Raw genomic sequence first — 136,584 nt, forward strand, 5'->3', positions numbered from 1 at the left:
ACACGAGAATGAACCTCATTGGTTCTTGCAGAAGCTCAAACGAGCTGCGTAACACGAGAATGAACCTCATTGGTTCTTGCAGAAGCTCAAACGAGCTGCGTAACACGAGAATGATCCTCATTGGTTCTCGCTGAAGCTCAAACGTGCTGCGTAACACGAGAATGATCCTCATTCGTTCTCGCTGAAGCTCAAACGAGCTGCGTAACACGAGAATAAACCTCATTGGTTCTCGCTGAAGCTCAAACGAGCTGCGTAACACGAGAATGAATCTCATTGGTTCTCGCTGAAGCTCAAACGTGCTGCGTAACACGAGAATGAACCTCATTGGTTCTCGCTGAAGCTCAAACGTGCTGCGTAACACGAGAATGAACCTCATTGGTTCTCGCTGAAGCTCAAACGAGCTGCGTAACACAAGAATGAACCTCATTGGTTCTCGCTGAAGCTCAAACGTGCTGCGTAACACGAGAATGAACCTCATTGGTTCTTGCTGAAGCTCAGACGTGCTGCGTAACATGAGAATGATCCTCATTGGTTCTCGCTGAAGCTCAAACGTGCTGCGTAACACGAGAATGAATCTCATTGGTTCTCTCTGAAGCTCAAACGAGCTGCGTAACACGAGAATGAATCTCATTGGTTCTCGCTGAAGCTCAAACGAGCTGCGTAACACGAGAATGAACCTCATTGGTTCTCTCTGAAGCTCAAACGTGCTGCGTAACACGAGAATGAACCTCATTGGTTCTTGCTGAAGCTCAAACGAGCTGCGTAACACGAGAATGAACCTCATTGGTTCTTGCTGAAGCTCAAACGAGCTGCGTAACACGAGAATGAACCTCATTGGTTCTTGAGAAGCTCAAACGTGATGCGTAACACGAGAATGAACCTCATTGGTTCTCGCTGAAGCTCAAACGTGCTGCGTAACACGAGAATGAACCTCATTGGTTCTTGCTGAAGCTCAAACGTGCTGCGTAACATGAGAATGATCCTCATTGGTTCTTGCTGAAGCTCAAACGTGCTGCGTAACACGAGAATGAACCTCATTGGTTCTTGCTGAAGCTCAAACGTGCTGCGTAACACGAGAATGATCCTCATTGGTTCTCGCTGAAGCTCAAACGAGCTGCTTAACACGAGAATGATCCTCATTGGTTCTCGCTGAAGCTCAAACGTGCTGCGTAACACGAGAATGAACATCATTGGTTCTCGCTGAAGCTCAAACGAGCTGCGTAACACGAGAATGATCCTCATTGGTTCTCGCTGAAGCTCAAACGAGCTGCGTAACACGAGAATGAACCTCATTGGTTCTCGCTGAAGCTCAAACGAGCTGCGTAACACGAGAATGAACCTCATTGGTTCTCGCTGAAGCTCAAACGTGCTGCGTAACACGAGAATGATCCTCATTGGTTCTTGCAGAAGCTCAAACGTGCTGCGTAACATGAGAATGATCCTCATTGGTTCTCGCTGAAGCTCAAACGTGCTGCGTAACACGAGAATGATCCTCATTGGTTCTTGCAGAAGCTCAAACGTGCTGCGTAACATGAGAATGATCCTCATTGGTTCTCGCTGAAGCTCAAACGTGCTGCGTAACACGAGAATGAACCTCATTGGTTCTTGCTGAAGCTTAAACGAGCTGCGTAACACGAGAATGAACCTCATTGGTTCTCGCTGAAGCTCAAACGTGCTGCGTAACACGAGAATGAACCTCATTGGTTCTTGCTGAAGCTCAGACGTGCTGCGTAACATGAGAATGAACCTCATTGGTTCTCGTTGAAGCTCAAACGTGCTGCGTAACACGAGAATGAACCTCATTGGTTCTCGCTGAAGCTCAAACGAGCTGCGTAACACGAGAATGAACCTCATTGGTTCTTGCAGAAGCTCAAACGAGCTGCGTAACACGAGAATGAACCTCATTGGTTCTTGCAGAAGCTCAAACGAGCTGCGTAACACGAGAATGATCCTCATTGGTTCTTGCAGAAGCTCAAACGAGCTGCGTAACACGTGAATGAACCTCATTGGTTCTTGCAGAAGCTCAAACGTGCTGCGTAACACGAGAATGATCCTCATTCGTTCTCGCTGAAGCTCAAACGAGCTGCGTAACACGAGAATGAACCTCATTGGTTCTCGCTGAAGCTCAAACGAGCTGCGTAACACGAGAATGAATCTCATTGGTTCTCGCTGAAGCTCAAACGTGCTGCGTAACACGAGAATGAACCTCATTGGTTCTCGCTGAAGCTCAAACGTGCTGCGTAACACGAGAATGAACCTCATTGGTTCTCGCTGAAGCTCAAACGAGCTGCGTAACACAAGAATGAACCTCATTGGTTCTCGCTGAAGCTCAAACGTGCTGCGTAACACGAGAATGAACCTCATTGGTTCTTGCTGAAGCTCAGACGTGCTGCGTAACATGAGAATGATCCTCATTGGTTCTCGCTGAAGCTCAAACGTGCTGCGTAACACGAGAATGAACATCATTGGTTCTCGCTGAAGCTCAAACGAGCTGCGTAACACGAGAATGATCCTCATTGGTTCTCGCTGAAGCTCAAACGAGCTGCGTAACACGAGAATGAACCTCATTGGTTCTCGCTGAAGCTCAAACGAGCTGCGTAACACGAGAATGAACCTCATTGGTTCTCGCTGAAGCTCAAACGTGCTGCGTAACACGAGAATGATCCTCATTGGTTCTCGCTGAAGCTCAAACGTGCTGCGTAACACGAGAATGATCCTCATTGGTTCTTGCAGAAGCTCAAACGTGCTGCGTAACATGAGAATGATCCTCATTGGTTCTCGCTGAAGCTCAAACGTGCTGCGTAACACGAGAATGAACCTCATTGGTTCTTGCAGAAGCTCAAACGTGCTGCGTAACACGAGAATGATCCTCATTCGTTCTCGCTGAAGCTCAAACGAGCTGCGTAACACGAGAATGAACCTCATTGGTTCTCGCTGAAGCTCAAACGAGCTGCGTAACACGAGAATGAATCTCATTGGTTCTCGCTGAAGCTCAAACGTGCTGCGTAACACGAGAATGAACCTCATTGGTTCTCGCTGAAGCTCAAACGTGCTGCGTAACACGAGAATGAACCTCATTGGTTCTCGCTGAAGCTCAAACGAGCTGCGTAACACGAGAATGAACCTCATTGGTTCTCGCTGAAGCTCAAACGTGCTGCGTAACACGAGAATGATCCTCATTGGTTCTCGCTGAAGCTCAAACGAGCTGCGTAACACGAGAATGATCCTCATTGGTTCTCGCAGAAGCTCAAACGTGCTGCGTAACACGAGAATGAACCTCATTGGTTCTCGCTGAAGCTCGAACGTGCTGCGTAACATCAGAATGAACCTCATTGGTTCTCGCTGAAGCTCGAACGTGCTGCGTAACACGAGAATGAACCTCATTGGTTCTCGCTGAAGCTCAAACGTGCTGCGTAACACGAGAATGATCCTCATTGGTTCTCGCAGAAGCTCAAACGTGCTGCGTAACACGAGAATGATCCTCATTGGTTCTTGCAGAAGCTCAAACGTGCTGCGTAACACGAGAATGAACCTAATTGGTTCTTGCAGAAGCTCAAACGTGCTGCGTAACACGAGAATGATCCTCATTCGTTCTCGCTGAAGCTCAAACGAGCTGCGTAACATGAGAATGAACCTCATTGGTTCTCGTTGAAGCTCAAACGTGCTGCGTAACACGAGAATGAACCTCATTGGTTCTCGCTGAAGCTCAAACGAGCTGCGTAACACGAGAATGAACCTCATTGGTTCTCGCTGAAGCTCAAACGAGCTGCGTAACACGAGAATGAACCTCATTGGTTCTTGCAGAAGCTCAAACAAGCTGCGTAACACGAGAATGATCCTCATTGGTTCTTGCAGAAGCTCAAACGAGCTGCGTAACACGAGAATGAACCTCATTGGTTCTTGCAGAAGCTCAAACGTGCTGCGTAACACGAGAATGATCCTCATTCGTTCTCGCTGAAGCTCAAACGAGCTGCGTAACACGAGAATGAACCTCATTGGTTCTCGCTGAAGCTCAAACGAGCTGCGTAACACGAGAATGAACCTCATTGGTTCTCGCTGAAGCTCAAACGTGCTGCGTAACACGAGAATGAACCTCATTGGTTCTTGCAGAAGCTCAAACGAGCTGCGTAACACGAGAATGAACCTCATTGGTTCTTGCAGAAGCTCAAACGTGCTGCGTAACACGAGAATGATCCTCATTGGTTCTTGCAGAAGCTCAAACGAGCTGCGTAACACGAGAATGAACCTCATTGGTTCTCGCTGAAGCTCAAACGTGCTGCGTAACACGAGAATGATCCTCATTCGTTCCCGCTGAAGCTCAAACGAGCTGCGTAACACGAGAATGAACCTCATTGGTTCTCGCTGAAGCTCAAACGAGCTGCGTAACACGAGAATGAACCTCATTGGTTCTTGCAGAAGCTCAAACGTGCTGCGTAACACGAGAATGATCCTCATTGGTTCTCGCTGAAGCTCAAACGTGCTGCGTAACACGAGAATGATCCTCATTGGTTCTCGCTGAAGCTCAAACGAGCTGCGTAACACAAGAATGAACCTCATTGGTTCTCGCTGAAGCTCAAACGAGCTGCGTAACACGAGAATGAACCTCATTGGTTCTTGCAGAAGCTCAAACGTGCTGCGTAACACGAGAATGATCCTCATTGGTTCTCGCTGAAGCTCAAACGAGCTGCGTAACACAAGAATGAACCTCATTGGTTCTCGCTGAAGCTCAAACGTGCTGCGTAACACGAGAATGAACCTCATTGGTTCTCGCTGAAGCTCAGACGAGCTGCGTAACACAAGAATGAACCTCATTGGTTCTCGCTGAAGCTCAAACGTGCTGCGTAACACGAGAATGAACCTCATTGGTTCTCGCTGAAGCTCAAACGTGCTGCGTAACACGAGAATGAACCTCATTGGTTCTCGCTGAAGCTCGAACGTGCTGCGTAACACGAGAATGAACCTCATTGGTTCTTCCAGACGCTCAAACGTGCTGCGTAACACAGGAATGAATCTCATTGGTTCTCGCTGAAGCTCAAACGTGCTGCGTAACACAGGAATGAATCTCATTGGTTCTCGCTGAAGCTCAAACGTGCTGCGTAACACGAGAATGATCCTCATTGGTTCTTCCAGACGCTCAAACGTGCTGCGTAACACAAGAATGAACCTCAAGAACCTCACTCACACACATACACACACACACAGAGAGATGTTTCTGTTGTTACTCAGGGTCAAGCAATTCAGCCAACAGAATGTGTAAAAGCGAGTGAAGTTTCGCAGCAGAGTGCAGTAATCGCTCAGCACTGAGAGTGTGTGAGTGTGTGTGTGTGTGTGTGTGTGTGTGTGTGTGTGTGTGTGTGTGTGTGTGTGTGTGTGTGTGTGTGCTGACCCCTTCACCATCCCAGCGCCGTCTGCTCGGATCAAAGCCTGTCCGCTTCTCCGGCCCTGAAATATGGCCTTTCAGTTCAGCGGTCCACGGCCCTTCTGCTGAACCTGCACGTCTCCTGAGTTACTGACAGTGGAGGAAGTAGAGAGACTGAAGAGAGGAGCAAGAGCCAACAGAGGACAGACCTTAATTAATTACAGAAAAGAGACGGATGCCCATTTGTGCATTTAGATTATTGGTCACACTCCATTAGGTGTCTTTAACTACTATGTGCTTGCATTAAAAATAATAATAGTTAGGTTCAGTGCACTTATTGTGTTAATGTTGAGAACCCTGTTGGCTTCACTAGCTACGGTTTACTGTTGAAAAGCATGACTATCCACCAGCTGGACCAGCATAAAACCATCACCAACCAACATAAAACAGACGAACCGGCATGGGGACTTTTGTGGAACTTGAGGCTCACTCAGGTTCACCATTCACTCTGCACCAAATCTTCAGACCAAGTCTGCAAAACTCAAGCACATTATACGCTGTACACTCAGGCTGTAACTGTAAAACAGACTTTTTGCAAAACTCTAAACCCAGTTCTCTACATTACACATTATTCAAAACTAACAGCTCATTTGTTTCATTTTGGGAAACACTGCCATTGGAATGCCACAATCATTTCCCGATTACCTGCAGCCAATGATCATGTGTGAAAACACTTCTATAAACTGATCACTTAGAAATCAAAACTCATTTTTTTGAGAAACAAATACATTTTTCGTCTTTGTATTTCTGTTTATTTTGTAAATATATACTGAATATACATATACCGGTCATCAACTTTATTTCAATAGTGCTTTATACATTATACATTGTTTCATAGTGGCTTGACAATAGTAACAAATTCAAAGTCTCCTGTAAAGCAGCTCCAACAAGCCAAACGTGTCAACATTCAGCTCAAGTCACTTCAGTGCTGATTCAGTTCAGTTCAATAACTGTAAAATTCATCAAGGGTGTAAACATTCTGTATGTTCAGTGTGTGCTCATACATGTCGTGCCTTGAGGTAGCACTTCACACAACACTAGAAGCACAGAATCCCATAGAATGCATTATTGCATGAGGAGATATTTCTGAAAAAACGTTGTTTCTTATATGTTTTGCGACACAAAGTGAAATGTCCAGTAGGTGGCGCTAAACATCGTTCGGTTTTATCTGAAACAGATGAATGTGAATCTGAAAACGATTTATTATGGACCCAACTGTTTGTTAATTAAGGTAAAAAATGAAACAATAAATTGAGTTACTTCTTGGTCTGAAAAATAGTAATACAAAACGCATTATGTGAAGCTTTTTTGTTTATATGAATATCTCTCTTTCCTTTGTTTATTTATGTGTGTGTTTGTTGTATATCTGTTTATCAAAATGTTAAACAAATTTTATGACATGCAAGTGATTATTGTCATGTTTATTGATTATAATCTGACTGGCAATAATAATAAAAGGTTTGGTCGTTGTATATCGCGGCAGCTCGGGATTAAGTGTCTGGTGTGGAAGTTAATGCTAGAAGTTAATGCTAACCCTAACCTGTGTTTGAAAGTAGCCCTACACCAAACCTAACCTACACTGTTAGAAAAATCTGTAGAAATTACAGTATTACTGGCAGCTACTTGCCAGTAACTTACTGTAGATTTAAATTGATGTTATTTACTGGCAACAATTTGTTCAAAATTAAATGAACATTAAACATTAACATGTCTTTATCTTTACAGAATAAAACTAAAATAACATCCTCATGCAAAGCATTCTGGGAACCAAAATCTGAAGGAAAAAAACAGAAAAAGGTTGATGAAGATTTCTGGTTCCCAGAATGCTTTGCATTAGATTGTTATTTTAAAATTTTATTCTTTAAAGACAAAGACTTGTTAATGTTTAATGTTCATTTAACTTTGAACAAACTGTTGCCAGTAAATAACATAAATTTAAATCTACAGTAAGTTACTGGCAAACAGCTGCAAAACTACAGCAAATTTTTTACAGTGTAGTGTTAACAAAAGCAAAGATGAGATAAAAACACATTTGCTAAAGCATTAATGCCATTTTAGCTGGTTTCTACAAGTCTTTGCGCTCTTTTATCGTGTCTCACTGGAGTGTACAGCTGAACCAGTGATCAAACCCAGCAACGTTACTACGCCAGGGAATCCTTACATATGGAGCTGGTTATGCAAACATCTACATGTATTTGTTTACACATCATGCACTATGGTAAAAGTGTTTTAAGTCATAACATATAATGTGCAAGGAATCCATAATCTGACCCTGTAATCATACTTACTGGCACTAGTGTTAATTTCAGCTGAACACTGCAGTGAATTGCATGCTACGATTTTTAAGTTTTGCCAAAATGTAGGATCCTTTTTCAGTGAGTCTATGTTGAACATTTTCCTTTGTTTTAACTGTGAGGCCTGAGCTGTGCCAGCTTCATATTACTCACATCAGAAACCCATGAAGTTCTTCTCTGCTGAGCTTTTGTGTTTAGCGTTTGATGACGTTCATACACTTCCGCAGTTATTGGCCAGTGTCACGTGGCTCTTTAGTACATGTCTTCCAACATCAAACCTCACCATGTGCTTTAATTCACAGCAGCATCCATTATACAGCGAGGTGTCGCACACAATGATATACAATTAGTACCTGAGAGTAGTTAATGTGTACCATTAAGGTACTTTAAGGGCTCAGAGTTAAGACTTTAAGGGAACTGGCCCAGTAGAGCTCAGGAGTTCAGAAGCAGTGTTGGGGGAAACACATTACAAGTAACTCGAGCTATGTAATCAGATTACTTTTTTCAAGTAACTAGTAACGCATTACTTTTAAATTTACAGCAAAATATCTTGAGTTTTCTTTTTCAAATAAATAATGCAAGTTACTTTTTTTCCCCATTTATTTACTGACAGCTCTCTTGTCCTCATGAGGTGTGTGTGTGTGTGTGTGTGTGTGTGTGTGTGTGTGTGTGTGTGTGTGTGTAAACATGATGGTTATTGTCATTCTAGACTAATGTGAGCATTTACTCATCTCACTTGCACAAAAAAGAATCAGTATTCCTCAAAAAACAGTGAAATGCAGAATCAGAATATTACGCAAACCTCCAATAACTAAATATGTTAAATAAAACATACATTTTTATGCATTTAATCTCACTTTATTGACCAATGTACATGCTGCTAATCTTCGATGATTCAGTGAAACCATAAGCAAAAATGACTTTAGATGTTTTGTTTCTATTTGTGAAGTTTATTCTGTGCCCTCTACTGTACATGCGTGAATTTACATTTTCTTCAGCCTTACTATTTCAATGTTGGTGTAAAAAGGCCTTTACATTTGCCCCAAAATAGAACTCATTAGAAAAAAAGTAAAAAACAATGAAACAAATAACTAGAAAAAAGAACAAAAAAGCAGGCCCAGCCCTGGAGAGAAAAAGTAATGCACAAGTAACATAACGCATTACTTTTTTAAAAGTAAGTAATGCAAATCGTTACTTTTTAAGGGAGTAACGCAATATTGTAATGCACAACTTCCCCCAACACTGTTCAGAAGTATGTTTGAAGTCTTACACTGATATACCCACAGTTCTTTACAAACGAATGAGCCGGTTATTGGGTCCAGAGCTATAAAACGAATGTGGACAGCTTTGATCATTGGAAAGTTGGAGGAGAAATAGCTATTCTTACTGAGACTCAAGAGAAAGAACCAGGAGTCTCCGTTGTGGAGTCTAGAGAAACAAATGAGTCTTGTTCTTGATTCTTCTTCCCCACGGACTCTCCTGCACTCCCGTGTGACCCGGGGGACGTCATGTGACCCGCCGGTTTTACACGTTTCTGAGGAAAGACCAGAGTAAATGTGCAGTTTAGGGGGACAGAGATCGAGTTCCTACACCTCCTGACTCACTGAATCATCCCATACAAAGTCCTGCTGCCTGAATTAGTCACACATGTTTTCATGTGTACACAAACACACCCAGCAACAAACACACAGCGAACGCGGCCACACACACACACACACACACACACACACACACACTCAACACTGGTGGTCCTGTAAGCAGTGCTCTTAACTCCCTCTCTCTCTCTCTCTCTCTCTGTCTCCTTTATCTTACCTGGGCCGCCCAGACAAAGGCGTATTCTCCCGAATACACAGGCCCATCATGTTTGGGCTTCTCTCCTAAGAAAACAGCGTCGATGGGAAGGAAATGAGCAGCCAACACTGTGGTCCTTTCTCTGCATGCCAGTCATATCTGCCACTCAGTTAGAGAGTGGAAACTTACCCAGAAATGCTCTGCTATAATAAACCCCGTGTGTTTGAGAATCTGATGCGAGCCGTATATCAGAGCTCTTCTTCACACGCGTGTCTTGCTCTGCTCAGAACCATCAGTTTCCATTCCCTGTGAGGATATCCAGAGTCCATGCCGTTCATCTCGGACACACAGGGAAGAGTTCGAGCGTTCCCAGGTACCAGTCTTTTATTGGCCTTCTAAATGAGCCTGTGTTTGGCCTGAGCTTTATCTGCGTCTCGACCGCAGTGGCATTGAAGAGCAGAGGCACTGCGAGCAGCTTTATGAGTGCAGATAGCGCTTTATCTGAAGATCTAGATAAAGAGGCAGGGTTGCTCCTCGCTGTGGCACTTGAGAGGGTTTTCCCAGATCTGGAGCATGTTGGATTCCCAGACCCGGCAGTAAATCCTATTCCAGACGGATGTGCGTTTCTGGACAGAAAGAGGCTGGAATGCTCAGTCTCTCGGCACATGCCAATCGCCAGGTTAATGTTGCATTAATCAAACAGATTATACTGTTCCTGACGCTCAGTTCAGGGCAGATATCACTCGCCCAGTCTTCTTCATTACTGCCATTCTTAATGCATGTTTTTGCACAGATTAGCTCTCAGTACTTCCACATCAGCCCCAAAACACAATATGAGATATAAAGAGGAAAGTGTTTTGATTATCGTTCAATCACAAGGCTTTATAAATATATCCTGTGTTAGATCTGGTTATGAACAGGTTATGAACAGGCATCATGCACCTCTCATACACTCATCAAGCTCATTAAACACTATTAAAAACAATACATCAGTTCACAAATAATATATATTGCTTAAAATGTTACTGACTTTGGTTATTATTTTGGAATAAATGTAAAAATGCGTAAAAACACTAAGTTGATGAAATTTATACTTGGTTTTAATAAATAGAACATTACAAAGTTAGAGTGGAAATACAAAATAGAATTGTATTTGGTCTCTCTTTTTTATGTAATGTTTATTTAACCAGGAAAATTAAGTGTAACAGGGACATTTAATAAATTAAAATAAATGTACATTTAATATATATATATATATATATATATATATATATATATATATATATATACGTATATAAATATGTGAGAACTTTGCCTAAAACACCACTGCACACCACTGACTCGCATATAGATGAAATAGAAATGTTATGCATGTTCTTGTGGCTAAAAGCCTGACTCTGAAATGTCAAACATGCTTTATCACTTTCAGAGCAAACAACACTACTTTAGTCTCATCTAAACCAGAAGGTTTGAGGTTTGAGGTTTGGTAGTCACTGAATCTGCAGAGTGCTGAAGAGCTTATTTATTTATTTATTTAGATGATTGACTCCTAACAGAAGCGGCACTGAAACAGTCTATACTTCTCTAGCTCCGGCCATGTTGTGTGCTCTGTATTTGTTCAGTGGAAGCGCACCTCTCTGAATCTCTGGCAGCGTTTCAATCATCTTTCCAGCGTTTTGTCTCTGTCGACAGTGAGCTTTTCTTCGGAGGACTCCGGTGAAGACCTCACCTTCTTCCCTCATTCAGAAGCCCTGAAGCGAGACTACTACACTCCTCCACGGGACATTCACTAACCCTAACCCTGACATCGCCCTTGCTTTACTTTGGCTCTTTGTTTGTCCGAGAAAAAATTGTTTAAATATGTATTTTTCACAACGGTAATGTTTGCTCGATAAATCTTATTGTCAGGACACATAAAGAGCCCAGAGTACTGGCGTAGAAATGCTCAGCTCCCACGAATGAGTGTTTCCTCCCATCAACACAGACTCAAGTTAAAGATACAACTACATTCAGTTACTGTGTGTGTGTGAAATATCTTAAAAGCACACGCGTGCATACGTAAAGAATCATGAAAAGAAATGTGGAAGAAGCTTAGAAGCAAAATATCCAGAACTCAAGCTTTTAAAATAGCTTGCATAGAACAAGCTAGATAAGTTAAGTTTATTGACATAAATAAATGTTTTCACTACCTTTCGTGTAATAAGTGACTTTTGATAAATAAATAAAAACCTAACTTGTTTATTTTATCCAGTGTAAATATGTACATTTTTTAAACGAAATGCAATGTAGTGTGCGTACTGCACTGTGCTTTACAATGCCATAACTGCTAAATTAATTCATATCTTTGGAAATCAAATATTTTGATTGCATGAATGAAAGCATGACATTTGTTCTGTCAAGGTTCTCTCAAAGTTATGAACAAACATTTTTCCAGTAACGTTAATAGAACGTTTGTTAAAAGTTAGCCTACATGGTTTTTAATAATATTAGCATAAAAACATTATACATCGTGTTCATGGACGTTTTTTTAATGTTTTATTTGGATGTTTATTTACTTTAAATGTTTCAGAACGTTCAGAGAACATTCAGAAGAAACATTCCCATAATGAGAATGAAGAAATGCTTAACGTTTAACGTTTTCATAACCAAGAAAAAAAACTGGACGTTTTGAATTTTACAGAAACATTCAGAAATAACAACGTTAGCAAAACTTTCTTAGAACATATTTTTGTTTGCTGGGTCTCGTTCATGTCTGCAACACAATATATTTGCTGAAGTTAGATGATTAGGAGTTTTTTCAAATCACTTACCGTGCAAAGTAGTAATAATGATGATTGGCCTCTAATAAAGCAGGTTTCATTAGTTACTGAACATAAGGCTTCACATGTTGTTGCATGAATGATTGCTTAAAGTTGCCCTGTTATGGTTTTTAGAATATTCCTTTTTATGCAGTGTGTAATATAGCCTAGCTATTTGTGAATGTTAACATTCTGCAAAGTTGGAAAGTGGAAAGTGCACGATAAATAAAGTTATTGTCTCCAAAAAGAAAGAATCGACTCTGAACCGCCTTTACGACTCGTTTGTGTTTTGAATCCCAATGCTTTACGATTCTACATCACTTGAAGACACATTTGCGTAAACTTGTGTAAGTTTCACAGTTTGTTGATGTAAATAATCTTGTTAATGCTGACGGTGAGGATTTACAGCTGTACACTGCTGAAACACTGAGTCCTGCTCGAGTCATCCCTGCGACTTGCGCTCAGATTGATATGGTAAAATCAACATCATTGTTACTGTCTTAACCGTGTATAATCGCTGAACTTTAGGAAGCCTCCAGAGGAGCTGAAGTTAACTTATGATAATGGGCGTTTAGGCTGACTTAGACCAATCACAACAGACTGAGCCATCTGGACAATCAGAGCAGAGTAGACCAATCACAACAGACTGGGCCATCTGACCAATCAGAGCAGAGTAGACCAATCACAACAGACTGGGCCATCTGACCAATCAGAGCAGAGTAGACCAATCACAACAGACTGTGTCATCTGACCAATCAGAGCAGAGTAGACCAATCACAACAGACTGGGCAGTCTGACCAATCAGAGCAGAGTAGACCAATCACAACAGACTGGGCCTTCTGGCCAATCAGAGCAGAGTAGATCAATCATAACAGACTGGGCCATCTGACCAATCAGAGCAGAGTAAACCAATCACAACAGACTGGGCGTCTGACCAATCAGAGCAGAGTAGACCAATCACAACAGACTGGGCCATCTGACCAATCAGAGCAGAGTAGACCAATCACAACAGACTGAGCCTTCTGGCCAATCAGAGCAGAGTAGACCAATCACAACAGACTGGGCGTCTGACCAATCAGAGCAGAGTAGACCAATCACAACAGACTGGGCCATCTGGCCAATCAGAGCAGAGTAGACCAATCACAACAGACTGGGCAGTCTGACCAATCAGAGCAGAGTAGACCAATCACAACAGACTGGGCCTTCTGGCCAATCAGAGCAGAGTAGATCAATCATAACAGACTGGGCCATCTGACCAATCAGAGCAGAGTAAACCAATCACAACAGACTGGGCGTCTGACCAATCAGAGCAGAGTAGACCAATCACAACAGACTGGGCCATCTGACCAATCAGAGCAGAGTAGACCAATCACAACAGACTGAGCCTTCTGGCCAATCAGAGCAGAGTAGACCAATCACAACAGACTGGGCGTCTGACCAATCAGAGCAGAGTATACCAATCACAACAGACTGAGCCTTCTGGCCAATCAGAGCAGAGTATACCAATCACAACAGACTGAGCCTTCTGGCCAATCAGAGCAGAGTAGACCAATCACAACAGACTGGGCCATCTGACCAATCAGAGCAGAGTAGACCAATCACAACAGACTGGGCGTCTGACCAATCAGAGCAGAGTAGACCAATCACAACAGACTGGGCCATCTGGCCAATCAGAGCAGAGTAGACCAATCACAACAGACTGGGCCATCTGACCAATCAGAGCAGAGTAGACCAATCACAACAGACTGAGCCTTCTGGCCAATCAGAGCAGAGTAGACCAATCACAACAGACTGGGCGTCTGACCAATCAGAGCAGAGTATACCAATCACAACAGACTGAGCCTTCTGGCCAATCAGAGCAGAGTATACCAATCACAACAGACTGAGCCTTCTGGCCAATCAGAGCAGAGTATACCAATCACAACAGACTGAGCCTTCTGGCCAATCAGAGCAGAGTAGAACAATCACAACAGACTGAGCCTTCTGGCCAATCAGAGCAGAGTAGACCAATCACAACAGACTGGGCGTCTGACCAATCAGAGCAGAGTATACCAATCACAACAGACTGAGCCTTCTGGCCAATCAGAGCAGAGTATACCAATCACAACAGACTGAGCCTTCTGGCCAATCAGAGCAGAGTATACCAATCACAACAGACTGAGCCTTCTGGCCAATCAGAGCAGAGTAGAACAATCACAACAGACTGAGCCTTCTGGCCAATCAGAGCAGAGTATACCAATCACAACAGACTGAGCCTTCTGGCCAATCAGAGCAGAGTAGAACAATCACAACAGACTGAGCCTTCTGGCCAATCAGAGCAGAGTAGACCAATCACAACAGACTGAGCCTTCTGGCCAATCAGAGCAGAGTATACCAATCACAACAGACTGAGCCTTCTGGCCAATCAGAGCAGAGTAGAACAATCACAACAGACTGAGCCTTCTGGCCAATCAGAGCAGAGTAGACCAATCACAACAGACTGAGCCTTCTGGCCAATCAGAGCAGAGTAAAGGAGGGATTTAGAGAGACTGATTCATCCATCTAGTGTTTGAGAATCATTGAAAGATGTGGTGATGTTCAATGTATATTATGAGAAACTGAAAGTGTTTGACCTTTGATGCCTGTAACCCTGTTGTAGGAGACTGCACAACAACATTAGGAGCCTTTAAAACAGCACAGCAGGGGCTCTTTAAATCAGCAGTTACACTGAGATATTGGAGCCACATTTTTGAGTAAATTATACATATGATGTAACTGGCAATACCTAGAGGCAAAAACTGTGATCATTTCTTATACAATTACTTTACAGTATCAAACTGGCAACACAATGAGAGAATTGGAAAATACACGATTTTCTTTATGACAATCAGTAGTGTGTCCCTGTGAACTGGGCTAGTGTCCTCTATTATCACATCCAGAGAGACCGAGCTCAGCGCTTCTGAGTCTTACACCAGAACTGTTTTTTTTTTTTTTGTTGTTTTTTTTTAACTTTGATTACAGTGATTTTGAGACAACTTCAGTAAAAGTTCTTTATCCAGACCAGCATTACAGGTCACTGCATTTCATTTTCCAGTTTTTTAAGTGATCTTTGCTGCTAAAATAACCCAGAGAGACGTGACCAAACACACACACACACACACACACACGGCAGGATAAAAACATGACCACACACACACACACACACACACGGCAGGATAAAATGAGTGTCCATTTTCTTTTCACACGAAATTACTTTTCATCAAGCGCGCTCTGTGTTTTATTCCTGCTCACTCACTCACTCACTCACTCACACACACACACACACACACACACACACACACACACACACACACACTCACACTTTTGTTCAGTTTCATTAGTCAATATCGGAGAGGCTGTTTTTGAACACTTCGCTATGATTAGACACTGCAGCCGAACACTTAATCTCTATTTCTCTTAATATCTTAATATCTCAATGCTTGAAGACTTGTTGCTGAATTTAAGCCTTTTAAATTAATGAATGATGTAGAATATTTTTTTAATTACGATGTTATAATAATAAGATCATCTGTACTGTGGTTGAAGGAGAGCTCATTTTGATACCTGTGTTATGGGGTTGAAGTGTGTTTTAAAATCTATCTCTTTTCTTTCTTACCACACATGCTCTCTTTCTCTCTGTCTTGAAATAACGTGGGAAAATATGTATTGGTAAATGGAAACAGAATATTAATTTGCTCCATTATTGGAAATAGGCTAATGCACGACCACTTCGCTTCATAATGCGCGTGTTCAGTAATTCAGCGGCCCGTCGGGATTATTCCTTTACTCTGTTATTCCTTAACTGCAGCTGTTTTAAACGCATTAACAAATAGCAATAATAAATTCAGACAGATCAGAGAATATCCTGGTCTGACCGCGAGATGTGTCTCACACAGAAGCCCTGAGTGTGTGTCAGGACCCAGATCCAGGAGAGCTCGAGCTAAACTCGGTGTGATGGAGGTCAGACACGATAATCTCCGCAAATAAACACACTCGCAGAGACTCTCAATCCTTCGGGAATTACAATAACACACTTTCAGAGCAAACGGCCGATGTCATCGAGGCAATAGATGAGTTTGGCGAAAAAAATTACACCACTTGCATCAAATTGGTTTCCAATGACACATGACCTCTGTCTATGCAAAACTGTGCGGCCATAATTCTGGAGAACGAAACTTATTTTATTAATCGCGTTTGTAAATCGAGAGGGAAATTACTGAGATGATATTTAAACATGCAATAATCTCTTTGTCTGTGCATTTATCTCATATGCATAATAACAGCAGGTGTGTCACAACTCTTCTGAGATACAAAAATTACAAACATATTTAAAAATGTGGCCTTAGATAGAACCGCATATAAGACTGGAAGTTAATCTTATAATCTTATAATCAGTGATCTTCATGAAACTGTCAGAAGTGTTAAGGCTCGGTTCGCTCATGGTTTTAGTGATTAACTGATTGAAAATAAAAATAAAAAAAATAAACGAAGATACAGTTGAATGGTGAGCGTCAATTTATTGGTGGCATATAAATTACTCAAATAAAATAAAGATAAATCAAGGACTGAATTCGGGTCAGGTGTTTTACTCATTAAAGTTTTCTAAAATTATTCCATCAGTGCGTTATAATCTATCTTGGGTAAATGTTTGTGTGTTTAAATTTATAATTTCGGAACAATAAGAAATATAGCCAACGAACTGAACATGTCAACGATCTCCAAGTAATCACAGACGAATTAATTTAATTAATTATAACACTGTATAATTCATCATATATTTAATACTTTTTCTGTTTTTTCTGTTTTGTTTTTTCATTCGAAGCATCTTGTTTTTAGCGATTGATTTTTACTCATTCATTTACAGCCTACATTCCGTTTAAGACCGTATAGCTAGGCCACTTATTTAAAAAATATATAGTTAAAGTAGGCTAAACCCATTCCTAAAATTGTGATCTCTACTGAACTAACATTAAATAGCTAAATGTGAAGCATTCATATTGTCTTCAAAAAATCTTTAGTTCTAAAATAACCTAGGCTACTTTAAAAAGGCTATTCAAATAGTCTAAAATACAAAAAAAAAAAAAGTAAATAACCTAACACAGTGCGAAATAAAGCTATGGCAGAACTCGTAAGTTTCTGAGATGTCACTCATCCTCCGTCAGGCATGCGCGAGTGACGTCATGCGGACCGCGCGCTGGGGTGTGACGTCACGATCGCTCGGTGTACCCGATAGAGGCTCCGGCGCGCGTCTTCTCGCGCATAAACTTCAACGTTGCTTACAACAACCACACATTTTAGGAACTATATATTATAAATGCATGGAGACGATTTAACACTCGAGAAAAGGAACCAAACAGCCTTTCAGAGAACTGACACGTGAGTCATTATTCCTCGCTTTTTAACAATGTTTGGAAATATGTAGTGCAGTATATGTAATAATATTTATTATCGTAGCCTGTAAGAGTTTTGTTGTTTTCGCTTTGTATAATAGGTTGTTAACGCGATAAATAAAAATGTCGGTCAACATGTGGTTATGCAAAGCAATTAATATAAATAAATGAATAAACAAACTATGACACGAATGTAGCAGTATAAGGCGCGTGCTTTGCTTACAGTGTGCAGGTTAAACCGCAGGAGTCTGCGGCTCGTGCACTGCGGCTCGTGCACTGTCCTGCGGGTGCATGTGGCTGCTTGAACGAGAGAAAGTCAGGCTTCTGTTTCTTAGGCCTACATAGTTCACGAGTGAGGTGATCATCATTTAACAAAAGCGTTTTGATTTTAGTGTGTTTTAGAGTTTTATTTTGGGACACCTTTTCAAACGTTTGGAGAATGTGCGTGTTTGCATGAGTGCGCGAGCTCGAGTGTTTTCAAAAATAACATAGTAGGCTATTTTAGTATAGTTCTGAAATGAATTAGGCTGCACTTAACCATCTGACGTATTTGCGCATTGCTTTAAATAAATGCTTATTATTCAGTTGTCATTACATTCACATTCGGCGCATTAATTCTTCGCGACCGTTCTTCTTTCTTCTTCTTCTTCTTCTTAATAATAATAATAGGCTAATAATAATAATAATAATAATAATAATAATAATAATAATAATAACAGCCTTCCCGCCAAGTTGCGGTAACGACTAAGACAAGTTGTTTGTTAGGCTACATTGTCGTTATAATATCATAAGAATGTCGTCCACCGTTTATTTACAGGCTTCCTTAAAGTCTTCTAAATCCACTGGCCACCTTAAAATATTAAATTATATATATTCATAGAGCCTATTATTATTTATTTCTTTGTCGAATAATATCCGGGTTATTTAGTTAAATCGGTTAGTAAACTGCAGTTTATTGTCTGGATTGACAAGGAAGGCCAAAAAGGCTGAACTGGTAATATGCGATATTCGTTTTAACTCTCATTAAGAGAGAACATTTAAATGGTTGTTTTGTCTTTAATTGGCATGCATCTTTAGACATCTTTGTTTTGCTTCAGGTCTGACACAGATGTGAAAGTGATGCTGTGAGCGCGAACAACCCGAAGAATCTTATAGCTAAAATATGCAAATATATCTTACCTGCTCATAAAATATCTCTGAATGATAGTTTTATGTTGATCCACACTTTTCAAATGCACATATTAGACGAACAATGATTTCACGCGTCTATATCTTCAGTGTTCGTTATAAACATAAAACTATTTATTTATTTGGCATTTATTTGCTTGAATTAAACTACAATTAAAATAATCGTGAAATGAATCTCTATATAAGATACCGAGGCACCAATATTACTATTATTTTCTGTTATTCAATACACGCATTGTCACAGAATTACAGATAGCTTTCTATAGGTGTAGTTCTCCTGCAAGCAGCGAAAGGAATCTTTAGCTCTTCGTCGACGATGGTGTTTTTGCGATTTTCATTGGGAAGATTATTTAAATACCCGTGAATGAAGTGCTTGTGCAACACTTAATGTATCCAGGGTCATTCCTACAAGAGTATAACGCGAATAATGTATGGGTTAATATAACATAAGAAGAAACACGTGCATTCTGCTGTCAGATCAAGTGTTTTTATTTGTTAATGTCTGTGGAAGGAAGTGCAGCTGATAGATCTGACTAAAGGTTTTCTCCGTAAACTACTACTACTAATAATAATAATGCAACATAATAATGATGATAAAGTAGGTCAGATGAGTAGGCTTGTTTGTAAAATAAGAATATGAATTGTCTGCAGTGTATGAATTGTGGAATTTTCCAATTAACTACTTTGAGAAAGTTGTGCCGTGAACATTTAGAAAAGGCGCTTTTCCTATTTTTCGCAGGTTATGGATCATCATCATTATATTCTCACCAACAGCGCCATTAACTTCAATAAACTTTACAGAACAAACCTGGCAGCGAGATGTTCTCTCAGTGACATGAAACTGTCACAATAAACCCATATTATATTGCATATTATTTGACCATTTTAGTTTGTTAGGCTACGTAATGGTTTGGGCGATAGTGGTTGGCTAGCCTACTAATCATTTTTTTGCAGAAAATATTAATATAAATGCATTAATCCTAAACATTCATTCAACATAACAGCGTGTTCATGAACCTCAAAGTCTTTTTCTTCTGAACACACATTTGGTTTGCTGGTTCAAAATAACAAAAGCCCAACTACAAATTGGAATGTTAGACTTTTTTTTTATTATTATTAAAAGAGAAATACTGACATTGCTTCAATGACTGATATTAAACTGTACGCCAATAACAGTAATTGGTAATTGCCTCGTGCACAGTTAGGCTTCAAGAATATGCTTTATGTAAAATAATAATAGGCTAATGTTAATTATAGAGGTGGTTCTGCTGCAGTCTAACTGATAAACAGCGCGGTAGAACTGATGGATTTTATGGATAATATGTTTGTTTGTTTGAAAATGTCTGGACATTGGTATATCAGCTTTTTGTTAAAGTAACAGCCTCTCACTGTTCATGGCGCTGCAGACTGAGTCCAAAACACTGTTTCTGATACACAATAATGCCAGAAGCTCGGCGGAGAAGTTTTGAAGGAAAAAACTTTACTTGTATGAAAAATGCTTTTCCTCTGTGGGTGGGACTGAAGTGAGCAGAGGGTGGGTCCTGCTGGTGGACACTTCACTCGTTCACTCCGAACATCTACTCTTCAGGAATATAGCCGATCTGAGGTGCTTTTGAGGACAATATTGCCTGAGATCGCGGCTGTCCACGGGCTTATTCATTATAAAATCGCCTAGCGAGTGTGCTGACGCTCGCTTCACACCGCTGAAGAGATTTAATAACACATGATTGTTTTAAAGGAGGACTGAATGTGGACATGGCCTCATCTTTCCATCTGCCGAGAAGCAACAGCACCAGAGAAACACTCGAGAACACGAGCAGCGAGTCTTCAGATAATGAAACCGCAGGTAAACACACATATCTGCATAACCATACAGAGAGCGAAAACACACGCAAGCTAGCCAAACGCATAGGCTACATTTACACGTGTTAAAAATAAGTTTGCTTTCCATACCTAACATGTGTAAAATGTTTTTTTTTTTTTGTTTTTTTTAGTAGTCATTTGTTTAACTGTTTAGCTGTTCTTTTTCGTCTAATTTCGCAGAAATCATGCAGTGCTTGATGCACATTAGCCTATTGCTACTTTGCAAACTTTAAAAACTAAACAGAAATTCACGTTTAGAATTAGCCTACATATGGCGTCCTCAAAACTCTATATAGGCCTATCCGTTTTGATCATATAAAAAACGCGGTTTAAATTCCCACTGTTGTAAATTTTACAATTAAATGCGTTTTTATGACAGTGTTGTATAAACTGCAAACATGAATGTAGTGCTGTAAACAACGAACTAGGCCTGATTTTAAAACATTTCCACTGCATAGGCCTATAGCCTATCTTCTATCTTGAGATTTCAAATACAAAAAAATAAATAAAATAAACTTAAAATAAACTTAGCTGTATCTTACGTAGGTAGCCAACTGTATTCAAATAGTTTCCGTCCCATTGAAGCATTTTAATAAGGCTTGTTTGCATATTTGTGGATTGACAAGCACTGTGCAACAGAATCATTACATTATTCCCCTTTGTCCGACTCTCGTTTTGTGTCCGACTCCTTCCAAATCTCCGGCAAAAATATGCGCTACTTCACTAGATTTCAGCAGATTTCAGCAGATTTCTAAATTATTCTCCCCAGAAAAGGAGAGGTCTGTCGAGCAGAAAAGCGACGATGGAAATTCGGATGAGTCCAAGAAAAAGAAGCAGAGACGGCAGAGGACTCACTTCACCAGCCAGCAGCTCCAGGAGCTCGAAGCCACTTTCCAGAGGAACCGCTACCCGGACATGAGCACCCGAGAGGAGATCGCGGTGTGGACCAACCTCACCGAGGCCCGGGTCCGGGTACGAGAACACACACACACCACACACACACACACACACACACACACACACACTGTGCACATGCTGTCAGGACATATGCATGAGAACATTTCAGCTTACAGGTTCAAGAAGTCTGAAAAATATCCTATACTTATTTCGAAAGAACAATCACAAAACATTAAACGTAAAATTACATATTTCATTAGCTAAATAAATCGTTAATCGAGTCTTATTAGTTCTAAAAAGTGTTTCTTTTTTGTCAGTTGTATTCTCAGTCATACATATCCTGTTATTAATACTAGGAAAATGTATATTTTTTAACAAACGCAGGCTAAAGGTTGCTTTTCATTATTTAAAGGATTAAAATCTCTAAATCTCTCTTAAGGAAAAAATAGGCAATATATTCTTCCTGAGTTTTGTTCAGCGATATTTAGAAATATTTCTCAGTAGGTCGATCTTTCAGCTAATCCCGCAGTATTCCAGAACCAGATTCTGACCCACATTTACAATTTTGATAGTGAGGGATTTAGAATTGAAACGTTCATCAAATTTCAGACATTTCTCGGTTGGTTTAATTTATCGACATTAATGTAGTATTAGCCCTACACTTTGACTTTTTACATGCCGTCATTTTTAATGCTTTTGAAAATATAATTTCGCTGATATTTAAATTATCAATTATATTCGCATAACAAATGCAGCTTACTCCTACAGCCAGCAAGAAGAGTTACTGTTAGGCTGTCTGCTTCGAGGGAACGTTTCGATCTGTTTAATAGCATTGGTTGCGCTTGAGTAAATATAATGCGTTCCTCCTCTAGGTTTGGTTCAAGAATCGAAGGGCGAAATGGAGAAAGAGGGAACGGAACCAGCAGATGGACCTGTGTAAGAACACTTACCTGCCGCAGTTCAGCGGATTAATGCAACCCTATGATGACGTGTATCCGGCCTACACCTACAACAACTGGACCAACAAAGGACTGGCCCCAAACCCACTGTCCACGAAGAACTTTACCTTCTTTAATTCCATGAGTCCCCTCACGTCCCAGTCCATGTTCTCCGCCCCGACCTCGATCTCAACCATGAGTATGGCGTCCGGGATGGGACATTCCGCCGTGCCTGGCATGCCGACCACCGGCCTCAACAACATCGGCCTGAATAACTCCGCGATCAGTCCCGCGATGAGCTCGTCCACATGCCCGTATGGACCTCCGGGCTCTCCGTACAGCGTGTACAGGGACACTTGCAACTCCAGCCTCGCAACGTTAAGACTCAAATCTAAGCAACACCCGTCGTTTGGATACGGCGGTCTTCAGAGTCCGGGCTCGAGTCTGAACGCGTGCCAGTACAACAGTTGACCAGTTAAACAGACATAACACTTACAGTTGACTAGTTAAACTGACCTAACCCTAACAGTTGACAAGTTAAACTGCAATGAACGGATACCTGGAGAAACGACAACCATGCTGGATTAGATGCGTTCGGCATTTTGCATTGGAATATGCGGATTGTCTGTGTTTACCTAAACTTGCACAACAATTTAAATCCATTATTTGGATTGCAACGTTTTGAAGACAAGTTAAACTCATACATTGTACATATATATAAAACGTGGAACAAAACTGAAAATGATGGTATCTCCGAGTGGGAACAGTGAACACCGTTAGCGCGGGAAAGGCCGCAGTAGATTATAGTCTTCAGTTGTGTTTGAGTCCCGTTCTCTTAATTGTATTAATTGTCTTGCAGAGGTTTTGTTGTCCTCTCATCGACAGTCTGGATTCTGTCCTCGTAGTTGTTACCGCATGCTTACTCCGAGTGGGAAAAAAAAATGTAAAAAATTATATGAATGTGTAGACAAAATAACAAAGCTATAACTTTATGTTGTACTCATGTTGATTGAAAATTGTGCTTATGTTTATGGTAATGTTTGAATAAACCTCAAAACAAAGAATTTCTAAAATAATTATAATGATCAATGTGGGCATTAGCTTGATTAAATGCAACAAACTTGACACCGTTTACATGAACGAAAACCTGGCCTTCATTAACTTTGAATTTACACTTATAACTTATTAATATTGTTTCTCTAATTAATATAATCAATCATATCTAACGAAATAAGCCGATATAAATATCCCTGCGTATCGCAACTATTTTTTTTTTGTACATTCACACAACTATTTTCCAGTGTTTTACTTGTAAGCAGGTTTCAGTTCCGCGCAAGTTCAACTCGTCAATATATTAAGCTTGACATCGTAATACATGCCCGTATATGATATTTGACAATAGGCCTATCTTCCATTGGCCTTGTTTTTATCCTCCAGCACTTTGCTTGATTACACTAGATGATTTCCAATTATATCCAAATCTACCTTTAGGATGAAAGAGAGAAAGAAAACTTGAAAATCAGTTCCTTATCACGGTTTGCCACGTTAAGTGACTGTTTTATCGGTTTGTGTGTGTTTAGGTGCATTTAGATGATATGAAGGAGAAGGTCTGTCGTAACTGATGTTTTCCCTAATTCTGCTGATCCTTTTCCACTGATAATAACGCCTTTAATTCCCCCAAAGGTCGAGGCCCGTGTTAATGGTCACTTCCTCTGGTTTAGACTAACAGAATGAGTTCACAATGCTGACATGCCTCTCAAGGACGCGTTAAACTCATTCATTCCCCAATTCAAACAAGAGACTGTCTGAAAGAAAGTGAACAAACCTGCCGAGGAGGACAATGACAAAACCGAGAATCCGGCGAACACACAGCGAAGATCGTGGAATCGCGTGCAGTAGACGGAAACGAGTGATTATAATAATTCACATATTATAATAATTCCCAAAAGGACTTCGGCAGAATAATTATTTATTTTAGTATCCTAAACTCGAGGAACAATAAAATAACACTGCAAGATGTTTTTGAACAGATCTGACGAAAGTAAATTCTAGTTATTCACATGATTCTTTTTCTCCCTTCGAATTGCCGTGTAAATTATAATTAATCGGATCATATCTAAAATAGGCTTTTAGAGATACGATTTAAATAGCATAACGAATTCAATGTTATTACCGAAAAAAATCGCGCATTGAACAAAATAGAAATATTTCCGTGATTGTTTCGAGGTTTATTGCCATTTTAATTATTATTTTAAAGCATTTTATGCAGAAAAGGCTGCCGCTTTAATTATATGTGCAGCTTTCTTTAGCTAATTTATCTCAACAGCTGATTAATCAATCACTGATATGAAGTCAAGCACAGACTGCTAGTCTAATCGCTTAAGATAAGGAGACAATGCATGTCACTTCAACATGTTTAATTAATTATTCAAAATCCATATTCATCAGCTCTTAAGAAATCTACATTCTATATCTCCTTCAATTAAAGCTGAACCTTCTCCTTAATGAACATTAATGGCCACACGGCCTCAATTAAGCATTCTTAAAATTCAGAGTGTGGCGGGGTTATAATAACCAAGTGGATCAAGGTTATAGTGTTATTACGCTCATTTATTGCCTTCACTGAACTATTCAAAATACTTAAAAAATGTGTAATTAAAAAATAAACAAACAACAAAAACGACACTATATTTATGTGAAAATGTGTTCTCAACTATATTTTACATGACGTGAAACATCCGATTTTAACATTGTTACCTATTTGAAACATATTTTTTATTTAAATCCTAAAACAACAATAACAAAACTATCAGTCACTGTAAAAAAAAAAAATCATCGGCTAATCTAAAATGTAAAATCTAAATTACCTAGTTTTTAATCACTGAATCAACCTGACTAAATTGGGTTATAGGTTTGAAGGGTCCGATCAGGTAGAAACAGCTCCTCAAATGTTTTCTCTTTTACAATATAACAATAATGTGATATTTTCTTTGGCGCATATGTCCTACTCTTTACACGAAATTCAGTTTGCATTAATAAATCATTACTGTTTTGGAAAATAGAAAAATTCTCCATTGTCTTTTTCGTTGTCTTACTTATTCAGTTCGTGCATCATTGAGCTGTAGCAAAAATAAAACAAAGTTATGGCTGTGAAAGACAATATTTTGCTTGAAATATTGCACTTAATATTTAAGCGACGTGTAGTAGTCTATGCTCAATCATAATCCATCGCTGTAAACATCAACAGGCTGTTATGAAGTACAAACTGTACTTTGTAATGCGAGATATTATGCAATAATTCTGTCACAACAAACATAAAGGTTTGGAAGAGGAAGATGGAAACGTTGATAAGACAGAAAAACTATAACATTAATTAAAAAGGCATGTAGTAAAAAAACAGCAATGCGGAATACTTAAATCAAATGAAATTTACAAGAAGCAACAATAAGTGAATACCCGAGGCCTACTCGACAATGTATCCAATGTTCTTTAAAAAATTTTTTTTTTTAGAATCATCCTTTCAGATAACAGCATGAGATATTATCCGTAATAACCCCGTGTGTATATATTTATAAATATATATTTGCTAAAGACGTTTAAAATAAATAAAAAATAAATAGCACAAATCATTTAAAACACAGCTGAGCAGTAAGATCATTATCAGCAAAAATAAAATATAAACCACAATGAAGACATTTAAGCAATGCATAAGAATTTACACAACATAAAGACACAATTTAAAACACTGGCATATCTAACTAACCCTGCAGAAAAGCGGTCTCGCCATGAAGGCGTTTTATGGACTCACAAAACCTGCTATTATCATGACTTGAGGGAATGATTAACCAAGCTTTGTGAAGGTGAACTGAAGAGTTAATGACTCTGATTGAGTTTCATCCTGCAGATTCAGTTCAGAATAATGACGGAGAAACTATAATATCAAGACTTACTGACACCTTCTTCTGTTCTGCCAAGCTGATAAATCTGTAAGAGTTTAGAGAATTCATTACATTCCAAATGCAAAACTACATGCATTTCTAAAAAAGTTGTATTTTAGTGCGATGAGGAAACATGCATATGGAGAACATTGAGATGCTGTCCGGACATAATACAAATTACTGAAAGGACTGATATATAAACATAAAATCACTTGCTTTATCATATACGAAACAAATACTATCCTGTCTATCTGCATGTCTATGGGACATATAGTATGGGACATAACACTGGTGGAATTAAAAACCCAAGAGGTTTGGACCAATCGATAAAAAAGAACATTTATGAAAAATAAAAACAGGCAATTGAAGGATAAATAAATGACCAAAATAGCAGGCAGCAATGACGAGGCGAAGCGCGGGAACTGCGGGCTCGTTAAACCGGCGTCACTCTGAAGAACTCGATCCGGATTGGATGCGGTTTGCCCTCCGGAGTCAGTGCAGATAGTGACGCACTGAAGGACTAAGTTCAGCGTTTCTCTCAGACTCCCAGTTAATTCAATAAACTGTTGTAATGAACTGAATTGTGATGTAGTTGATGGAATAATGTACGCCGGTAATGCGTTAAAGACGCGAACAGTTTGAAATATTCAGCATTTGGTTTGATCACCAGCGCAGATCTCTAACCCGAGTCTGGAAATGATCACCGTGAAGTCTTGTGTTTGTATATTGTTGTTTGTATCAGCTAGAAACTTTAATTGATTTTCAACTTTTTTTGTAGGTCACTCATAAAAAGTGGTCATAAAATCACCTTGCAATGCATCTTTAATTTCATCACAGCCAAGGGTCAAAGGTCAACTGAAGCAGGGTCTTTAACCTGGAGCAGGAATAGGAGAAGGATGCAGGAACACTACACAACACACAGGCTAAAGCTGGAGAAAGACTAGTGTTCGCATCGGTATGGGTTAAACTCCTCCGGCCGGCACAGGTCAGAAGGGTTCATCTGGATCACAACTATCTAGATTTGAAAATCACGTTTTGTTATCCAGGGTCAGGTATTTAATCTTACTTTTGTGCAGTTTTTAAAGTTTTGCATTTTCCTCCAAGAAACGGCATTCATTCGCAAAAAACTCGAAAGCTGAGAATGAACAGTTTATTCATTTAAAGCATTTAAATATAATTTTCCTCTCTCATGTGACCCACAACAAAAATAAACAAATACACATTTAATAAGGGATGCAGTTGAAACTACATCAACATCTGAAGTGGATCAAAACCTTTCATCAAAATTAAACATGAATTTAAAAGAATACCCGTTCTTGATAAACTCTTTTGATCCACTTCAAATGTTGACTCGACTGGTTCCTCTCTGATGATTGTGTCGATGTAGTTTATATAAAGTGATTAAAAATCACTTAAAATTCAATATTTATTATTGTTGTTTGATATTGATAGCGTTTGTCGGAATGTTTTATAGCGCCAATATTTCTTTCTCTACATCCTGAAAGGCTCATGTATAACCTGATGTCTACTTCTAATTTATTGAGCCCGATCTCACGGGAAAACGTACAAATTCTACGAGGTGGCTTATTCGTACGAATTCATACAACCTGACTCGTACGAATTAGTACGTTTTTTGCAAAATCGTACATATTTTACGAATTGGCCAATTCGTATGAATTCATACGAATGACCTACCCCTGACCCCGCCTCTAAACCTACCCATCACGTGGGTTTAGACAAATCGTACAAATTCGTACGAGGTCGTACGAATTAGCCAACTTTTTATCATTCGTCCGAATTGGTCGTGAGATAGCGTTGAATTTATTACTTTACCAGTTAAACTGATCAAGAGCAACATACAAATATAAATATAAAAGTGTGTACATATTACATGATAGAATTTACAATTATATTTTTTGACCAGTTTTTAAAACATCCTTTACACACTCGTTCACTGATGGGGTTTTAGGGCTGGAGGAGAGCACAAACGCAGTAATGGAGGTTTTCTGGGACTGAAGGGCTTTCTAATGTCCCGTCCTCGGTCTCTGTCAGCAGATCCAGAGTCCTTCAGAGGTCTTGTTGACCCTTGACCTCCACAGTTCAGCTCTCCGTCCTGGAGCTGGTTCAGGAGAGCGAGTGTCTCCTCCACAGGACCACAGACCCGCAGCCAGAGAGAGTCTGTGGCTGAACTTTAACCCGGGAACACATAACGTAAGAGTAGCTCTGACCTTGTTATCTTGATTGACAGATATCTGATGTCTCGGGTTCATCCCAAACACCACAACATCTGTCTTCTGCAGTGTTCCAGTGATGGAGAGACAGATCAACAACAGCGTGATCAGTGGGAACACTAAACCAGTCCGGAAGTCACGAACACCATCAGGGTCATGAGCCTCTGACGTTACGAACACCATCAGATGAGCCTCTGACGTCACGAACACCATCAGGGTCATGAGCCTCTGACGTCACGAACACCATCAGGGTCACGAGCCTCTGACGTCACGAACACCATCAGATGAGCCTCTGACGTCACGAACACCATCAGGGTCATGAGCCTCTGACGTCACGAACACCATCAGGGTCATGAGCCTCTGACGTCACGAACACCATCAGGGTCATGAGCCGCTGACGTCACGAACACCATCAGATGAGCCTCTGCAACACGAACACCATCAGGGTCATGAGCCTCTGACGTCACGAACACCATCAGGGTCATGAGCCGCTGACGTCACGAACACCATCAGGGTCATGAGCCTCTGACGTCACGAACACCATCAGGGTCACGAGCCGCTGACGTCACGAACACCATCAGATGAGCCTCTGCAACACGAACACCATCAGGGTCACGAGCCTCTGACGTCACGAACACCATCAGGGTCACGAGCCTCTGACATCACGAACACCATCAGGGTCATGAGCCTCTGACGTCACGAACACCATCAGGGTCACGAGCCTCTGACGTCACGAACACCATCAGGGTCACGAGCCTCTGACATCACGAACACCATCAGGGTCACGAGCCTCTGACGTCACGAACACCATCAGGGTCATGAGCCTCTGACGTCACGAACACCATCAGGGTCACGAGCCTCTGACGTCACGAACACCATCAGGGTCACGAGCCTCTGACGTCACGAACACCATCAGGGTCATGAGCCGCTGACGTCACGAACACCATCAGGGTCACGAGCCTCTGACGTCACGAACACCATCAGGGTTATGAGCCTCTGACGTCACGAACACCATCAGGGTCACGAGCCTCTGACGTCACGAACACCATCAGGGTCACGAGCCGCTGACGTCACGAACACCATCAGGGTCACGAGCCTCTGACGTCACGAACACCATCAGGGTCATGAGCCTCTGACGTCACGAACACCATCAGGGTCACGAGCCTCTGACGTCACGAACACCATCAGGGTCATGAGCCTCTGACGTTACGAACACCATCAGGGTCACGAGCCTCTGACGTCACGAACACCATCAGGGTCATGAGCCTCTGACGTCACGAACACCATCAGGGTCATGAGCCTCTGACGTCACGAACACCATCAGGGTCACGAGCCTCTGACGTCACGAACACCATCAGGGTCACGAGCCTCTGACGTCACGAACACCATCAGGGTCACGAGCCTCTGACGTCACGAACACCATCAGGGTCACGAGCCTCTGACGTCACGAACACCATCAGGGTCACGAGCCGCTGATGTCACGAACACCATCAGATGAGCCTCTGCAACACGAACACCATCAGGGTCATGAGCCTCTGACGTCACGAACACCATCAGGGTCATGAGCCTCTGACGTCACGAACACCATCAGGGTCATGAGCCTCTGACGTCACGAACACCATCAGGGTCATGAGCCTCTGACGTCACGAACACCATCAGGGTCATGAGCCTCTGACGTCACGAACACCATCAGGGTCACGAGCCGCTGATGTCACGAACACCATCAGATGAGCCTCTGCAACACGAACACCATCAGGGTCATGAGCCTCTGACGTCACGAACACCATCAGGGTCATGAGCCTCTGACGTCACGAACACCATCAGGGTCATGAGCCTCTGACGTCACGAACACCATCAGGGTCATGAGCCTCTGACGTCACGAACACCATCAGGGTCATGAGCCTCTGACGTCACGAACACCATCAGGGTCACGAGCCTCTGACGTCACGAACACCATCAGGGTCATGAGCCGCTGATGTCACGAACACCATCAGATGAGCCTCTGCAACACGAACACCATCAGGGTCATGAGCCTCTGACGTCACGAACACCATCAGGGTCATGAGCCTCTGACGTCACGAACACCATCAGGGTCATGAGCCTCTGACGTCACGAACACCATCAGGGTCATGAGCCTCTGACGTCACGAACACCATCAGGGTCACGAGCCTCTGACGTCACGAACACCATCAGGGTCACGAGCCTCTGACGTCACGAACACCATCAGGGTCATGAGCCTCTGACGTCACGAACACCATCAGATGAGCCTCTGCAACACGAACACCATCAGGGTCATGAGCCTCTGACGTCACGAACACCATCAGGGTCATGAGCCTCTGACGTCACGAACACCATCAGGGTCATGAGCCTCTGACGTCACGAACACCATCAGATGAGCCTCTGCAACACGAACACCATCAGGGTCATGAGCCTCTGACGTCACGAACACCATCAGGGTCATGAGCCTCTGACGTCACGAACACCATCAGGGTCACGAGCCTCTGACGTCACGAACACCATCAGGGTCACGAGCCTCTGACGTCACGAACACCATCAGATGAGCCTCTGCAACACGAACACCATCAGGGTCATGAGCCTCTGACGTCACGAACACCATCAGGGTCATGAGCCTCTGACGTCACGAACACCATCAGGGTCACGAGCCTCTGACGTCACGAACACCATCAGGGTCATGAGCCTCTGACGTCACGAACACCATCAGGGTCATGAGCCTCTGACGTCACGAACACCATCAGGGTCATGAGCCTCTGACGTCACGAACACCATCAGGGTCACGAGCCTCTGACGTCACGAACACCATCAGGGTCACGAGCCGCTGACGTCACGAACACCATCAGGGTCACGAGCCTCTGACGTCACGAACACCATCAGGGTCACGAGCCTCTGACGTCACGAACACCATCAGGGTCACGAGCCTCTGACGTCACGAACACCATCAGGGTCACGAGCCTCTGACGTCACGAACACCATCAGGGTCACGAGCCTCTGACGTCACGAACACCATCAGGGTCACGAGCCTCTGACGTCACGAACACCATCAGGGTCACGAGCCTCTGACGTCACGAACACCATCAGGGTCACGAGCCTCTGACGTCACGAACACCATCAGGGTCACGAGCCTCTGACGTCACGAACACCATCAGGGTCACGAGCCTCTGACGTCACGAACACCATCAGGGTCACGAGCCTCTGACGTCACGAACACCATCAGGGTCACGAGCCTCTGACGTCACGAACACCATCAGGGTCACGAGCCGCTGACGTCACGAACACCATCAGGGTCACGAGCCGCTGACGTCACGAACACCATCAGGGTCACGAGCCTCTGACGTCACGAACACCATCAGGGTCACGAGCCTCTGACGTCACGAACACCATCAGGGTCACGAGCCGCTGACGTCACGAACACCATCAGGGTCACGAGCCGCTGACGTCACGAACACCATCAGGGTCACGAGCCTCTGACTTCACGAACACCATCAGGGTCACGAGCCTCTGACGTCACGAACACCATCAGGGTCACGAGCCTCTGACGTCACGAACACCATCAGGGTCACGAGCCTCTGACGTCACGAACACCATCAGGGTCACGAGCCTCTGACGTCACGAACACCATCAGGGTCACGAGCCTCTGACGTCACGAACAACATCAGGGTCATGAGCCTCTGACGTCACGAACACCATCAGGGTCATGAGCCTCTGACGTCACGAACACCATCAGGGTCATGAGCCTCTGACGTCACGAACACCATCAGGGTCATGAGCCTCTGACGTCACGAACACCATCAGGGTCATGAGCCTCTGACGTCACGAACACCATCAGGGTCACGAGCCTCTGACGTCACGAACACCATCAGGGTCACGAGCCGCTGACGTCACGAACACCATCAGGGTCATGAGCCTCTGACGTCACGAACACCATCAGGGTCATGAGCCTCTGATGTCACGAACACCATCAGGGTCACGAGCCTCTGACGTCACGAACACCATCAGGGTCATGAGCCTCTGACGTCACGAACACCATCAGGGTCACGAGCCTCTGACGTCACGAACACCATCAGGGTCACGAGCCTCTGACGTCACGAACACCATCAGATGAGCCTCTGCAACACGAACACCATCAGGGTCACGAGCCTCTGACGTCACGAACACCATCAGATGAGCCTCTGCAACACGAACACCATCAGGGTCACGAGCCTCTGACGTCACGAACACCATCAGGGTCATGAGCCTCTGACGTCACGAACACCATCAGATGAGCCTCTGCAACACGAACACCATCAGGGTCATGAGCCTCTGACGTCACGAACACCATCAGGGTCATGAGCCTCTGACGTCACGAACACCATCAGGGTCACGAGCCTCTGACGTCACGAACACCATCAGGGTCACGAGCCTCTGACGTCACGAACACCATCAGGGTCACGAGCCTCTGACGTCACGAACACCATCAGGGTCACGAGCCTCTGACGTCACGAACACCATCAGATGAGCCTCTGCAACACGAACACCATCAGGGTCACGAGCCTCTGACGTCACGAACACCATCAGGGTCATGAGCCTCTGACGTCACGAACACCATCAGATGAGCCTCTGCAACACGAACACCATCAGGGTCACGAGCCTCTGACGTCACGAACACCATCAGATGAGCCTCTGCAACACGAACACCATCAGGGTCACGAGCCTCTGACGTCACGAACACCATCAGGGTCATGAGCCTCTGACGTCACGAACACCATCAGGGTCACGAGCCTCTGACGTCACGAACACCATCAGGGTCACGAGCCTCTGACGTCACGAACACCATCAGATGAGCCTCTGCAACACGAACACCATCAGGGTCACGAGCCTCTGACGTCACGAACACCATCAGATGAGCCTCTGCAACACGAACACCATCAGGGTCACGAGCCTCTGACGTCACGAACACCATCAGGGTCACGAGCCTCTGACGTCACGAACACCATCAGGGTCACGAGCCTCTGACGTCACGAACACCATCAGATGAGCCTCTGCAACACGAACACCATCAGGGTCACGAGCCTCTGACGTCACGAACACCATCAGGGTCACGAGCCTCTGACGTCACGAACACCATCAGGGTCATGAGCCTCTGACGTCACGAACACCATCAGGGTCACGAGCCTCTGACGTCACGAACACCATCAGATGAGCCTCTGCAACACGAACACCATCAGGGTCACGAGCCTCTGACGTCACGAACACCATCAGGGTCATGAGCCTCTGACGTCACGAACACCATCAGGGTCATGAGCCTCTGACGTCACGAACACCATCAGGGTCACGAGCCTCTGACGTCACGAACACCATCAGGGTCACGAGCCTCTGACGTCACGAACACCATCAGGGTCATGAGCCTCTGACGTCACGAACACCATCAGGGTCACGAGCCTCTGACGTCACGAACACCATCAGGGTCACGAGCCTCTGACGTCACGAACACCATCAGATGAGCCTCTGACGTCACGAACACCATCAGGGTCACGAGCCTCTGACGTCACGAACACCATCAGGGTCACGAGCCTCTGACGTCACGAACACCATCAGGGTCATGAGCCTCTGACGTCACGAACACCATCAGGGTCACGAGCCTCTGACGTCACGAACACCATCAGGGTCATGAGCCTCTGACGTCACGAACACCATCAGATGAGCCTCTGACGTCACGAACACCATCAGGGTCACGAGCCTCTGACGTCACGAACACCATCAGGGTCACGAGCCTCTGACGTCACGAACACCATCAGGGTCATGAGCCTCTGACGTCACGAACACCATCAGGGTCACGAGCCTCTGACGTCACGAACACCATCAGGGTCATGAGCCTCTGACGTCACGAACACCATCAGATGAGCCTCTGACGTCACGAACACCATCAGGGTCACGAGCCTCTGACGTCACGAACACCATCAGGGTCATGAGCCTCTGACGTCACGAACACCATCAGGGTCACGAGCCTCTGACGTCACGAACACCATCAGGGTCACGAGCCTCTGACGTCACGAACACCATCAGGGTCACGAGCCTCTGACGTCACGAACACCATCAGGGTCACGAGCCTCTGACGTCACGAACACCATCAGGGTCATGAGCCTCTGACGTCACGAACACCATCAGGGTCACGAGCCTCTGACGTCACGAACACCATCAGGGTCATGAGCCTCTGACGTCACGAACACCATCAGGGTCACGAGCCTCTGACGTCACGAACACCATCAGGGTCATGAGCCTCTGACGAGATATCTGAAGTAAAGCCTTTATCATAAACCTTCTTCAAGCTGAAAATCTGGCATTTTTAACGGCATCTGCATGTAGACGAGCATCGAGGAGTAAAGACTGGATATCAGTGTGTTCCTCAGAGAGCTTTATGGATCTGCACATATACAATACCTTATGATTATTCTGTGGTGCGTTTGTGCTGTATTTTATGGCCAAAGCATATTTATAAAATTCCTTCACACAGCAAACAAAATAAATGTTGAATAATGGTTAAATTGAAATTTTATTCACTTTTATGATTTTAAAGTGTAGTATTGTTTAAATAATGTAATCTCTGAAATTGGTAAATCACACGACACAGAATGACATTTAATAATTACAAATTAATTGAGAAATAAAGTGTTAAATTGCACCTAATTACCATATTTAATCATGAACTTGATTATCCATTATTCTCAGTACATTTGCTAAACGTCTAACGAGAAATAATCTCGAAATCCTTTAGAAATATATATTTATTAATTTCAAATAAACATGGTCTCAAGAATGATTGAAGCACATGATCACAAGACTGATGAATATGCTAAATCACGGGGATTGAGTGTGTTCATTACAACAGACATTTATTATTAATACTTATTTTTGTATGTATAATATATTATTATTCTATTAACATATTTTATATAAACACACATAAATGTGTGAATCTAACAATAATAATTCTTCAAACCCCCTAATCTGTGTGAATCTGTGTCTGTGTGAAGTGACCTTGGACAGATGTGCCCTAATGAGTGTGTAGGGAGCAGTGAACCACTCTTTTATTAATAGACAATATTCAGCAGATTATTGATTGGACTGCACTGCACAAACATGATCTGAATAATGACTCTTGTCTTCTGTAGAGCTGTTACACAGACACTGAAGAGAACTGAACTCTGTCTGCATCAGAGAATCATCATTTCCCCCTTTATCCCTACTTTGTAAAAAAATAAATGTACATTTTTCATATGTAAAAATGCACCTAAACAAATGATTTAAACGTATCAGATATTAAATGAATATGAAATTAATCTACACTGTTTTTAATATGCATTTAGCAGAATCATGATTTTAAACGCACAACTGTGTGAATTAACAAGCTCATCTACTTCCCTATTCTTATACAAAGCATTTGGAATCTACTGTAAGCGAGGCTTAGATCTGCTACAGGGACAGAGCGACCTTATCGATGAACTTGGCCAGTCGGATGTCCTTCTTGGACAGTCCTCCGCAGTCGTGTGTGGATAGCGTGATCTGGACCTGAAAGACAGAGAGACAGCGTATAAACAGCTCTACCGTGAGCTACGAGGTCCTTAACCACAGTATTAGCTTCTGCTGAAGTCGTCAAAACTACATTACCCATAATGCTGTGCCCAACATTCCACCAATCAGAGTCGAAACAAGCAAAAAAGATCTTGTTAGCTCCGCCCACTCCCATGAAGCTGAAATCCCTACACTCTCAAAATACTGACATGTTTGTATATATATATATATATATATATATATATATATATATATATATATATATATATGTATACACATAACTTCAAATATATTGTTTATTTAATCGACATTTGTAAATGAGTAGGTTTATATTTCTCCAGCGTTTTTAACCCTCTGGTGCTTTTCTGTCATTTTTGAGTTTTTTAAAAGTTTTTTAGGATTTTATACTTCATCGGAATGGTACGAAACTTGATAAAGGTTTTGGCACTTGCTGTGTGAACACACACATAAAACAATCATGGATCTGATCTGAACAGGTTTAATGGTCCTGAAAACAATATTCACACTTGTGCGAGCGCATTGGAAATGAATGAAGAGTTTCCTCTAGTGGAAGCGTGTGGAACTGCAGCCGAACTACATCTCACTGAAAGATCAGCTTTGGAGATATCAGCCTCACATTTGGGACACAGCTTGATTAGATTCATTGCTCTGACTTTCTTTCAGTTTTAGAGTAAAACATGATTTTGAAAATATTATTTTTCACTTTTTTAAACTTTTTTCACGTCAGCAATAATCTGCCAAGTGTCGACTTTGAAAAGAGATCAAACTTCAGTCTGTCGCTCTAAAGTGTTCACGATTTACCAGTTTAAGTTGGAAATTTAATTTTCAGGTCTATGCTCAAAAAGTAAATAAATGGATTATAAATACTGCGTAAATATAATTTAGTACCATAAAGTCCCCTAAAATACAAAATTTTAAATAAACCACTAGACTTCTTTCACAAAGACAGTTTCCACTACAGACCGTTAGCTCTCTCTCTCTCTCTCTCTCTCTCTCTCTCTCTCTCTCTGACAGGACATGACATGTGTGTCAGTGTGTGAGTGTTTGCCCTGCAGATTCAACACGTTCAAAGGGCCGGTGTGTGTGTGGCCTCTCCTGTCCTTCACACACTCGAGGACTCATTATAAACCGCTGCCGGAGACTGAGGAGTACCTTGTTATAAACATTGAACCACTCGGGATGATGGTTGATCTTCTCGGCCTGAAGAGCCACACGACTCATGAACCCGAAGGCCTGAGGAACAGACGATCACAGAGGAGAAGAGTTATGAACAGAAGATCTTCCTCTCAGTGATCAATAACACATAATGCTGGATATAATAATGATGAACAGAACTCAGACCTCCGCTGTTTTCTGTTTTAAATACATTTTTATTTCAGGATTCTTTGATGAATAGAAAGTTCAAAAGAACAGCATTTATCTGAAATATAAGCTTTTGTAACATTAAACACTACCGTTCAAACGTTTGGGGTCAGTGAGGACTTTTATTTTATTTTGGGGGGGAAATAAATAAAATAAATCAATACTTTTATTCATCAAGGATGAATTAAATTGATCAAAAGTGACAGTAAAGACATTTATAATGTTACTTAAGATTATATTTGATCATCAAATCATCATATTAGAGTGATTTCTGAAGGATCATGTGACACTGAAGACTGGAGTAATGATGCTGAAAATAAATTACATTTTTTTTATATATTCACATAGAACATTTTAAATCGTCATAATATTTAACAATATAATTTAAAAACGTTAGACTGGTAGTGTTCAATAACTGGTCCAGTGAGTGTAATCCTGAACATGTTTAGCAGAGGAATGGACGGCTAAGCGATCTCAGATCTCTGTGTTGAGCCGGCCTGTGATTGGAGGATGACAACGTTTCTGCCTCCTCCAATCAGAAGCAAGATAAACCCCTGTGGAAAACACACTGGCTATTTCAGAGCAATTTCCCAATGCAATCTCAATTAAGCCTTTAAATACTTCCTTTAGCTAATTAAGTCCACTGAACCGCCATTGTGTACGAGTCTTCAGCGGGCCAAAACCTCCCGTAATCAGAGAGAGAGAGATAGAGAGAGAGAGATAGAGATAGAGATAGAGAGAGAGAGAGAGAGAGAGAGAGAGAGAGAGATAGAGAGAGAGAGAGAGAGAGAGAGAGAGAGAGAGAGAGAGAGAGAGAGAGAGAGAGAGAGAGAGAGAGAGAGAGAGAGAGAGAGAGAGAGAGAGAGAGAGAGAGAGAGAGAGAGAGAGAGAGAGAGAGAGAGAGAGAGAGAGAGAGAGAGAGAGAGAGAGAGAGAGAGAGAGAGAGAGAGATAGAGAGAGACTGAGAGAGAGAGAGAGAGAGAGAGAGAGAGAGACTGAGAGAGAGAGAGAGAGAGAGAGAGAGACTGAGAGAGAGAGAGAGAGAGACTGAGAGAGAGAGAGAGAGAGAGAGGAGAGAGAGACTGAGAGAGAGAGAGAGAGAGAGAGAGACTGAGAGAGAGAGAGAGAGAGAGAGAGACTGAGAGAGAGAGAGAGAGAGAGAGAGAGAGAGAGAGAGAGACAGAGAGACAGAGAGACAGAGAGACAGAGAGAGACAGAGAGAGAGAACCAGTATATTCTTCATAATGTGGTGAGCCGGTTCTCCCGCTCGTGATGTCACACGGCTGGCTGCGTTAGGGAAGCGTCCTGTTATCCATTTAAAGTGATTGACCGATCCTGCAACTCGACTCCGTCAGCACTTTAATCGCGCGTCTGCTTCTGCTCAACTTTCATCTGCGATATTGGCAATTATTCAACGGCATGATAATGATCTCCGCAACATTTCCGTTCCGTCAGTCAATACATGACAACACAATAATCTCTCTGAATCTGATTCAGCTCTCCACATCTGAGGCGAATCACACACACAGAGCGCTGTGTTGCTGAGCGTCACACACACACGGCGAGAGGTCAGAGGTCAAGGTCGGGTCTTTTGTCAGTGTGTATTGTGTGCTCACGCCTCCTCTGTCAGTAATCAGACTTGACATGTTACAGGCCTCAGGTAATCAGACGCTTCACACACACCACTTTAGTGTCATTACGCCGTGATTGTCTAGCGCTGGAGGAGTGTGTGTGTGGCTCATACCTGTGATGGTAATAATGAGTGTGATTACAGACTCTGATGGAGAAGCGTCTCGACACACGGCAGCCTTCGCTCTTACTCAGAGGAAAACACTGTAATATACCAGAACCACTGTCCTCCTCTCCTCCTCTACTCCTCTACTCCACATCAGCCGGCTCTGCTCGAGGAACAGGACTTCACTGTGAACACACACCAGAGTCAGGAGGCTTTCCATGAGTCTCTTCATCTTGTGTCAGCGCTGAGGTAACGCTGTTCGACGGGTCTGGCTTCAAGAAACGGCTCTGACGGTTTTCACAAGGACGTGAAGTGAAATAAAGAAAGGCCTGGTTTCACAGACGGGCTTAAAGGGATAGTCCACCCAAATAAGAACATTAGCCCATGATTTACTCGCCCTCATCCATCCCGGGTGTAAATGAGTCTCTCAGACGAACACAATCCGAGTTATAGTGGAATATATCCCAGCTTTATAATGGCAGTGAATGGAGGACGAGATTCTCAAGCCCAAAAAGGCTCATCATCATAACAGTAAATCCATACGGGTTACCAGGGGTTAATGACGGCCTTCTGAAGCCGAGCGATACACTCGTTTATTTATAGTTTATTGTTCATTTTTAGGTTATTTACAGTTTGATTATAGTTTATAAACTATAATCCCTGGCTTCCAATAATGGCCGTACGAGAGTCTAGTTCCGGCGGAAGAGTGACCTCTGACCCGATGTGTGACCTCTGACCCAACATGATGAGTGACCTCTGACCCGACGCATAATGCATTGATGAACGCGGAAGCGCAGAGGATGATCAAGCAAAACAAATCAGCGATCATCAGAGTCTAAAAGGAGAGTTTTTAAAGAGAAATGTGGGAGGAGCTTGAGTTTGTTTGAATCGCGAGAGGCGTCGGGTCAGAGGTCATCTACTCTCACCTGAGCGTACGCTACTCCTACATCATGCGTCGGGGTCAGAGGTCACACATCATGTGTGGGGTCAGAGGTCAGCCGACCTGTTCGTCATGCGTCAGGTCAGAGGTCACTCGTCATGCGTGGGGTCAGAGGTCATGCGTCAGGTCAGAGGTTACACATCATGCGTGGGGTCAGAGGTCATACGTCGGGTCAGAGATTACACATCATGCGTGGGGTCAGAGGTCATACGTCGGGTCAGAGTTCACACGTCATAGGTTGGGTCAGAGGTCATGCGTCGGGTCAGAGGTCACTCTTCCGTTGGAACTAGACTCGCGTACAGCCATTACCGGAAGCCAGAGATTATAGTTCACAACCTTCTAAGTGCTTCTTTTACCGATATATTTAACCATATCTTTTGCATTTCTAATCCAAACAACACCAAACTAGGCACTGCACTTACTCGTGCCCGTAGCGAGACACCTGTCGAGTTTGAAAACCATCAGACTAACGGTTCGAGAGATATGTGAATAACAGACACACACACACAGACAGACAGAAAGACCTTCCCGTAATTTATAGATAGATATAATATTCAGAAGTAAACAGCGTAGCTGACTTACAGATTCAGTTAACATCCACAAATGAATAAGCGCGACACATTGAGCTCCGAAAAAACGCTACGCTTGAGCAAACCGTGTGTGAATAGGTTACTACAAATAATGACCGTGAATAAAATATAATATTCAGAAGTAAACAGTGTAGCTGACAGAGTGTTTATGTCAGAATGTTTATTTTTAAACCACAACCTTCTAAGTGCTTCTTTTACCGATATATTTAACGATCTTTTGCATTTCTAATCCAAACAATGCCAAACTTGGCACTGCACTTACTCATGCCCGTAGCGAGACACCTGTCGAGTTTGAAATCCGTCGGACTAACGGTTCGAGAGATATGCGAATAACAGACACACACACACACACACACACACACACACACACACACACACACACACACACACACACACACACACACACACAGACAGACAGACTTCAGAATCTCATCCTCCATTCACTGCCATATAAAGCTGGGAAGAGCGGGATATATTCTAATATAACTCTGATTGTGTTCGTCTGAAAGAAGAAACTCATACACTCTTACACCCAGGAAGGCTTGAGTGAGAGTAAATTATGGGGTAATTTTCATTTTTGGGTGAATAACTCTTTAGGTGCCTGGATTAGACCTTAGTTCAATAAGGACATCTATAAGCGAGCCTTAGTAAACACATGACTGACGTGCATCTGGAGACGAAACAATGGCTCTGACTTATTTTAAGATCTGCCAGTGCGAGTTGCTTTCTGCCCAAACATGTGTTTTACGCTGGGATTAGTTTAACCCTTTCGAGTCTAGAGAGTCTGATCGCTTCAACAACCATTCTTCTGTATTCCATCAAAACATCACCGTCCACAGACTGGTCCCAGTGATACAGCCAGCAGAGGGACCCAGATAACCAGCTCTCACTGGACATCTCTTCCTGATCCAGATATCTGTAAATATGTGGCTTTACTCATTCACACACAGAACTCAAGCCACAGTCTCCATCACCTGCACAGGGCTAACTCCGGGGACAACCAGCCACGTGCAAAACAGAGAACGAGTGAGATGGAAAAATGTGAGGTCACTATTACAAGGAGAGGCAAACAAAGTGGAGAAAAGAGGAAACAGAGGCCGATGGGATAGTTAGTGGTTTTCTGAGGCACATGAAACATTTTAGCCAATCTGATTGTTTGTGAAAGAAATGATTTTGATCAGAAGTTGAGTTTCAGCACAGAGCGGCTCTGCTCTCTCTCAGGGTAATGAGGACTGACGGGCGAGAGACACAGCGTTCGCAGGGGGAAGGGAGGGAGAGAGAGAGAGAGAGGGGGGGGGGGGGCGTCCGACACACAAGGCTGTTCATACGCCAAAAGAGTGAGTTACTGGAGGAAACTAATGTTTTTACTCATCAAGGATGCAAACAAATCCATTTCAGAAAAATGCTGAACTTTCTATTCATCAAAGAATCCTGAGAACACATATGTTTTATAATCATAAATGTTTCTTGAGCATCAAATCATCATATTAGAATGATTTCTGAAGGATCATGTGACACTGAAGACTGGAGTTATGAATAAATGATCACAGGAATAAATGACACTTTACTATATATTAAAACTGAGGCGTGAAGTCCGCACACTGAAAATAGCTGCTCCAAATAAATTCATTAATAGCACAACGTTTCGACCCTCAGGTCTTCATAAGGCACAACTTTATTATATATTCACATAGAAAACAGCTGTTTCACTGTATTTTTATCAAATGAATGCAGCTTTGATGAGCAGAAGAGACTTCTATTAAATTCTATATATTGAAAACTGGCAAAAGATCTTCTACTTGGCCATTAAACACACACTCCTCAACAGGGTTTGAGGGAAAGGGTTTGTTTTACAACAGCGACTGATAAAGGGAGAAAGAGCTGCAGATCCAGCTGATCAGAACACAAACTCTAGAAGATCCTGGGTGTTTCCGCGCTCATCTCGAGCTGACAGAGGAACTGACGGAGGAACTGACGGAGGAACTGGAGGAGGGACTAACAGAGGAACTGACAGAGGGACTGACGGAGGAGCTGACGGAGGAACTGGAGGAGGGACTAACAGAGGAACTGACAGAGGGACTGACAGAGGGACTGACTGAGGAACTGACAGAGGGACTGACCGAGAAACTGATGAGGAACTGACGGATGAACTGGAGGAGGAACTGACAAGGAACTGATGGAGGAACTGACAGAGGAAATGATGAGGAACTGACGGATGAACTGGAGGAGGAACTGACGAGGAACTGACGGAAGAACTGACGGAAGAACTGACGGATGAACTGACAAATGGACTGACAGAGGGACTGACAGAGGGACTGACAGAGGAACTGATGGAGGAACTGGAGGAGGAACTGACGGAGGAACTGGAGGAGGAACTGAGGAACTGGAGGAGGAACTGACGAGGAACTGACGGAAGAACTGACGGATAAACTGACGGAAGAACTGACGGATAAACTGACAAATGGACTGACGAGGAACTGACGGAGGAACTGACAGAGGAACTGATGGATGAACTGAGGAAAAACTGGCGGAGGAACTGACAAATGGACTGACAGAGGGACTGACGAGGAACTGACGGAGGAACTGACAGATGAACTGAGGAACTGGAGGAGGAACTGACGAGGAACTGACGGAAGAACTGACGGATAAACTGACAAATGGACTGACGAGGAACTGACGGAGGAACTGACGGATGAACTGACAAATGGACTGACAGAGGAACTGACGGAGGAACTGAGGGAGGAACTGACGAGGAACTGACGGATGAACTGGAGGAGGAACTGACAAGGAACTGATGGAGGAACTGACAGAGGAAATGACGAGGAACTGACGAGGAACTGACGGGGAACTGACGGAAGAACTGACGGATAAACTGACGGAAGAACTGACGGATAAACTGACAAATGGACTGACGAGGAACTGACGGAGGAACTGACAGAGGAACTGACGGATGAACTGAGGAAGAACTGGCGGAGGAACTGACAAATGTACTGACAGAGGGACTGACGAGGAACTGACGAGGAACTGACGGATGAACTGGAGGAGGAACTGACGAGGAACTGACGGAGGAACTGACGGAGGAACTGACGGATGAACTGACAAATGGACTGACAGAGGGACTGACGAGGAACTGACGAGGAACTGACGGAGGAACTGGAGAAGGAACTGACGAGGAACTGACGGAAGAACTGACGGATGAACTGACAAATGGACTGACAGAGGGACTGACAGAGGGACTGACAGAGGGACTGACAGAGGAACTGGAGGAGGAACTGGAGGAGGAAATGGAGGAGGAACTGACGAGGAACTGACGGAGGAATCGAGGGAGGAACCGATGGAGGAACCAACAAGGAACCGATGGAGGAACCGAGGGAGGAACTGGAGGAGGAACTGACGGCGGAACTGACGAGAAACTGACAGATGAACTGATGGAGGGACTGACGGAGGAACTGACGGAGTAACTGACGGAAGAACTGACGGAAGAACTGACGGAGGAACTGACGGAGGAACTGACAGAGGGACTGACGGAGGAACTGACGGAGGGACTGACGAGGAACTGACGGATGAACTGACGGAGGAACTGACAAATGAACTGATGGAGGAACTGACGGAGGAACTGACGGAGGAACTGACGGATGAACTGGAGGAGGAACTGATGAGGAACTGACGGAAGAACTGACGAGGAACTGACGGAAGAACTGACGGATGAACTGACAAATGGACTGACGGAGGGACTGACGGAGGAACTGACGGAAGAACTGACGGATGAACTGACAAATGGACTGATGGAGGGACTGACGGAGGAACTGACGGATGAACTGACAGAGGAACTGACGGAGGAACTGACGGATGAACTGGAGGAGGAACTGACGAGGAACTGACGGAAGAACTGACGAGGAACTGACGGAAGAACTGACGAGGAACTGACGGAAGAACTGACGGATGAACTGACGGATGAACTGACAGAGGAACTGACGGAGGAACTGACGGATGAACTGGAGGAGGAACTGACGAGGAACTGACAGAAGAACTGACGAGGAACTGACGGAAGAACTGACGAGGAACTGACGGAAGAACTGACGGAAGAACTGACGGAAGAACTGACGAAGGAACTGACAGAGGGACTGACGAGGAACTGACGGATGAACTGACGGATGAACTGACAGAGGGACTGACGGAGGAACTGACGGAGGAACTGACGGAAGAACTGACGGAAGAACTGACAGAGGAACTGACAGAGGGACTGACGGGGGAACTGACGGATGAACTGACGGATGAACTGACAGAGGGACTGACGGAGGAACTGACGAGGAACTGACAGAGGGACTGACGGGGGAACTGACGAGAGAACTGACGGAGGAACTGACAGAGGGACTGACAGAGGGACTGACGGGGGAACTGACGGATGAACTGACGGATGAACTGACAGAGGGACTGACGGAGGAACTGACGGAGGAACTGACGAGGAACTGACAGAGGGACTGACGGGGGAACTGACGGATGAACTGACGGATGAACTGACAGAGGGACTGACGGAGGAACTGACGGAGGAACTGACGAGGAACTGACAGAGGGACTGACGGGGGAACTGACGGATGAACTGACGGATGAACTGACAGAGGGACTGACGGAGGAACTGACGGATGAACTGACGGATGAACTGACGGATGAACTGACAGAGGGACTGACGGAAGAACAGACGAGGAACTGACGGGGGAACTGACGGATGAACTGACGGATGAACTGACAGAGGGACTGACGGAGGAACTGACGGAGGAACTGACGGATGAACTGACGGATGAACTGACGGATGAACTGACGGATGAACTGACGGAAGAACAGACGAGGAACTGACGGGGGAACTGACGGAGGAACTGACGGAAGAACTGACGGATGAACTGACGGATGAACTGACGGATGAACTGACAGAGGGACTGACGGAAGAACAGACGAGGAACTGACGGGGGAACTGACGGAGGAACTGACGGAAGAACTGACAGAGGGACTGACGGAGGAACTGACGGAGGAACTGACGGATGAACTGACGGATGAACTGACGGATGAACTGACGGATGAACTGACAGAGGGACTGACGGAGGAACTGACGGAGGAACTGACGGATGAACTGACGGATGAACTGACGGATGAACTGACAGAGGGACTGACGGAAGAACTGACGAGGAACTGACGGGGGAACTGACGGATGAACTGACGGATGAACTGACGGAAGAACTGACAGAGGGACTGACGGAGGAACTGACGGAGGAACTGACGGATGAACTGACGGATGAACTGACGGATGAACTGACAGAGGGACTGACGGGGAAACTGACGGATGAACTGACGGATGAACTGACAGAGGGACTGACGGAGGAACTGACGGATGAACTGACGGATGAACTGACGAGGGACTGACGGGGAAACTGACGGATGAACTGACGGATGAACTGACGGAAGAACTGACAGAGGGACTGACGGAGGAACTGACGGAGGAACTGACGGATGAACTGACGGATGAACTGACGGATGAACTGACAGAGGGACTGACGGGGAAACTGACGGATGAACTGACGGATGAACTGACAGAGGGACTGACGGAGGAACTGACGGATGAACTGACGGATGAACTGACGGATGAACTGACAGAGGGACTGACGGAAGAACAGACGAGGAACTGACGGGGGAACTGACGGAGGAACTGACGGAAGAACTGACAGAGGGACTGACGGAAGAACTGACGAGGAACTGACGGGGGAACTGACGGATGAACTGACGGATGAACTGACGGAAGAACTGACAGAGGGACTGACGGAGGAACTGACGGAGGAACTGACGGATGAACTGACGGATGAACTGACGGATGAACTGACAGAGGGACTGACGGGGAAACTGACGGATGAACTGACGGATGAACTGACAGAGGGACTGACGGAGGAACTGACGGATGAACTGACGGATGAACTGACGGATGAACTGACAGAGGGACTGACGGAAGAACAGACGAGGAACTGACGGGGGAACTGACGGAGGAACTGACGGAAGAACTGACAGAGGGACTGACGGAGGAACTGACGGAGGAACTGACGGATGAACTGACGGATGAACTGACGGATGAACTGACGGATGAACTGACGGATGAACTGACAGAGGGACTGACGGAGGAACTGACGGAGGAACTGACGGATGAACTGACGGATGAACTGACGGATGAACTGACAGAGGGACTGACGGAAGAACTGACGAGGAACTGACGGGGGAACTGACGGATGAACTGACGGATGAACTGACGGAAGAACTGACAGAGGGACTGACGGAGGAACTGACGGAGGAACTGACGGATGAACTGACGGATGAACTGACGGATGAACTGACAGAGGGACTGACGGGGAAACTGACGGATGAACTGACGGATGAACTGACAGAGGGACTGACGGAGGAACTGACGGATGAACTGACGGATGAACTGACGAGGGACTGACGGGGAAACTGACGGATGAACTGACGGATGAACTGACAGAGGGACTGACGGAGGAACTGACGGAGGAACTGACGGATGAACTGACAGAGGGACTGACGGAGGAACTGACGGAGGAACTGACGGATGAACTGACGGATGAACTGACGGATGAACTGACGGATGAACTGACAGAGGGACTGACAGAGGGACTGACGGATGAACTGACGGATGAACTGACGGATGAACTGACAGAGGGACTGACGGAGGAACTGACGGATGAACTGACGGATGAACTGACAGAGGGACTGACGGAGGAACTGACGGATGAACTGACGGATGAACTGACAGAGGGACTGACGGAGGAACTGACGGAGGAACTGACGGAGGAACTGACGGATGAACTGACGGATGAACTGACGGATGAACTGACAGAGGGACTGACGGAAGAACTGACGAGGGACTGACGGGGAAACTGACGGATGAACTGACGGATGAACTGACAGAGGGACTGACGGAGGAACTGACGGAGGAACTGACGGATGAACTGACGGATGAACTGAGGGAGATCAAGCGTTCTCAGACCTGGTTGAATGTTTTGAAGTGCAGCTCCTTGTAAAGCGCGTCCCGCTCGTCCAGCTCCACCCATCCAGTGGCCTTCAGCTCCAGCAGAACCTGCTCCCGCTCCGCCGGGGAGAGCCAGTCTGAGGCCTGAGGAACACACAACTGTTCATTACACACACACACTAACTTACACACACACTCAGGGCGTTTTCACACCTGAGAGTCGCACCGAGGTCTGAACCAAAGTTCATGTTTTGATGCATTTTATACATTCGGTAAGTTTTGGTTTGGTTTCACATTGCAATTATGCGAGCGCACTAAAGAACTTTACATGACGTCCTGTCGTCATCATCTATGTGGGCTGCATCTTGACATTGATTGGTTTGTAAATGGACGTGCGTCTGACGTCAGCTTGTTGTCAATTCGGCGTGTAACTTTGACAAGAATGAAAAAATGACTGCAAGCAATCCTGCGAGAACCAGCGGTACCTCCTGTAAATGCTTACAGGCCCCCTTAATCTGCAGTGACGGAGGTTCTTGCACAGATTGATTGACTGGTTTATACATTTATATGGTTGGCATAAATATGGTGTGATAAAGCATCACATTAAACTCTTCATCAGCGTCACAAACATTACAGTTATGAACATATTACTTGGACATCACACCAAACTATGTAGCTCAACATATACTGCCTTTATTATTTGTTTAATATAAATGTAATAGAAATTGATTTATAAACGGAAAAATTAAGCCTACCATTTCTTAGAAAGCACAATAATTACAGTATTTTTTTAAGTTAATAAAACCATCTATAGTGTATTGAGTTCATAAAGGCACTAATTGAGTAAAAACGTCACTTCTAAAGTGAATCAACTCTTGTGTCCGTATATAAATGTGTTAAAGCAAAATAGAATATTTAGGCTCCATATTCTACAAAAAGAGCATCATCACATAATCATATCTGTGTAGATGAGCAGAAGTGAGACGATGAATGACAGATCGACTGAGATGTTTAATCCACACTGTCTAACACGGGTAATCACGTGTGCTGTTATCAGCGCTCAGAAAGGCATTCACACTTTAATAAAGATTCTAACAATATTGTGGCTTTTGTTCGTCAGTTTAAAGGGTGTTTGCGCCACCTGTCGGTCATAACCGGTCATAACAGAGTCATGATGATCGAGATCCGCTGCAGAACAAGATCATGTGTGTGTGTGTGTGTGTGTGTGTGTGTGTGTGTGTGTTCCTGAGAGAGAGAGAGAGAGAGAGAGAGAGAGAGAGAGAGAGAGAGAGAGAGAGAGAGAGACTGATTTTATTGATCCGCTAGATGGCGCTCGACTCCAGTGGCTAGTTACGGTGGCCGAGAGGTGCAAAAACAAATCACAATAATAAACGACATTTGCTGTTGGCTTGACTGTCGATTCATGATTTTTTTTTTGAGGATGGGGTATTAATGTCTGACACACACACTGAATGCGGCGATTCGTGTCTCCCTTTCAGGGGAACCAGATGTAGCATTTATTTGATTAGCTCCCAAATACTAGTAATGTAAGTTGTAGTAAGCGTGTAACGTAAGTAAGCGTGTTTTAGTCTACAGCCTTTGATTGGTCGACGCGCTGCCGACGTCACTGCAGTGAAAGAGCGCTCGTTCCTAGTTATTTGTCAAAATGAACACTTCTTACCATTCTCCCTGAACGGCTATCCGCAGACAGAGAACAGCGGGCTAGTTTAGTGAACACACTCGGCCATCGGCAGCTGGAGGTCAGAGTAAACATTAACCAGCTCATGGCCGCCCTGTGACAGCAGCAGCAGCGCGGGAAACACCGGAGAGAGAGCTGCCCCGACACCGCCTGAGCAGAATATATCACAGTGCCGATGATGATGATGATGAGGGCTGTGTTCAGTTCAGTGCTCCTGAGGACTGTAGGCTCCCTCAGTGTATAACACTAGGACGAGGACTGTAGGCTCCCTCAGTGTATAACACTAGGACGAGGACTGTAGGCTCCCTCAGTGTATAACACTAGGACGAGGACTGTAGGCTCCCTCAGTGTATAACACTAGGTGATGAAGTGAACATGTTTCTGCGGCTCCAGCGGTCATCATAACACACCGGGTCCTCCCTCAGTTAAAGGGACAGTTCACCCAAAAATTAAAATTCTGTCATCATTTACTCTCCCTCAAGCTGTTCCTAACCTGTATGAATTACTTTCTTCTGCTGAACACAGGAAGATATTTTAATGATCTTTGCAACGGAAGTGATTCAATCAAAACTAACTTTATCTGGACAATAACTTTATTCTAGAGCTGATGTAAAGCCTGAACACTCGATCTCTGTTACTGTAATCTCCTGTTATCACTGTAAAGCTGCTGTGAAACTCTATATTGTTAAAAGCGCTGTATAACCCTCTGATGGTCCGCGGGACTTTTGCTCAAATTAAAAAAAATGTTCCCTTTGTCCAAATGGTATGAAACCTTCTACGGCTCTTAACACTTTCTAGATCTACAAAAAAAAAAAAAAAATAAAGTGGAATGATATCTGTTTTATGTTAGCGTGACAAAATTTGTGACACTCGAGGTCCTCAGGGTCTCTGGAGACCCCGCAATCAAAATAGACAAAATTCATCATCAAAATCAGAAACAACACAGAACACATCGACAGAAATGACAGAAATAAAGTGGCACACTTCCACCAATTCAAAAAGCATCCACAATGCTGAATTATTTTGCTCACAACAAGCGCACACACACACACACACACACACACACACACACACACACATATAGAGGAATACATTTTTGAGACTATAAAAACTGTTCTCTTATCATTTGTAAAATAAAATCATCCAAAATGCAGTACCACCACAAAAATAAATTGGTGACACTGACACATTGAAAAATGTGCACACACACACACACACACACACACACACACACACACACACACACACACACACACACACACACAGGGCCGTGCAGAGACCTCTGGAGGGGCAGGTGCTCAAAGTATAAAAGGGGGCACATGGAACAAGGCTTTAAATAGGGCTGTGATCAAAATACAGTAACAGGGTTTTTACATCCTCAAAATGAGGCGGAGGTGGTAAAAATCCTAATAATGTATTTTAATAATAAGATAATTAAATTCGTATTTTTTTGTAGATCATCATATAGCCTAATGTGTTTCCCACATTATTTTTGTTGGTGGAGCTTGGTGTCTGTAGGGGGGTCCGGGGGCATGCCCCCCCGGAAGAAAATTTTGTACATTTTAAAGATAAATTCATTAATTTGGTGCACTTTGAGTCACCCGAATCCACTGTTAAAAATAAATAATCCACCCGCAAAACCGCCCATATTCTTTGATTTAAATATCTGCATCTGATCATCACATTACAATTATTCAAATTCTCAGTGTTAAGCATGATAATATGGTAACATATCACACTGAAGTAGGCTGATTTAAAACGAACATTTATTTAAAATAAAAGTTCTTCTTTTGGCAAAATTACATTTCCTTATTAGCCTAAACAGAGGCTTTACTCCCTTCAAACTTAAATTGTCAATGTTTCATTACATCACTTTGAAAACACAAATTTTTTGTACCTTTTAAAAAGGGCATTTTTCCACTAATTTTATTAAATGTTTGCTCCATCTTTCATTTCAAATTCTCAAATTTGATCAATATATTCAATTAAAATAATAAGACACTAGGCTGTTACCAATCAAATTAAATAATTAACATTGAAAAATTATAACTGTATTAATTTGGATTATTTTAAATATTTTTGAATATACAAATAAGGAATGTTGAAAAGAATGATACTTTATAAAACTAAACCGCCAGTAGGAGGCGGCAGGCGACCGTCTTAATGAGCGAGTCATTGAGTCATTCATTCAAACGATTCGTTCAAACGGCTGATTTATTCAGAATGAAGCAGTTTATGAATGGGTAATTGAATCTTTGACTCAACCGATTCGTTCAAAATGCTGGATCATTCAGTAATGCAACAAGTGTTGCTGTGAGATTCGCGATGGTTCTGCAGTGATCTTTGTTTGGAACTATTTTCGCTGCTGAAACATAACAAAAATAGTCATTGCGTCTAAAATGTAAATGACTTAATTTTAACTATTTGTTTATTGACCTGCTATGAAATCAGTCTCGGTTTCAATCTTGATGGCATTCAGGAAAACAGTTACTTCTATAGCCTAACGTTACACACAGCAATATAAACAACATCTCTGCATGCTCTCTTCACGTCGTCCTTGTAAAATAATAATAAGTAAACGAACATCAAAATCACTTCGCTGAGAATGAAACGCCACTTACCAGCAGCCGCAGATTTGAAGACATCCTCTGGTAGTGCGCATGGCCACGCGAAATAAAAAAATGTGCGTGCAGCGTGAGGAATGAGGTGAAAGGTCATCATGTGGGTCATTTTATTTACGGCTAAATTATTATTAATTAATTAAATAAATATATTTGTTTGACAGGGAAGCTGTGCGCAAACAGGAATATATATTATTTTTCAAAAATAGAAAAAAAGCACCCCAGAAAAAAGGGCACTTTCTCTCCAGGAATAAAAAGGGCAGGTGCTCAAGCCCCCTTTGATGTCTATGTGTGCACGTGCCTGCACACACACACACACACGCATACACACACACACACGCATACACGCACACACACACACACACACACACACACACACACACACACACGCATACACACACACACGCATACACACACGCATACGCACACACACACACACACACGCATACACACACACACACGCATACACACACACACACGCATACACACACACACACACACACACACGCACACGCACACACACACACACACGCACACGCACACACACACACACACACACGCACACGCACACGCACACACACACACACACACACACACACACACACACACACACACGCATACACACACAGGAACATTTGTAAGGCTATAATGTGTCAAATAAAATCATCCAAAATGCAGTACCACCACAAAAATAAATTGGTGACACTGACACATTGAAAAATGTGCACACACACACACACACACACACACACACACGCACGCACGCACGCACGCACGCACGCACACACACACACACACACACACACACACACACACAGGAACATTTGTAAGGCTATAATGTGTCAAATAAAATCATCCAAAATGCAGAACCACTACAAATATAAAGTGGTGTGGTGACACTGGCTCATCGACAATGTGTACTCACACACTCTCTCTCTCTTTATCTCTCAGACACACACACACACACCCACAATTGTGTGTGTCTAGAATCTAGAATTAGATTAAAAATAAATGATTGAAATAAATGATAAAATCTCCAACATTTCTCTTTATAACATTTTGTTCAGGTTTGGTTCTAATCATAATGTAACATTATTGAAAAACTGGGGGGGGGTTTGGTACAAAAAATGCTAAACTTTGACAAAAATATTTTATTTTTGTTATAATTGTGATTTTATAATATTTAGATATGAATCCAACTGAATCCAACTTGTGAAAAGATATCTTTCAGGTAGTCTAATAGCAAATAGCATATACTGGAGCTCTATAGCCATCTAGTGGTTATAATTATTATTTTTTATTTTAAAACTGCATTTTCCAAAAAATGGGCATAAATGTTACATTAAACCATTTAAAATCATCCATGTTATCCCCATGAATGAAAGTTAGAAATCTGGGTCTTTTATAAAGTGAATTTTACATCAAATGCTGTTTTTTTGTAAAAAGGCTATTTAAATATTTATTTATAGAAATTTAAAAAATATCATAAATTCTCCAAAAACTGCACAAATGTTGAGTAAAAACATTAACAAACAGAATAAAATTACATTTGTATAAAAAAAACCCTATTATCTTGTTACAAAATTAAATGTTATTGTCTGGGGTCTCTAGAGACCCCAAAGGACTCGAGTGTAGACATAAAAAAAGACCATCAGAGGGTTAAATGAAGGAGACTTGACTTGAAGAATGTTTGTAAACAGACTTCCAAAGTTGAAAAAAAAAAAATATGGATATTAATTTACAATATGTAGCCTATATATTACATAAGTAATTACTATATAGTTCATAATCAAACAAATTGAACGTAATTTACCTCACTTGATAAACGTAATTGATTAAAAATAGCTTAATAATAATAATAATAGCCTACTAAGATGAACATCATTATTACAACTGTAATATTCGGACATTAAACACTTAAATTAACACGTAATAAAGGTTGTGCAATGTACAGTGCAAATGCGTATAAGATAGTCAGGTGTGTGTGTATAAGCTAACTAATACAGACATTAATGGTCATTATAACATAGTTCAAACAAAATTAATCATAACATGATTTGAACTGTAATCATGGCTGTAGAGAGTGCCTGTTAGTAATCTGAGCATCGCTGGGGTCCTGATGGAGAGGGAGGACCCGATTCGTCATCATAATGGCGCGAAAATACAATTCATAATCAACGTTAATTACAACACGGTCTGTCTGTTGCCCAACAAATCTTGCTTTTCAAAAGAAGTTAATTGAAAGATTTTGCATCAAATGTACCCAGCTTATATTTAACTCTCTGAATGAATGGAAATAGGAAAAGAATGCTCAGTTAGTTATAACGCTGAGGATCTTTATGTCTTCTGGTGGACATGTTGGAGAGAGTGTTCTGCAGACACTAATGTGGAGGTTATTTAAGTATGACATCCAGTTTATTCAGCAGAATCACACTTAATACAGCAGAGCCACGAATCAGCATGTTCTCAACACCAGTGCACTGATCGCACTGATCACACACACACACACACACACACACACACACACACACACACACACACACACACACCACTGCTGCTCTTACAGGGGGAGTCTGCTCACAACTGCTGGTCTAGGATCAGTTTTCTCTGTTATAACCGTATATTGGAGGACTTGCTGTTGATATATGGCAGGTTTGGTGTTTCCCTCACGAGAGCATAGATGTTTCTCTTCATAAGGTGATTTGCAGTGTTGATGCAGCCGCTCATTAGCATATCTGATGACCTCATGAAGCAGTGGCCAATCAGACGAGATGAAGATAGCAGTGTCAGACTTTAAAATGTTTGAATATAATAAAAGAAACCCTGGGCCCGTATTTATCCAGCCTCTGAGGATTAATCACACGAACACTGCTAAGAACGGACTGGAGTAAAACATGAATGTCTCAACCCTGCGCTTAAAGAGCAGAGATCAGCATCAGTCTGAGAGTGGGTGAAGCAGGGCTAGAGGACTCTCTTCGGCTGAGGACCGGCATGGACCAATCACTGGACAGATTGCCTTATTTAAGAATATTCTCAGATCAATTCACATTCCTAAGAGGACTTTACATTCAACACACATCTGACAATAGATCATTTTCAAGAGAACACATTATGATATCCACACTGGAAAGGTTTTCTTAATCACACACTTCCAGCCGGAGTGCTGTTAACTGCCCATACACAGCCAGAGTTATGATGCGCTCATCCATTATGGACTCCGAACTGAACCCGAGCTGGCGGGAGAAAGAGCAGCTGATGCTGGATCAGTGGACACACGTTATAAAGCCCAACGTTAGCCAGCGCTGATGATGATGATGATGATGATGATGAAGATCTGTCCAAACGACACGCTGATGAACTGCTCCTCAAACATTAGTTCTCTCCTGAAAGACTGACTCGTCTCGGCCTGCATCACACGACCCCCCCGGAGACCCTCACACTCCAGCCTCCAGTCACACACTCCAGTCTCCATCACCCAGAGGAAGAGCGACTCCAAGCTTTAGACATTAGATCACTAGATACCCAGAGACTAGTGTCTTCAGCAGCGCTGACCCCATCACACAATCACACAATCACAGGAGCCAGAGTCTGTCCGGTCACACACTTCATTTATTCTGCACACACACACACACACACACACACTGGTCACTCCTGGTGCTCGTGGTCCTGTCCCGGGATGAGCCAGCGGATGCTGTCGGTGCAGAGGATGACACACACACACACACACACACACACACACACACACACACACACACACACACACACACACACACACACACACACACACACACACACACGTCACTCCTGGTGCTCGTGGTCCTGTCCCGGGATGAGCCAGCGGATGCTGTCGATGCAGAGGATGACACACACACACACACACACACACACACACACACTGGTCACTCCTGGTGCTCGTGGTCCTGTCCCGGGATGAGCCAGCGGATGCTGTCGGTGCAGAGGATGGCGTAGAGAGTGAAGCCCGATATGAAGAGCACGGAGAACACAAAGAGCCAGTCGATGCTCCTGACGGGAGCCGCGGGAAGAGGACCCTCACGGTCGTCCTCCTCCACCGCCTGATCCGGGCTCGCCTCGAAACCTGCAGAGCACAGCCAATCACAGGAGAGCTTCATACAGGCAGAGCACAGCCAATCACAGGAGAGCTTCACACAGGCGGAGCTACATCTCAGCAGCCGACACTGGGGTCAGGGGTCAGGGGTCGCCCGAGTCTGAACTATTACGATTCTGCTCATCAATTAGATCTTTATATATCACTCACATTTATTACTGCAAACATGTAACTGTATCTGAACCTCATGAACATCAAGAGTGCATGTGGACGATGCTCATTACACACACCTGTCTGGTTGGCTATGAAGGACGAGAGCGTCTCCAGCGTCCGCTCCGTCTGGTTGAACCGGGCCATTGGCTTGGCGCCCTGGAACAGGAGGATATTGGGGACGGCCACGGTCCCGAACCGCGTCGAGAGACTGTGGAGAGAGACACACTCACGGGTCACATGACTGCACACACTCACGGGTCACATGACTGCACACACTCATGGGTCACATGACCGGTGTGAGAGAGCGTCACTGAGACCTGCTGTGCTGGGAGGCGTCGAGCGCGAGGAAGTGCATGCTGGGAAACACTCGGGGCAAGGCGTTGAAGTGCGGCGCGAGGCTGGCGGAGAACTGGCACCACGGCGTGTAGAAGAGCACCAGCGAACACTCCGAGCCGTTGGCGTTCAGGAGCTCCATCAGGTCCTGTAGGAGGAACACACGTTACTGAGCTGATCGCGTGTGTGTGTGCGTCTTCTAGTGAAGCGTCATCACTCAGGCTTACACTCCGCCCCTCTACACATTAGAGAGCCACGCCCACATATCTACATCCAATCAACATCCACTGCACAGACACAAGCTCCGCCCTGCATTAAAATAGCACACGCTCTGTGCAACCAAAACGGCATTTTTTACGGCGTCATATGGCGAGATGAACGGCGTAAAAAGCGGCGCTTTCCATGCACACTAAAACGTCTTTTACGGCGTTTGTAATTACAACGGCGTATTTTACGGCGTCCAATACGGTTTAAAACGCCATATTTGAAGGCGTTTGGCTTTAAATGCGATTAATCTATGGCGTATTTCTGAGCCTCTTGGCTTGCGATAATATACCAACATAACATCGCGTCACATATGCAAATGGAGTCTCAAATACAACAATTTTATTGGTTGCTGCTGTAAGTGTTGTCGCGGTCAAAAATCACGCGTTTCGTTTAAAGACTTTTGACCGCTTGCCATAGACTATTGACCCCGATCGCCTTCCATACACCTGTGACGCACCTGAGACGCGTTGAGCACCTGTGACGCACCTGAGACGCGTTGAGCACCTGCACCGCGAAGCGCTGGACCCCGCTGGTGTTCCTCAGGTCGCAGGTCACCTTATAGGTCTTGGCGGCCTCGGTGAAGTTCTGGCTCTGGTTCTGGCTGTGTGTTTCCCCGGTGTCTCGGACCTCCTCCGGCTGCTCCTCCTCCGCACACGGCTCTCCCAGCACTGACTCCTGCAGTTCCCTGGGGATCAGCTGCTGTATCCCAGCGGGAGAATGAGCCGTTCCCATCACGGCGTCCGCCATCTCTGCCGTGTTGAAGCGCCTCTGAGGCGGCTCGGGCTCCTCCGCCACATCTGCGGGAGAACACAGCTCAGTCACCGCATCACCTCACCTCACACGGGCTCATCAGACACGCGTTATAAGCGCTGTTAGTGTGTTCATACCTGCGCAGGAGAGCCGCACGAGCCCGAAGAGGATCAGCCACAACGCGAACCCCATCTCGAGTCCAGCGCGCGACTGACGCTAATGTTGATGTTGTGTTTCTGTGACCTCGAAGGGAAAGATTCGACTTCCGGTTCACGACACTTCTACTCGCTTTTTAATAAAGCTTTATTATCGTGGCTGTATTACAGGAAATATTCGTGATAGTGAAACAGTACGTCAATTAGGAGCAAATACTGTCGATTGATATTTTTTTATATACAATAATCAAGCAGTTTATTACTAAAGCCGCACTCAGGAAGATTTTGTGTTATTGTGTAAACTATACAAAAAATAGAATTGTTTAATTCTCTTAATTCCTTCCTGATATGTAAAAGAAAACCCGCACCCGTTGTTGAAATGTATCTATAAATTAAACTTATTATCCGGTAAACATCCAGGACTGTGATTGGTTCATCCTCAGAAGCGCGGGGAAAAGTAACATAAAACACGTGACCGCTTCGGTAGCGGCTGCGGGACTTTAGTCACTGAAATGAAAATTCACAGTAGCCTATTATTTAGACACGTTAGAGGCAATCCCTGTCCATGTTTCTTTTATGTCAGTCTACTACCCAACATATTGAGGTCAAAGCAAACAATATCTATAGTTGATGTCAGTTTGTAGGCTACACTATATTTATCATTAGACGTTATTATTAGCCTATTTTATAATTTGCTTATATTTTCTTTACATTTGCACTTTTTTTGTACATTTTTTAGGCTACTTCAATAAAATAAAATTCAATTATTCTACTTGTATCGAAATAAAAATCAAATTTCCTCAATTGTAGTTACACTTTAATAAAACATCCACAAACATTCGTATTCTAACTGTATCACAAAGTATGGAAAATGAAAGAAAAATTAAGAAAAGCCCACGTCACTGATTGTGTGAATGTAACAAATATTAAACACAAAACCTCTTCTCTTCACTGCTACTATAGTCACTACTCATCTGAGTCATGTGATACTGAGCCAATAAGAACATGTTTACATCACTGCAGCATTCCCACACACCAATATATGAACCATCAGAGCCGGAATCATAAATACAATACAAAAGTAACTATTACAAGACGTGTAATGATTGACATGTGAGATTAAAGAGTGCATGTTTCACGTGTGTCATCTAGAGTCATGCTGTTGAAGGTCTTTGGTGGAGTGCTGGAATGATGAAAATATTGCACTCTTCATTATGGTCTAACTATGTAACTCAAGCTTATGAAAGAAGCTTACTAACAACCCAACATGACATGCAATGACATTCAGCGTGACCACAGCGCGCCGGAGATGAGCTGTTCGGGGACCGGGGGGGCGTCCTCCGACGGCAGGAGCGCCACTGGCGGAGGGGTTTTCTGGTTCCGGACGGGGAAGCTGCTGAGGAGGAACTGGGGAGCTTGTAACAACATTTTTGGTGTTCTAGACCAGAAGACAAAACAGAACAAAACAGAATCAGAGGCTTAGCATACAAAGGTTTTCATAATGAAACTTACAAAAACACACTAAAGTCCCTGTAAATGTGCTGCACTTTCCTTTCAATAACAAAATAAACACATGAAAATGAGAAAACATCAGTTCAGAAAGCATCTGATCATAGTGATGTGGAAATGTTTGTCACATTTATTAGTACAGCACTTTATACAGTAGATTGCTTTAAAGCAGCAGCTTTACAGTATTAAACATGAAAACAGTGTCAGCGTCTCTTTTCTGCTATAAAGCGTCTCTCAGTCATGTTTCTACTCGCGTCTGACCTCGACTGACTGAACAGAAGACGTGAACCGGAGAAGTTTTACACCACATAGAAGGCGGAGCCTCGGAGACACACCCACATATTACATAATCACCGCTGGCCAATGGGAGTTCAGAGTTTCAAACTGTCAATGAACACCAAATGAAGTTTGTTTTGGCCTGATTGTGTCTGAAATGACGTCACACCAGTTTGTTTTTCGATTTCGCTTGAAGTATATCAGGGCCTTAACAAAAAACAGATGGACTGCACTTGGAAAAACACTGACAGAAATACATTAGCAAAACTTTAACATTAAAGGGTTAATTAATTTTTTTTTTTACATTGTCATCATTTTCACACTCTCGAGTTGTTTTAAACTTTCTTCAATGTCACATATGTTTGGCAGAAAGTTCACGCCTCTCTTTTCCTGAACAAGCTCACGTTAATCACTGCTTATCGTTGCTCAATCCAGTCATTCCAACAGAAATCTGTGCGATCGGGAGTTTCACGCGAGGATGATAAAGTTCCCCACACAGATATCGCTCATGTTCAAGTTGGTCGCGTGAATTCGCTACACTGACCAATAGAAAGCTGCTTGGTTAATGTGACTGCACCGCGAGATTTCCAATTTTCCGGAGTGCCTCAGGGCTCAGTGCTGGGACCGCTTCTCTTCTCCATCTACATGTCATCACTAGATCTGTCATTCAGAAACATGGTTTACCCCATCACTGTTATCATCTAGCTACTGGAGTGCCTCAGGGCTCAGTGCTGGGACCGCTTCTCTTCTCCATCTACATGTCATCACTAGTGTCTGTCATTCAGGAACATGGTTTATCCTATCACTGTTATCATCTAGCTACTGGAGTGCCTCAGGGCTCAGTGCTGGGACCGCTTCTCTTCTCCATCTACATGTCATCACTAGATCTGTCATTCAGGAACATGGTTTATCCTATCACTGTTATCATCTAGCTACTGGAGTGCCTCAGGGCTCAGTGCTGGGACCGCTTCTCTTCTCCATCTACATGTCATCACTAGTGTCTGTCATTCAGGAACATGGTTTATCCCATCACTGTTATCATCTAGCTACTGGAGTGCCTCAGGGCTCAGTGCTGGGACCGCTTCTCTTCTCCATCTACATGTCATCACTAGATCTGTCATTCAGGAACATGGTTTATCCCATCACTGTTATCATCTAGCTACTGGAGTGCCTCAGGGCTCAGTGCTGGGACCGCTTCTCTTCTCCATCTACATGTCATCACTAGTGTCTGTCATTCAGGAACATGGTTTATCCCATCACTGTTATCATCTAGCTACTGGAGTTCCTCAGGGCTCAGTGCTGGGACCGCTTCTCTTCTCCATCTACATGTCATCACTAGATCTGTCATTCAGAAACATGGTTTATCCCATCACTGTTATCATCTAGCTACTGGAGTGCCTCAGGGCTCAGTGCTGGGACCGCTTCTCTTCTCCATCTACATGTCATCACTAGTGTCTGTCATTCAGGAACATGGTTTATCCCATCACTGTTATCATCTAGCTACTGGAGTTCCTCAGGGCTCAGTGCTGGGACCGCTTCTCTTCTCCATCTACATGTCATCACTAGATCTGTCATTCAGAAACATGGTTTATCCTATCACTGTTATCATCTAGCTACTGGAGTGCCTCAGGGCTCAGTGCTGGGACCGCTTCTCTTCTCCATCTACATGTCATCACTAGTGTCTGTCATTCAGAAACATGGTTTATCCCATCACTGCTATCATCTAGCTACTGGAGTGCCTCAGGGCTCAGTGCTGGGACCGCTTCTCTTCTCCATCTACATGTCATCACTAGTGTCTGTCATTCAGAAACATGGTTTACCCCATCACTGTTATCATCTAGCTACTGGAGTGCCTCAGGGCTCAGTGCTGGGACCGCTTCTCTTCTCCATCTACATGTCATCACTAGATCTGTCATTCAGAAACATGGTTTATCCCATCACTGTTATCATCTAGCTACTGGAGTGCCTCAGGGCTCAGTGCTGGGACCGCTTCTCTTCTCCATCTACATGTCATCACTAGTGTCTGTCATTCAGGAACATGGTTTATCCCATCACTGTTATCATCTAGCTACTGGAGTTCCTCAGGGCTCAGTGCTGGGACCGCTTCTCTTCTCCATCTACATGTCATCACTAGATCTGTCATTCAGAAACATGGTTTATCCTATCACTGTTATCATCTAGCTACTGGAGTGCCTCAGGGCTCAGTGCTGGGACCGCTTCTCTTCTCCATCTACATGTCATCACTAGTGTCTGTCATTCAGAAACATGGTTTATCCCATCACTGCTATCATCTAGCTACTGGAGTGCCTCAGGGCTCAGTGCTGGGACCGCTTCTCTTCTCCATCTACATGTCATCACTAGTGTCTGTCATTCAGAAACATGGTTTATCCCATCACTGTTGTCATCTAGCTACTGGAGTGCCTCAGGGCTCAGTGCTGGGACCGCTTCTCTTCTCCATCTACATGTCATCACTAGTGTCTGTCATTCAGGAACATGGTTTACCCCATCACTGTTATCATCTAGCTACTGGAGTGCCTCAGGGCTCAGTGCTGGGACCGCTTCTCTTCTCCATCTACATGTCATCACTAGTGTCTGTCATTCAGGAACATGGTTTATCCCATCACTGTTATCATCTAGCTACTGGAGTGCCTCAGGGCTCAGTGCTGGGACCGCTTCTCTTCTCCATCTACATGTCATCACTAGTGTCTGTCATTCAGAAACATGGTTTATCCCATCACTGTTATCATCTAGCTACTGGAGTTCCTCAGGGCTCAGTGCTGGGACCGCTTCTCTTCTCCATCTACATGTCATCACTAGATCTGTCATTCAGAAACATGGTTTATCCTATCACTGTTATCATCTAGCTACTGGAGTGCCTCAGGGCTCAGTGCTGGGACCGCTTCTCTTCTCCATCTACATGTCATCACTAGTGTCTGTCATTCAGAAACATGGTTTATCCCATCACTGTTATCATCTAGCTACTGGAGTGCCTCAGGGCTCAGTGCTGGGACCGCTTCTCTTCTACATCTACATGTCATCACTAGATCTGTCATTCAGAAACATGGTTTATCCCATCACTGTTATCATCTAGCTACTGGAGTGCCTCAGGGCTCAGTGCTGGGACCACTTCTCTTCTCCATCTACATGTCATCACTAGATCTGTCATTCAGAAACATGGTTTATCCTATCACTGTTATCATCTAGCTACTGGAGTGCCTCAGGGCTCAGTGCTGGGACCGCTTCTCTTCTCCATCTACATGTCATCACTAGTGTCTGTCATTCAGAAACATGGTTTATCCCATCACTGTTATCATCTAGCTACTGGAGTGCCTCAGGGCTCAGTGCTGGGACCGCTTCTCTTCTACATCTACATGTCATCACTAGATCTGTCATTCAGGAACATGGTTTACCCCATCACTGTTATCATCTAGCTACTGGAGTGCCTCAGGGCTCAGTGCTGGGACCGCTTCTCTTCTCCATCTACATGTCATCACTAGTGTCTGTCATTCAGGAACATGGTTTATCCCATCACTGTTATCATCTAGCTACTGGAGTGCCTCAGGGCTCAGTGCTGGGACCGCTTCTCTTCTACATCTACATGTCATCACTAGATCTGTCATTCAGAAACATGGTTTATCCCATCACTGTTATCATCTAGCTACTGGAGTGCCTCAGGGCTCAGTGCTGGGACCACTTCTCTTCTCCATCTACATGTCATCACTAGTGTCTGTCATTCAGGAACATGGTTTATCCCATCACTGTTATCATCTAGCTACTGGAGTGCCTCAGGGCTCAGTGCTGGGACCGCTTCTCTTCTCCATCTACATGTCATCACTAGTGTCTGTCATTCAGAAACATGGTTTATCCCATCACTGTTATCATCTAGCTACTGGAGTGCCTCAGGGCTCAGTGCTGGGACCGCTTCTCTTCTCCATCTACATGTCATCACTAGTGTCTGTCATTCAGGAACATGGTTTATCCCATCACTGTTATCATCTAGCTACTGGAGTGCCTCAGGGCTCAGTGCTGGGACCGCTTCTCTTCTCCATCTACATGTCATCACTAGATCTGTCATTCAGAAACATGGTTTATCCCATCACTGTTATCATCTAGCTACTGGAGTGCCTCAGGGCTCAGTGCTGGGACCGCTTCTCTTCTCCATCTACATGTCATCACTAGATCTGTCATTCAGGAACATGGTTTATCCCATCACTGTTATCATCTAGCTACTGGAGTGCCTCAGGGCTCAGTGCTGGGACCGCTTCTCTTCTCCATCTACATGTCATCACTAGATCTGTCATTCAGAAACATGGTTTATCCCATCACTGTTATCATCTAGCTACTGGAGTGCCTCAGGGCTCAGTGCTGGGACCGCTTCTCTTCTCCATCTACATGTCATCACTAGATCTGTCATTCAGAAACATGGTTTATCCCATCACTGTTATCATCTAGCTACTGGAGTGCCTCAGGGCTCAGTGCTGGGACCACTACTCTTCTCCATCTACATGTCATCACTAGTATCTGTCATTCAGAAACATGGTTTATCCCATCACTGTTATCATCTAGCTACTGGAGTGCCTCAGGGCTCAGTGCTGGGACCGCTTCTCTTCTCCATCTACATGTCATCACTAGTGTCTGCCATTCAGAAACATGGTTTATCCCATCACTGCTATCATCTAGCTACTGGAGTGCCTCAGGGCTCAGTGCTGGGACCGCTTCTCTTCTCCATCTACATGTCATCACTAGATCTGTCATTCAGAAACATGGTTTATCCCATCACTGTTATCATCTAGCTACTGGAGTGCCTTAGGGCTCAGTGCTGGGACCGCTTCTCTTCTCCATCTACATGTCATCACTAGATCTGTCATTCAGAAACATGGTTTATCCCATCACTGTTATCATCTAGCTACTGGAGTGCCTCAGGGCTCAGTGCTGGGACCGCTTCTCTTCTACATCTACATGTCATCACTAGATCTGTCATTCAGAAACATGGTTTATCCCATCACTGTTATCATCTAGCTACTGGAGTGCCTCAGGGCTCAGTGCTGGGACCGCTTCTCTTCTCCATCTACATGTCATCACTAGTGTCTGTCATTCAGAAACATGGTTTATCCCATCACTGTTATCATCTAGCTACTGGAGTGCCTCAGGGCTCAGTGCTGGGACCGCTTCTCTTCTCCATCTACATGTCATCACTAGATCTGTCATTCAGAAACATGGTTTATCCCATCACTGTTATCATCTAGCTACTGGAGTGCCTCAGGGCTCAGTGCTGGGACCGCTTCTCTTCTCCATCTACATGTCATCACTAGATCTGTCATTCAGAAACATGGTTTATCCCATCACTGTTATCATCTAGCTACTGGAGTGCCTCAGGGCTCAGTGCTGGGACCGCTTCTCTTCTCCATCTACATGTCATCACTAGTGTCTGTCATTCAGAAACATGGTTTATCCCATCACTGTTATCATCTAGCTACTGGAGTTCCTCAGGGCTCAGTGCTGGGACCGCTTCTCTTCTCCATCTACATGTCATCACTAGATCTGTCATTCAGAAACATGGTTTATCCTATCACTGTTATCATCTAGCTACTGGAGTGCCTCAGGGCTCAGTGCTGGGACCGCTTCTCTTCTCCATCTACATGTCATCACTAGTATCTGTCATTCAGAAACATGGTTTATCCCATCACTGTTATCATCTAGCTACTGGAGTGCCTCAGGGCTCAGTGCTGGGACCGCTTCTCTTCTCCATCTACATGTCATCACTAGTGTCTGTCATTCAGGAACATGGTTTATCCCATCACTGTTATCATCTAGCTACTGGAGTTCCTCAGGGCTCAGTGCTGGGACCGCTTCTCTTCTCCATCTACATGTCATCACTAATGTCTGTCATTCAGAAACATGGTTTATCCCATAACTGTTATCATCTAGCTACTGGAGTGCCTCAGGGCTCAGTGCTGGGACCACTTCTCTTCTCCATCTACATGTCATCACTAGTGTCTGTCATTCAGGAACATGGTTTATCCCATCACTGTTATCATCTAGCTACTGGAGTTCCTCAGGGCTCAGTGCTGGGACCGCTTCTCTTCTACATCTACATGTCATCACTAGATCTGTCATTCAGAAACATGGTTTATCCCATCACTGTTATCATCTAGCTACTGGAGTGCCTCAGGGCTCAGTGCTGGGACCACTTCTCTTCTCCATCTACATGTCATCACTAGTGTCTGTCATTCAGGAACATGGTTTATCCCATCACTGTTATCATCTAGCTACTGGAGTGCCTCAGGGCTCAGTGCTGGGACCGCTTCTCTTCTCCATCTACATGTCATCACTAGATCTGTCATTCAGAAACATGGTTTATCCCATCACTGTTATCATCTAGCTACTGGAGTGCCTCAGGGCTCAGTGCTGGGACCGCTTCTCTTCTCCATCTACATGTCATCACTAGATCTGTCATTCAGGAACATGGTTTATCCCATCACTGTTATCATCTAGCTACTGGAGTGCCTCAGGGCTCAGTGCTGGGACCGCTTCTCTTCTCCATCTACATGTCATCACTAGATCTGTCATTCAGGAACATGGTTTATCCCATCACTGCTATCATCTAGCTACTGGAGTGCCTCAGGGCTCAGTGCTGGGACCGCTTCTCTTCTCCATCTACATGTCATCACTAGTGTCTGTCATTCAGAAACATGGTTTATCCCATCACTGCTATCATCTAGCTACTGGAGTGCCTCAGGGCTCAGTGCTGGGACCGCTTCTCTTCTCCATCTACATGTCATCACTAGATCTGTCATTCAGAAACATGGTTTATCCCATCACTGTTATCATCTAGCTACTGGAGTGCCTCAGGGCTCAGTGCTGGGACCGCTTCTCTTCTCCATCTACATGTCATCACTAGATCTGTCATTCAGAAACATGGTTTATCCCATCACTGTTATCATCTAGCTACTGGAGTGCCTCAGGGCTCAGTGCTGGGACCGCTTCTCTTCTCCATCTACATGTCATCACTAGTGTCTGTCATTCAGAAACATGGTTTATCCCATCACTGTTATCATCTAGCTACTGGAGTGCCTCAGGGCTCAGTGCTGGGACCGCTTCTCTTCTACATCTACATGTCATCACTAGATCTGTCATTCAGAAACATGGTTTATCCCATCACTGTTATCATCTAGCTACTGGAGTGCCTCAGGGCTCAGTGCTGGGACCACTACTCTTCTCCATCTACATGTCATCAATAGATCTGTCATTCAGAAACATGGTTTATCCCATCACTGTTATCATCTAGCTACTGGAGTGCCTCAGGGCTCAGTGCTGGGACCGCTTCTCTTCTCCATCTACATGTCATCACTAGATCTGTCATTCAGAAACATGGTTTATCCCATCACTGTTATCATCTAGCTACTGGAGTGCCTCAGGGCTCAGTGCTGGGACCGCTTCTCTTCTCCATCTACATGTCATCACTAGATCTGTCATTCAGGAACATGGTTTATCCCATCACTGTTATCATCTAGCTACTGGAGTGCCTCAGGGCTCAGTGCTGGGACCGCTTCTCTTCTCCATCTACATGTCATCACTAGTGTCTGTCATTCAGAAACATGGTTTATCCCATCACTGCTATCATCTAGCTACTGGAGTGCCTCAGGGCTCAGTGCTGGGACCGCTTCTCTTCTCCATCTACATGTCATCACTAGATCTGTCATTCAGAAACATGGTTTATCCCATCACTGTTATCATCTAGCTACTGGAGTGCCTCAGGGCTCAGTGCTGGGACCGCTTCTCTTCTCCATCTACATGTCATCACTAGATCTGTCATTCAGAAACATGGTTTATCCCATCACTGTTATCATCTAGCTACTGGAGTGCCTCAGGGCTCAGTGCTGGGACCGCTTCTCTTCTCCATCTACATGTCATCACTAGATCTGTCATTCAGAAACATGGTTTATCCCATCACTGTTATCATCTAGCTACTGGAGTGCCTCAGGGCTCAGTGCTGGGACCACTACTCTTCTCCATCTACATGTCATCAATAGATCTGTCATTCAGAAACATGGTTTATCCCATCACTGTTATCATCTAGCTACTGGAGTGCCTCAGGGCTCAGTGCTGGGACCGCTTCTCTTCTCCATCTACATGTCATCACTAGTGTCTGTCATTCAGAAACATGGTTTATCCCATCACTGTTATCATCTAGCTACTGGAGTGCCTCAGGGCTCAGTGCTGGCACCGCTTCTCTTCTCCATCTACATGTCATCACTAGATCTGTCATTCAGAAACATGGTTAATCCCATCACTGTTATCATCTAGCTACTGGAGTGCCTCAGGGCTCAGTGCTGGGACCGCTTCTCTTCTCCATCTACATGTCATCACTAGTGTCTGTCATTCAGAAACATGGTTTATCCCATCACTGTTATCATCTAGCTACTGGAGTGCCTCAGGGCTCAGTGCTGGGACCGCTTCTCTTCTCCATCTACATGTCATCACTAGATCTGTCATTCAGAAACATGGTTTATCCCATCACTGTTATCATCTAGCTACTGGAGTGCCTCAGGGCTCAGTGCTGGGACCACTTCTCTTCTCCATCTACATGTCATCACTAGATCTGTCATTCAGAAACATGGTTTATCCCATCACTGTTATCATCTAGCTACTGGAGTGCCTCAGGGCTCAGTGCTGGGACCGCTTCTCTTCTCCATCTACATGTCATCACTAGATCTGTCATTCAGAAACATGGTTTATCCCATCACTGCTATCATCTAGCTACTGGAGTGCCTCAGGGCTCAGTGCTGGGACCGCTTCTCTTCTCCATCTACATGTCATCACTAGATCTGTCATTCAGAAACATGGTTTATCCCATCACTGTTATCATCTAGCTACTGGAGTGCCTCAGGACTCAGTGCTGGGACCGCTTCTCTTCTCCATCTACATGTCATCAGTAGGATCTGTCATTCAGAAACATGGTTTATCCCATCACTGTTATCATCTAGCTACTGGAGTGCCTCAGGGCTCAGTGCTGGGACCGCTTCTCTTCTCCATCTACATGTCATCACTAGATCTGTCATTCAGGAACATGGTTTATCCCATCACTGTTATCATCTAGCTACTGGAGTGCCTCAGGGCTCAGTGCTGGGACCGCTTCTCTTCTCCATCTACATGTCATCAGTAGGATCTGTCATTCAGGAACATGGTTTTTCCCATCACTGTTATCATCTAGCTACTGGAGTGCCTCAGGGCTCAGTGCTGGGACCGCTTCTCTTCTCCATCTACATGTCATCACTAGATCTGTCATTCAGAAACATGGTTTACCCCATCACTGTTATCATCTAGCTACTGGAGTGCCTCAGGGCTCAGTGCTGGGACCGCTTCTCTTCTCCATCTACATGTCATCAGTAGGATCTGTCATTCAGGAACATGGTTTTTCCCATCACTGTTATCATCTAGCTACTGGAGTGCCTCAGGGCTCAGTGCTGGGACCGCTTCTCTTCTCCATCTACATGTCATCACTAGATCTGTCATTCAGAAACATGGTTTACCCCATCACTGTTATCATCTAGCTACTGGAGTGCCTCAGGGCTCAGTGCTGGGACCGCTTCTCTTCTCCATCTACATGTCATCACTAGATCTGTCATTCAGAAACATGGTTTATCCCATCACTGCTATCATCTAGCTACTGGAGTGCCTCAGGGCTCAGTGCTGGGACCGCTTCTCTTCTCCATCTACATGTCATCACTAGATCTGTCATTCAGAAACATGGTTTATCCCATCACTGTTATCATCTAGCTACTGGAGTGCCTTAGGGCTCAGTGCTGGGACCGCTTCTCTTCTCCATCTACATGTCATCACTAGATCTGTCATTCAGAAACATGGTTTATCCCATCACTGTTATCATCTAGCTACTGGAGTGCCTCAGGGCTCAGTGCTGGGACCGCTTCTCTTCTACATCTACATGTCATCACTAGATCTGTCATTCAGAAACATGGTTTATCCCATCACTGTTATCATCTAGCTACTGGAGTGCCTCAGGGCTCAGTGCTGGGACCGCTTCTCTTCTCCATCTACATGTCATCACTAGTGTCTGTCATTCAGAAACATGGTTTATCCCATCACTGTTATCATCTAGCTACTGGAGTGCCTCAGGGCTCAGTGCTGGGACCGCTTCTCTTCTCCATCTACATGTCATCACTAGATCTGTCATTCAGAAACATGGTTTATCCCATCACTGTTATCATCTAGCTACTGGAGTGCCTCAGGGCTCAGTGCTGGGACCGCTTCTCTTCTCCATCTACATGTCATCACTAGATCTGTCATTCAGAAACATGGTTTATCCCATCACTGTTATCATCTAGCTACTGGAGTGCCTCAGGGCTCAGTGCTGGGACCGCTTCTCTTCTCCATCTACATGTCATCACTAGTGTCTGTCATTCAGAAACATGGTTTATCCCATCACTGTTATCATCTAGCTACTGGAGTTCCTCAGGGCTCAGTGCTGGGACCGCTTCTCTTCTCCATCTACATGTCATCACTAGATCTGTCATTCAGAAACATGGTTTATCCTATCACTGTTATCATCTAGCTACTGGAGTGCCTCAGGGCTCAGTGCTGGGACCGCTTCTCTTCTCCATCTACATGTCATCACTAGTATCTGTCATTCAGAAACATGGTTTATCCCATCACTGTTATCATCTAGCTACTGGAGTGCCTCAGGGCTCAGTGCTGGGACCGCTTCTCTTCTCCATCTACATGTCATCACTAGTGTCTGTCATTCAGGAACATGGTTTATCCCATCACTGTTATCATCTAGCTACTGGAGTTCCTCAGGGCTCAGTGCTGGGACCGCTTCTCTTCTCCATCTACATGTCATCACTAATGTCTGTCATTCAGAAACATGGTTTATCCCATAACTGTTATCATCTAGCTACTGGAGTGCCTCAGGGCTCAGTGCTGGGACCACTTCTCTTCTCCATCTACATGTCATCACTAGTGTCTGTCATTTAGGAACATGGTTTATCCCATCACTGTTATCATCTAGCTACTGGAGTTCCTCAGGGCTCAGTGCTGGGACCGCTTCTCTTCTACATCTACATGTCATCACTAGATCTGTCATTCAGAAACATGGTTTATCCCATCACTGTTATCATCTAGCTACTGGAGTGCCTCAGGGCTCAGTGCTGGGACCACTTCTCTTCTCCATCTACATGTCATCACTAGTGTCTGTCATTCAGGAACATGGTTTATCCCATCACTGTTATCATCTAGCTACTGGAGTGCCTCAGGGCTCAGTGCTGGGACCGCTTCTCTTCTCCATCTACATGTCATCACTAGATCTGTCATTCAGAAACATGGTTTATCCCATCACTGTTATCATCTAGCTACTGGAGTGCCTCAGGGCTCAGTGCTGGGACCGCTTCTCTTCTCCATCTACATGTCATCACTAGATCTGTCATTCAGGAACATGGTTTATCCCATCACTGTTATCATCTAGCTACTGGAGTGCCTCAGGGCTCAGTGCTGGGACCGCTTCTCTTCTCCATCTACATGTCATCACTAGATCTGTCATTCAGGAACATGGTTTATCCCATCACTGCTATCATCTAGCTACTGGAGTGCCTCAGGGCTCAGTGCTGGGACCGCTTCTCTTCTCCATCTACATGTCATCACTAGTGTCTGTCATTCAGAAACATGGTTTATCCCATCACTGCTATCATCTAGCTACTGGAGTGCCTCAGGGCTCAGTGCTGGGACCGCTTCTCTTCTCCATCTACATGTCATCACTAGATCTGTCATTCAGAAACATGGTTTATCCCATCACTGTTATCATCTAGCTACTGGAGTGCCTCAGGGCTCAGTGCTGGGACCGCTTCTCTTCTCCATCTACATGTCATCACTAGATCTGTCATTCAGAAACATGGTTTATCCCATCACTGTTATCATCTAGCTACTGGAGTGCCTCAGGGCTCAGTGCTGGGACCGCTTCTCTTCTCCATCTACATGTCATCACTAGTGTCTGTCATTCAGAAACATGGTTTATCCCATCACTGTTATCATCTAGCTACTGGAGTGCCTCAGGGCTCAGTGCTGGGACCGCTTCTCTTCTACATCTACATGTCATCACTAGATCTGTCATTCAGAAACATGGTTTATCCCATCACTGTTATCATCTAGCTACTGGAGTGCCTCAGGGCTCAGTGCTGGGACCACTACTCTTCTCCATCTACATGTCATCAATAGATCTGTCATTCAGAAACATGGTTTATCCCATCACTGTTATCATCTAGCTACTGGAGTGCCTCAGGGCTCAGTGCTGGGACCGCTTCTCTTCTCCATCTACATGTCATCACTAGATCTGTCATTCAGAAACATGGTTTATCCCATCACTGTTATCATCTAGCTACTGGAGTGCCTCAGGGCTCAGTGCTGGGACCGCTTCTCTTCTCCATCTACATGTCATCACTAGATCTGTCATTCAGGAACATGGTTTATCCCATCACTGTTATCATCTAGCTACTGGAGTGCCTCAGGGCTCAGTGCTGGGACCGCTTCTCTTCTCCATCTACATGTCATCACTAGTGTCTGTCATTCAGAAACATGGTTTATCCCATCACTGCTATCATCTAGCTACTGGAGTGCCTCAGGGCTCAGTGCTGGGACCGCTTCTCTTCTCCATCTACATGTCATCACTAGATCTGTCATTCAGAAACATGGTTTATCCCATCACTGTTATCATCTAGCTACTGGAGTGCCTCAGGGCTCAGTGCTGGGACCGCTTCTCTTCTCCATCTACATGTCATCACTAGATCTGTCATTCAGAAACATGGTTTATCCCATCACTGTTATCATCTAGCTACTGGAGTGCCTCAGGGCTCAGTGCTGGGACCGCTTCTCTTCTCCATCTACATGTCATCACTAGATCTGTCATTCAGAAACATGGTTTATCCCATCACTGTTATCATCTAGCTACTGGAGTGCCTCAGGGCTCAGTGCTGGGACCACTACTCTTCTCCATCTACATGTCATCAATAGATCTGTCATTCAGAAACATGGTTTATCCCATCACTGTTATCATCTAGCTACTGGAGTGCCTCAGGGCTCAGTGCTGGGACCGCTTCTCTTCTCCATCTACATGTCATCACTAGTGTCTGTCATTCAGAAACATGGTTTATCCCATCACTGTTATCATCTAGCTACTGGAGTGCCTCAGGGCTCAGTGCTGGCACCGCTTCTCTTCTCCATCTACATGTCATCACTAGATCTGTCATTCAGAAACATGGTTAATCCCATCACTGTTATCATCTAGCTACTGGAGTGCCTCAGGGCTCAGTGCTGGGACCGCTTCTCTTCTCCATCTACATGTCATCACTAGTGTCTGTCATTCAGAAACATGGTTTATCCCATCACTGTTATCATCTAGCTACTGGAGTGCCTCAGGGCTCAGTGCTGGGACCGCTTCTCTTCTCCATCTACATGTCATCACTAGATCTGTCATTCAGAAACATGGTTTATCCCATCACTGTTATCATCTAGCTACTGGAGTGCCTCAGGGCTCAGTGCTGGGACCACTTCTCTTCTCCATCTACATGTCATCACTAGATCTGTCATTCAGAAACATGGTTTATCCCATCACTGTTATCATCTAGCTACTGGAGTGCCTCAGGGCTCAGTGCTGGGACCGCTTCTCTTCTCCATCTACATGTCATCACTAGATCTGTCATTCAGAAACATGGTTTATCCCATCACTGCTATCATCTAGCTACTGGAGTGCCTCAGGGCTCAGTGCTGGGACCGCTTCTCTTCTCCATCTACATGTCATCACTAGATCTGTCATTCAGAAACATGGTTTATCCCATCACTGTTATCATCTAGCTACTGGAGTGCCTCAGGACTCAGTGCTGGGACCGCTTCTCTTCTCCATCTACATGTCATCAGTAGGATCTGTCATTCAGAAACATGGTTTATCCCATCACTGTTATCATCTAGCTACTGGAGTGCCTCAGGGCTCAGTGCTGGGACCGCTTCTCTTCTCCATCTACATGTCATCACTAGATCTGTCATTCAGGAACATGGTTTATCCCATCACTGTTATCATCTAGCTACTGGAGTGCCTCAGGGCTCAGTGCTGGGACCGCTTCTCTTCTCCATCTACATGTCATCAGTAGGATCTGTCATTCAGGAACATGGTTTTTCCCATCACTGTTATCATCTAGCTACTGGAGTGCCTCAGGGCTCAGTGCTGGGACCGCTTCTCTTCTCCATCTACATGTCATCACTAGATCTGTCATTCAGAAACATGGTTTACCCCATCACTGTTATCATCTAGCTACTGGAGTGCCTCAGGGCTCAGTGCTGGGACCGCTTCTCTTCTCCATCTACATGTCATCAGTAGGATCTGTCATTCAGGAACATGGTTTTTCCCATCACTGTTATCATCTAGCTACTGGAGTGCCTCAGGGCTCAGTGCTGGGACCGCTTCTCTTCTCCATCTACATGTCATCACTAGATCTGTCATTCAGAAACATGGTTTACCCCATCACTGTTATCATCTAGCTACTGGAGTGCCTCAGGGCTCAGTGCTGGGACCGCTTCTCTTCTCCATCTACATGTCATCAGTAGGATCTGTCATTCAGGAACATGGTTTTTCCCATCACTGTTATCATCTAGCTACCGGAGTGCCTCAGGGCTCAGTGCTGGGACCGCTTCTCTTCTCCATCTACATGTCATCACTGGGATCTGTCATTCAGAAACATGGTTTACCCCATCACTGTTATCATCTAGCTACTGGAGTGCCTCAGGGCTCAGTGCTGGGACCGCTTCTCTTCTCCATCTACATGTCATCACTAGATCTGTCATTCAGAAACATGGTTTATCCCATCACTGCTATCATCTAGCTACTGGAGTTCCTCAGGGCTTGAGATAGTATTCTCACTTGAATCGAGTCGAGGCTTGGACCCGAAAACAATTCTTTACATCACGACTTAACCAGCGGATCGCACTGTGACACTCAATACTCACACTACAGACTCCTGCGATCTGAATACTGCTATGATACTCTCTTTAGGCTTATTACTTATTACATTTTGCATAATATAGAAGGCAGAACCGATTAATGTTTGTGTGTGAGATAAGGATGCATTACAGTAAAGAAGGAAAGGTTGACTTTACTCTTTAGCCGCTTCCTCCTTCAGCGTAGCGTCGGGTCTGTGCATGATGCTGTAGGGGAACGCCGCTCCACTGCAGGAACCGTAGCTTAGCTTACCCAGCCGAGACGGGCTCTTGATGCTGCCGGGCGGCCGGCCCGGACTCACCTTATAGCCCGCGGCCTTGGTGGTGCCCAGGGGCCGGCCCGGACTGGTCTTAAACCCAGCGGCTTTAGTGGTGCCCAGCGGTCTGCCCGTGCTGGTTCTGTAACCGGCGGATTTGGTGGTTCCCGCCGGCCGGCCGCGTTTCCCAGACCTCCCAGACGCTCCCTTCTTTTTAGAGTCCCCGCTTCTGTGGTTTCCCTGAGGTCCGGCAGGCCCCTGCGGCAGCCGTGGCTCCTCGCGGCACGAGGGAGACTTGAGGACCGGCGGCGGGGGCAGGTACGCGAAGCACATCTGCCGAGAGCGCTGAGGCAGGGAAGACTGGTAAAACTTGGTGGGGCACAAATCAAAGTGGCTCGGCGAGAGCCTCACGTCCTCCGCTAAACACGAGGGCCGGCCGTCGACGCAGTATTCGCTGCTGCTGGACACCTGACGCATCATCTTCTGTTGACAGACGGGACATATGTGTGTGACAGAGGCTTTGAGTCTTATTTTGTGTGGCTAAAAAGACTACATGAAACAGGAAGCTAGGGGGCATATATAAGGAGTGGGACGGACCCTCTCATATGATTGGACAGAACTTTACAGAGTGCGAGATGAGTCGTCACTGTTTCTTAAGGCCCATTCACAGCAAGATCTTTAACGTTAACAGATGATATCGTTCTGTTTATTCTCAGTTTTGCTCTCTATCGCTTTAAAGGTGACATATTATGGCCCTTTTCACCAGATGGAATATAAATCTATGGTGTCCCTAGAATGTGTCTGTGAGATTTCAGCTCAAAATCCCCGCAGATCATTTATTATAGCTTGTCAAATGCCCCTGCACTGTTTGTGTGTGCGTGTCCCTTTAAATGCATATGAGCTTTAGCTCCGCCTCCGTTCAGAAGAGGGCGGAGCCTGTACACCAGCTTCAGAGCTTCATGTTTTCTGTGTTGGTAGAAGCACCGGGGACTCGATTATGGCACTTAAACACAGAAAAAGTCAGATTTTCATGATGTGTCCCCTTTAAATGCTCAAGCTCTTTAAAGTATGATGGCTGATTGGCTGTCAATGATTTTATCGTTTATCAGCTGGAAGAAAAATGATTCTGAATGTGACTCCAACGATATTATTATTCTGTGCCGTTATTGTTATAGTTGTGGTGTGGACGATTATGAAAAATAATAGGTATTGTTATCGTTATCATTCTTGGTGTGAACGGACCTTTATAATCTATTTTCCTAGAAGGTACATTTGATAATATGTCTGTTTTTTTCTCATTGATATAAATGCATGATGTAAATGCATACATGTCTGCTTAAAGTAAATGGTTAAATGGTCACAGACATTGACTCTCATGTTGATTTCATGGGGTCTTCAAGTGTTTGCTTTAAACTCTTTACAACAACAGAACTCAAAACATCTTCATGTGTGTGAATGAATGAATGCATAGATTCTGTTTTATAATAGTTAATAAAGACAGATCATGCATAGCTTTAAATGTGACATATTACATTATAAATGCACACAGCTGTTATCTGCACACATGACAAAGCCTCCATTGTTATCCTCTACATTACTAATAACAGTGACAAAGTCAAAGATACATTTGATTTGATGAAACACAAATTTCAGTTCATGCAAACTTACAGAAACATCATTTGTTTGTAAAGAGATGAATGACTGTACCTCGCTTTAATGTCGACAGCGGAACGGAAAGGGTTAAATGTGACATTTCTGTCCCATTTTGGGTGAATTTTGACTGATTAGGATCGAAGCCCAGCGAATAAAATCAAAGAGATTGACGTTCACCTTGGTGTTCAGGTAATGTGTCAAAGCTCTCCTCCTAATTTTAAGAGATGCTTTAGAAACGAGCGTCAGCCATTGATATTAAATATTAAGAAATCAGAAGGAACACGCGCATGCGCGCTGAGTGCTCGCGCAGTGGCTGGAGCTGCATCGAGTTTAACTCTTCTGCTCGACGGAGATAATAATGCTGAATCTGTTTTAACTCTTCGCTGTGTGTTTTCACGTCAGCGCTTATAAGAGTCTGTCATTATTCAGATGCTCGAACAGGAACGGGAGACATGTGGTACACGGTCCTTTTCTCAACGCTGATCGGGATCGACCAATCAGAGTCGCTCATGACTCACTGGACCGAACATTGTTACGAGCTTTGAATAGAGCATTCGTTTTGATTGACAGGTGTCAATCCTTGAACAACCAATCAAACCGCGCACATCATTATTGTGTTCAGAATAAGTTCATCTTGCAGCTTCTCTTCCGTGACGAGGGCGGGGCTATAACCTGTCACTCACATGAGATCAGCCAATAGCAAACCACCACCATCCTCATAAATACCATGGTACATGAATTTGCTAACTTAGAAGTATCATGGTAAATTCATCTATCATTATGGTCTGATAATTATTTTCAAGTATGGTAATACTTATTTTAGAGATTATACTTGACAATTATGTATTCAGTCTAACTAGCTATTTTCTCTGAAACATGGTTCATTTTTATGGTTTTCTTACACTATGTTGACCACATGACAGAACTGGGAGAGATGCATGAGATTAACCATAGAATCGTGATCTTATCTAATAGATAACTCTCCCGAACACATCTAAAACTAATAACTCTCTCTCTCTTTCTGCAGACGACAGATGGAAAAGTGCAATCCTGACAGAACAAACTGAGATGGAACAAAGAAATATACAAGAAAAAAAAAAACACTTTATTTCCAAATTAAGTTCACAATTACATGGGAGTTTTCTAAAATATTCAACGTGAGCGATGCAAACACTGGGTACAAATTTCCAGAGATCCAAAGTGTTTGATCAGCTGACGAAACAAAAGCATTGTGGGAATAGAAAGCCCGCGCTGGTCCGCTCTACAGAACCTTGTACCGGCCTTTGCTGGTCGGCTGGTAGGAGTTTTGCTGAAAGAAAGACAGACGTACAGTCAGTGAACACATGCTCAGTTATTAACATGACTGTACAGATGTGGCGTATGCAGAGCCTCTGTGTTCATCCACATCAGCTGACACTGAATAATCATGAACACATGCAGATCTCAGTCGCTCCCAGAGGAACACGGCTCACTGTAAACGCTATACAGATGTGACGATATCATGTCTTTAACTAATAAGCACTGTAACCCTTGTTCATCCTCATGGACGTGTGTCTTTCAGTTTTGTTTTTGTGATAATTCTGCCTGTGTTAATGCCAACTGCAGAAACATTGGCACAGGTGTGTACTCTTACTATTTTACCCACATTTCCTTTAATAAATATATTTTGCACTAGAAACAAAATATTGTTAAAGACAAAAAATGTCCCCATTGAAACTGCAATGTTTAACCCCAGTGCCTTTCACTATAAATGATGCGTCTCTGTTACTAGGCTCTCGTTCGGCTGGCAGAGCTTCACATTATTGACCAGATGTGGCGTTCTCTCAGGCCTGGCCTATACAGCAAACACTCGCTTTATTCCTGTGTTCTGCTTCTGCGTATTATAGAGCCGACTGGATAAATCATGCAGTGATAATTGTGTGTGTGTGTGTGTGTGTGTGTGTGTGTGTGTGTTGGTGTCAGAGTGTGGTCTGTATGTGTGTAATAATTAATTGTGTGTGTGCTTGTAATATTTGAGAGTGAAACTCTCCTGTAAATGCCGAACCCAGCACTGTCCCAGTGAGCTGTACTGGCCTCTACTGGGGAGTCGTCCTGCGCTACACACATACTCACACACTCACACACACACACACACACACACACACACACACACACACACACACACACCGAAAGCTCGTTTTCTGAGATCTCAAACTCAAACTTGGAAAACAACTTTAGATTTATGACTTTGATTTTCTAGCAGTTTTAGAGTTCAACATGTTTAATAAAATATAAATTTTATATAAAATAAATAATTTTCAAAAACATAAACCTATATAACCTTTTTTTTGGTTTTACTTTTTCCTTTTTTTTTTACTTCTTCAATAATCCGCCACGGGTCTTTAAAATGAGAGCAAACCTCAGTCTGTCCCAGGCTTCACATGTCTATGACTGTGTGTGGACAGACGTGTGTCCTCTATGGAGCTGTGTGTAACCTGTGTGTAACGTGTGTGTGTGTGTGTAAGTTGTATGTAAGCTGTGCGTAACTTGTGTGTAAGTTGTGTATAAGTGATGGATGTACCAGGCGTATGAGCTCCTCCTTGATGAGGCGTGTGATCTCTGCTTTGGCCTTCTGCACGGCCAGCTCGTTCGCACCTGTAAACACACACACACACACACACACACACACACACACACACACACAGGTTTAGTCACGCGTCAGCAGATCGCTCAGGTGTGTGTGAGGCGACACGTACTCTCGATGGCCAGGTAGATCTTGCGCTCGCCCTCTTTGGGCTCTTTGCCCGGGGGGAAGTACGTTCCTCGTATGGTGATGGCGGCCTCTGAGTACTCTCCGATCCGCTGGAGCGCTTCCTTCGACGTGACCTTCCACCGCGCCGTCTGTGGAGACAGAGACCAGTGTTTAACACACACACACACACACAGGAATCAGGCACAGAGCAGCTCAGAGATCCACTGGTTGACGATCACACGTTGATCTGATTGGTTACAAGGTAGTTTGTGACGTCAGAAACACCAGCGATTTCAAAGCGTGTCTTTGAGACTGTCTTTGGTTCACTGCAGTTTTAAGGAGGAAATACTCAGCAATGCTGTCGACTTATGAATTTACACATGGTTTGTCTTAAAGCAGATTAAAAACACCACATAGACACATAAACAACATTAAAAGCTTTTCACCACAGGGGGACTTTAATAATCTATCATAACTTGTCAGCAGGGTTATTAGGCTGCTGTCCCTTTAAGACCTGAGGCACAGATCCATTATACTGACACACGTGCGTTTTCTTTCTCAACTGTTTACCTTCACCATACCATCTTCTACCGCTTATCCGGGGCCGGGTCGCGGGGGCAGCAGTCTAAGCAGAGATGCCCAGACTTCCCTCTCCCTAGACACTTCCTCCAGCTCTTCCGGGGGGACACCGAGGCGTTCCCAGGCCAGCCAGGAGACATAGTCCCTCCAGCGTGTCCTAGGTCTTCCCCGGGGTCTCCTCCCAGTGGGACGCGCCCGGAACACCTTCCCGGGAAGGCGTCCAGGAGGCATCCGGAACAGATGCCCGAGCCACCTCAGCTGACCCCTCTCGATGTGGAGGAGCAGCGGCTCTACTCTGAGCTCCTCCCGAGTGACCGAGCTTTTCACCCTATCTCTAAGGGATCGCCCAGCCACCCTGCGGAGAAAGCTCATTTCAGCCGCCTGTATCCGGGATCTTGTCCTTTCGGTCATGACCCACAGCTTGTGACCATAGGTGAGAGTAGGAACGTAGATTGACCGGTAAATCGAGAGCTTCGCCTTGCGGCTCAGCTCCTTCTTCACCACGACAGACCGGTACAGGGACCGCATTACTGCAGAAGCTGCACCGATCCGGCTGTCAATCTCCCGTTCCATCCTTCCCTCACTCGTGAACAAGACCCCAAGATACTTGAACTCCTCCACTTGAGGCAGGAACTCTCCACCAAACTGAAGTGGGCAAACCACCCTTTTCCGACTGAGAACCATGGCCTCGGATTTGGAGGTGCTGATTCTCATCCCAGCCACTTCACACTCTGCAAACCGTCCCAGTGCATGCTGGAGGTCCTAGTCTGATGGGGTCAGCACAACAACATCATCCGCAAAGAGCAGAGATGAAATCGCGTGGTCCCCAAACCTGACACCCTCCGGCCCCTGGCTGCGCCCAGAAATTTTGTCCATAAAAATTATGAACAGAACCGGCGACAAAGGGCAGCCCTACCGGAGTCTAACATGCGCCGGGAACAAGACTGACTTACTGCCGACAATGCGAACCAAGCTCCTGCTTCGGTCGTACAGGGACCGGACAGCCCTTAGCAAAGGGCCCCGGACCCCATAGTCCCACAGCACCCTCTGCAGGACTCCACGAGGGACACAGTCGAATGCCTTCTCCAAATCCACAAAGCACATGTGGACTGGTTGGGCAAACTCCCATGAACCCTCCAGCACCCTGTACCCTATAGAGCTGGTCCAGTGTTCCACGACCGGGACAAAAACCACACTGTTCCTCCTGAATCCGAGGTTCTACTATCAGCCATATTCTCCTCTCCAGTACCCTGGCATAGACTTTCCCGGGGAGGCTGAGAAGTGTGATCCCCCAGTAGTTGGAGCACACCCTCCGGTCCCCCTTCTTAAAAAGAGGGACCACCACCCCGGTCTGCCAGCCCAGAGGCACTGTCCCCGACCGCCACGCGATGCTGCAGAGGCGTGTCAGCCAAGAAAGCCCCACAACATCCAGAGACTTGAGGTACTCAGGGCGGATCTCATCCACCCCCGGTGCCTTGACTACCTCGGTGACTTCAGCTCGGGTGATGGACGAGTCCACCTCCGAGCCCTCAGCCTCTGCTTCCTCAATGGAAGACGTGTCGGTGGGATTGAGGAGATCCTCGAAGTATTCCTTCCACCCTCCGATGACATCCCCAGTCGAAGACAACAGCTGCCCACCTCCACTGTAAACGGTGTTGGAACCAGTGTCCCCTCCTTGAACTGCCACCTGACCGTGGTGGAGGGGTTTGAGTACCCGAACGACCCTAGGAGCTATGTTGTCCGGGGCTATATGCTCCTGGTAGGGTCTCCCAAGGCAAACAGGTCCTAGGTGACGGGTCAGACTAAGAGCGGTTCAAAAAACCCTTTATGATGGATTTAACTTCGAAGACCGTGACGTCACCTGGCATGGCGCAACCGGGGCCCCACCCTGGAGCTAGGCCCGGGGTTGGGGCTCGTATGCGAGCGCCTGGTGGCCGGGCCTCCCCCATGGGGTCTGGTCGAGCTCAGCCCGAAGGAGCGACGTGGGGCCGCCTTCCCGTGGGCTCACCACCTGCAGGAGGGACCGTATGGGGCCGGTGCTTAGAGAATCGGGCGGCAGTCGAAGGCGGGGGCCTCGACGACCCGGTTTACCTTCACTTAAAACAAAACTGTCTGTGCCAAGACATTGGCATTTTGACAATTTTTTGTTTGTATTTGACTGTTCAATTGCAATAAGAAGCGAAAAAGACCTCACTTTAGTTCTGAGAGGGGACTTTACATGTGTGCATGAAATCTGCAGGAATGAGTAAAATTATGTGCAATTCCACGGCGACATCCAAGCCCTGAAACACCAACAATATTCAACAATATTCACCCTGAGCACATGACACGAGTGAGTAAAGGGACGCGGGTTTGTGTCCAACTCTCTGTGGGAAACGAGTACTGGAAGCGATATGTCTTGAAAAGTCTATATTTTTGACTCTACGCTGCAAGTCAAGTCAAGTCAAGTCATCTTCATTTATATAGCGCTTTTAACAATGTAGATTGTTTCAAAGCAGCTTTACAGTGATAAGCGTATAATTTAAGGTAACAGAGATTGTTTTGGCTTTATAGCAGAGTTAAGTTATTTCCATCTAAAGTTAGTTTTAATTGATTTGCTTCTGTCGCAATGATCATTTGTTATTAAATTAGGGGCCGCTAAGACGACACCATTCTCTCTACACAGACTTTAAACGCGAACCTGTGAGAAGCCGCTGCACAGTTTATTACTCCGATGGCGTTTGAAAGGCCTGGGACTGAAGGGTGTGTGTACTGTAGTAGGACTGAAGGGTGTGTGTACTGTAGTGGGACTGAAGGACGTGTGTACTGTAGTGTGACGTCACCTGAGGGAAGTCGTTGATCTCCAGCTCCTCCTCGTATCTCTTGACGGTCTCGCTGTTGTCGTTGGCCTGCCGCTCCTCCTCCAGCTTCTCCACCGGCGTGTAGTTGAGTTTAGCGTTGATCTTCTCCGCCTGCTGCTCCGCGATGGTCTTAGCGGAGACCGAGGGCGCGATCATCGTCCCGCCGCGCAGAATAGCGTTCGTGGCCTGCTGCATCACGTCCTGAGGCCACACACACACACACACACACACACACACACAGTTCAGTGTCACGAATACGAGAAGATAGGAGAAGAGCATCCAGAGTTCCCCTTTCAAACAGAGACTGTAGAAAACTAGCGCATTCGCGTCCTCTTGTGCAGATGCAGTTGTAATGTTACGTTTATGTTCTGTATCTAGGAGATCTGATTATTAATCTCGCAGGATGTGTCATAGAACGGGCTTCAGTTTACTGGAGATCATTTACTCTTCAGATTTACCTCAAGCTGGACATGCCCCGCCCACACACAAGCCCTGCCCATGCCCCGCCCACACACAAGCCCTGCCCTGGACATGCCCCGCCCACACACAAGCCCCGCCCCGAGTACTTGTCTTTCGAGACCCTTCAATGATCTAAATGAGAAACTGTCAGAAATGCCCATCCCTGCCTGATATGACATCACACTGCCAGACCAGCAGCACACAGCCATTATCTGAATATCTCTGTATTACTAAATGATCTGTAACTAAATGAAAAGAAGTTTCATTTACAGCTTCTGTTACAGAAAATATGCTTTGTGTAATTCCTGAAAGGGTGTGTGTGTGTGTGTGTGTCACCTGTGCCTCGGCGCCCAGGTTCTTCTGCACCTGTATCCTGAGCGCCAGCTTCTTGGCCATCTCCAGCTTCTGGATGTTCCCGGCGGAGGGAGCGCTGGGGCCGGACACCGAGCTCACGGAGCCGCTCACCCCCACAGCCGGAGCGCCGGAGGAGCCCGGGGCCGAGAAGTCCTTCACCCGCTTCTTAGAGTTGAACATGCTCTCGATCTGCTCGTCGATCTGAGGACACACACAGCAGGCGTCAGGCCCTGAGCACTGAGAGAGTGTGTGCGTGTGTGTGTGCTGTTGCTGGACTCACGTCGAGAGCCGCGTCGTCATCATCAGAGTCGTGGAGGCCGAGCGCCGCTTTCTGCAGCTTCTTCCTCTCGTTGGCCAGCGCGTGCTCCGTCTCGTCGAACTTGAAGCCCTTCCCGGAGAAGCCACTGCTGCTCCTGATGCTCTTGCCCTCCTGCGGGAACACACACACACACACACACACACACACGCATGAACGACCGCACACACCACACACACATGAACGACCGCACACACCACACACACATGAACGACCGCACACACACACACGTGAACGACCGCGCACACACACACACGTGAACGACCGCGCACACACACACACACGTGAACGACCGCACACACACACACGTGAACGACCGCACACACACACACGTGAACGACCGCACACACACACACGTGAACGACCGCGCACACACACACACACGTGAACGACCGCACACACACACACGTGAACGACCGCACACACACACACGTGAACGACCGCACACACCACACTCACATGAACGACCGCGCACACACACACACACACGTGAACGACCGCACACACCACACACACATGAACGACCGCACACACACACGTGAACGACCGCACACACACACACACGTGAACGACCGCACACACCACACTCACATGAACGACCGCGCACACACACACACACACGTGAACGACCGCACACACCACACACACATGAACGACCGCACACACACACGTGAACGACCGCACACACACACACACGTGAACGACCGCACACACCACACACACGTGAACGACCTCACACACACACACACACACACACACACGTGAACGACCGCACACACACACACGTGAACGACCGCACACACACACACGTAAACGACCGCACACACCACACACACGTGAACGACCGCACACACCACACACACGTGAACGACCGCACACACCACACACACATGAACGACCGCACACACACACGTGAACGACCGCACACACACACACGTGAACGACCGCACACACCACACTCACATGAACGACCGCACACACACACACACGTGAACGACCGCACACACACACACGTGAACGACCGCACACACACACACGTGAACGACCGCACACACACACACGTGAACGACCGCACACACACACACGTGAACGACCGCACACACACACACGTGAACGACCGCACACACACACACGTGAACGACCGCAGACACCACACTCACATGAACGACCGCGCGCACACACACACACACACACACACACACACACGTGGACGACCGCACACACCACACACACATGAACGACCGCACACACACACACACGTGAACGACCGCACACACACACACGTGAACGACCGCACACACCACACACACGTGAACGACCTCACACACACACACACACGTGAACGACCGCACACACCACACACACGTGAACGACCGCACACACACACACACGTGAACGACCGCACACACACACGTGAATGACCGCACACACACACACACACGTGAACGACCGCACACACACACACGTGAACGACCGCACACACACACGTGAACGACCGCACACACCACACACACATGAACGACCGCACACACATGAACAACCGCACACAAACACACACATGAACGACCGCACACACCACACACACATGAACAACCGCACACACACACACACGTGAACGACCGCACACACACACACGTGAACGACTGCACACACACACACGTGAACGACCGCACACACCACACACACGTGAACGGCCGCACACACCACACACACGTGAACGACCGCACACACACACACACGTGAACGACCGCACACACACACACACGTGAACGACCGCACACACCACACACACGTGAACGACCGCACACACCACACACACATGAACGACCGCACACACACACGTGAACGACCGCACACACACACACGTGAACGACTGCACACACACACACGTGAACGACCGCACACACCACACACACGTGAACGGCCGCACACACCACACACACGTGAACGACCGCACACACACACACACGTGAACGACCGCACACACACACACACGTGAACGACTGCACACACACACACGTGAACGACCGCACACACCACACACACATGAACGACCGCACACACACACGTGAACGACCGCACACACACACACGTGAACGACTGCACACACACACACGTGAACGACCGCACACACCACACACACGTGAACGGCCGCACACACCACACACACGTGAACGACCGCACACACACACACACGTGAACGACCGCACACACCACACACACGTGAACGACCGCACACACCACACACACGTGAACGACCGCACACACCACACACACATGAACGACCGCACACACACACGTGAACGACCGCACACACACACACGTGAACGACCGCACACACATGAACAACCGCACACAAACACACACATGAACGACCGCACACACATGAACAACCGCACACAAACACACACATGAACGACCGCACACACCACACACACATGAACAACCGCACACACACACACGTGAACGACTGCACACACACACACACGTGAAGGACCGCACACACCACACACACGTGAACGACCGCACACACCACACACACGTGAACGACCGCACACACCACACACACGTGAACGACCGCACACACACACGTGAACGACCGCACACACCACACTCACATGAACGACCGCACACACACACACGTGAACAACCGCACACACACACACGTGAACGACCGCGCACACACACACACACACGTGAACGACCGCACACACACACACGTGAACGACCGCACACACACACGTGAACGACCGCACACACACACACGTGAACGACCGCACACACACACGTGAACGACCGCACACACACACGTGAACGACCGCACACACACACACGTGAACGACCGCACACACACACGTGAACGACCGCACACACCACGAGAGTTTGCGTCAGAAATCTCCTCGTCAGCAGCTTCACACACAGCTTTATTCAGATCTATATTCTGAAGGTTTGTTCAGATATCAGTGGAATATCTCACTCCTGAAAACATGGTGGAAGTGTGTGTGTTTCTGTTTACAGTATTTCTGAGTGATAAAAACAGAAATCATAAACTCCCTCTGGAAAAACCTGTACGTCAACAAAATCAAACAAGACTTTTTATGTTCTGGAAATGTTTGCAAATTAGTGTGTATTTAATTAGATATATTGCATTTCACTAGCCTGGGAAAACCCAGACTACTTCCGGCGAATTTTAATTCTCTCTTCAGGATAGTCTGGAGAAGAGCCCATTCAAACTCATTACTGTGCCGCTGAAATCGCAGCACCAATCAGAAACGTTTGGGGAGGGATTTACATGCAACGCATTCTCATCCTAGGGCGTCATAATATTGACGCTTTTGAAATTTCTTTAATATCCGACGCAAAGGGCACCCTTTAGCGTCAACATGTGACGCCGGTTGCCGCCGTGAAACATCACTCGTTTGAATCATAGACAGTATATAAACGAATCAATTATCGCGTCTGTTTTGAGCGATTTAAACTTACCGTTTTCGTTAAAACCGGAGCAAAGAACAACACTCGAAGCATACGTCATCCCCTTCATCGATCTGATTGGTTTTAATACTATACAATTGCGCCCAGATGAATTTGAGCTACGTCAGTTGGTGACGCCCCTTTGGAAATGATTTGTATACATAGCTTCCCCAGACCCTATACTCAGTTTCAACTGAAACAGTTTCTTATTCACATAAGATTTCAGAAAATGTGTAATACAGAGTGAGATGTCTTCTGTACAGTGATAAGAGCTGTCGATTTAACGAGTTGATTTGGTGTGATTAATTACGGAGTAAATAACGTGTTAACATTATGAACACTTTTAAGGCACTCGTGCCGCCCAGACCTGCGCGTCACCTTACACTCATGCAGTTTAGACACCAACATGATTCAACTACTATTAGAAAGCCGTTACAATGCCACAAAACATGCCCAATGAATCATCTGTGTGAATGAATCGGCTGTGTGAATGAGTCGGCTGTGTGAATGAGTCGGCTGTGTGAATGAATCAGCTGTGTGAATGAATCGGCTGTGTGAATGAATCGGCTGTGTGAATGAATCGGCTGTGTGAATGAATCGGCTGTGTGAATGAATCGGCTGTGTGAATGAATCGGCTGTGTGAATGAATCGGCTGTGTGAATGAATCGGCTGTGTGAATGAATCATCTGTGTGAATGAATCAGCTGTGTGAATGAATCGGCTGTGAGAATGAATCGGCTGTGTGAATGAATCGGCTGTGTGAATGAATCGGCTGTGTGAATGAATCGGCTGTGTGAATGAATCGGCTGTGTGAATGAATCGGCTGTGTGAATGAATCGGCTGTGTGAATGAATCGGCTGTGTGAATGAATCGGCTGTGTGAATGAATCGGCTGTGTGAATGAATCGGCTGTGTGAATGAATCGGCTGTGTGAATGAATCAGCTGTGTGAATGAATAGGCTGTGTGAATGAATAGGCTGTGTGAATGAATCGGCTGTGTGAATGAATCGGCTGTGTGAATGAATCTGCTGTGTGAATGAATCGGCTGTGTGAATGAATCGGCTGTGTGAATGAATCATCTGTGTGAATGAATCAGCTGTGTGAATGAATCGGCTGTGAGAATGAATCGGCTGTGTGAATGAATCAGCTGTGTGAATGAATCGGCTGTGTGAATGAATCGGCTGTGTGAATGAATCAGCTGTGTAAATGAATCATCTGTGTGAATGATTCAGTGACTCGCTCTTTAAGACAGAGGCCTGCTGACACCTACTGGTGTTAGTTTCATTTTTATTATTCATATAATTTCATTCTTCCTCATACTCATGCACCTCTGAGCTGCAGTCAACAGCCAGCTTCTGAAAAAAGCCTGAAGTTTATGTGATCAATTCCATGTCGAATCAAAATATGTCTTTCTATAGCTACTTGTTGTAATGTCTGATCTAACACAATAATGACTATAAATGATGTTTTGTGGGGCGATTTCTCAGCTAATATTGATGGGCGATTTATTTGATCAATTAAAAGGCACATCATGTAATTGTAAACATTAATCGCATGACAGAGTGTGATAAATCGTCTGGGGAAAGCATGTATAATATCTAGTGTGTGTGTGTGTGTGTGTGTGTGTGTGTGTGTGTGTGTGTGTGTGTGTGAGAGAGAGAGAGAGCGAGAGAGAGAGAGTGTGTGTGTGTAAGAGAGAGAGAGAGTGTGTGTGAGAGTGTGTGTGAGTGTGTGTGTGAGTGTGTGTGTGTGTGTGTGTGTGTGTGTGTGTGTGTGTGTGTGTGTGAGAGAGAGAGAGAGAGAGAGAGAGAGAGAGAGTGTGTGTGTGTGTGTAAGAGAGAGAGAGAGAGTGTGTGTGAGTGTGTGTGTGTGTGTGAGTGTGTGTGTGTGTGTGTGTGTGTGTGTGTGTGTGTGGGTGTGTGTGTGTGTGTGTGTGTGTGAGGAGGGTCTCTCACGGCCTTCTGCTGCTCCTTGAAGCCGGTCCACAGCTGCTCGAGCTCGGGAGGCACGGGAGTGGAGGACAGCTCCAGGGCTTTCAGGATATCTCCCGAGTACCGCACCTGGTCTGCAGTGATGAAGGTGTACGCGTAACCCTGCAACACACACACACACGTCAGGCACACGTCAGGCACACGTCAGGCACACGTCAGGCACACGCCAGGCACACGCCAGGCACACGCCAGGCACACGCCAGGCACACGCCAGGCACACGCCAGGCACACGCCAGGCACACGCCAGGCACACGTCTCTCCCGCCTGTGCGGAGCCGCTGGCGCTCACCTTGTTGCCGGCTCTCCCGGTGCGGCCGGCGCGGTGCACGTAGTCCTCGTAGTGGTTGGGGCAGTTGTAGTTGACCACCAGGATGAGGTGCTTGACGTCGAGGCCGCGAGCGGCGACTGAGGTGGCCACCAGCAGACGGCACGCCCCGTTCTTGAAGTCGTTGATGATGCTGTCCCTGTCGTACTGGTCAATGCCTGGGTAACCACACAGTCGAGTCTTCATTTATACAGCGCTTTAACAATATAGACTGTCTCACAGCAGCTTTACAGAGATTACAGGAGATTACAGTAACAGAGAGTGTTCAGGCTTTACAGCAGATCTAGAATAAAGTTATTGTCCAGATAAAGTTAGTTTGATTGATTCACTTCTGTTGCAGGGATCATTAGTTATTAACTTAGCGGCCGCTAACACAATGCCTGTTCATCCGCACAACAGTGTTTGTTGCTCGAGAACGCAAACCCTGAAACAGGTTAGAAGGTGCAAGCATTAACATGTTTTGAAAACGCTGACGGCGCACATGTGTATCACGTGTTGAGTCTGCAGGTGTGCGTGTTTGAAGATATATGTGTGTGCGCAGGCGTGTGTCTTTCTTCACAAAATGACCTCAACAAATTACTGGTCTGGCCTTAAAAATACAGCATTTGTTTTGTCGCTTCCGCCCATCAGCGTGAACTGGAGCCATCTTGACGACGCTGTGTCTGTACAGAGGAGAAGGGAATAGGGAATAGCCACAGCAATGATGCCTCGCTCTCTCAACTCATCCCAGCATGCTGTTCTCAGTAACATCACTCAATATAGAGATGGTTTGATATAACTGACGAAATGGTAACACTTTACAATAATGTTCCATTAGTTAATGAACTAAGAAGGAACCGTTGTTTTTTATGAACTAATTTGAACAAAGATGAATAAATACTGCAGAGATTGGCTGCATTTACATGCACAACTTTTGTTTCAATTGCACTGAATTCATTCCGACTGATGAATCTGAACGTAGTGTTTACATGAACACTAAAGTGATCGGGTTGTGTGTGTGTTTATGTGTCACAAGCTTCAAATCGGGATCGAATTTTTGACATAATATTCAGAGTTTCCCGCTGTCTGCGCATAATAACTATTCTCCTACATTGCTGTTTAAAACAAATAAAGAACCAGACTTAATATGTATCCATTTCTGGTCATAATTTGGAGATAATGATCATATGAACCGTAAAACTGCCCAGAACCAGTGGTGTGTGTGTGAGCGTATGAAGCAGCGCTGGAGGACCGCTGTCCTGCTCCACTCCACACACACACACACACACGCAGAAGAGGAGGATCATAGGAGGACGAGACACTCGTTTATACCACACTTTATTAAGCCGGAGAACAGCTTGTTCAGCGCGTCACACGTCAGTACGCTATTACTACGTCAGTACGCTATTACTACATCAGTACGCTATTACTACGTCATTACGCTATTACTACATTACGCTATTACTACGTCAGTACGCTATTACTACATCATTACGCTATTACTACGTCATTACGCTATTTCTACGTCATTACTATTACTACGTCATTACGCTATTACTACATTACGCTATTACTACGTCAGTACGCTATTATTACATCATTACGCTATTACTACGTCAGTACGCTATTATTACATCATTACGCTATTACTACGTCAGTACGCTATTACTACATCAGTACGCTATTACTACGTCATTACGCTATTACTACATTACGCTATTACTACGTCAGTACGCTATTACTACGTCATTACGCTATTACTACGTCATTACGCTATTACTACGTCATTACGCTATTACTACGTCATTACGCTATTACTACGTCAGTACGCTATTATTACGTCATTACGCTATTACTACGTCATTACGCTATTACTACGTCATTACGCTATTACTACGTCATTACGCTATTACTACGTCAGTACGCCATTACTACGTCAGTACGCTATTACTACGTCATTACGCTATTACTACGTCATTACGCTATTTCTACGTCATTACTATTACTACGTCATTACGCTATTTCTACGTCATTACGCTATTACTACGTCAGTACGTTATTACTACATCATTACTATTACTACGTCATTACTATTACTACGTCATTACTCTATTTCTACGTCATTACGCTATTACTACGTCAGTACGCTATTACTACGTCATTACTATTACTACGTCATTACTATTACTACGTCAGTACGCTATTTCTACGTCATTACGCTATTACTACGTCAGTACGCTATTACTACATCATTACGCTATTACTACGTCATTACACTATTACTACGTCATTACTATTACTACGTCATTACTATTACTACGTCATTACGCTATTTCTACGTCATTACGCTATTTCTACGTCATTACGCTATTACTACGTCATTACGCTATTTCTACGTCATTACGCTATTTCTACGTCATTACGCTATTACTACGTCAGTACGCTATTACTACGTCATTACGCTATTTCTACGTCAGTACGCTATTACTACGTCAGTACGCTATTACTACGTCAGTACGCTATTACTACGTCAGTACGCTATTTCTACGTCATTACGCTATTACTACGTCATTACGCTATTACTACGTCAGTACGCTATTTCTACGTCAGTACGCTATTACTACGTCAGTACGCTATTACTACGTCATTACGCTATTTCTACGTGTTTCTACGTCATTACGCTATTACTACGTCAGTACGCTATTACTACGTCAGTACGCTATTACTACGTCATTACGCTATTACTACGTCATTGCGCTATTACTACGTCAGTACGCTATTACAACGTCATTACGCTATTACTACGTCAGTACGCTATTACTACGTCAGTACGCTATTACTACGTCAGTACGCTATTACGCTATTACTACGTCAGTACGCTATTACTACGTCAGTACGTACGCTATTACTTCGTCATTATAATGGAATAAACCCCTTACACTCGGATCGAGATGTCATTGGGATCGAGCTCAACCGGCTCGATTAAGGTGTTTTACATGAAGGCTTTCAGTGCGATTGAGCCGTCGATGCGATGACTAAGGGATTATCTGGCTGCATGTAAGGGTAGGTGTGAGTGGTGACCTCTGACCTCCGTGCAGGGACATGCAGGGGTACGAGGCCTTCATCAGGTCCTTCAGGAGGCCGTCGGCGTGCTCCTGCTTGTCCACGAAGATGATGACCGAGCCCTTCTCCTGATAGTGCCCCAGAATCTCCAGAAGCTTCAGGAACTTCTTCTCCTCCTCGATGACGATCTGCCGAACACACAGAGTTTCTCACGGACACACACACGGATGCTGTCACTCCTGGCTCTATCATTTACCCATAACTCCCAGCTAGTGTAAGGCAGGACTCACCACGTGCTGCTCGACGTCCGAGCACACCACGCTCCGGCCGCCCACCTGCACCTCGATGGGCTTGGACAGGATCCTGCGCGCCAGCGCCTCCATCGAGCGTGGGAACGTGGCGGAGAACATCACGGTCTGGCGGTCCGGCCTCACGTTATCCACGATACGCATCACCTGAAACACCACACACCCAGATCACTGATGCAGCCGTCACCTCAGGCCCTGTGCGCATGACTGACACTGCAGAACCACTTCACTCGTGGTCATACAGAGCAAAGCACTCTGGGGGTTTAGGACACAGAAGCGCTAGGCCTGGGTATCTGCAGGGTTTTTACAATCTAATTTAAAGACTTTAAGACCTATTCACATAAAATGAACACCATATGAGCGGGGTGCGGAAGTATTGCTGAAACATGTCATTAAAATACTATCCGAAATACAAAATTACATTTGATTTTTTACAAAGGCTTTACAATACAAAATAGAATTTTGTATTGTAAAGCCTTTGTAAAAAATCGAATGTAATTTTTATATTTAAACACATTTAAGGTTAGTATTTCTGCATTTCAGACACAGAGAAATGCACTCACTGCTCTTGAGTGAATAACTTCTGTAGCTTTCATAAATCTCAGTGTGTATTCAAACTGAAGACTGCACTTTTATTACCTCATTCAATTTCTGTAGTATTTATTACTTACAGACCAACCTGAAAAACTCAGAACTCATTTAAGTTGTATCTTTGTTCTATTGGGATTATTTGTCCTATTGTTTTTCTTTTGTTCTATTTTTCACTGGCTGTTTACTTGTGTTCAATAGTTGCTTGAGAATTTTTTACTTCAGTTAACCTAGTATTAGTTTTTTTTTGTGGTATCAAAACTGGGATTGAGAACAGTAAATGTTAGACATGTGATTTTTGTATTTAGTGCAGTGTAACCTAGTCAGAAACAGACCAGAAACAGTGCACAGACGACACCTTAACCCAGGCTGGTGGTGGTAGTCTCAGGGGAAGTGGAAACACAAGCATGTAAGCGGTTGTACACACCAACATGTTCTCAGCATTCAGAACCAGTCGAGAGAGATGTGAGCCTGATACTTCACTAAACGGCCAATTTCACATGCGTTCTGTGCATTTCTAAAATAGAAAATACTGTATTTGTGTTTCAATACTTTTTTTCTGCATAGTATTTGGCATTTTACTTTGATCCATTTCAACTGAGGTACTTTTATATTTTTATTTTAATAACATTTTCATGTATTTATGCTCATCTCTGTCTATGGTAACATATTAAACTGTAAAATTACTGTAAAAACCACAATTTAAACAACTGTACATTGGATAAAAAGTATATGCATATATAAGGGCTGTCACGATTCCTCGATTAAATTCAATTTTAAAACACAGATGACGACTGCAATTTATCTTTGTGAATTAACCAGAAAAATACTGCAAATAAAAGGTGCTGCATTACTGACATGAATCCATAAACCGCATTATTAGACCTTTCTAAGGCTGCACAATATATTAAAACCATTTAAAAATCATATGGCATAGTGCTCAGATAATTTATATGAGCCAATTATTATTGCCTCGTTATTATATTTTAAGTATTTTAAGTCATTTTGAAACGCAATTGTTCACTTGGGTCTATATTTATTTCCACAAAAAAAAGAAACGCTTTGATTACCAAAATAATCGTTAGTGACAGCTCTTACACACACACACACACACACACACACACACACACACGTTCCAGAGTCACTGACCTGCGGCTCGAAGCCCATGTCGAACATGCGGTCGGCTTCGTCCATCACCACATACGTGACCCTGCGCAGGTTCGTCACGCGACCTGAAGCACAGCATTCAGCAGATCAACACACTGCAGTGCACAGCAACATTAGCATCCGCTCAGAGCTAACACGGCTAACACACACTACAGCCACAGTACTCCTGTAGACAAGAGTGGGCCGACGGATGGAGACGCGTACCGTCTCAGGGCCAGGGGAACCTGTAAACTCACAAGAGCCACATCACACATTAACTGAGGAGCCGCTCAGACCTGTGAGGAAGCAGATTACAGATTACCTCGCATGTGTGGAAGCCAGACACACACACACACACACACACACACACACACACACAGCTCTGGGTGTGGCCGCACTGCATTCTGGGGGTTTGGAGATGTGCCTACCTGTGGCTGACACTCATGCCCTCCTCAAGTAGATGAGGATTGCTCAGGTTCAGTGCGCCACATTCAGCAGCACTCGAGACCCACGCTTGAGCTCTCAGGCCGGTGACAGACACACATCAATGATATAAATATTACATGTCTCAGATGAGTATTTACTGAGTAATCCACCGGTTTGTAGAGGCGGGTGAAAATGAGTCTTGAAGAAAGACGGCAGCGTCACTGTATGTTTAAACAGAGATCGGTTTATTAGTGAAATCTGTTGACTTTATCAATCTCTACAGCATTATATGCTAACGGTGACTTACTGAGTTATTCTCCCAAGTTTGCAAGCCTGTAACTCAAGAAGTCTTGAAGTTATTAGGGATTCACAGTATATCGGCCAGCTTATCGGTCTCAGCCGCTATATGCTCATTTTTAAAGGTCCCATGACATGAAATTTCCACTTTCTGAGGTTTTGTAGCATTAATATGAGTTCCCCTAGCCTGTATATGGTCTTAAAGTTTCTAGAAATTTCAATCGGTGTAAATGGAGCTTTTGCTATCTTTCTCTGCCTTTGAGAAAATGGAGGCTCAATCGCGCTGATCTTGAATCTCCTCTTTATGACGTTATAAGGAGGAATGTTACCTCCCCTGTCTCTGCTTTGCCCGCCCAGAGAATATTTTACGCCCATGAGAAAATGAGCTAGGAAGTAGAACGCATGCGCGCGATTTTAGTTTGTCCACGAGAGATAGCATGGCTTTTGAGCGAGCGAAGCATAACAATTGCTCAATAATTGGATGTACAAATGAACACCGAATGGTCAATACAGAGCTGGGCTTGCTGAACGTCTTGACAAGTAAGTCAACTAATGATATATAAGTGTGTTGCTTTACTGTATATGGTTACCTAGCTTGTTACATGTAGAACGTGGCTGTCACATTAGCTATGCAGTTACTTGCGCTAATGTAAAGGTAGACAGCATCAAGTTACACACACTGTAACGCGAGTGTTGTACACTTCTTTGTTATATGGATAACCGGTTTCCTGTTGGTTATACGGCGCGCGCAATATCCGCATTTCAAGATCGCAGAGCTTGATGTACAGACGTTACAGATCTCTCATGAAAAGGCAACAGTAGGTTAGCGTTAGCTACATGATAACAACTGTAAACCATCCGAATAAAGTACCGTATCCAGACATAATATTTTAAACTAACCATTCGGAGACGTCCTGCTGGAGCCGCTGAGTTGCTTCTCCATCCGGATCAGATTCTGGGTCAAACTGAAATGCTTGAACGACTGCGTACCGTTGCGCAAGATGGTCAAGGCCACACCCACCCTCCACCTTTCTCCTCCTCATTAGCATTTAAAGCTACAGACACTGAAACGGCCCGTCTGAAGGAAGCTCATTCTGGGACTGGCTTGTAGTGGCTATAATTCTGCACCGAGGCTGAATTTTTGGAAAGAGATTTCAGATACAGCACTAGGGACCACTAAGGCCTATATTAAAGCCTACAAAAAGTAGCATGTCATGGGACCTTTAATGTCTTCGGTATCAGCTCAATAAGAATATTTGGCCGATGTATTAGCGCTGATGAATAATGTTTCCTTCAGCTGAGACTCTTCAGATGCGCACCGTTCAACATGATGGGCTTTCATTTTCTGAAATATGATTGGAATCACTTCAAGAAAGGAAAACACAGTTCAGTGCGACAAGTCTGTCATATCGGCTACACAACATACAATCAGATCTTTATGTGTGCTTTAATGGGGAGACTTTTGTCAGGCTCTCAATTACATAAAAATGTGGATTTACATTTATCAATATATCGGTTATCGGCTTTCAAATATACAGAATAATGGGTTATCGGAAGTTGATATTATTTTAGATTCTGGTTTTCCCAGACTCCTCTTCTGGTGTGCTTGTGTTTAAGGCCCACTAGGGTCCAGTTCCAGAGATATCGGGATCTTAATGAGTGACGGACGTGAGTGTGCCAAACACACTGAACTGGTGCTGAGCCCAGGACGATCCTCTGAGCAGCGCACGCGCACACACTCACTCACACACACTCTCACACACTCTCACACACACACTCTCACACACTCTCACACACTCACACACACTCACACACACTCACACACACACACACACACACACACACACTCACACACACACTCACACACACACTCACACACACACACACACACACACTCACACTCACTCACACACACACACTCACACACACTCACACACACTCACACACACACTCACACACACACACACACACACACACACTCACACACACACTCACACACACTCACACACACTCACACACACACTCACACACACACTCACACACACACACACACTCACACACACTCACACACACTCACACACACTCACACACACTCACACACACACTCACCGCTGTTGGCTCCTAACATGTCGATCATCCGGCCGGGAGTGCAGACGATGATTTCTGCTCCTCGCTTCAACTCTGCGATCTGAGGACACAGCACTGAGTTAGAGTGTGTGTCAGTGACAGGTGTGTGTAGTGTGTGGTGTAGTGTGAACACACACCTGCTCGCTGATGCCCGTGCCGCCATACACACACACCACACGCAGACCCAGAGACTTGGAGAACTTCTTGCACTCTTTGGTGATCTGGAGAGCCAGCTCTCGAGTGGGGGTCATGATGACCGCTGTGTGTGTGTGTGTGTGTGTGTGTGTGTGTGTGAGAGAGAGAGAGGTTTACGGTTAGGACAGGTTTAGAAACAGTACAGTAAGAGCATCAGATCACATGACTACTGTGAGTGTTAGCACCAGTGCTGGGCGGTGTGAGCAAACGTTTATATTACAGTATTTTTCAGAGTATCAGTTTTGGGGAACGAACCCTTTAAAGCACACACACACACACACACACACACACACACGAATATTAAACATGAATATCATAACAAAGATAAACACCGGTCTTCGGTGTGAGCCGGTGTACGCCCAGCACTAGTGAGCAGTGTGTGTGTGTGTGTGTGTGTGTGTGTGTGTGAGACGCACAGATGGGCCCCTCCCCCTCCCCCAGCGCCCGCTGGTCCAGGATGTGCCGGAACATGGGCAGGAGGAAGGCGATGGTCTTGCCGCTGCCAGTCTTGGCGATGCCGATGAGGTCTCGGCCCGACATGATGGCCGGGATGGCCTGGGCCTGGATCGGGGTCGGCTTCTCGTAGCTGTGCCTGGGTGTACAGAGGAGTCACATGATTGGGTGTACAGAGGAGTCACATGATTGGGTGTAGAGAGGAGTCACATGATTGGGTGTAGAGAGGAGTCACATGATTGGGTGTAGAGAGGAGTCACATGATTGGGTGTAGAGAGGAGTCACATGATTGGGTGTAGAGAGGAGTCACATGATTGGGTGTAGAGAGGAGTCACATGATTGGGTGTAGAGAGGAGTCACATGATTGGGTGTAGAGAGGAGTCACATGATTGGGTGTAGAGAGGAGTCACATGATTGGGTGTAGAGAGGAGTCACATGATTCCTGTGTTACGAGGACTTCTGGAAGTGGAGTGTGTTTGGCTTCCGCTTTCACTCACAGCTCTACACACTCACTACACTGCAGTATAACGCCATTTCTTACCATGCTATTCTAACAGAGTTTCTAAAGGTAATTTTTTTAAAGACCTTTTAAGACCAAGAACAGAAAACTTTAGGAATGAATCGAAGGGAACACACACAGTCAAAGCTAAATTCCTTCACACACCTTCAACATTTCTCACATTATCAGTTTATTCGCTATAGTTTAGAGAACGGTAATAAAATATGAGCAGAACTCAGTTGATATTTGACTGGTTTTGTCCGTCCTTCTGTTAGACTGTCTCACACATGAATTATGTTGAATATCTGTCAGCTGTTAAATTTAACTACACAATTAGATAATACCAGTTTAGCTCAACCAATCACCAAGCAATGCTTCATTGTGTTCAGTCTGTGTGTAAAAAGAGCATTAGCAATTAAAGAAAACACACTTCAGCAGAACATGATCAGGTCAAAGTGTCCCAATCATTTCTGGTCCATAATCTTTATGAATGTCACTGGCTGTATCTCACTGGCTGAAGAGTGTTTGGGTGTAACATGTCTCAGTTACTCTGCTCTCCTCACTCACACTAGTGAACTATAGTGTCCTGATCACACTAGTGAACTATAGTGTCCTGATCACACTAGTGAACTATAGTGTCCTGATCACACTAGTGAACTATAGTGTCCTGATCACACTAGTGAACTATAGTGTCCTGATCACACTAGTGAACTATAGTGTCCTGATCACACTAGTGAACTATAGTGTCCTGATCACACTAGTGAACTATAGTGTCCTGATCACACCAGTGAACTATAGTGTCCTGATCACACCAGTGAACTATAGTGTCCTGATCACACCAGTGAACTATAGTGTCCTGATCACACCAGTGAACTATAGTGTCCTGATCACACCAGTGAACTATAGTGTCCTGATCACACTAGTGAACTATAGTGTCCTGATCACACTAGTGAACTATAGTGTCCTGATCACACTAGTGAACTATAGTGTCCTGATCACACTAGTGAACTATAGTGTCCTGATCACACTAGTGAACTATAGTGTCCTGATCACACTAGTGAACTATAGTGTCCTGATCACACTAGTGAACTATAGTGTCCTGATCACACTAGTGAACTATAGTGTCCTGATCACACTAGTGAACTATAGTGTCCTGATCACACCAGTGAACTATAGTGTCCTGATCACACCAGTGAACTATAGTGTCCTGATCACACCAGTGAACTATAGTGTCCTGATCACACTAGTGAACTATAGTGTCCTGATCACACTAGTGAACTATAGTGTCCTGATCACACTAGTGAACTATAGTGTCCTGATCACACCAGTGAACTATAGTGTCCTGATCACACCAGTGAACTATAGTGTCCTGATCACACCAGTGAACTATAGTGTCCTGATCACACTAGTGAACTATAGTGTCCTGATCACACTAGTGAACTATAGTGTCCTGATCACACTAGTGAACTATAGTGTCCTGATCACACTAGTGAACTATAGTGTCCTGATCACACTAGTGAACTATAGTGTCCTGATCACACAAGTGAACTATAGTGTCCTGATCACACTAGTGAACTATAGTGTCCTGATCACACTAGTGAACTATAGTGTCCTGATCACACCAGTGAACTATAGTGTCCTGATCACACCAGTGAACTATAGTGTCCTGATCACACCAGTGAACTATAGTGTCCTGATCACACCAGTGAACTATAGTGTCCTGATCACACTAGTGAACTATAGTGTCCTGATCACACTAGTGAACTATAGTGTCCTGATCACACTAGTGAACTATAGTGTCCTGATCACACTAGTGAACTATAGTGTCCTGATCACACTAGTGAACTATAGTGTCCTGATCACACTAGTGAACTATAGTGTCCTGATCACACTAGTGAACTATAGTGTCCTGATCACACTAGTGAACTATAGTGTCCTGATCACACTAGTGAACTATAGTGTCCTGATCACACTAGTGAACTATAGTGTCCTGATCACACTAGTGAACTATAGTGTCCTGATCACACCAGTGAACTATAGTGTCCTGATCACACCAGTGAACTATAGTGTCCTGATCACACCAGTGAACTATAGTGTCCTGATCACACCAGTGAACTATAGTGTCCTGATCACACTAGTGAACTATAGTGTCCTGATCACACTAGTGAACTATAGTGTCCTGATCACACTAGTGAACTATAGTGTCCTGATCACACTAGTGAACTATAGTGTCCTGATCACACTAGTGAACTATAGTGTCCTGATCACACTAGTGAACTATAGTGTCCTGATCACACTAGTGAACTATAGTGTCCTGATCACACTAGTGAACTATAGTGTCCTGATCACACTAGTGAACTATAGTGTCCTGATCACACTAGTGAACTATAGTGTCCTGATCACACTAGTGAAGAGAATATCTAAAGTTATATCTGGTGTGTGAATAATGTGTGGTTTGACTGTACTGTAATGTTCTCTAAATGTAACTTCATCAGTGAGGGTTTGATTACTGTGACGAGAGCAGCTTTAACCGCTGCGCTCACTAACACTGGGACACAGACGTGTGTTTCGCACTGAGCTGATGATCTTCCTCAGTGTCTCTGGCTCCTCTTCCATCTAAACGTTCTTAAATCAAGATGCATTTACTGGAGAAGTGAAATTACACTAAATCTAAAGTCTTGTTTTCTGTGAACCTGAACAAAATGAAGAGTTTATGATTAAATCAAGAACAAATGTCTGCTAATAGATTCAGGTCAGGTCAGTAGCTGTAAAGGTCAAGGCCAGCTCTAGGTCTGCTCTCAGTGGGGTCAGCGTGATCAGATCAGGAGAGAGCGCATCATCATCTGGTACTCACTTCTTCAGGGCGTTCATCACCTTCATGGAGATGCCACACTGCACCCACGACTTGATGGGCTTCGGGCAGCCCTTGCCTTTCACCACGATGCCCTCCAGCTCCAGGCGGTACTCGTTCACCTCTGGGGGAGGAAACGCATCATCAGCTCGCTGAGCATCATGGGTAACATCACTGTAGAGCAGGCTCTGATGGAACTCGAACATTTGAGTCCTCAACAACATCATCATCATTATTATTATTATGTAGTTTCATAAAAGCAATCCCTACACTATTATCAGTGAAGTCATCAATTCAGAAAGCTGTCTCCTGATTAGAAGGGTCATGACATGGATTTGTATCATCGTTTAATGTTTCCTGAGGTTCACAGGTTCACCCTAACCCTAACCACCAGAAAAAAAACATGCAGAAAAACTATTATTTTGAATGCTTATCTGACCCTCTGTCTGACATGATCAGTTCTGACGAGTAAACGCCGATGTCATGACCTAACGTCACCGCACAGCTAACACTATAAACGCCCCTCGCTAGTGCACACGAGTAAGAGTTCTGTAAACACTATAAACGCCCCTCGCTAGTGCACACGAGTAAGAGTTCTGTAAACACTATAAACGCCCCTCGCTAGTGCACACGAGTAAGAGTTCTGTAAACACTATAAACGCCCCCTCGCTAGTGCACACGAGTAAGGGTTCTGTAAACACTATAAACGCCCCCTCGCTAGTGCACACGAGTAAGGGTTCTGTAAACACTATAAACGCCCCTCGCTAGTGCACACGAGTAAGGGTTCTGTAAACACTATAAACGCCCCCTCGCTAGTGCACACGAGTAAGGGTTCTGTAAACACTATAAACGCCCCCTCGCTAGTGCACACGAGTAAGGGTTCTGTAAACACTATAAACGCCCCTCGCTAGTGCACACGAGTAAGGGTTCTGTAAACACTATAAACGCCCCTCGCTAGTGCACACGAGTAAGAGTTCTGTAAACACTATAAACGCCCCTCGCTAGTGCACACGAGTAAGAGTTCTGTAAACACTATAAACGCCCCTCGCTAGTGCACACGAGTAAGGGTTCTGTAAACACTATAAACGCCCCTCGCTACTGCACACGAGTAAGGGCTCTGTAAACACTATAAACGCCCCTCGCTAGTGCACACGAGTAAGAGTTCTGTAAACACTATAAACGCCCCTCGCTAGTGCACACGAGTAAGGGTTCTGTAAACACTATAAACGCCCCTCGCTAGTGCACACGAGTAAGAGTTCTGTAAACACTATAAACGCCCCCTCGCTAGTGCACACGAGTAAGAGTTCTGTAAACACTATAAACGCCCCTCGCTAGTGCACACGAGTAAGAGTTCTGTAAACACTATAAACGCCCCTCGCTAGTGCACACGAGTAAGAGTTCTGTAAACACTATAAACGCCCCTCGCTAGTGCACACGAGTAAGAGTTCTGTAAACACTATAAACGCCCCCTCGCTAGTGCACACGAGTAAGGGTTCTGTAAACACTATAAACGCCCCCTCGCTAGTGCACACGAGTAAGGGTTCTGTAAACACTATAAACGCCCCTCGCTAGTGCACACGAGTAAGGGTTCTGTAAACACTATAAACGCCCCCTCGCTAGTGCACACGAGTAAGGGTTCTGTAAACACTATAAACGCCCCCTCGCTAGTGCACACGAGTAAGGGTTCTGTAAACACTATAAACGCCCCTCGCTAGTGCACACGAGTAAGAGTTCTGTAAACACTATAAACGCCCCTCGCTAGTGCACACGAGTAAGAGTTCTGTAAACACTATAAACGCCCCTCGCTAGTGCACACGAGTAAGGGTTCTGTAAACACTATAAACGCCCCTCGCTACTGCACACGAGTAAGGGCTCTGTAAACACTATAAACGCCCCTCGCTAGTGCACACGAGTAAGAGTTCTGTAAACACTATAAACGCCCCTCGCTAGTGCACACGAGTAAGGGTTCTGTAAACACTATAAACGCCCCTCGCTAGTGCACACGAGTAAGGGTTCTGTAAACACTATAAACGCCCCTCGCTAGTGCACACGAGTAAGGGTTCTGTAAACACTATAAACGCCCCTCGCTAGTGCACACGAGTAAGGGTTCTGTAAACACTATAAACGCCCCTCGCTAGTGCACACGAGTAAGGGTTCTGTAAACACTATAAACGCCCCTCGCTAGTGCACACGAGTAAGTGTTCTGTAAACACTATAAACGCCCCTCGCTAGTGCACACGAGTAAGTGTTCTGTAAACACTATAAACGCCCCCTCGCTAGTGCACACGAGTAAGTGTTCTGTAAACACTATAAACGCCCCCTCGCTAGTGCACACGAGTAAGGGTTCTGTAAACACTATAAACGCCCCCTCGCTAGTGCACACGAGTAAGTGTTCTGTAAACACTATAAACGCCCCTCGCTAGTGCACACGAGTAAGGGTTCTGTAAACACTATAAACGCCCCTCGCTAGTGCACACGAGTAAGGGTTCTGTAAACACTATAAACGCCCCCTCGCTAGTGCACACGAGTAAGGGTTCTGTAAACACTATAAACGCCCCTCGCTAGTGCACACGAGTAAGGGTTCTGTAAACACTATAAACGCCCCTCGCTAGTGCACACGAGTAAGAGTTCTGTAAACACTATAAACGCCCCTCGCTAGTGCACACGAGTAAGGGTTCTGTAAACACTATAAACGCCCCTCGCTAGTGCACACGAGTAAGTGTTCTGTAAACACTATAAACGCCCCTCGCTAGTGCACACGAGTAAGGGTTCTGTAAACACTATAAACGCCCCTCGCTAGTGCACACGAGTAAGGGTTCTGTAAACACTATAAACGCCCCCTCGCTAGTGCACACGAGTAAGGGTTCTGTAAACACTATAAACGCCCCTCGCTAGTGCACACGAGTAAGAGTTCTGTAAACACTATAAACGCCCCTCGCTAGTGCACACGGGTAAGTGTTCTGTAAACACTATAAACGCCCCTCGCTAGTGCACACGAGTAAGGGTTCTGTAAACACTATAAACGCCCCTCGCTAGTGCACACGAGTAAGGGTTCTGTAAACACTATAAACGCCCCTCGCTAGTGCACACGAGTAAGTGTTCTGTAAACACTATAAACGCCCCCTCGCTAGTGCACACGAGTAAGGGTTCTGTAAACACTATAAACGCCCCCTCGCTAGTGCACACGAGTAAGGGTTCTGTAAACACTATAAACGCCCCCTCGCTAGTGCACACGAGTAAGTGTTCTGTAAACACTATAAACGCCCCCTCGCTAGTGCACACGAGTAAGGGTTCTGTAAACACTATAAACGCCCCCTCGCTAGTGCACACGAGTAAGGGTTCTGTAAACACTATAAACGCCCCTCGCTAGTGCACACGAGTAAGTGTTCTGTAAACACTATAAACGCCCCCTCGCTAGTGCACACGAGTAAGGGTTCTGTAAACACTATAAACGCCCCCTCGCTAGTGCACACGAGTAAGGGTTCTGTAAACACTATAAACGCCCCCTCGCTAGTGCACACGAGTAAGTGTTCTTTAAACACTATAAACGCCCCCTCGCTAGTGCACACGAGTAAGGGTTCTGTAAACACTATAAACGCCCCCTCGCTAGTGCACACGAGTAAGGGTTCTGTAAACACTATAAACGCCCCCTCGCTAGTGCACACGAGTAAGGGTTCTGAGCATTTACTGATGTCTGTGACGCAGCTTCTGTCAGATCAACACCGCCGCTGCTTCATCGCTCAACAACAGCTTCATGAACTCTCCATTACTCTGTGCCTCAGTCATACACTCCGAACACACACACAATCCTGCGACACTATCCGGGACGCCAATCAAATAAACCATCCGCTTGTTTCTAACGCTGGGATCTTCTGAAGCCTGTGCAGAGAGTCCAACCAGCCGCTTAAACTGGACCAACGCTCTTTGAACGCACATCTGAACGCACATCTGAACGCACATCTGAACGCACATCTGAACGCACATCTGAACGCACATCTGAACGCACATCTGAACGCACATCTGAACGCACATCTGAACGCACATCTGAACGCACATCTGAACGCACATCTGAACGCACATCTGAACGCACATCTGAACGCACATCTGAACGCACATCTGAACGCACATCTGAACGCACATCTGAACGCACATCTGAACACACATCTGAACACACATCTGAACACACATCTGAACACACATCTGAACACACATCTGAACACACATCTGAACACACATCTGAACACACATCTGAACACACATCTGAACACACATCTGAACACACATCTGAACACACATCTGAACACACATCTGAACGCACATCTGAACGCACATCTGTATCAGTGTATCAGAGTGTCAGTGTAGACAGCGTCAGTCTTTATAACGACTTCTGTTTGCTTTTGACGTGACGCTCACATTCAGTGTCGCCAGTGGGCGGAGCCTATTAGTGCAGTGGGTGGGGCCTATGGCGTGATCTATAACTATTGGTCGATGTCTTACACTGCATATGCAAATGTACTTAACCGTGTGATGTCACAGATCCCACAATATCAAAGCGAGCTGTATTTCGAGCTTGATTAAATAAATGCTTTAGAAGTTTTAAGCTCTGAAACTTGTGGGATGTTTTAATGGTTCAATTATATCTTGTTTGTCAAATCTGACTCCTCATGTCATGACCCCTTTAACTCAGAGATCCCCCGGAACAGCCGTAGCCTGAGTTCAGTGTGAGTGTGTGTGAAGCGTAGCCTGAGTTCAGTGTGAGTGTGTGTGAAGCGTAGCCTGAGTTCAGTGTGAGTGTGTGTGAAGCGTAGCCTGAGTTCAGTGTGAGTGTGTGTGAAGCGTAGCCTGAGTTCAGTGTGAGTGTGTGTGAAGCGTAGCCTGAGTTCAGTGTGAGTGTGTGTGAGGCAGACCTTCGGGGCTCATGCGGGCCAGCTCTGGCACTTCCACGTAGAAGTTCTTGCGGAACGGCTCATACTCGATCTTCTGATGATCCACCGGCTCCAGAACTTTCCTCTGCTTCGTCTGGAAGCCTGTGAGGGCCGTCTGCAAGTCCACGACCTCTTCCTCTGACGAATACTACGCACACGAAAATGAGAACTGTAATGAGAACTGGGAGGAGGATATTCACACACCTTCAACATTTCTCACATTATCAGTTTATTCGCTATAGTTTAGAGAACGGTAATAAAATATGAGCAGAACTCAGTTGATATTTGACTGGTTTTGTCCGTCCTTCTGTTAGACTGTCTCACACATGAATTATGTTGAATATCTGTCAGCTGTTAAATTTAACTACACAATTAGATAATACCAGTTTAGCTCAACCAATCACCAAGCAATGCTTCATTGTGTTCAGTCTGTGTGTAAAAAGAGCATTAGCAATTAAAGAAAACACACTTCAGCAGAACATGATCAGGTCAAAGTGTCCCAATCATTTCTGGTCCATAATCTTTATGAATGTCACTGGCTGTATCTCACTGGCTGAAGAGTGTTTGGGTGTAACATGTCTCAGTTACTCTGCTCTCCTCACTCACACTAGTGAACTATAGTGTCCTGATCACACTAGTGAACTATAGTGTCCTGATCACACTAGTGAACTATAGTGTCCTGATCACACTAGTGAACTATAGTGTCCTGATCACACTAGTGAACTATAGTGTCCTGATCACACTAGTGAACTATAGTGTCCTGATCACACTAGTGAACTATAGTGTCCTGATCACACTAGTGAACTATAGTGTCCTGATCACACTAGTGAACTATAGTGTCCTGATCACACTAGTGAACTATAGTGTCCTGATCACACTAGTGAACTATAGTGTCCTGATCACACTAGTGAACTATAGTGTCCTGATCACACTAGTGAACTATAGTGTCCTGATCACACTAGTGAACTATAGTGTCCTGATCACACTAGTGAACTATAGTGTCCTGATCACACTAGTGAACTATAGTGTCCTGATCACACTAGTGAACTATAGTGTCCTGATCACACTAGTGAACTATAGTGTCCTGATCACACTAGTGAACTATAGTGTCCTGATCACACTAGTGAACTATAGTGTCCTGATCACACTAGTGAACTATAGTGTCCTGATCACACCAGTGAACTATAGTGTCCTGATCACACCAGTGAACTATAGTGTCCTGATCACACCAGTGAACTATAGTGTCCTGATCACACCAGTGAACTATAGTGTCCTGATCACACTAGTGAACTATAGTGTCCTGATCACACTAGTGAAGAGAATATCTAAAGTTATATCTGGTGTGTGAATAATGTGTGGTTTGACTGTACTGTAATGTTCTCTAAATGTAACTTCATCAGTGAGGGTTTGATTACTGTGACGAGAGCAGCTTTAACCGCTGCGCTCACTAACACTGGGACACAGACGTGTGTTTCGCACTGAGCTGATGATCTTCCTCAGTGTCTCTGGCTGTGTGCTGAATCCTCATGTGAACACGTGATGGTGAACGGTGACGTGCAGATGTCCTCATGAGCCTCTCTAAGCCTAACTCTGCTTCAGTCTCAGACACAGATGTACCTCCATGGCGTCCTGGTCGTTCTCCATCAGCTCCCCCTTCTTCTTCTGGGTGTGCGGCATCTTCCTCGTCTTCATCACAGTCATCACTTTAGTCACAGACATGCCTCCTTTCTGCTGGCACACAGTGCAGAGAACATCAGTTACTCAGGGTTCACACAGACACGGTAAAATCAACTTCCAGGGATCCAGAGATCTCTCTTATTTACCAATATCTTTATTATCTTTCAAATTCTAAAAAAGGTAAATAGATAAACAAAAATAAACCAATAAAACTAAATGGTACGGATTAAGTGCAGTGGATGCACTGACTGTGGAAACCTAACCACTGGAAGGACACTGTGACAAAGATATCGCTTTCCTCTTTCAAGCTGACTCTTTCTCCCATGAATATATGATTGAGCAGAAGAATGAAAGCTGTATCACACACTCAATATTAATGAGCAATATCACACTCGTCAGACGCCAGACGGGCTGCGGTGTTCATTTTGTGTGTAAAGATTGTTTTATCGATAAAATTAAAGACTACTTTCACATGTATTGTCTTTCAATAACTCAAGCTGCTCTTCATCAGTATGGCTGTTCTCAAGGGTAATTAGTTGTTTAATGTAATTGTTTAATTAGCATTAAAGGGATAGTTCTCCCAAAATTTACTGTCATAATTTACTCTCACAAGTTATTTTAAACTCGAATAAGTTTCTTTCTTCTGTTGAAAATAAAAGTTATTTTGAAGAATGTGGGTAACCAAACAGTTGGTGTACCCCAGTGACTTCACTAGTATATATTTCTGGGTGAACTCTCTTTAAGGACATGTTTACTATTAGGCTACTGTCTCTTTAAGAGCTGCGCGCGACGCGTTTAATATACACGCACTTGACAAGCAGGTTTTCTCTCAATTTTCTCAAGTTTGCGTTCACTTTAGACATAACCGACTTTGTTTATGTAAACCTTGTGAGTATTTGACAGTATTAGCACAATAAGACTCGAAAGATAACTTAGTCCGGTATCCAGACGCAGGTAGACAGGCTTTCAGTGCCTGTGAGCTCCACATGTACGCGCTCAGAAACGCACACGTTAGAACAGCGCATCAGCACGTTAAATGTTTAACCGACAAGGCATTAAAGCACATGCAAATTAAGAACTTTTGTGAACTGCAGTGTCCCGTAACATTTGATGTGAATATACGTCGCGTTGTACAGTATGTTGGGACAGAGGCGCCAGAACAGCAACTGATAGAATCCACGATACTACGATATTTCTTCAAAAGCAGATCATGGAGACATTTTAATCGTCCACAACCATAAATCGTGACATCGCACACCCCTAGGAGCACAGGAGAGGTGTTCATCAGGGTGATCTACAGTGCAGCTGAACACTGATGGAGCGCAGCAGGAAGGGTTAAAGCACTGAGGTACCTTGTCGTTTCCGCCCTTCATGGTGCCCATGTTGAACTTCTTGACCTCCTCCTTGACCTCCTCCATGTAGGCGTCGAGCGGGTCGAGCTCCTCTCCGGCCTCCTCCTCCATCACCTCCTCCAGCTCCACCGCGGGCTCCTTCTCCTGCTCCTCCTCGTCCGGGTCCGGCTCCACCGGGGCCTGGGTCTCCTCGTCATCATCTAAACACACACACACACACACACTGATGACACTGGCTGCGTTTACATGCACAACTTTAGTTTCAATCAGACTGAAGTCATTCCTACTGATGAATCTGAACGTAGTGTTTACATGAACTAGGGGTGTGACGATAACCGCATCACCGCAATATCGCGTTGATGAGATGCCTACCGCGGTGTGAGGTCATCACCGCACGTTTTCTTTTTTTTTTTGCTGAAAGTTACAGGAGTGCATATGGTGTGTGATATGAACTATAAACACATTCATATTTTGCTTATAATTTACTGTATTCTGCGAGTCCCATGTTCAAGGTTCTGGAGAAAAAAAAAACCCTTCCTGTGCAAGGGAGGGAGTCGAGGGACAGTCCGTTAAACATAGCCTATGGGGGATTTAATTTTTTGTGTGTGTCTGATTATTATTAATTAACTGCTAGGTTTTGTGATGTTTACAGATAATGTTCAATTAAATACAAACAAACACAGGAATAAAAGACAAGCATAACGTAAACAGTTGGAGTTAGATTTTAATTGCAAGTAGCGATCTCTCTTATATGGTATAGGAAATAACAGTTGACGGCGCTAGCCGAATGATTAAAAAAATAGCCACGAATCTAGTGTCTAAGCCAAATACTGTGTCGCCTTTGAGGCAGGTGACAATTAAGGGGAAGCCGGTGAATTTGGACAAGGCGCACATCCGTCTCGTGAGGAAATACCACTAACCAATAACTAGACCACATCTTAGAAAAATGAACCATCCTGTGGCGTTTGCAGGACTTAAGTGCAGCACACCTACCTTAGGTCGGCGACACACTGCTGCGTGGCGTGTCCGTTTTTATTTCAGCTCCCATGTTAACAGGTTAGAGCTTGAGAGCGTGAGACGCGCTTCTCAGGTGCGGCTGGAGCCGCGCGGAAAACGCGTGCATGCCAGAAATAGAACCAACGCCTATTTTTCACGCGACACGCAAGCCTGTTGGAAGCGTTTCCTGGCAAAATATAATAGGAAAAGATGTTTGTATGTCATTTTGACATGAATACATATTAATAAACTACATTTTGATGTTTGAAAGTTAAGGTTTTGACATAAATGTAGATATAAATGTAATTAAAAAAATATTATCGATTTTCAAATATTGCACCTGTCAATACAGAACGAATTATTCTGTAGCCTATTTTGCCGTCAATACTGCCGAGTGCCGACGCTGTCTTTGCTGCTATTTATTTATGTTTAACATTAAGTAGCCTAGGCCTTACACAACTCTCTCCCCATATGTCGAATATATCACCAATGAGGCGTATATGTCACCTAGCAGCAGCAGCGATGTTTCTGGTGTGCAAAGACATAGAAAAAGACACGCAACAGAAACGCCACACTCACACCACACAGCCAGTGTGTCGCCGGCCTTAAGACTACCTAATTAATAGTTAATTATTAATATTTACAATTTAATATAAATGTTAATTTGTTTATTTTTTTAATAAAGAATACTGCTTTATGATTATTCATTTCCATTGTCATTTACAAGCTACATGGTCTTGATCGCGTCTGCAGTGTGTGATGCGGCCGCGGGTGATTTTTTTTTTTTGGGGGGGGGGGGGGGTGTCGGTTAACCGCCAAACCGCGATATTTGTTGCTTATTCACCGCGGTAAGAAAAAATCCCATACCGTCACAGCCCTAACATGAACGCTGATCATGTGATCGGGTTGTGTGTGTGTGTTTATATCACAAGCTTCAAATCACAATATTTCTTTTGACATGCGCGAATATTCAGAGTTTCCCGCTGTCTGCGCATAATAACTATTCTCCTACATTGCTGTTTAAAACAAATAAAGAAGAGTGTTCTACATGAAGGCTTTTCAGTGCGACTGAGCCGTCGATGCGATGACTAATGGATTACCTGGTCACATGTAGACGTAGCCCCTCATGCTAACGCTCTTCCCTTTACTCAACAGCACTGTGAACAACAGCTCTCCGACTGTCAGCTCTTGATAATCTCACTCCAGTATAAAGCCAGTGTAATATCAGGGTTTATTCAAGGTCCGGCCAATCACAGTTCAGAACTCCTCAGCACAATCTGAGCTGTGCGAAATCATCCTTTTGTCCCATCAGTCCCAGCCGTCACCGGGCTCACTGGTTTACATGCTCACGGCCATGGGATTTAAAGCCCCCTGTGGTGTAAATCCAGCTTTTAATGTTGTTTATGTGTCTATGGGGTGTTTTTAATCTGCTTTAACTCAAACCATGTGTAAGTTCATAAGTCGACAGCATTGCTGAGTATTTCCTCCTTAAAACTGCAGTGAACCAAAGACAGTCTCAAAAACACGCTTTGAAATCGCTGGTGTTTCTGACGTCACAAACTACCTTGTAACCAATCAGATCAACGTGTGATCGTCAGCCAGTGGATCTCTGAGCTGAGGGAGTGAGTGGAGGCGGGGCTCATTTGCATATTCATAGAACCGCGCATACTAAATGAGGCGAGGGTGTCGAGTTACATTCAAGATATTTTAAGACATGAAGACATATTTTTCAAATACAACAAACATTTAAATATGTAATTTTGGTGATCAAAGATAGTATACAAGGTTCTATGAATATGCAAATGAGCCCCGCCTCCAGTCACTCGTTGACCTGATTGGTGAGTGTCGACTTATGAATTTACACATGGTTTGTCTTAAAGTGGATTAAAAACACCACATAGACACATAAACTACATTAAAAGCTGGATTTACACCACAGGGGGGATTATGCCATTCGCCTTTGTTGAAGCCATCAGCACACATTATTTCAGCGTGTTTAACAGTGGAATTCCTGTTGAAAACTACATTACCCATGATCCTTACCAATCAGAGAATCGCATCAAGCTAATCACCCACTCCCATGAAGCACAACCAGTGACATCACTGAATCAGTCTCCCTACGCTCTCAAAACACTTATCACACGTTATATCTATATAGTTGAATATTTCTTCATGGTTTTAATTGGACTGCCGTTCGCAGTGCATCATGGGAGTGTGGTTCAGTCCGTCAGTAAGTTCCCAGTCTTGCACCTGTGTGTGTGAGTGTGTGTGAGTGTGTGTGCTGCAGTGTGTGTGAGTGTGTGTGCTGCAGTGTGTGTGAGTGTATGTGAGTGTGTGTGCTGCAGTGTGTGTGAGTGTATGTGAGTGTGTGTGCTGCAGTGTGTGTGAGTGTATGTGAGTGTGTGTGCTGCAGTGTGTGTGAGTGTGTGTGAGTGTGTGTGCTGCAGTGTGTGTGAGTGTGTGTGCTGCAGTGTGTGTGAGTGTATGTGAGTGTGTGTGCTGCAGTGTGTGTGAGTGTATGTGAGTGTGTGTGCTGCAGTGTGTGTGAGTGTGTGTGCTGCAGTGTGTGTGAGTGTATGTGAGTGTGTGTGCTGCAGTGTGTGTGAGTGTATGTGAGTGTGTGTGCTGCAGTGTGTGTGAGTGTATGTGAGTGTGTGTGCTGCAGTGTGTGTGAGTGTATGTGAGTGTGTGTGCTGCAGTGTGTGTGAGTGTATGTGAGTGTGTGTGCTGCAGTGTGTGTGAGTGTGTGTGCTGCAGTGTGTGTGAGTGTGTGTGCTGCAGTGTGTGTGAGTGTATGTGAGTGTGTGTGCTGCAGTGTATGTGAGTGTGTGTGCTGCAGTGTGTGTGAGTGTATGTGAGTGTGTGTGCTGCAGTGTGTGTGAGTATGTGAGTGTGTGTGCTGCAGTGTGTGTGAGTGTGTGTGCTGCAGTGTGTGTGAGTGTGTGTGCTGCAGTGTGTGTGAGTGTATGTGAGTGTGTGTGCTGCAGTGTATGTGAGTGTGTGTGCTGCAGTGTGTGTGAGTGTATGTGAGTGTGTGTGCTGCAGTGTGTGTGAGTGTGTGTGCTGCAGTGTGTGTGAGTGTATGTGAGTGTGTGTGCTGCAGTGTGTGTGAGTGTGTGTGCTGCAGTGTGTGGTGTTCACTGACCGTCATCATCCTCCAGGCTCCACTTCTTGCCCTGCTTCATCTCCTCCAGCTCCTTCTTGATCTCGCCGATGTTCTCCATGGCCTTCTTCCTCTGCTCCTCCCGCCACTTCTCCACGCGCTCCTTCCTCTTCCTCATCTCCTCCTCCAGCGTGTTCTGGTCGAAGTCTTGCTGCGGAGTCAGGGCGTTAGAGCGCACGGATGCACACACACTGATCTGGGGTTAATAAGCGGAGGGCACTCACGTCTTCCGGCTTCTCCTCCTCCTTCTCCTCCTTCATCTTCTTCTTCTCAGCGCTCTGGTCTCCATTCTCCGGCTTCTCCTTGCTGGAACATCAGCATCACATTACACCAGCGCTCACTCACCCAGCCTCGGCTCACAGAGGGCCGCTACACACATGTCTGATGCTGTCATGACAAAGCTGCTCATTTTCAAAACACTTTACAAAACTAGGAGTGACACTGCCTATAAAATAAAGATAATTAACATTAAATGTTCTTCAATGAATTTACATGACTCACAATATAGAACTGGAGAAAATGTGTGTGTATATGTATGTATGTATGTATGTATGTATGTATGTATGTATGTATATATATATGTATATATATATATATATATATATATATATATATATATACTAATATACTACAGGGCCGTTGAATGCTTGAATCTGATTGGTTGACGAACGTTCTAAGGTGTGCATTATTTTCAGGGAAACGCACGGCTAAAGTAGTTCCAGGCAGGTCTTGACCGCATTACAGTTCCATATCACTTCGCGTAGTTAACGGTAATAACGGAAAATAGGATACAATTCATAACAAGAAAAAACATTTAGCCGCATGAGCTTGATCTGGAATTTTCAATGTCTAGCTTCACAATCAATGGAAACATGCAGTTTAATTTGAATAAATAAAGTATATAGTCCTATCTATAGCCCAATCAATAGAAAATTAAACTGAATATAGGCTAAATAAATGGATAGTCCTGCAGCACGGATTATTATTGCAGATAATATAACAAATAAATAATTATGGATAGGCCTACTTGTTAAAAAGGCTTTGTGTTTCATTTATTTAGCTAGTCTGTCATCTGTCAATAATAGGAAAAAAAGAATTAATTCGAATTAATTAAAAGGAATTGAATTAATAAATAAAATAAATAATAATATTGACGCACATGCTTTTTTTTATGCTGCGATGAAAACAGTCAGAGAATGCGTCAGCTAGTCGTGTGTCCCCAGCATTAGTCTGCTATCAGCGGCTCAATCCTCCGTTACTAACTCTAAAATGACGTTATGGAATTAGCAACGGAGGCATTGGATTAGATGCGTAAGAAATTAGTCCTACATACAAGAGCGTTTTAATGACAAAAACTTTACAAACGTCTTGAAATACATAATCTGAACAATGTTTCGAGGTGTGGTAACTGTAGTATAAGCGGAATAATTGACTTCAGGCCGTTGAATTATTAGAAAAATAATGCACACCCGAGGTGTAACTCCGCTTCGCGTCATGACCGCATTACCACCTCGGGTGTGCATTATTTTTCTAATAATTCAACGGCCTGTCGTCAATTATTCCTTACATATACACACACATATATATATACACACACACACACACACATACTGTATAATTCTGTATACATATGACATTTATATACATTTTGAAGGTCTATATTTTACTGTGAAGAAATTAACGATTTGTGAGTTAAATAATTCATAGATCCGTGTTGTCTAATTTCGATGCCTTAGAAAAATATCAACATTCGATACAATTTTCGATACCACAGGGAAAACTGCCACATATTTTTAACATTATCTCATAATTTGGGTAATTTTGTTGCAATAGCTTGCAAAACACACACACACACACACACACACACACACAGGCTTTATTTGAAACTTTGAACTAAATAAAAAATAAACAAATTGCAAATTATACCACAAATAAACAATAGAATGAAGAGCAAAATGAAATAAAGACGGCTTTAGTTTTCCAGGGGGATCTGACAGCAGTCCGGTAAGAAATACTGCTAACACTAAAGTAATCAAAAGTGAAATAACACTGGATAGTTTCCACTGTAAGTATTAAATACAGACTGATGCTTACAATTAAAGTTCTTCAGTCAAGAGCAGCGAGTGATGTTGTGTTTAATCAACACTAACGACACAGACACGTATTGTCTGCTGTCACAGAGCGAGCACACAGACTCGCCGTCTCTGCAGAGACACACACCCTTCCTGCGCATCACACACTCAGTGTTTGCTTTCGCTTCATACAGACGCTTCAGGCTCTCTACAGATATACCTCTAATGTCCGTGAGAAACGTGTTCATTTCTGTGACGCGCTCCAGTTAAGTTTTCAACATTTTACAAAAGCTCAACATGTTCTTGTTATTGTGAGTGCACAGGATTAAAAGTAGACCTGTACCGTTTCAAATTCTGTATTATTTTACAGTTGTTTCTGCTGTCATGAGGAGAAAGTGTCAGTGATCGCTCCTCCATATCCTGCAGTGAAGCACTGATACTTCAGCTTACACACACACACACATTCTCCTGATAACAGCACACGTCTCTAGATGAACGTTTGAGCGTTAGGAGTGATGATCGTGAATGTTTGGATTTCCAGCTCATACTGTAGAACTGCCGTTGGTGATCTGTCCCTCACGGCGCCACTCCTGTGGAGTTATACAGACTATACACAGCCGCAGTCCCTAGTGGTCCCGGACCCCTGCTTAACACGATCAGCAGAAGTGTTCAGGCGTGTGTGTGTGTGTGTGTGTGTGTGTGTGTGTGTGAGACTGACCTCCTCCCTCTGCTCCTGCTCTTGCTCCTCCTGCGCTCTCGGCTGGTGCGTCTCCTGTCCCGACTCCTGGAGCGCCTGTGAAGAGATGTGACGGGGCCGTGAGCACATGACAGCAGTGTGTGTGTGTGTCTGTGTGTGAGTGTGTGTGTGTGTGTGTGTGTGTGTGTGTGTGTGTGTGTGTGTGTGTGTCCTGACCTCGGCCTCTTGCGGTCTCTGGAGCGTGACCTCCTCCTCTCTCTGCTGCGAGAGCGCTCTCTCCTGCTGCGATCACGGGCTCGTGACCCGGCCGGATCCTCTTTCTTCGAGCGCTTGGAGTCGGGCGAGCGGCTCTTGGACCTGCTGGCGGACCGGGCCCTCGAGCTGGAGCGCTTCCGGTAGTGCCTGAGGCAGAGACAGCGGTGAGACACGGGCGAGACACGAGACACAGGCGCGGGCGAGGCACTGTGAGACGCGGGTGAGACGTGGGTGAGACGCGGGTGAGATGTGGGCGAGCCAAAGCTGAGACACGAGCGGCATGCGGATAAGACGAGGGCGAGACATGGATGAGACACAGGCGAGACGCGGGTGAGTTTTAAAAAAAGATACGATTTTAATATAATGTCATATACACCTAGGACGGCTTGAGGTCAGTAATTCATGAACTCTACAGGAGGAGAACAACTGTGCGGCAGGAGAACAACTCTCTACGGCAGGAGAACAACTCTCTACGGCAGGAGAACAACTCTCTACGGCAGGAGAACAACTCTACGGCAGGAGAACAACTCTCTACGGCAGGAGAACAACCTCTCTACGGCAGGAGAACAACTCTCTACGGCAGGAGAACAACTCTCTACGGCAGGAGAACAACTCTACGGCAGGAGAACAACTCTCTACGGCAGGAGAACAACTCTCTACGGCAGGAGAACAACTCTCTACGGCAGGAGAACAACTCTACGGCAGGAGAACAACTCTCTACGGCAGGAGAACAACTCTCTACGGCAGGAGAACAACTCTCTACGGCAGGAGAACAACTCTCTACGGCAGGAGAACAACTCTCTACGGCAGGAGAACAACTCTCTACGGCAGGAGAACAACTCTCTACGGCAGGAGAACAACTCTCTACGGCAGGAGAACAACTCTACGGCAGGAGAACAACTCTACGGCAGGAGAACAACTCTACGGCAGGAGAACAACTCTACGGCAGGAGAACAACTCTACTGGTGGAGAACAACTCTACTGGAGGAGAACAACTCTACTGGAGGAGAACAACTCTACTGGAGGAAAACAACTCTACTGGAGGAGAACAACTCTACTGGAGGAGAACAACTCTACTGGAGGAGAACAACTCTACAGGAGGGGAACAACTCTACAGGAGGGGAACAACTCTACAGGAGGGGAACAACTCTACAGGAGGGGAACAACTCTACAGCAGGAGAACAACTCTCTACAGCAGGAGAACCTCTCTACGGGAGGAGAACAACTCTACAGGAGGAGAACAACTCTACAGCAGGAGAACAACTCTACAGCAGGAGAACAACTCTACAGCAGGAGAACAACTCTACAGCAGGAGAACAACTCTACAGCAGGAGAACAACTCTCTACAGCAGGAGAACAACTCTCTACAGCAGGAGAACAACTCTCTACAGCAGGAGAACAACTCTACAGCAGGAGGACAACTCTACAGCAGGAGAACAACTCTACAGCAGGAGAACAACTCTACAGGAGGAGAACAACTCTACAGGAGGAGAACAACTCTACAGCAGGAGGACAACTCTACAGCAGGAGGACAACTCTACAGCAGGAGGACAACTCTACAGCAGGAGGACAACTCTACAGCAGGAGGACAACTCTACAGCAGGAGGACAACTCTACAGCAGGAGAACAACTCTACAGGAGGAGAACAACTCTACAGGAGGAGAACAACTCTCTACAGGAGGAGAACAACTCTCTACAGGAGGAGAACAACTCTCTACAGGAGGAGAACAACTCTACGGCAGGAGAACCTCTCTACGGGAGGAGAACAACTCTCTACGGGAGGAGAACAACTCTCTACGGGAGGAGAACAACTCTCTACGGGAGGAGAACAACTCTACAGCAGGAGAACAACTCTACAGGAGGAGAACAACTCTCTACAGGAGGAGAACAACTCTACAGCAGGAGAACAACTACAGCACACAGCAGGAGAACCTCTCTACGGGAGGAGAACAACTCTCTACGGGAGGAGAACAACTCTCTACGGGAGGAGAACAACTCTCTACGGGAGGAGAACAACTCTCTACGGGAGGAGAACAACTCTACAGCAGGAGAACAACTCTACAGCAGGAGAACAACTCTACAGCAGGAGAACAACTCTCTACAGGAGGAGAACAACTCTACAGCAGGAGAACAACTCTCTACAGGAGGAGAACAACTCTACAGCAGGAGAACAACTACAGCACACAGCAGGAGAACCTCTCTACGGGAGGAGAACAACTCTCTACGGGAGGAGAACAACTCTCTACGGGAGGAGAACAACTCTCTACGGGAGGAGAACAACTCTACAGCAGGAGAACAACTCTACAGGAGGAGAACAACTCTCTACGGGAGGAGAACAACTCTCTACGGGAGGAGAACAACTCTCTACGGGAGGAGAACAACTCTCTACGGGAGGAGAACAACTCTCTACGGGAGGAGAACAACTCTACAGCAGGAGAACAACTCTACAGCAGGAGAACAACTCTACAGCAGGAGAACAACTCTACAGGAGGAGAACAACTCTCTACAGCAGGAGAACAACTACAGCACACAGCAGGAGAACAACTCTACAGCAGGAGAACAACTACAGCAGGAGAACAACTCTACAGCAGGAGAACAACTCTACAGCAGGAGAACAACTCTACAGCAGGAGAACAACTCTACAGCAGGAGAACAACTCTACAGCAGGAGAACAACTCTACAGGAGGAGAACAACTCTCTACAGGAGGAGAACAACTCTACAGGAGGAGAACAACTCTCTACAGGAGGAGAACAACTCTCTACAGGAGGAGAACAACTCTCTACAGGAGGAGAACAACTCTCTACAGGAGGAGAACAACTCTCTACAGGAGGAGAACAACTCTCTACAGGAGGAGAACAACTCTCTACAGGAGGAGAACAACTCTACAGCAGGAGAACAACTCTACAGCAGGAGAACAACTCTACAGCAGGAGAACAACTCTACAGCAGGAGAACAACTCTACAGCAGGAGAACAACTCTACAGCAGGAGAACAACTCTACAGCAGGAGAACAACTCTCTACAGGAGGAGAACAACTCTCTACAGGAGGAGAACAACTCTCTACAGGAGGAGAACAACTCTCTACAGGAGGAGAACAACTCTCTACAGGAGGAGAACAACTCTACGGCAGGAGAACCTCTCTACGGGAGGAGAACAACTCTACAGCAGGAGAACAACTCTACGGGAGGAGAACAACTCTCTACGGGAGGAGAACAACTCTACAGGAGGAGAACAACTCTCTACGGGAGGAGAACAACTCTACAGGAGGAGAACAACTCTACAGGAGGAGAACAACTCTCTACGGGAGGAGAACAACTCTCTACGGGAGGAGAACAACTCTACAGGAGGAGAACAACTCTCTACGGGAGGAGAACAACAACTCTACAGCAGGACAACAACTCTACAGCAGGACAACAACTCTACAGCAGGACAACAACTCTACAGCAGGACAACAACTCTACAGCAGGACAACAACTCTACAGCAGGACAACAACTCTACAGCAGGACAACAACTCTACAGCAGGACAACAACTCTACAGCAGGACAACAACTCTACAGCAGGACAACAACTCTACAGGAGGAGAACAACTCTCTACAGCAGGAGAACAACTCTACAGCAGGACAACAACTCTACAGCAGGACAACAACTCTACAGGAGGAGAACAACTCTACAGGAGGAGAACAACTCTACAGGAGGAGAACAACTCTACAGCAGGAGAACAACTCTACAGCAGGACAACAACTCTACAGCAGGACAACAACTCTACAGCAGGACAACAACTCTACAGGAGGAGAACAACTCTACAGGAGATGCATAACTACGTATGCATTTGGCAGACGCTTTTATCCAAATATATTCATACACAACTGAATCGATACTGAATCGCAGTTGGAATTGAATCACAAGTTTGTGAATCGGAATCGTACAGAATCATGAAATGTTTGACAATGTCCAGATAAATCATTTATAATAAACATGGCAAAATTCTATTAAAAAAAATAATTGTCTAATGATTTCATGGTGACTTTAAAACATTTTAAAGAAACAGCTAATAGTGTTGTTTATGTTTCAACTGAAAATGATAGAAATTTAGTTTTATTATACTGGCTCCACATTATATACAACGTTAAAAAGACTGAAAAACACCTTTGTGCAAATATTATAAAATAATAATATATTATAATAATATATTAAATAATAATTATTATTAGTATGATTAATAATTATTTACAACAGAGGTCGACATATATCTGTAAATTAGACAAAAGTAAAATATGGAAGCTAATTTTATGGAAGCTGACTGCGTTGTTATGACGTAATGAATTAAACTGTATTTAATTGTGATGTAAACAACATAATGGCGCGATATAGCAGGGGGACTCACTAACCTCCTCTACGTGTTCTCGATTAAACCATTTATTGCAAACATTAGTTAGTGAGTTAGTTAGTTAGTGAGTGAGTCAGTCAGTCAGTCAGTTAGTTAGTTACCGTAGTTATTCAGTTAGTTAGTGAGTTAGTTAGTGAGCTCAAACGTAGAGTTTACGTCTTATGATTATGATTGTTTCATTCGCAGCGCGGGGGTATTAATAACACCTTCATAATACACGCGTGCAATTCACACTGGAAATATTACAAAAACAGTTAAACGTGATAATCAAATGAAATTGAATAAACATGGAAAGATTTACCGTGACTCTCGTCCCATGATGTCGCTTCAGTGAGTGCAAACACACAAACACTTCCGGCTGCATGATGACCACTTCCGCTCTTTACTTTTATTAAAGGGACAGATTCCAGTTCGTCCAAAAATTAACGTTCGTAAAACTATTCCTTTTATGGCTTTATTTAAATTAGAGACTTTATACCGCAAACAGAAAATACAAATCAAACCAATAATAAAATATTTAAGTAAATAAAGTCACCAAAAAATTACATTCAAACCTTACCAGATGTAGCATTACCGAGGATCTTTCTCTGCTCAAGCACTACAGTGGGCTGGAATCGGGATCTCCTTCAAACGTGTGTGTGTGTGTGTGTGTGTGTGTGTGTGTGTGTGTGTCATGTTGTTTTCGTGATTTAGTACAAATCCACTGCTGTCGCTCAAACACTCGCATGATGACGTCAGAGTGTCACGTGTTCAGACGCTTGTGCGTTCCCATCCATCACTAATCTTATCATAATATCACTTAATTAATCTGATACTTCTTTAAGATATATTTACTATTTATAAATGTAAATTTGGAGGAAATAAGCCTTTGTTTTTAATTTTATGATTAGAAATTCAGCAATACCTAAAACACAATGTTGTGTTTAAAAATAAGATGCAGTGTGTTTCAATTTGTCAAGATTTTGACTGTTTTATTTAACTTTTAAGTCACTGTTTCTTTATACATTTGTCTTTGCTGTTGTTGTTGTTTATGTATCCCCTTGACCGTAGTTGTAATTCTTTAAAACAAATTAAAAAAAATCAGATTTGCGACTCGATTCATTGTTCAGAAATACACAATTCCGATAAGATACAGCAAATACAATAGAATACGATGAAGACAGCAGTCAGATGTTCCCAGTATCACTTCATCTGAGTGTAAAGCTCCTCAAAATGACATTCTTCTTCTTCTCTGTCCACTTTCCTCTGATATACAGTTGTGTTCAAAAAAAGTGAGTAAAGCTCAAAATCCTTATAATAACTTTTATTTCAATACACGCAAAAGCATTGGGAACACTGCACAATTTATTCGAAATGAAAACATAAAGAAAAATCTGTTATTATAGAAAGGGAAGAAAAAGGAATATTAGGCTGTTCAAATAAATAGCCGTGCCTGCCTTTGTCTTTATAAAGTCAAACCTGTACTGGTTAAACTGGAAGATGCTTGAAGACTGAGCTTTGGTGTGAATCTCTGGACTGATGTTTAGTTGGGAAAGTCACTCTCTGACCAACACATGATGATTTCTGAGAAAATGCACACATTGCCTGAGCTAGAAACACTGTAACTCATGTGCTTCTCTCTCTGTTCTGCCCTCGAACGCCGCGCCCCAGCCCGCGGGAGACGCATCCGTCCTCTCCACTCTCCTCAGTGCCAGAGGGCAGCCTGATCTGAGAACAGACGGGGTGTGCCGTCCGGTGAGATGTGCTCTCTGCGGCTGAGACGGCTCCTGGTGCGAACGCGGTGTCCGGTTCTGCAGATCCGTCATTGGCAGCCGTCCCAGGAGAACCACTGACCCCGCTGAGGACATCAGGCCTAGCAGCCGAAGACACTCCTGAAAGACACCGGTCTCCCTCGCAGACAAAGAGGAGACAACTGATGCAATCCTCTGATAGGAAACCTCGAAACATCCCTGAATCCAACATGAGACCCAAGTAGACTATTTCCTCTTGTAGCGAATTAGCTCAAACATATATAATTAATCATTAATCATGGTTATGATCAACTATTGCCTACACATTTTAAATCGCCCATGTATGTGTATCTATTTATATGGATCATTAATTACAACGAATTATAATCAATTATGAATATATAGATAGGCTAGATCAATTTTCAGAATAACCTTTAACAGAATTAATTTCACATCGAATAATCTGTTCGTCCACCGAAACGACAGTAGGCCTACGATCTTATTATCAACTCACGAGAAAGGGTTTTCTTCTGGTCATGAATAACTTTTCTGTTCTATTAGATCACTATAAATACTCAACGATATAAAGCTTGTAGCTTAAGATCACACATTTAAGAGACTTTGTTATGTGAGCAGCAGACAGAGACAATCCAGCCTATAATGGGTTTTAATTAATGAACTCACGAATACGTACGACTATACTTAAACAAAGAATACATATAAACAGAATTACGAAAAGTAAAGAAAGAAAGAGATAGCAGATCACAGAATGGCAAATATCTAAATCTCGATAGAAATAATACTTGCATGGATCTTTGGGGCTGAGCAAGAATGTGTGTGTGTGTGTGTGATGATCCTCGCTGTGTCCGTGAGTTTGAAGCATTCTTCCGGAAAGCGTGTCGTTTAAAGGAAGTTTAAAAGGTTTACTTGAAAGCAAAGTTGCTGGAAAATCAGGGTGAGTCCGTTTCCCCCGGAGACAGAAATGAATGAGCACGGAAGAAAGACTAAACCAAGGCAAGGAGCCGGAGACTAGAGAGAAGACTAAGATAAAACACAAAGAGCGAGAGTTCACAGAATAAGACTAAGAAAGCGATGAGCCATCGTCATTGTCCTCTAAGGAAGACTTCGTCCACACCTGTGTCGGGTGAACTGACCAATACTACTCTTTAGCGAAGAGTTTCTTTATCTCCTTCTGACAGACGAATTTGCATGTTTTATGATGGTGTTAGAACTGGTCATTTTTACTCCAAACGATGGCAAACAGAGTTTAATACATTTTATCGTAACCTACTATATATATTTAGCTAAGGCAAACCCAGAGGATTAATCGGTACCAAGAAAAGATATGTCTGGAAGATATAAGTAGAGAAACGTTCTTACACTTGAATATAAGCACTTAGAGTTCAGCTAACACAACTAGAAAGTCATAACTAGGCGATAAAAAAGTACTTATATTCTGAGTTAAAAGGAAAGAATGTGTGTATGTGTATTGGGGCGTCTCTCAGACGTCCATCCACGCCTCCTGGCCTCGGTGTCTGCCGTGGAGGGGAGTGAGTGGACCACGCTCTTCTGAAGCTCACGGAGGAGTCTGGACGTGTTTCTGCTTAGCCTCTGCCATGCCACTGAAGTGACAATCTGACCCAGACTCATCGGCGCTGGGCCTGTGATTTACATGAGTCCAATAGGTTAAAAGCTTTCTGAAGAACGAATAAGTCACGTGATTTCGTCCAGCCCTCGGCCTGGATGAGTCAGAGAAAACTTTATTTTTGATGGGATGCTTGTGAACTTCCTTCCTCAGAACAAACCTCACCGGTGGAGGGAGGGACACATCTCTGGGGGGGCTCCTGAATAACATAGGCCGTACACACACACACACACACACACATTGGACTTTGAACTGTCCACATGAACCTGTTTCACACTTAAATTCCTCCTCCTTTTCCCCGCGGGAGGGAGAGAGGAGTCGTTCTAAAGGGATGGGACAGAGCAAGTCTCCAAACCCTCCCTGATGACAGATCAGCGCCTCAGGCCTCGTCTCGTTCCCCTGAGGGGAAGCCGACCGGGGTTTCGCTGCTGCCGCTGGGCTTCCCTGCTGTTGTGGTGGAGCGGGACGAAAGGCTGATGGTCCGAGTGTCCCCGTCTCCCTGAGCTCGGGTGATGAGGCCGAGATGCTGCTTTCTAGGGAGGCCGACCTCGAATGCTGCCCCCTTTTTTTCCGCAGGACACATTGCTGTCTCATCACTGTAATCGCTGCACCGAACATGGCCTTTGGATCAATCGGGGCATCCAAAAACTCCACTTTCTCTTTGCCAGAGAGTCCTGACAGGCCCAGCCACACCGATCTCCCTCCCTCGACCGCTAAGCCCATTCTCCGTCCACAGCTCCGCGAGACGTATGCAGGTTTAACTCTGCGTTGATGCATATCTCCTCCCGCGGCTCTGCAACAGGCTTCGATTAGATCCATCTGTACAGGGGAGGGTGAACTCTTATCCTGTGCACTCGGCGGACAGGACTGATTCAGGGGAAGAATAGCATCAACACCTCGTCATCGTCATCTTCCTCTCCCGCTAACGGATCAAACAGGACGGGTTCCTCTCTGGGTTGAGCAGAGAGGCATGGGTCCGACTTACCAGCGACTGCCTCGCGGAGTCTCCTCTCTCGGGCCTTAGCCGAGAACATCGCGCAGTGCGGGCAGCCCTCGGGGTGGGATAGCGCTGCCTGAGCGTGATTACTGCCACAGCAGGAGATGCAGAGATCGTGTGAGTCCTTTGCAGAAATCCACATTCCACAAGCACATGATGCGGAGGACGGCCTTTTCCTCCGGGGCTCTCCGGCTCTTTCACAGTATCCATGATGGAGCCTGCAGACTCTTCGTACGGCAAGTCCACCACAACGTGACAACTAGTATGGAGATGTGCTGTGATTAGAGAGCTCTCCTTGTCCTTCTCTTTGGAGCGTGGTGAGCAACCCAAAAACTTGGAAAATAACTGCAAACTTAAAGCAGAACACTTGCCCTGACGCGTTAGTTATCTCACTCTAATTGACAGAGTCACTCAACAACTTAAGGAACTATAGCGTTAGGGACGTTACCTTGCGGCTCATCTGAAAACTGTTAAGCAAATAATTCCCGAAATCTGCCGAGGACAGCTTCTGAAAATCTTCCACGGGGAAGAGAGGGAGAATGATGAACCGGCAGGGTTTATATACAGGGAGGCGGGACTCTGATCACGGCAGCGATTGGTCTGCTAAGGTTGGCAGGTGTCGTGTCATTGGTCATGCCTGAGGAGTTCCCATAATGAGATACCGAACGATTGTTGGAAAGAGAACTGAGGACAGCAGTCAGAAGGACACGTTTATGTTTATTGGTATAATCAAAGATATTATTACAGCTCATAATTCGCCTCATAATAGTGTGAAAAACACAGATATACATTAGAATATCAGTTTTGCAGGAATATGTAAACATGATCAGAAACAACTGTGATAATCTGTACCATAATGACAAAACATTACTGTATTTACAGTAAATCAAACAGAAATCAATAGATCATGCAGATCTACGGTAAACTCATGTTTATGAGCAGCGCAATAATACTAAAGTCTCATGAAATAATAAAACACATCATCAACGCTGAACGACGGCAAATCAGAGAATGTGCTTTTCTTCAGAAACACAGAGAAAACAGAAGTCTGACGTAACCCTGCTGGTTCTGCTGGTCCGACAGGAGACTGACGGATCTGGATCATTCATCACTCCACATCACATTAAACTGAAACAGTGATTACAGATATAAGAGGATGCAAAAACAGGCTTCAAGTTCTTATGATTTTAGTGTTATACATGAATCTGTTAAACTCTGCTGGGTTGGACGAGCGCTTCACTAGTCTCGCAGCGGTCGACATTAACCCTCACCTCCACTGACTGAGGAAACTACTGGAGATGAAGACGGAGGACAGTAAACGTGACGGATGGAGCTCAGGCTTGCAGAAAACGTGTGTTTCACAGCAGTGATGGCCACAGGATAGGAGTGTGTGTGTGTGTGTGTGTGTGTGTGTGTGTGTGTGTGTGTCTCAGGAGCCGTCAGAGCCACACAGCAGCAGCAGCTCGTGACACATGACGAAGCTGAAGAAGTACACACACAGGTCTGAGAACACGAGGCTCATCTTCCTGTAGGTGTCCATGGAGCGGCTGATGAGCTCGGAGGGAATCCCGGACAGCAGGAGAGCAGCGGTCAACACCGTCGCCTGGCTCTTCTTCTCCACCTAGGGGTCAGAAGAGGGGAACTTTACTATAGTAACACACCTGAGGGTCAGAACAGGGGAACTTTACTATAGTAACACACCTGAGGGTCAGAAGAGGGGAACTTTACTATAGTAACACACCTGAGGGTCAGAACAGGGGAACTTTACTATAGTAACACACCTGGGGGTCAGAACAGGGGAACTTTACTATAGTAACACACCTGAGGGTCAGAACAGGGGAACTTTACTATAGTAACACACCTGGGGGTCAGAACAGGGGAACTGTACTATAGTAACACACCTGAGGGTCAGAACAAGGGAACTTTACTATAGTAACACACCTGGGGGTCAGAACAGGGGAACTGTACTATAGTAACACACCTGAGGGTCAGAACAGGGGAACTTTACTATAGTAACACACCTGAGGGTCAGAACAGGGGAACTGTACTATAGTAACACACCTGAGGGTCAGAACAGGGGAACTTTACTATAGTAACACACCTGAGGGTCAGAACAGGGGAACTTTACTATAGTAACACACCTGGGGGTCAGAACAGGGGAACTGTACTACAGTAACACACCTGAGGGTCAGAACAGGGGAACTTTACTATAGTAACACACCTGAGGGTCAGAACAGGGGAACTTTACTATAGTAACACACCTGGGGGTCAGAACAGGGGAACTGTACTACAGTAACACACCTGGGGGTCAGAACAGGGGAACTGTACTACAGTAACACACCTGGGGGTAGGGCTGGGCGATAAAACGATAACGATATGTATCGCGATAGACACCTAATCAATATCAATAAAAAATGTGTTCGATAAAACGTTCGATAATTTTTATTTTTTTTTTCGTTGGAACCAACCAGCAAAGCAAGTTTGATTGCATGAACAAAGGCACTCACTCTCTAGTAACTAGATAAAACAGAAAAAGTCAGCTCGCCTGACTTAAAGTCTGACCGTAGTCAGACCAATGTCGTCTGCAGATTATGCAAGACCGTCGTCAGTTTCTCTGTTATTCGCGTGCTGATGCGTTCTAGCGTGTGCGTTTCTCAGCGCATACATGTGAAGCTCACATGCACTAAAAGCCTGTCTACCAGCGCCTGAATACTAAGTTATCTTTCGAGTCTTATTTTGCTAATACTGTTATATACACACAAGGTTTACATAAACTAGTCGGATATGTCTAAAGTAAAAGCAAACTTGAGAAAATTGAGAGAAAATCTGTTTGTCAAATGCGTGTATAATAGACGCGTCGCGCGCAGCTCTTAAAGAGACAGTAATAGTAAACTATCCTTAAAGGGATAGTTCACCCAAAAATAAAAATTATCTAATATTTTCTAATATTAATATTTTGAAGAATGTGGGTATCCAAACAGTAGCTGGTCCCCATTGACTTCCATAAAAATATACTATGGAAGTCACTGGGGTACATCAACTGTTGGTCATTCTTCCAAATAACTTTTATTTTCAACAGAAGAAAGAAACTTATTCGAGTTTAAAACAACGTGAGAGAGTAAATTATGAAAATTAGAATTTTTAGGAGAACTATCCCTTTAATGTTAATAAAACAACAAAATGTAAAGAGAAAATCACTCACTGCTCTTGACTAATAACTTTATTAATAGCTTTAATAAGTATCAATGTATAATTTATAGAAAATAGAAAGAAATAGATTTATAGAATTTATAGAAAGAAATCGTAATATTATATTTTTGCCATATCGCCCACCCCTTTATAAAGCATTTCTTACGTATTCTTTAATTTTGCACCTTAATGTTAAGAGATAATTGTTAAGTGTTCATTGTGATTTTAGACTTTTGAGTTTTCCATGGTCGTGTTGACATTTCTGCCTTTATAACTGATGGGATTATAATCAAAGGTAGGTTAAGTTTAAAATAAAAAAATCTTTAAATGTAATATATTTGTCTCCTGGACTGGTCCTTATTTTAAATATGTTATAAAAAAATTCAATAATTATCGATATCGACCGATATGAAACACTTATATCGTGATACAGTTTTCAGCCATATCGCCCAGCCCTACCTGAGGGTCAGAACAGGGGAACTTTACTATAGTAACACACCTGAGGGTCAGAACAGGGGAACTTTACTATAGTAACACACCTGGGGGTCAGAAGAGGGGAACTTTACTATAGTAACACACCTGAGGGTCAGAAGAGGGGAACTTTACTATAGTAACACACCTGAGGGTCAGAACAGGGGAACTTTACTATAGTAACACACCGGAGGGTCAGAACAGGGGAACTTTACTATAGTAACACACCTGAGGGTCAGAACAGGGGAACTGTACTACAGTAACACACCTGAGGGTCAGAAGAGGGGAACTTTACTATAGTAACACACCTGAGGGTCAGAACAGGGGAACTTTACTATAGTAACACACCTGAGGGTCAGAACAGGGGAACTTTACTATAGTAACACACCTGGGGGTCAGAACAGGGGAACTGTACTACAGTAACACACCTGAGGGTCAGAAGAGGGGAACTTTACTATAGTAACACACCTGGGGGTCAGAAGAGGGGAACTTTACTATAGTAACACACCTGGGGGTCAGAACAGGGGAACTTTACTACAGTAACACACCTGGGGGTCAGAACAGGGGAACTTTACTACAGTAACACACCTGGGGGTCAGAACAGGGGAACTTTACTACAGTAACACACCTGGGGGTCAGAAGAGGGGAACTTTACTATAGTAACACACCTGAGGGTCAGAAGAGGGGAACTTTACTATAGTAACACACCTGAGGGTCAGAACAGGGGAACTTTACTATAGTAACACACCTGAGGGTCAGAAGAGGGGAACTTTACTATAGTAACACACCTGAGGGTCAGAACAGGGGAACTTTACTATAGTAACACACCTGAGGGTCAGAACAGGGGAACTTTACTATAGTAACACACCTGGGGGTCAGAACAGGGGAACTGTACTATAGTAACACACCTGAGGGTCAGAACAGGGGAACTTTACTATAGTAACACACCTGGGGGTCAGAACAGGGGAACTTTACTATAGTAACACACCTGGGGGTCAGAACAGGGGAACTTTCCTATAGTAACACACCTGGGGGTCAGAACAGGGGAACTTTACTATAGTAACACACCTGGGGGTCAGAACAGGGGAACTTTACTATAGTAACACACCTGGGGGTCAGAACAGGGGAACTTTACTATAGTAACACACCTGGGGGTCAGAACAGGGGAACTGTACTACAGTAACACACCTGAGGGTCAGAACAGGGGAACTGTACTATAGTAACACACCTGAGGGTCAGAACAGGGGAACTTTACTATAGTAACACACCTGGGGGTCAGAACAGGGGAACTTTACTATAGTAACACACCTGGGGGTCAGAACAGGGGAACTGTACTATAGTAACACACCTGGGTCAGAACAGGGGAACTTTACTATAGTAACACAACTGTACTATAGTAACACACCTGGGGGTCAGAACAGGGGAACTGTACTACAGTAACACACCTGAGGGTCAGAACAGGGGAACTGTACTATAGTAACACACCTGAGGGTCAGAACAGGGGAACTTTACTATAGTAACACACCTGGGGGTCAGAACAGGGGAACTTTACTATAGTAACACACCTGGGGGTCAGAACAGGGGAACTGTACTATAGTAACACACCTGGGTCAGAACAGGGGAACTTTACTATAGTAACACACCTGGGGGTCAGAACAGGGGAACTGTACTACAGTAACACACCTGGGGGTCAGAACAGGGGAACTTTACTATAGTAACACACCTGAGGGTCAGAAAAGGGGAACTTTACTATAGTAACACACCTGGGGGTCAGAACAGGGGAACTGTACTACAGTAACACACCTGGGGGTCAGAACAGGGGAACTGTACTATAGTAACACACCTGGGGGTCAGAACAGGGGAACTGTACTACAGTAACACACCTGGGGGTCAGAACAGGGGAACTGTACTACAGTAACACACCTGGGGGTCAGAACAGGGGAACTGTACTATAGTAACACACCTGAGGGTCAGAACAGGGGAACTTTACTATAGTAACACACCTGGGGGTCAGAACAGGGGAACTTTACTATAGTAACACACCTGGGGGTCAGAACAGGGGAACTTTACTATAGTAACACACCTGGGGGTCAGAACAGGGGAACTTTACTATAGTAACACACCGGAGGGTCAGAACAGGGGAACTTTACTATAGTAACACACCTGGGGGTCAGAACAGGGGAACTGTACTACAGTAACACACCTGGGGGTCAGAACAGGGGAACTTTACTACAGTAACACACCTGGGGGTCAGAACAGGGGAACTTTACTATAGTAACACAACTGTACTATAGTAACACACCTGGGGGTCAGAACAGGGGAACTGTACTACAGTAACACACCTGGGGGTCAGAACAGGGGAACTTTACTACAGTAACACACCTGGGGGTCAGAACAGGGGAACTTTACTATAGTAACACACCGGAGGGTCAGAACAGGGGAACTGTACTACAGTAACACACCTGGGGGTCAGAACAGGGGAACTTTACTATAGTAACACACCGGAGGGTCAGAACAGGGGAACTTTACTATAGTAACACAACTGTACTATAGTAACACACCTGGGGGTCAGAACAGGGGAACTTTACTACAGTAACACACCTGGGGGTTAGAACAGGGGAACTTTACTACAGTAACACACCTGGGGGTCAGAACAGGGGAACTTTACTATAGTAACACACCTGGGGGTTAGAACAGGGCAACTTTACTACAGTAACACACCTGAGGGTCAGAACAGGGGAACTGTACTACAGTAACACACCTGGGGGTCAGAACAGGGGAACTGTACTACAGTAACACACCTGGGGGTCAGAACAGGGGAACTGTACTACAGTAACACACCTGGGGGTCAGAACAGGGGAACTTTACTACAGTAACACACCTGGGGGTCAGAACAGGGGAACTTTACTATAGTAACACACCGGAGGGTCAGAACAGGGGAACTGTACTACAGTAACACACCTGGGGGTCAGAACAGGGGAACTTTACTATAGTAACACACCGGAGGGTCAGAACAGGGGAACTTTACTGTAGTAACACAACTGTACTACAGTAACACACCTGGGGGTCAGAACAGGGGAACTTTACTACAGTAACACACCTGGGGGTCAGAACAGGGGAACTTTACTATAGTAACACACCTGGGGGTCAGAACAGGGGAACTTTACTACAGTAACACACCTGGGGGTCAGAACAGGGGAACTTTACTATAGTAACACAACTGTACTATAGTAACACACCTGGGGGTCAGAACAGGGGAACTTTACTATAGTAACACAACTGTACTATAGTAACACACCTGAGGGTAAGAACAGGGGAACTTTACTATAGTGACACACCTGAGGGTCAGAACAGGGGAACTTTACTATAGTAACACACCTGGGGGTCAGAACAGGGGAACTTTACTATAGTGACACACCTGAGGGTCAGAACAGGGGAACTTTACTATAGTAACACACCTGAGGGTCAGAACAGGGGAACTTTACTATAGTAACACACCTGGGGGTCAGAACAGGGGAACTTTACTATAGTAACACACCGGAGGGTCAGAACAGGGGAACTTTACTATAGTAACACACCTGGGGGTCAGAACAGGGGAACTTTACTATAGTAACACACCTGGGGGTCAGAACAGGGGAACTTTACTATAGTAACACACCTGGGGGTCAGAACAGGGGAACTTTACTATAGTAACACACCTGAGGGTAAGAACAGGGGAACTTTACTATAGTAACACACCGGAGGGTCAGAACAGGGGAACTTTACTATAGTAACACACCTGGGGGTCAGAACAGGGGAACTTTACTATAGTAACACACCTGGGGGTCAGAACAGGGGAACTTTACTATAGTAACACACCTGGGGGTCAGAACAGGGGAACTTTACTATAGTAACACACCGGAGGGTCAGAACAGGGGAACTTTACTATAGTAACACACCTGAGGGTCAGAACAGGAGAACTTTACTATAGTAACACACCTGGGGGTCAGAACAGGGGAACTTTACTATAGTAACACACCTGGGGGTCAGAACAGGGGAACTTTACTATAGTAACACAACTGTACTATAGTAACACACCTGGGGGTCAGAACAGGGGAACTTTACTACAGTAATACACCTGGGGGTTAGAACAGGGGAACTTTACTATAGTAACACACCAAAGGGTCAGAACAGGGGAACTTTACTATAGTAACACACCTGGGGGTCAGAACAGGGGAACTTTACTACAGTAACACACCTGGGGGTTAGAACAGGGGAACTTTACTATAGTAACACACCGGAGGGTCAGAACAGGGGAACTTTACTAAAGTAACACACCTGAGGGTCAGAACAGGGGAACTTTACTATAGTAACACACCGGAGGGTCAGAACAGGGGAACTTTACTATAGTAACACAACTGTACTATAGTAACACACCTGGGGGTCAGAACGGGGGAACTTTACTACAGTAACACACCTGAGGGTCAGAACAGGGGAACTTTACTACAGTAACACACCTGGGGGTCAGAACAGGGGAACTTTACTATAGTAACACACCGGAGGGTCAGAACAGGGGAACTGTACTACAGTAACACACCTGGGGGTCAGAACAGGGGAACTTTACTATAGTAACACACCGGAGGGTCAGAACAGGGGAACTTTACTACAGTAACACACCGGAGGGTCAGAACAGGGGAACTTTACTATAGTAACACAACTGTACTATAGTAACACACCTGGGGGTCAGAACAGGGGAACTTTACTACAGTAACACACCTGAGGGTCAGAACAGGGGAACTTTACTACAGTAACACACCTGGGGGTCAGAACAGGGGAACTTTACTATAGTAACACACCTGGGGGTCAGAACAGGGGAACTTTACTACAGTAACACACCTGAGGGTCAGAACAGGGGAACTTTACTACAGTAACACACCTGGGGGTCAGAACAGGGGAACTTTACTATAGTAACACACCTGGGGGTTAGAACAGGGGAACTTTACTACAGTAACACACCTGAGGGTCAGAACAGGGGAACTTTACTATAGTAACACACCGGAGGGTCAGAACAGGGGAACTGTACTACAGTAACACACCTGGGGGTCAGAACAGGGGAACTTTACTACAGTAACACACCTGGGGGTCAGAACAGGGGAACTGTACTACAGTAACACACCTGGGGGTCAGAACAGGGGAACTGTACTACAGTAACACACCTGGGGGTCAGAACAGGGGAACTTTACTACAGTAACACACCTGGGGGTCAGAACAGGGGAACTTTACTATAGTAACACACCGGAGGGTCAGAACAGGGGAACTTTACTATAGTAACACACCGGAGGGTCAGAACAGGGGAACTGTACTACAGTAACACACCTGGGGGTCAGAACAGGGGAACTGTACTACAGTAACACACCTGGGGGTCAGAACAGGGGAACTGTACTACAGTAACACACCTGGGGGTCAGAACAGGGGAACTTTACTACAGTAACACACCTGGGGGTCAGAACAGGGGAACTTTACTATAGTAACACACCGGAGGGTCAGAACAGGGGAACTGTACTACAGTAACACACCTGGGGGTCAGAACAGGGGAACTTTACTATAGTAACACACCGGAGGGTCAGAACAGGGGAACTTTACTATAGTAACACAACTGTACTATAGTAACACACCTGGGGGTCAGAACAGGGGAACTTTACTATAGTAACACAACTGTACTATAGTAACACACCTGAGGGTAAGAACAGGGGGACTTTACTATAGTGACACACCTGAGGGTCAGAACAGGGGAACTTTACTATAGTAACACACCTGGGGGTCAGAACAGGGGAACTTTACTATAGTGACACACCTGAGGGTCAGAACAGGGGAACTTTACTATAGTAACACACCTGAGGGTCAGAACAGGGGAACTTTACTATAGTAACACACCTGGGGGTCAGAACAGGGGAACTTTACTATAGTGACACACCTGAGGGTCAGAACAGGGGAACTTTACTATAGTAACACACCTGAGGGTAAGAACAGGGGAACTTTACTATAGTAACACACCGGAGGGTCAGAACAGGGGAACTTTACTATAGTAACACACCTGGGGGTCAGAACAGGGGAACTTTACTATAGTAACACACCTGGGGGTCAGAACAGGGGAACTTTACTATAGTAACACACCTGAGGGTCAGAACAGGGGAACTTTACTATAGTAACACACCGGAGGGTCAGAACAGGGGAACTTTACTATAGTAACACACCTGAGGGTCAGAACAGGAGAACTTTACTATAGTAACACACCTGGGGGTCAGAACAGGGGAACTTTACTATAGTAACACACCTGGGGGTCAGAACAGGGGAACTTTACTATAGTAACACACCTGGGGGTCAGAACAGGGGAACTTTACTATAGTAACACACCTGAGGGTCAGAACAGGGGAACTTTACTACAGTAACACACCTGGGGGTCAGAACAGGGGAACTTTACTATAGTAACACACCTGAGGGTCAGAACAGGGGAACTTTACTATAGTAACACACCTGGGGGTCAGAACAGGGGAACTTTACTATAGTAACACACCTGAGGGTCAGAACAGGGGAACTGTACTATAGTAACACACCTGAGGGTCAGAACAGGGGAACTTTACTATAGTAACACACCTGGGGGTCAGAACAGGGGAACTTTACTATAGTAACACACCTGGGGGTCAGAACAGGGGAACTTTACTATAGTGACACACCTGGGGGTCAGAACAGGGGAACTTTACTATAGTAACACACCTGGGGGTCAGAACAGGGGAACTTTACTATAGTAACACACCTGAGGGTCAGAACAGGGGAACTTTACTATAGTAACACACCTGGGGGTCAGAACAGGGGAACTTTACTATAGTAACACACCTGGGGGTCAGAACAGGGGAACTTTACTACAGTAACACACCTGGGGGTCAGAACAGGGGAACTTTACTATAGTAACACAACTGTACTATAGTAACACACCTGAGGGTCAGAACAGGGGAACTTTACTATAGTAACACACCTGAGGGTCAGAACAGGGGAACTTTACTATAGTAACACACCTGGGGGTCAGAACAGGGGAACTTTACTATAGTAACACACCTGGGGGTCAGAACAGGGGAACTTTACTATAGTAACACAACTTTACTATAGTAACACACCTGAGGGTCAGAACAGGGGAACTTTACTATAGTAACACACCTGAGGGTCAGAACAGGGGAACTTTACTATAGTAACACACCTGAG

General features: G+C 44.9%; 6 protein-coding genes across 12 annotated transcripts in view; 1 reads left to right on the forward strand and 5 right to left on the reverse strand.

The window, feature by feature from the left end:
- The first annotated feature begins 20,418 nt into the window (after positions 1-20,418).
- On the forward strand, positions 20,419-23,649 carry pitx1 (paired-like homeodomain 1). Its single transcript, XM_081391024.1, has 4 exons — positions 20,419-20,504; positions 20,637-20,744; positions 21,531-21,733; positions 22,531-23,649. Exons 2-4 carry the CDS (start codon positions 20,654-20,656, stop codon positions 23,065-23,067), a joined length of 831 nt encoding a protein of 276 aa, XP_081247150.1. The 5' UTR covers positions 20,419-20,504; positions 20,637-20,653; the 3' UTR covers positions 23,068-23,649.
- Positions 23,650-35,527: 11,878 nt separating this feature from the next.
- LOC308705817 (pterin-4-alpha-carbinolamine dehydratase 2) lies at positions 35,528-52,346 on the reverse strand. 2 transcript variants are annotated; one of them, XM_081391035.1, is made up of 4 exons: positions 52,321-52,346; positions 48,019-48,144; positions 37,505-37,585; positions 35,528-36,328 (listed from the first exon to the last, which is right to left on the reverse strand). In XM_081391035.1, the coding sequence occupies exons 1-4, from the start codon at positions 52,342-52,344 to the stop codon at positions 36,233-36,235; spliced, it is 327 nt and encodes a 108-aa protein (XP_081247161.1). In that variant the 5' UTR covers positions 52,345-52,346; the 3' UTR covers positions 35,528-36,232. The 2 variants fall into 2 exon arrangements, with proteins under 2 accessions (XP_081247161.1, XP_081247160.1); XM_081391034.1 differs by lacking the exon at positions 52,321-52,346 and adding an exon at positions 49,682-50,110.
- Positions 52,347-53,758: 1,412 nt separating this feature from the next.
- Positions 53,759-58,239, reverse strand: txndc15 (thioredoxin domain containing 15). The gene is made up of 5 exons (XM_081391023.1): positions 58,087-58,239; positions 57,686-57,996; positions 56,917-57,080; positions 56,677-56,807; positions 53,759-56,416 (listed from the first exon to the last, which is right to left on the reverse strand). The coding sequence occupies exons 1-5, from the start codon at positions 58,139-58,141 to the stop codon at positions 56,220-56,222; spliced, it is 858 nt and encodes a 285-aa protein (XP_081247149.1). The 5' UTR covers positions 58,142-58,239; the 3' UTR covers positions 53,759-56,219.
- A 552-nt stretch (positions 58,240-58,791) lies between these two features.
- Positions 58,792-77,317, reverse strand: cUnh5orf24 (chromosome Un C5orf24 homolog). Of its 2 annotated transcripts, none has more exons than XM_081391027.1 (3): positions 76,851-77,312; positions 75,046-75,626; positions 58,792-59,542 (listed from the first exon to the last, which is right to left on the reverse strand). In XM_081391027.1, exons 2-3 carry the CDS (start codon positions 75,621-75,623, stop codon positions 59,389-59,391), a joined length of 732 nt encoding a protein of 243 aa, XP_081247153.1. In that variant the 5' UTR covers positions 75,624-75,626; positions 76,851-77,312; the 3' UTR covers positions 58,792-59,388. The 2 variants fall into 2 exon arrangements, with proteins under 2 accessions (XP_081247153.1, XP_081247154.1); XM_081391028.1 differs by having other exon boundaries at positions 58,903-59,542; positions 76,812-77,317.
- A 561-nt stretch (positions 77,318-77,878) lies between these two features.
- Positions 77,879-121,679, reverse strand: ddx46 (DEAD (Asp-Glu-Ala-Asp) box polypeptide 46). 2 transcript variants are annotated; one of them, XM_081391011.1, is made up of 23 exons: positions 121,618-121,679; positions 116,890-117,075; positions 116,695-116,769; positions 114,129-114,210; positions 113,887-114,055; positions 109,746-109,945; positions 108,334-108,444; positions 106,699-106,864; positions 101,795-101,915; positions 98,405-98,580; positions 97,931-98,052; positions 97,776-97,854; positions 94,947-95,029; positions 93,192-93,356; positions 92,927-93,089; positions 89,824-90,017; positions 89,500-89,637; positions 84,040-84,189; positions 83,742-83,960; positions 82,929-83,147; positions 79,532-79,676; positions 79,357-79,430; positions 77,879-78,105 (listed from the first exon to the last, which is right to left on the reverse strand). In XM_081391011.1, the coding sequence occupies exons 1-23, from the start codon at positions 121,632-121,634 to the stop codon at positions 78,058-78,060; spliced, it is 3,102 nt and encodes a 1,033-aa protein (XP_081247137.1). In that variant the 5' UTR covers positions 121,635-121,679; the 3' UTR covers positions 77,879-78,057. The 2 variants fall into 2 exon arrangements, with proteins under 2 accessions (XP_081247137.1, XP_081247136.1); XM_081391010.1 differs by having other exon boundaries at positions 108,334-108,447.
- Positions 121,680-126,384: 4,705 nt separating this feature from the next.
- The window catches only part of camlg (calcium modulating ligand), a 21,593-nt gene continuing 11,393 nt past the window's right edge, over positions 126,385-136,584 (reverse strand). For 2 of the 4 annotated variants that reach the window (XM_081391026.1, XM_081391025.1), the window contains exon 4: positions 126,387-127,309. In XM_081391026.1, coding sequence (XP_081247152.1) covers positions 127,118-127,309 — 192 coding nt within the window. In that variant the 3' untranslated portion in view covers positions 126,387-127,117. Of the gene's footprint in view, positions 127,310-136,584 lie in introns of all 4 variants that reach the window. The other 2 variants (XR_014031961.1, XR_014031962.1) reach the window with 2 other exon arrangements.

Source organism: Scardinius erythrophthalmus, assembly GCF_964197995.2.
Source record: "Scardinius erythrophthalmus genome assembly, chromosome: 17".
Classification (NCBI taxonomy): Eukaryota; Metazoa; Chordata; class Actinopteri; order Cypriniformes; family Leuciscidae; genus Scardinius; species Scardinius erythrophthalmus.

Excerpts from the sequence above, each read along its gene's own strand:
- pitx1 (XM_081391024.1), top strand. The coding sequence starts at position 20,654 with ATGGCCTCATCTTTCCATCTGCCGAGAAGCAACAGCACCAGAGAAACA. Across the intron at positions 20,745-21,530 it reads TTCAGATAATGAAACCGCAG|AAAAGGAGAGGTCTGTCGAG; the intron begins GTAAACACACAT and ends TATTCTCCCCAG. Across the intron at positions 21,734-22,530 it reads TCACCGAGGCCCGGGTCCGG|GTTTGGTTCAAGAATCGAAG; the intron begins GTACGAGAACAC and ends TTCCTCCTCTAG.
- LOC308705817 (XM_081391034.1), bottom strand. The coding sequence starts at position 49,786 with ATGAGCTGGTTAATGTTTACTCTGACCTCCAGCTGCCGATGGCCGAGT. Across the intron at positions 48,145-49,681 it reads ATAGCCGTTCAGGGAGAATG|GCCTCAGACTGGCTCTCCCC; the intron begins GTAAGAAGTGTT and ends TGTGTTCCTCAG. Across the intron at positions 37,586-48,018 it reads ACTTCAAAACATTCAACCAG|GCCTTCGGGTTCATGAGTCG; the intron begins GTCTGAGAACGC and ends TCTGTTCCTCAG.
- txndc15 (XM_081391023.1), bottom strand. The coding sequence starts at position 58,141 with ATGGGGTTCGCGTTGTGGCTGATCCTCTTCGGGCTCGTGCGGCTCTCC. Across the intron at positions 57,997-58,086 it reads CGTGCGGCTCTCCTGCGCAG|ATGTGGCGGAGGAGCCCGAG; the intron begins GTATGAACACAC and ends GTTCTCCCGCAG. Across the intron at positions 56,417-56,676 it reads CTTCATAGCCAACCAGACAG|GTTTCGAGGCGAGCCCGGAT; the intron begins GTGTGTGTAATG and ends TGTGCTCTGCAG.
- cUnh5orf24 (XM_081391027.1), bottom strand. The coding sequence starts at position 75,623 with ATGATGCGTCAGGTGTCCAGCAGCAGCGAATACTGCGTCGACGGCCGG. Across the intron at positions 59,543-75,045 it reads AAGGAGGAAGCGGCTAAAGA|AACACCAAAAATGTTGTTAC; the intron begins GTAAAGTCAACC and ends CTTCTGGTCTAG.
- ddx46 (XM_081391010.1), bottom strand. Across the intron at positions 106,865-108,333 it reads ACGACCAGGACGCCATGGAG|TATTCGTCAGAGGAAGAGGT; the intron begins GTACATCTGTGT and ends TCGTGTGCGTAG. Across the intron at positions 95,030-97,775 it reads CATGTTAGGAGCCAACAGCG|GTCGCGTGACGAACCTGCGC; the intron begins GTGAGTGTGTGT and ends GCTGTGCTTCAG.